Below are 144,179 nucleotides of genomic sequence, written 5' to 3'. Positions count from 1 at the left end.
TAGATGAGTGGATGCCACTTGTGGAGGGCAAGGGGAGAGGGGAAGGAAGGGACAGGTAGGGGCAAAGCTGGGAAAAAGTATGTCTGAATGGCCCTTGCAGATTTAGGCTCAAGGCCATTCTGGGAGACAATTAGCTACATTGAAGTTAGATGGTATAAGTGGGATGGTATAAAATGGCATGGAATGTAGCTGATGTTGTGTCTTGGTAAATAAAAACTTGGTCCTTAATATTATCCAAGAAGTTGCCTGCTTTAAAAAGTAAAATTAGATTAAAGATGATTTCATGCTTCATAAGTACTCCTAGTACAAAAAAATAGAATATGTTTCCTATCTGAGTTCAGTGCTAAATCTGAAATATGATCCGAGGCAAAGAGAACCAGCTTCCCTGCAAAGCCTTAAGCGAGCTCTTTGTGCTTGCCAGCTTTCATTGAGTACACGGGTTGCCCTAGTGATGAATGTCTGGCTTTGTGTGGTCTCAGCACTTTTTCTGGAGAGGCTGTTTTAATGAGAAGGTGAATAGAGGGGGCTTCTTTAGAAACTAGGATAAGAGGAGGGCCACTTCTGAAAATGCAAGCATAATAGTGCCATTCCTTATCCCAGAGATCTGACAATCTTCACAGTTGCCCTCCCCTCCCCTCCCCTCCCCTCCCTCCCCTCCCCTCCCCTCCCCTCCCCTTGGCTAAAATTTTGGATTAGTCTATGGTATTGATCCCCTATGTATCAACCAATCAGATCTCATTTGTCACTCCTGCTTCATTTTCTTTCCTCCAAAGAGAGACTTTTCTTAGCTTTTCAGGGGAGGACACACCCATGCCTCTTTCTCCTACCTATTTTAAAATGTTACACTTTTTATGGATTTACCCACACACTGAGAATTATGCTTCAGCCGGTTTGAACACTTTCCCCTTCAGGATCCATTATGCCAGGCAAGAGTGGGAGGAAACCATGTAATTGCTATATTTTAGGACTCACTTGGGGCTGGCTTTGATTGAACACACACAGTAAACTCTTGATTATTCATGCTAATGGGAGGAATAGTAATTCAGACCATACACACTGGTTCTGACTTTGTAATGTGTTAGGTGACTTTTTTTCCTTTTGAAAGCAGTAGCCAGTGTTTTACTTAGAGTAATAGTGAAATTACTTTTGCATTGCCAGTGCTTTTGGTAGGCAATATTACGAGACACACCATTCTCCTCCTCCCTTTCCCCCCACCAAACTCCTGCCTTCATATTATATGCTCCTTTTTATTTCCACCAGGAAACCAGTGAGTGGGTAAGCTTTACCTGACAGGTAACCAATTAAAGGAGCACTTTGCTTTTGATACTCTCAGAGGAAGACAAAATGGCAATAGAATATTAAAGTAGATGGCTTCTGATGCCACCTGAGTAGGCAGAACTTGGCTTGTGGTTAGAAACTCCCTGTATAGATTGTGCAAAGCAAGTGAGCTAATTGCTTGACTCAGGAGTCAAACCAGGGCCCACTACCAGCTTTCTCACTTACCAGCTTTACATATGGAACAATTTGTTTAGGTCTTCTTGGCTTCTGCTTCCTCATCTTAAAAATGGTGATAGAAATATTATACATTTTTGGGGGAAAGGTTAAGTTTGTAAAAGTCCGGAAAGGGCTTAACCTCACACCTGGCATGCATACAATTGTTGACTCTGATGAATACTCCCTGAGCACCTACTGTGAGGTAGGACCTATGCTGGATGATTCTTGCATGCTCTGTAATTTAATCTCTATATCAACCCACTTTTCCCAATGAGAAAACTGAGGCATGTAGAAATTAAATAATGTGCTCAATGTTACGCAGCCATTGGGGTGCTGGGAATTTGGACCTGCATGTGTCTCTTTGCATTATACCATGTGGCCGTCTTGGGATTTCAGGGACCAAACTACTTGAATCCATTTCACAGCTGCGTCCCTAATAATAAATACCTGTCCTTAAGTTACTGGGAAGATAAAATGCAAGCGTATTTATCAAAGGAGAGATGTATTTAACTCTCTGGATGTCTCTCCTCCCTCATGTTTTTTTAAGAGAGTGTGGTTCTCTATCCTGGGACTTGGCAGAGCTGAAAGGACACTTCCTACAGAAGCTTTCCTTGATCACACCATCTGGGGTGGAGATTTATCCCACATCAGTGCATCATCACGGTGTGAAAATGTGTGTGTATCTGACTGTGTTCTTGTCCGTTACTCCTGTTGCCCTGGGAGGTCTCTGAGAGGAGGACTTTTGCTCCGTTCACTGGCGTATGTTCAGCACATGGCACAGTGCTGAGACATGATGGGGCACAGTAAATATAATAAATATTCGACTGACTTATGAATGAAGAAGTCCACCTCTTGTGAGAAGGTGCCATCCCGGGAGGCCAGCATTGTGCTGGAGCAATCACACTGCTAGGTTTTCAGTAACATATAAGAAGAGAGGGTGGGAAGTAAAAGTTGCCTGGGTTTTCTGCCCGCAGGTTCCTGACATGCCCTTTTGATGGCAGCGGGGAGATGTCCTGATTCTTTTGCCAGGGAGTGAGGCCTTGAGGTACAGCAGAAAGCTAAATATGTCCCAGCTCAGCTTCTGCTTCATCCTCATTAACTCCACTTCATAGCTAGCCACAGGGAAAGATTAATTTAGTGACCAAGCTTAATAAATAGATGCTTCTGGTCTTACATTTTATGCACTGCTCTCAGAGGCTAAGAGCTCATTGAAGTACCAGTTTCAAGATGTCAAGGGCAAGCAGCTGGGCTTGGGGGAAGTGCAGAGATATTTCTGCTGAGTCTTTGTTCCCCAACCCATTTTGCAATCATCCAAACTGCTGTGAGGACAGGAAGAGCCTTCAACATCCATTTCCCGAGCAATCTAAAAACCACATTCTGGATCAGATCGCCTTTGTGAGGTGTGGCCACATGTACAGTATGGCCCTCCGAACATATCAGGTGCACTGGCCTAAGATGTATTGTCAGGAAATTTCGATTTTTGTCATCATACACACATTTTTTGGGTCACCACATAGCATCTGAAATACGAAATTTGTTCCCTCTGGAAAACCTTGGCAAAGAGTTTCCATTTTGGAGGAAGCTCATTTCCAGGCAGTCTTCTCCAGAGAAAATCGGGTGTACGGTACTAGACTGTAAACAACATTGTGTCCACAGGGGACAAGGTGACCTGAATAAGCTCCAGAGTGAGTCCACAATAGTGGCATAATCATTACAGTGTGTGTGCATGCCCATGTCTATGTGTAATTGTAATGTGTAATTAATACAGAGCTAAAATTAAACTCCTGGGTGAAAAGAGACTGACAGGCTGAAGAGGCTGAGGAATATTAACCACTAAGATACAGCTTGTTTACAGCAACTCCAGGCAAACAGTGTGTGCCTGTATTTTGTTTCTTTTTCCTGTTAATATTTTAGCCTTGAAGAATGAGGATTTTGTGGCTTATCCATTCCCCATCTCCCCCATCCACCAACCCCAGGAAGAAATTTTGGTTTCATATAATCCTGCTGTCCTCAGGCCACTTAAGTACTGCTATACTGTTTTTCCAGATAATTAATTTCTGTCAAATGGGGAGACCTGCACGACAGGGCATACATATCTCTTTCCTGGTGCAGTTCTTTTGCTGTGAACTGTGGGCACTGACTTTGAAACCATAAACCTGTGTCACCAGAGAGTACTTCCTATGCATGCTCACAGATGCCACTCACGGCATCCTTCACATGGCTTTTGACCTTGGAGGAAGGGGACCTTGGTTGTTAATGGAAGTTGTTTTTTTTTATAAAAAACAAGCTTATTTTTCAAACCCAGAGTTCACTTTAACCTTTGTGTTATGATTTGTGCTAACTGTACATTATTGAATAATTTAGAGAAAAGATGATTTTTATTCCCCTTCTCTAATTGATTGTTTGAAAGTCATTGACAGGCTTCAACTAAACTACCATCTGGCAAGACGTAGCTTCCAAACTCCCACTTTATTGTTCTCCACACACTGACCCTCTGTTCCTGCTCTTGGATGCTCTACCATTTTCTGTTAAAGGTTGTATAGAGTAATACACATTTTGCATGTGTATTACAATGATATTTTTTCTCATTAGTTTTAATAACCTCTAGCTCCTGGTTTCAAAGGACGTTTTCTAGGAAACTCCCAGGACACCTTCTAAGAAGCTGTAGTACACACTAGTCACAGCATGGCATCCTAGCATCTCCTCCTCAAATTCCAATGAGGTGAGACAGAGGGAGAGACATACAGCTTGATCCCATTGACTCTCTTGAGTATCAGCCGCAATGAGTATTAGCAAGTGATTTGCAAAATCTCCTGTCTATGTTCTGCTTTTGTTGCTGTGATCTTGAGCAAGCTATGGAACAACTTCAGAGCACTAGGCCCCTGACTGGTAACTGGAGAGTCAGTAGTGAAGTTTAATCATCCCTGGGTGTTAGAGTGGCAGAATACCCAACACAGATGAAACTCTTTAATTTATCTGCTTTTATGTCCTTGCTAAAGTAGGAAACCTAATGCTGAGGAGGTAAAAATATGCATCCTGGAGATGATCAGAGCATATATTTAACTGTTAGGGATGTCCAGTTGGCAAAACTGGTTGGAATCCTATATCAAGTATGATGTTTAAATTAAATTGTTAATTTTGACAATAAGAATTCTTTTCATATTTTAATTAAAACAAATTTTCTGAAAACATTCAGAGAGCTTCTTAAAAAAATTTCATGTAATAATAATAGAAAATAAAGTACTAAAAATAATATCACAAAGTACATCATTGGCTAAGTACAGTTATTATCATTTTTAGCTCACTTACAAAATTTAGAAAATTAAATAATAAACGATAGTGGGCCCCAGAGTGTCTATGAAAGCAGATGCAGGATAACAATATGGTTGGAGGGAAGAGCTTGAGTTGGTTTTGATGTTATGTTTGCATGGCATACCTACGTTACACACTTATCAGCGATGACTTTGATGCTCTTGTAAGTACAGGGCTCCTCCTAAATCATCATCTGTGTAGCAAGTCTGATATCATTACTTAACTGTGTGCTTATTGGGGGCTTTGAGTGTATTGCTGGAGACAGAGGTAAGGCTGAAATTCAATTTTGCCACCACTGTAGATAAATTCTGTCCAACATATTTTTAGGGTTTCTGTTTTAAGTTTAATTTGCTTAAAATATAGTGTTGAGATTAGACATGTGAAGAATTCAAATGTTGCCAATTTCACACACCACTAATTCCTGGACTTGGAATGATTTTTCTCTTTGCAGAAACAAGGTGTTTGAAAAAGTAGTTGAGAATTGCAAATGTGATGTCTGAGTTGTGCACATGCTGTGATTTCTTTCCTAAGACACAAGATGTTTGCAGGATCTGTGATGTTTGCTCACTTTAAGTTTGGAGGCTTGAATAATCCAAGGCTTTTCTAACTTTGTGTTAAAAAGACAGTAAAATTACAGTATTTTTCATATTTTATGAATGGCACTATTGGCATTTCAAGGGGCAGTAATGTTCATCAGGGAATAAGGTTAGATCTTGTCATTAGGTGGAATACCTATGTGATTTGATTTGAGGACATTCTGTCCTCCAAATTTCTTCATCTGGTTATCCTCAATGCCTGAAACCCTAAGATAGCTCACACCTTTGGGTAAAATCCTAAAATGAAAATGTAACCTGGAGAAGTGGCAATGTCTGCACTAATTTTGCAGATTCAGATTTATAAGGCTGGACTAACTGTGACTATCCTGGGAAATACATCTACATTTAGCTTTGTGGATCGAGCGGTTAAGCTTTGGACAGTTAAGGATGACTGACAACTCAGACTCTCCTCCAGTCCTTATAACATGGTTATTGAGTTTATTTATTCAGTCAACCAATATTATTAGTAATATTTAATCAATTATTACTCTCTGTAAAAGTGGAAGATCTAAATACTGACACTAGAATATAATTTGTATTTTCTACACTGAACATTAGCTGATTAACTTTTATTGATCACTTTTCTTGATTTCTGTGTAAATATAGTTACTCACCAAGAGCCTTCATTTTTAGGGTAAGAGACCTTCAGAGACATTTGCATAGAAGGTGATGAGAGGAGCATTGAGGCTACTGTCTTTAATTGGCTTACCACACGGTTTACAGAGGAAGCAATGCAGAAAGGATGGGAATTAATTAGGAAAGAGGGGAGAACAGCTTTCCAGGCATCTGCTCTGACCTAGGGACTGTGCTCAGTGCTTTCTTTCATTATTTTGTTCACTGTGGACCATATGGGGTATGTTCTCTGAGGCTCTCAAGTCTTAGACCATTTAGGTCCTTGGACATCTTTCTTAGGGTGAGTCTTACATTAGATTCATTATGATACTTTCCTTTGGGTTTCCATGAAGGTAAGGCTGAGACAAGGATTTTGGGTGTAGGTGGTTTATTTGGGAGTTGATCCCAGGAAACAGATGAGGAGCAAGAAGAGTGAAAAACACCATGAGGATGTGGTATCAAGGGCATTGCTGTACGCAACCAAGGCTTGATTCTGCTGAGACTTGATGAGGCCTGCTTAGATTGTTCTCAAGGTAGAAGGTTGGGACGTTCAGTCAGTGGCTCTCGCACCTCATTGGCTGAGCATCCCTGAGGCTGTTACCTCTCCTGTTCTTCCAGACTGGTCTGTACCTGTGTGTGAGCTGAATGGGCACCTTAAATGTTAGAGAAGACCCTGGGCAGAAAGCAGAAAGATATGCCAGTGATGTTTGAGGTGGAATGCAATGAGAAGGCTCAGTCTGAATGTCAAGGCATTGTCTACTGCAGAAGTCCTGAAATCAGAGGGCACTGTGATACATGGTACCTAAGGAGTCTGCTATAATGCTTACTCTGGTTCATTTATCACTCCTTCTGTCCATCAATCCATCCATTCAACCAAGTGTACTTATTTAGCGCCCATTGTATTTTGGGCTAAGCCTCAGGGACACAATGGGAAAGGAAGACAAAATTCTCATCTTTAAGAAGCTTATACTTTATTGAAAAAATAGGAATTAATAAAAATTAACAAGAGTCATTAGAGGACTCTATGAGAACCACAAATTTGGTCGGTCACTTATATTAGTCTTGGAAGGGGTAGAGAAATTCCTTCTTTCTCGAAGAAGCAAAATTTCAGGATGATACGCAAAGCCTGAAGGGTAGCTTTACTGTGACTGGCCTTAAGGTGGTCAGGAAAAGCTGAGTTGGTTGAAATCCTGACAGTTTTACCTATTAATATTTAGTCTTCAGCAATTTCTGCCAAATTATTTATTTAGTGTTAGAATTAGTTTTCTGCCACAGTCTAAATATTTGATGGGAAATGTGGGTTAAGATGGCATTTCCATTCTATGGCCATCTTTTCTCAATTACCACTTTATTTTTGAGTCTATATCACCCTTTGCTGACAAAAACAAAAATAATGTGAATATAATCACCTGAGCTGTTGATTGTTGGAATTTTGGGCAGCTCTGAAGTAAGAAATGCCAAACAGGAAACCCTTCAGGGAGGTAAGGACTGCAAACTATCTGTGATTAACAAGGTTCAGCAGGTTTCTTGCTGTGTGAGTGGGTTTCCTAAGTTTGCCTGGGTTGGGTTTAAACCAGGAATAGTTGTGGCTGCTGATGTCATGTTCCAGAATGCCCAGTGTGCGCTCCATGGTGTAGGCTCAAATGGAGCCTGTTTAGCACCACTTGCTGCTGAGAGCAGTCGAGGCTCACATGTGAAGTTTCACCTTCTGCCTACTGTGGGGAGTTCCAAATGGTCCTTGGCTGGCGGTGTCTTGCCCCAGCAAAAATTGGTCCTTTTAATCTGGGCATGGGGCCAGCATAGCAGGAACATAATTCTCTGTAGCAGAGAGGGAGGGCCATGAGGGGGCTGCACAGCATTTGTCCTCCAGTCACTTAAATCCTTAAATGGCAGGGTTACACTAAAGAATGAACATTAGTTCTGATGACCCTCCCTCTTGCCTTCACATGGAGACGAGATTCCTGATATACATAAAGAAATTAATTCATTACTTAGTTCATCTGTTCAAAAGTATGTTTTAAATTCCCTTAATGTGCTAAGCACTGCTGTGAGCTGGCATATGGGTGAACAAGAAAAATGAAGAAAGTCCCCGGAGATTACATTCTCATGGGGGAAGACATGAAAGAAAGGATCAAATAAATAAGGAAGAAAACGACCAGGTGACCAGTCCTATGTAGAGAAGTAAAGCAGGATGCGGCGGTGGGGAGTTCCAGGGCGGGCCTGCTAACGGCTGGCAGGTGTGGACAGTCAGACCCAACGAGTGGAGCTACACAATAGTGAGGGAGTGAAAGTTTGGGTGATGATAGATGAGCTGCTTTGGTGACAATAATGTGACTATGATGGGAAATCATCTGTCAAGATAATGTGAGTAATCAGCTTACTTTGGATGGGCTGAACAACGGGATGTGAGAGCATAGGAGTATGCAAAAGGTACTTTAGGATGGGAAGTAAGAGCCTCTGACTGGCATCCGATTCCTGTGCTGGTGCACGCAGGAGGGGAGGTCCCACTCACCAGTAAGAGGCCAGGGTAAACCTCTTCTCACAGGGGTGCAGGGTTGAGTGGGTCCGGACACAAGTTTCCGGTGCTGACTCTTGCAGGTACTCTTGTGGGGACTGGATGAGAGCACTGAGTCTGAACGCCCTTCGCACAGCACGTCCTCATCCTTTCCTCAAGGGATCTGTTCTCATAGCACTGGCCTGACCTGTCCCTGAAGGAAGTTTCATGAACCAGGAGATAAATGAGTTTTTTACTATATATATACACCAGCTATGAACTGCAGACTAGTGAGCCCTTCCATGGTAACGTGGAAGGCAGAATGTGAGCGTGGCTATTTAAAAGGTATTTTATTTATATCTTAAGGTTTTCCTTTGTGTTATTTTTGTCCAAATGGCCTTTCCATTTCTTATCATCATGTCTAAAACAAATAACCACTTCCATCCTACCCACCCTTTCTCTTCTCTTCATTGTTTTGTTTTTACATTTTTGAGAGTTTACTTTTTAAGTATTACACTGACTTTTTGGTTGGATACTTGACTCATTTTTTTCAGATGCAGCTGGGGGTACCGGTCAATAAGGCTGTCCTCAGCAGAACACCTTACAGGAGATCTGAGTGGCACACCTCCATGGGAGCTTTGGGCAAATGTTCCCAGGCCCGTTTTCTACCTTGCTAATTCTCTCTTCAGTTCTGTTTCTGTTTTATTTGCTGTTTAACCTAACTGTCAAAGTTCACAGTAAATGATTATAATTTTTATTTTAGGGGTTATTTTGGTTTTTGTTTTCAAATCTGTCAGGCTTCCTTTTTTCAGTATCTTAGTCTTTTCTTGTAGTTTCTATACCTTTTTTAATCTCTTGCATTATTTTAGTTATGCCTAGTTTATAATCTATTCTGTTTGCCTCTTACTCACCCTGGATACTTCCCTAACATGTGTCATAACTAGTAAACTCATCTTGTGCTGGTATTGTTCTTTTCTGAGGGAATCCAGAGATATTTCAGCTCATGACCTACTTACCTTAATTCACAGCTTGCAAATTCTTAAATTACTAAGTACAGGAAATTCTTACAGTTCAAGTGGAACTCCAAATGCATGTGTAGGCCAATCTTGGGTATTTGGCTTCTTATATGATATTTCCTTTTTAACTCATGGTAGAATAAGCTTTGCTCCATTTCATCTGAAGATGTGTTGAGTTTCTACAGTCTGTCTTCTACTGAGGATGCAGATCTCTTAGGGTCCCAGGTTTCTGCAGGGTCTCAGCTCCAATTTCTGCTTCACATGGGCCTAAGTTCTTTTCTCCTGCCCCCATGTGGGAATTACAATCAAATCCCCTAGCTATCAAGGTCTATTTCCAGGTCCAACTACTTCCCACACCCATACCATGTTAGTTTACATTCTTACTATTTTGATTTTCAGTTTCATCTTTGTTCTTGCATTTTGGGATACCTTTTTTTCATATAACCTTAGCCATAATTTTTAAAACATTTTATTTGACTTTTCTGAGTCTTTGTAGCATGATAATTTTTATGCTTTTCATTCTTCTGGGTTGCTATCCTAGACACTATCTCTTTAACCTTCCTTATTTTCTTTCTTTCTCCTTTTTTTACTGTATTTTTTCCATTACCATTTACTCCTTCTATAGCAACCCCTTGCAATCCCTACACTGTTGTCCATGCCCATGAGTCCTTTTTGCTTTTTGATCAATCTCTCTGCCCCTTCACCTCCCCCCACCCTCAGCTGTCATCCTGCTCTCCATCCCTGGGTCTGTCTCTGTTTTGTTTGTTAGTTCAGTTTGTTTATTAGATTCCATATATGAGTGAAATCATATGGTGTCTGTCTTTCTCTAACTGGTTTATTTCACTTAGCATAATGTTCTCCAGGTCTATGCATATTGTCACGAAGGCTATTTTTTTTCTTTTCTACAGCTGAGTAACATTCCATTGTGTGAATGTCCCACAGTTGTTTTATCCACTCATCTACTGATGGATCCTTGAGCTGCTTCTGTATCTTGGTGATTATAAATAACACTGCAGTGAATATAGCGGTGTTTTTGTTCTTTCAAATTAGTACTAGCATTTTTGGTTTCCTTTAGATATATTCCCAGAAGTGGGATTGCTGGATCAAAAGACAGATTCACTTTTAATTATTTGAGGTATTTCCATACTGCTTTCCACAGTGTCTGTACCAATCTGCTTTCCTAGCAATTGTGCAAAAGGGTTCTTCTTTCTCCATATCTTCACCAGCCATTGTTGTTTGTTGATTTATTGATGATAGCCATTCTTAAAGGTATGAGATGATAACTCATTGTGGTTTTAATTTGCACTTATGTGATGATTAGTGACACTCAGCATCTTTTCATATGTCTATTGACCCACTGTATGTCCTCTTTAAGGAAATGTCTATTCAGGTCCTTTGCTCGTTTTTAAATTGGGATGTTAGACCCAATATGGCAGAGGAGTAGGTGGAAGCTGCACAAACCCCCTCCCAGGACCAAACTGGAATTATAACTAAATGTAGAAAAATCATTCACATTTTCTTATAAGCACTTACCATTCTGTCACAGGGTGAAATCTTCAGAAGCAGATGCTGAAGTAGAGTTTAGAGTCCAACTTGTTTACTGGGAATTAATCTGTGGAAAAAAACAGGGAGCAGGTTTGGACATAGGAAGAAGTCAAACTGCAACGTGGTCCTGATGAAGCCTCGGCCAGCCCTGCAGGGGGCGCTGCGGCAGATACCGCTTATCAAAGTGGCCTGTGTTGAGCCCAGATGGCTCCCTCTCCCAGCTTCCCTGCCCAGTCATCAGATGTCAACTTCCTTGGAAAGGTATAACTGTAAGAAGGGTGGCTCTCTGCCACTCAGGTGGGTCCTGAAAGTGTTGACAGCTGGAGCTGCCTGCTGACCGCGCTGCCCACAGCTGGACAGCATGTTCTTTCTAGAAGAGGTTCAGCAAATCTACCACATTCTCTCTGAATTTATAATATTTAGCTATTTCTCACTGTTTTCTTTTACCTTATCCAAAGAATGTAAGCTCTGTGTCAAAGCTGAGCCTGGCCGGGCAGAAACCAAGAGCCGGTGTCTGGGAGCAGAGGGAAAGGAATGAAGGTTAGTCAAGTAGGCCTAGACTGGGATGTATCTGGACGAGCAGCGGGAGAGCTTGGATTGATTAGCTGGTGTGGTAGTCTTCTAGCTGCTGCTGTCACGACAACCAGTCCCACACTTAGTGACTTACAATAACACAAATTTATTATCTCACGGTTCTGTAGGTCTGGTTTCTTTGCTCTGAAATCAAGGTGGTGCCTGGGTTGACATCTTTGCCGGAGGCCTTGGGGGAGGATCTGTTCACTGGCTCATTCAGGCTGTCAGCAGAATTCAGTTTCTCGTGGCCATGGAGCTGAAGCCTGTTTTCTTGTTGGGCGTCAGAGGATACTGTCTCTTAGCTCCTTCAAGCCACCTGCATTCCTTGTCATCGTGCCCTTCATCTCTGAACCAGTAACAGTGTTGATGCCCTTCTCAAGTTGTGAATCTCGGACTTTTCCTTCCGCTGTATTTCTTCTGCATCCAGCCTGAGGAGGTTCTCTGTTTTTAAGAGCTTGTGTGATTAGCCTGGGCCTACCCTGATAACCCAGCATAATCTCCCTATTTTAGATTTGTAGCCTTCATTATATATGCTCAGTCTCTTATGTCATATAACGTGCATGTCACAGATGTCTGATGCGGACTACTTTGGGGAACATTATGCTGCCTGCTACTGGTTTCAGGAGAAGGTTCTCAAATAATAAAAGAGGCACTTTGGGAAGATTTTTTAGCAGACAACTAGAGACCGGATGACTCCAGGGAGATAGTGAGAAAGGATGATGATCTAACAGAACCAGAAACCATGAGGGCAATGACAGTAAGCCTCAGAAAGATATGCACTTCAGTTAAAATGTTTAGGAATATCTCACCAGATTTGCTGACAGATGTATGATAAGTCGGTGAACGTGGTCCGTTATGTGAGATACTGTGTTTGAAAGGTGGTGAGTTCCACGTTAAGGAGTTTGGGGTCAGTATTCTCACCCTAGTGTGAGGCTGCATAATCAGATCATCAAAGATTTACCACCATTTCTCTGACATAGAGACAGGGCTACATGGACCAGGGCTCTGTGTACATGTATCGGTTTTTACTTTTGACACTAAAAAGGTCATTCTGGAAGCTCTGCAGGGTGAACAATCAGATACCAATGACCTATTTATCAGATATTATATCTACTTATAAATAATCATCTAATTATCAGATAGTCACATAAGTGCAGATCATCCAAAATAAATTTCTGAGTCCTAACTAGCAAACCTTTGACTCAAGAATACAGTCTATAATTCTAGGTAACATACACACCTTCCACAGTGTGCTTTACTCTCTCAGTATGAGTTGGTTGGTGGCTGGGGGATTTCCTTCCAAAGCATGTTGAAGGGAAATCAGCTTAAATATCATTTTTGTAGGAGAACAACACACATAGAGAAAATTAAGAAGTGCTGTATTTTCATTCTTATCGTACAGATGGTAGGAACAAAGATGCGTCATTGCAGAGCTTCAGATGAGTCCCTCCAGGTATCACTTCAGTTGCCACTGGCTTTCACCAAAAATTGCTGGCAGAACTGGAAGAAAATTACACAAGACAAATGATATCCCAAAACAGAAAGGTCATGTTCCTTTGTTTTCAGTGCTGAATTCTCCAGAGTACCCGGAGTGGCAGCCTGTATGACTGGCGATTCTTTTAACACCTGCAGGGCCTTAACCTTCAGGTCCTTCAAGTTCCTCTTGTAGAAGGGACAGAGAGAAGTGTGGAGTAGAGAATGAATAGAAAAAGGGTAGGAAACATTTTGGGAGAAATGAATCAACCAGAGTGTCTAAGTGTACAGAAATGGTGTGCTTTTCAACATGTGGTGCGTTTGCTCTGTTTTCATTCAACGAGCTTCCTTTTCTCATCTGCAAATGCCAATATTTGTTCTATCAATAGCTGAAGGCAGCATTACCCTCCATGAGGGTGTACGGAATAAGTTTTATGTTTCCTAAAATGATACTGCCATGCAACCTTGCCTGCACTTATGGTCAGAAATATCTTGTTTTGTGACTGAGATTTCAAGTGTTTGGGAAAGTGGGAGGGAAGAGAGTGGGGGCTTAGCTGCTTCTGCAGGTGAGAGGTTCCAGAGATGCAGCCGAGAGGGTTGTTTGGTAAAGGCTGGGTGTAGTTCAGGCACACCATCTTCCTGCTACACGCACACACAGTGCTTTCGTCTCTGTGCAGATGTGTGCCTTTCCTGGGAGCTTTCTTCAAAATTCTAAAGGTTAAGGAGCAGAGGAATCAAGATAGAGGGCTTAAAAAAGCAAAGTAAGTGGAAAACTAGCTAGATCCTATCTGAAAGCAGTTCCTGAAGCCTTCACTAATAGGTCAAGGGTAAGGGATGAAACAGAAGGACTTCTTGAAAGTTTTTCCCTTTTTTGAGGGCATCAGTTTATAAAGATAGTGAGGCTTCAGGCAGTGAAGAGAAGGAATGTTACATATTGAGTATCAGTGGCACAAAAGGCTTCACAAGAATATGAGTCTTATTTGCATATTTTCTGGGAATGTGTCGAGTGAGTGCATCTCTATATGCAAAACTTCAACCAAAATAGATCATCTGAGTGGAGGAAATATTAACGGAGCTGGCTTGCCTATTGACATTTATTTAACTCTTAGAAGAAAGTACACATTGGCAAGAGCTTTGGGGAAAGGAATGTATCTGATTTGCCACCACAAGAAAAGGCAACGGGTGCAAAGCCAAGGAACATTCGCGGACAGAACTTTTGCAGTGCCTTAATTTAGCCAACTGGGAAAAAACGCTTTATTCAAGTATAAAATTATTTAAGGTTTCCAGAAGAAAGCTTTTCATTTTGTTTTAAAATTAGGACTTTACTGTAAAGTGTCCTTCTATGAATTTGCCAAAATAACCCCCATTTTTCAGCACTGCATGTGGGTAGAGGGAGTGAGCTTGTCCCTACGTACTTAGCAAACGGTGCTACTTTCTTAGCAAATAGTGAGGGGATTTCTGATGAAGATGTGAATGACAATGTCCTGGATCTATATAAATCATCAGGAATAGAGCTCAAAAAGTTAATGCTGAGTGAAAAAGCAAGTGGCAGAAGGATATGTACAGTGTGTTATTTCTGGGTACACATATAAGTATGACAGTTTTGAAAAAAATATGTATATTGTGCTACTAGTTTCCCGGTGTGGGGGAGTTGCCTGTGGGGCAGAGAATAAAGAGGAGAGATGAGAAATGAGGTTGGTGGTTGTCAAGGAGAACTTTATTCCTTTCCTTTCTCTCCCTTCCCCCCTTCCTTCTTTTCTTAAGATCATGCAAGCATAAATTGCTTGTGCAGTTTTATTTAAAATGATCCACATATAAAAAGATATTGGAGCAATTAAATCAGTAATAAAAGTTATTAATTCTGGGGTTGGATTGCGGGAATATAGGTATAATTTTTTGTGTGTTGGATTGTGGGAATATAGGTATTATTTTTCTTGTGTTTTAGGGGGAAATTTATATATATATAATTTATGTTTCCTAAAATGATACATCAGGCAACCTTGCCTGCCCTGTATATATGTGTGTGTGTGCATGTGTGCGTGTGTGCATCCCCCAAAGCAGAATTATATTCTGGAGGGCAAGTGCCTTGTGGTGCAGGCTTCCCCAACTGGTTGAGTGTTCTAGGAACCCATCTGTATCTGTGTACCAGCTGGCATTTTTGTGAGAGGCTGCATTTGGCTTCCGTGAATATTTTTTGAAGGCTCTTTGAACTCATTTTCCCGTTTCAAGATGGGTAATTTACAAGCACACCTGTCCACACCAAGCAGAGTGTTCAAAAGTTTTTGACCAAAAATGGCATGACCCTGTGCCCCATCCTTTCTAGTCACCCAGTCTTACCCTGAGAGATTTTTTATTTACCTGGATGAAAAAAGTTCTCAAAAGGAAACATTTTGCTGATGTGCAAGAGGTGAAACAAAAAAATGACAGAAGCACTAAAAGGCATCAAAAGGTACGAGTTCAAAAACTGTTAGGAGCAGTGGGACAACATTTTGATAGTTGTATTGCATCAAATGGAGAGTGCTTTGAAGGTGCCTGAAGTTTAAACATGTAAGAATAAATACACAATTTTTTGTAATAAATTCCAGGTTTTTTAGGTCTCCTTTCCTATATGTTAATGTTTAGCATATTACAAGGCTGGTATTAACACTGACCTTCTATTTCCCTACCAGGTATTTGTTAGAAGCAAACAGGCAAACAACAACAACAACAAAAAAGGACTAGAAAAAGAATCTTATTCACATTTCATATTCCATACCCAGGGCAAGAACTTGGACATGGAAATACTCGGGGCAGAGGATTACAGGTGAGGAAAACACACAAGGAACAAATGGTGCAGGAGAAGACAAAGTGGAGAGAATGTCAGCAAAGAGAGTAATGTGGGGCAGGCAAAAATATATATCACAAAGCAAATCAATATGTTAAAAGTCAAGCCAGATGGGCAATATTTTTAAAGACAAATAATGTGAAATTATTGAAATCTGTGAATTAAAGAATAACCTTTAGTTTGTGCCAAATAAGTGACTTAAAAATACGTAGGACTAAATAAAGTGTGGAGAAAACAAGTCTGTGACATTGGTGGGGGGCCCGAAGCATGTGTATCATAAATTTGATGAAAACATTCTTCTGTGCATCTGTGTTTTCTGTTAAATGAGGGTCTAGAGAAGAGAGTGTGGGAACATGACCCACCCACAGAGGCTTTGATCTGTGAGCATAGACGTCAGCATTACAGGAACAGATACTTCTTTCTGGTTAAAAGGCAGCTTTTGTCTGGAAAGTTTCCCTCTAGCAATATATAGACCAACGCAACAATAGGACTGGTGTGGGCCTGAAAACATGGCCTCTGTAATGGATTATTGGTCTAATTGTCCTAGGTCTCATGTGGCGGGGAATGCGTGCTTGTTGGATGACTTCCTTCTTTGGATCTTCATTCCCATGCTCTTCTCTGTGCTGGGACTGTTCCCATCTAATGTCGATGCTTCACAAGAAAATAGGTTCACATTGGTAAATTATCTCAGAGGCCTCTCTTCATCTACTCTCTTCTTCCCTTAACTGGCCATTTACTTCCTGCAGCTTATGTTGGATATAGAAATGAGGGAGCTGGGCATGAGCAAAGACACTCCAAAGAAAGGAGAGAAACTAACAGGTTCTAGTGAGAAAATTCTCTTTGGTGCTTCAGTGCTTCTTGCTAAATACATTAGCCTCAAGTGGGTTTTGCACTGGTGACCTTGCATCCCTCCTTTGCTGTAAAAGTCAAGCATATTCTGCTGAACAGAGCAGAATAGAGCTCCTCATGGAGAGTAGTAACCAAGCTGAATAAATCATGCCTTCAGAACCTGACCTGATTTTTTTTTTTCAGTAGAATTTTGTGATCCCTTCATGGAAAGGTTTTGGAATATAAGGGTTTATATGATTTCCTGAAAACAATGAAAGGATCTGGAAGGCAGGCACCTCTAATAATAAATATGAATTCTTTAGCAAAATAAATGAGATTTTATTGATAAGCTGATGGTTGCACAGGAATGCTAGCCCATATTGACTTTGATAAAACATTAAGTGGTTTAATTAAATCATTAATTCCACCCCCAGTTCCATTTTTCAAAGACAGTCAATGTAAAAATAAAATGGTTTCTTTTTTTAGCTGCTTCTCTTTCCTCTATAATTCATAAAGATGAGTCTATAGATTGACTTATTGCTATTCTGCCATAAAGCACTTGCTGCCATTTCACGAACATAGCACTTTAAGCAGGATGCACGGAGGTATTGATCTTAGGGTGGCATCTTCCTTCAATTTTCATAAAAGGTTTTTTTTTTAGAAAAATCTATAAAATGTGTATGAATGCAGAGGTTTAAGTCACAATAGTGTCATAATACTACTAAAATAATTGTTAGCTTGTTCCTCTGAACTATGGGAAAAACATGAAAGTATGTGAACAATTTTAAATATTTTTTAAATATTTAAAAGGTCATCATATATTTTTAAACTAATTTTTATTTCATGCAAGTGATATACAGAGATAGTTTTTACAATCAGTAATATCAGAAGACTTATAAAGGAAATTAGTAGTCTTCTGTCTCAATCTCCCCATATTGTTGCAGTCTCACTTCCCAGAGGGAGCTACCACTTTAAATATATATGTATATGTATGTATATGTGTGTGTGTATAGATGTGTGTGTATATATGTGTGTGTGTGTATATATATATATGGCATTACTTCTGCATAGAAAGGCAGCAGGTGGGGAGTTAGAATTTCCAAAGGGGGAGGAAAGCATCTATCTGGAGTGGGGACCAGCATGAGATCCCTGAGTCTGAGCAGGACCAGACTGTCACTCTCCAGGGGAACTTCTCACTGTGGGATGTTGTAGCCTGGCAGGGTGAGGAGGATGGTGGCCTGACATGGGGTATCAGAGTCTGACCTGGGTAAGGAAGACTTCCATGTGGTAAAAGATATTGGATTAGTTTCCTATAGCTGCTGTAACAAATTATCAGAAACTTGGCAGCTTAAGACAACAGAAATTAATTTTCTCACAGTTCTGGAGGCCAGAAGTCCAAAATCAGTTTCACAGGGCTGAAATCAAGATGTTGGCAGCACTCCATTCCTTCTGCAAGCCATACAGGAGAATCTATTTTCTTGCCTTTACCAGCTCTTAGAAGCTGCCAGCATTTCTTGGCTCCTGGCCCTATATCAGCCTGGTCTCTGCTTCCACTGTCATATCTCATTCTGATTCTGACTCTCTTGCCTTCCTCTTATGAGGACATTTGTGAATATGTTGAGCCTACCTGGATAACTTCCCTAGCTCAAAATTTTTTCAACGTAGTTATATCTACAAAGGCTCCTCTCCTTAAAAACAAAGCAATACAAAACAAAAACTGCTTAAGGTAGTATTCACAGGTTCCAGAATTATGATGTGGATATCTTTTGGGGGGGCCATATTTAAACCTACCACAGATATATAAATATACTTATAAATAAGTTTATGTACACACACACACACACACAATACATACCTCTCTGCCCACTGAGAGGGCCTAGGAGCCTCAACACCCCAATATATAAAAGAATAACTAGTGACTTGATCTGGCTGGGCCCTGGCTGTAGTTTAGGTTTTCCAGGAGGCATACAGCCTTTCACCCCTGCCGCACTTGGGCTCACAGGAAGGGTTTGACCTTGGGCAAGGTGGCTGTGCTCGGCTAAGGCACTCCTTCAAGTGACTGACAGCTGACGGTGGACAAAACTCTTACCTCCAACCAAAAGGAATCCAAGGCCTTGTAGAGAAATGGCTAATTCCAGGAGGGGCAGGGGAAAGTACAATATGATTCTAGAACATCTTGTTGCATCAGAAAGTTAAAAAAGTGCTCAAAGAATAATGTGGACAATGTTATCTGGATCCAGAGCCAGTTTGAAGGAACTCCCACTGACCAAATCTGAGATAATTTGAATATTAAAGCAAGAAATAAGAATATGGATTATTAATTATTGAATAAAATCAGAAACCACAAGTCCATACTAAGTAAGTGAATAAATTTAAAAATTGGTGAGGGACGTGTTATTTATGTAGTTTAAAAGTGCCTCTTCATAAACTACTCATTAATTACAAGAGATAAAGAATAAGGTTGCAGTGGAGAAATTTGACAACTACCAGCCTGCTCAGGTGATCCAAGCGAACATTAGTAGTAATTGTGCAGACAGAGATTGTTCGCCACTTGACAAGATGCAATAGAACACAACTTTGCCTTTGTGATGTTTTTCACCTAATCATGAGAAAATATCAGAACCACGCTACAGTAACGCTACAAAATAACTGACCTGTAATCCTCAAATGCGCCCAGTTCATGGGAGTCCAGGAACCGTCACAGAGGGGCCTGGGAATGGGTTGGTGGCACTACATCAGTGTCAACTTCCTGACTGTGGTGGCTGCATTGTGGCAGTGTAGCAAATGTCCTTGTCTGTAGGAAATGCACGTGAACGCACTTGAGTGTGACGGTGAAGCATGGCAGTGACCATTCTCAAATGATTCAGGAATAAATTTTTCCGTACCATACTTGTACTTTTTTTGTAAATTTTAGATCATTTAAGAAGTTAAAGTTGTTCCCCTGACTTTTGCCAAGCAGCTCATAGCATTGCCTTTAGACTGGTTGTGAGTCCTCTCGTGGGCAAAGGGGAATGTGGAAGAAGGCTGATGTAAAGTGTGGATAATCGATAAAAATGCGTGGGGAATGTTATGCCACTGAATCCTACTCATCCTGAGAACTGTTTCCCAAGGTTGATTATTTCCCATTCAGACTCCGTGTCTATATCTCTTCAGCTCATGTTAACCTTCCCCATTGTGACTACAGCTGGTTTGTTTTCTGACACTACCCCCAGTGCCCGGCACAAGGGAGGTGCATAGCCACTGAAAGAAGTAATTAATGGTGCCCTCTGGCAGTGAAGTTGGCAAAGAAGTCTTAAAAAATAAATTAGTTCAACATTCATTTAACATTCTCCATTCACATGAGAACTAAGCAGCAAAGACGTTTTGTTTATTTTGCTTTCTGTGTTGTTGTTTTGAAAGGGGTGTTTCTATTTACAGCCCCTCCAGCTGCACACATTTTCGTGAACATTCCCAGGTAATTAGCTTCCTGAAATACTTCTATGTGATAGGTTCTCGTAGTTCAGATCTCTTTCTCTTACCAGCGTGGGAGAGTTATTATCATCTCTCAGGAATCTGTGAAAGAAGGTGCTTCTCTAACTTTCTCCTCAACATGTGACTCCAGATTAAAGGATTTTCCTTGGTTCTTCACAAGAGGAGGACTTAATCAGTTTTACCTCTGGTCAGAATCTCACCTGTGATGCAAACACTCCTTCATAATAAACCACAAATTCAAATTCAGGAAGTAACATTAAAGTTCTAATAACAGCTAACAGTTATTGCTTGCTAGGTGCCAATCATTGTGCTAATTCCCTTTATGCAGTAGTTAGTCACTACTCGCAATGGCCTATAAGATATGTACCCTTTTTGTGAACAATTTATAGTTGAAGAGAGAGATATTAGACTGAGCTTTTGGGAATGGCTCCCAAATCTTCATGGCAAAATTAGGCTGCCAAGGAGTTGCTGCCCTGGTGCCATCGGAGAGTTGCTGGTCTAATTGAAGCTCTACCCTCCCATCTGTCAGCTCTTTGAGAAGCAAGCTTGCACCATTCATGTTCCTGCTCTGCTCTTTTCCCATGTACTCAGTTCCAAACTCTAGTCTTGTATTTGTGCATTTGATTGATAGAACCAAAAATCACATCTGGAACCCAAGCTGTTATGGAGTCTGGGGATGAACTCTTCAGCTTTCTAGCTCTGTAGTACAGCAAGAAATACAAGAACGGCACTGGAATAGATGTAGAGCTAGCTGATGCTCGCTAAGTCGCAGCAGGAAGCACACTGTTGGGGTTGGTTTATGTGGATGTGTGCCTGCAGTGAGATTACAAATGCATTCTGGGCCATGTCTCGCTTTAGTTTCTACATCCGAACTGGCACATTTTTTCACGCTGATTATCTTAGTGCAGCCATCTGAGTGAGGTCTAATTCCAATGATTCTTCGAGCCTCTTTTCTCTTGTTCTTTTAAAAGCCCTAGTCGTTTCTAACATGGACAATTTTTCCATAGCTGTCTAATTTTGGTAGAAAAACAAATGTCCTCATTTCTTAGTCACCTAGGGAAAGGGAGCCTTCCCTATCTTAGTTTCTTAGTGATACCGTGTGTCAGAGCTCAGACCAGCCAAAACTTCCTGGAAGAGGGAACTCTGGTCTCCATCGCTGTTTGATTTGTTGCTTATCAGTATCACCTGGAAGCTCCAGCTCTGCACTGTCCAACAGACATATATTGTGAACCACACATGTAATTTAAAGTTTTCTGGTAACTACATTAGAAAACTAAAGAATAAATAGGAAAAATGATTTTTAAATATTTTAATTAGCCTAATATCTTTAATAGATGATTGCCATACAAGTAGCAAATATTAAAAATTATTAATGGAATTGTTCACTTTTTTTGTAGTAAATCTTCTAAATCTAGTATATATTTTACACTAATGACATACCACTAGCCTCATTTCAGGTGTTCAATAGCCTTATGTGGCTGGAGGCTACTTATTGGAGAGTGCTGCTCTGTCTAAACAGAGAACAACTTACTTTCATTCAGAATGTGATGGTCTTATGTCTTTAGGCACTCATTGTTTTCTGTTACTGTAACTCAGAGGTCCATGGAAGGGGGATGAATCTGTTAACGTCACTTCTTTCAGTGACATGGACTTGGAGCAGGAAGCTGGTTGGTACTACCATGTCTTCTGCTCTGCACTAAGAATGTTCAGCCTCTGACCATATATGGCTAAAAGGTTCTATCCAAGGATAATTTTGTGACTGATCTAGTTTAGCCTAGATGCCTTAGTACCAACCACATGCAGACCTTACATCTTTCAGAGACATTGTTAGCTGTATTGGATTTTGACATAGAAACTACAACATGGGAAGTACTTTTCCCCCCACTATTCTTATGGTAGTGGGATGGTGAACTTTTAGATCCTTGATGCCGTGGGCCTGGATTTGCTCTTTCTTCCTAGCCAAAGTAGTAATTCATGATCTCTTGCTCATCCTTCATGGAGCAGAAGGTTAGCTACACTTTTAGTACTTTACACATTTTCAGCTGTGCTGCCTGAACTTGTGTTTTCTCCTGTCACTCATGTCCTATAGAAGGGCAACACATTTGTCACTGGGGCCAGTTCAATCTATTCAACCCCAAATTCAGAGTGTTTTTCTTGATCTTATTTCTTGTCTTTATGAAGTGCTCTTATTGTGATGGTTAGTGGCCGTTAGATTTCTAGGAAAATTAGTGTTTGCATACCTTGCAATATGAGATAATGCAGCCATTGCCATAGCAGAACCATGTACCAGGTGACCATGTTGTTAGGCCTTTGGGGATCTATCTTCTCCTTTAGGCACATAAAGAACTCACCATCTTAGTGACTGAGCCTATGGTTCTATGTCAATGAACTGACCTCAGTTCTTAAAAAATAAAAGGCAATCTAATGCATTGCTCTGGTCACCATGTTTTCTCTTTTCCCTACATTTTCTACATTTCACTAAGGTTTCTTCACATACCATCAAGTTCTCTAAGCAAATATTTTCTCTCAGACTATTACTTCCATGTTATTATAGAATCTGCTGTCTCTAATTCCATTATTCTTAGGTAAACTCCAGACAACTAGATTTTTCAGCTTCCAGAAGACTTCAGTTTCTTTTTTCTTTTTTGGTCTCAAAAATGAGGATTGAAAAAAAAAACCCTTTTTTTTAAAGGGGGATGGAAACTTCCAATGAATTGGTTACCTTGAGCTTTTCTCCTCCTGTTCAGACACATTCACATGTAAATTGCCTGGCACTTCTTTCTGGGTTGTGTTAGTGATTATATGGGAGGCTTCATCTTTTACATAATTAGTCTCCCTCCTCTTTACTGTCAAGCTAGGTATTCACTTCTCTTTTTTATCATAGTTTTTCTTTATGATCTAAACAAGTCACTTACCTTTTTTGTATGTCTCTGCTTCAGTATAAAATAAATATGTTACCATATGACAAAAGAATGTAATGAATGTCCTTTTCATATGACACAATTGACCTATGATTTTAGGACTAGTACATTGAGTTATTTTTATAATGGCAGAAAAAATTAAAACAACAAATAACACAGTCCTTTGAGAAAATTGTCCATTTTTAGGGTACAACCTATGGCATTGGAAGAGAACAAAGCTAACTCAATCATGAGGGTACTTGACCTATTAAAACACCCACTAGCATTACAGATAACCAACTGAGCCATATAGTTGCAGGGTGAAGAAGAAATGATTTAGCACCCAACACCCTGTTATCCTAACACTTCTTTATGACAGTATATATATATCAGTGGAAAAGTTCCAGGAGCAGTAGGAAAGCAGAAGCCATTAGCAGCCAGTTTTGTCTACTGTCATTGAATGTTCAGTCTACCAAGAGGTATCAGGATTAAGTACTGTGAAGACAATGCCATGCAAATTTATCACATTTTATTTTTAAACTACTATAATTAGTTGAAAATAATGATGAAAAATTTATGTCATCACAAATTTGAGCAATGGTGCTTCAACAATAGCTAGTCAGTTGGAGTAGGTGCCACTCCAGCCAGTAAAATATCTGAAACTTTGATGCTAGAACAATGCTTACTTTTAATTATGGGTCTATGATAACTAATTTAATCATGCCTTTCTCTCCAGTTTGCTTCAGTGATGGTATGAATCCCAGGCCCCCAGGTATTTATTATCACCCAACCTCTGTAAGGAGCTCAGTATTTTTGGCAGTCTTACTGAACCTCCCTTGGCTCCTTGTGCCTCCAGAGCTTCTGCTCCATGATTGGCAAACTCTTTTGCATTTGCCACATCTTTCTTTTGTTCACCTGTTTTCTTCCTCCAATAGAAAACCAGCTATTCCCAAAGAAGTGTCTTCTTATATTCTTCTGGGTCTCAGTTTAATAGAGGCTTTCCTTGCCCATTCTGTCTGACCATCATTATCATTTTTATTCTCTCTCAGAATAAGCTGGTTATTTTCTTCCTTGCGCTAATCATTTTATGTGCTTATTTGATTCGTCAGTTTATTGTGTTCCTAGTTCAGTGCTAGACTCCTCCATGAGAAGGTCAGCTCTGCTGCAGTGAGGGTTGAGGCCTTGGGCTCCAGGCAACTGCTCTCCAAGGCCCGACACATACTGAGAATGAATGATCCTAGGAGCTAAATATTTGAATACATTTTAAAACTGATTTTATTTTTCAACCAAATATATGAATGCTGTGGTCATAATTTTTACCTGGTAAATTGAGTATTTATCAATTAGATGAAAGCCTATTGCTGTTTTTACCAACAGTCCTGAGAAAAAATTCCACATAGGTCTTTTAGGTGTTTATTTTACTTGATACCTGAAGCACGAAACGATGTCATGGGACATGGTGGAGTAATGATCTCATTGGACGTGGTGTGCTTCGTTCTCAGTAAGAAGTTGACGTTTTTACATCGATCAGCACCTGTGTACACTGATCAGCACCTGTGACTTCTTCAGCTGAATGGCGAATACATGATTCTAAGCTGCTACTGCATTAGAAAACAGGTTTAAGTGGTCCCTGAAGTAACAACCCCATAGTCGTGACCAGAATCCTTGATGCTGCAGGAGGAAAGAGGAACCTCCAATGTGTAAGGATACTTCTCCTTTCAGACTGCAGGGCGGGGGGGCCTCCAGTGTTGCTACTGCATTTCAAGGAACAGTGTGTTCAGTTAAAACCCTGTCATGCAACAGAAAATATCTGTACACTTCAGATTTATGAATTTCTAATTAAGATTGTTTTAAAAAAAGATGATCAATACACACACACACACATACATGCACACATACTCCTTTCAAGAGATCAGGAAGATGTTCTCATGAGAATAAGAGAATCAGAGAAAAAAAAACCCTGAAAATACCATCATCAGTATATTTTTGTGGAAATCTACAATTAACTAATTCACAGTAAATATAATAATGCTGAAAGAACTAGGGCTACATGTAATTCTATTGGTCCACAATAGCATCAGATTTCACACGTAATTAACACTCCAGAGAAGGTGAGAGAAGCTACAATGAAAAGTTCGTATGAAAGTAGAACAAAATTATTGGACCATGTTACCTTACGTTGCCACAAGGAGTAGAGTGAAATTCCCCTCAACCAAATTTTAATTTATCTTACAGCAGAGAAAAACACAGCATGGATTATTTAAAAATAAAGGCATAATTACAGTGACTACAATTGAACAGATTCACTGAGCGAAACATTTTATTTATATCTACAAGTCGAGAAACTGATGAAGCATAAAGGACAAATATATATAATCAGTTGGAAAGTTGTCTGAGAAGGGAGTTTTAGTAAAATAAAGAATTTGGTGTGGTTCAATGGCATTCGCCCCAGGGAGTTCCTGTTTCAAACTCACATCTACAATATAACACTTCATCGCTTTGCCACTAAATCAGCACAGCAGTGGAGCTCTAGGGAAGGTCACGTTTGAATCCAGTATTATTTGAAGACTGTCTACCCAAAAGCAGTCTCTTGTTTTATATTTATAACTTTAATTACAGATTACCATGCCTTTTTTGTCATGTAAACCACATTGTAATTTATTGTATAATATGGAAACCTCTTGAAATTGTGGGGTAATTAATTCTACTATTCTCTTATGAGCTCGGGAAAAACAATAATTTCTCAAGAACTGTTGCTTAAGTAAATTAGTTTTGAAATTTGTTCTAGCACTGGGTCTGCATAGCACAAAAATAAAAGTGAGGATACTAAATCTCTGAAAAGCCACACGACTTTGTTGCAGGCACTATGGCTAGTTGATGCCAGAGCTGGAACCAGTGGCATAGGTTACAACTTAACAGTGCGGGCAGTGGCTGCCTCGGTTGTGAGTAATAAAGTCCTTTGTCTCAGATACAAGAGTCTCATGTCTTCTGCAGTATCCATGGAACTGTGGCAGGCTAACTCATTAAGTTGTATAGTCATTTGACAGAAATCCTTTGGCTTCTAATTAAACTTATTTAAGTAGGATAAAATCCCAATCATAGCTTCCTAGAGACTTCACTTTCCTGAAATCCAACTCTTCCTCTTTGTCCTCTACTCCAAACAGTGTTAGTGCTACAGAGCTCCCAGAATCTACTTTTTAAAATTGTTAACCCATTAACCCACCTTCTTGGTCATGAGTAATTGGTCTCTTTCAATTTGCTGTAACTAGTAATGAAAGAGAGAAATCATTTTCTCGCAGGGAACTGGACCTGAGAACATACATTCTTGAAGCTATCAGCTAAAATCATGTTTTTTCATGTGAATGAGGAAGCAGAGAATGCCAGATTGTATAGTAGTCATAAGACAACATATGTCTCACTTTGCCTGAGATATTGCCTGCTCATATCTTTTATCTCAGTATAATTATTAATAGTGTCTTCTCTCAAAGTCTCCTAATTTGGAAGCTAAATTATGTGCTTATCTTAATCACTCAACACTCTTTGATGGCAAATGATAGGAGTTCGACTTAAATAGCAGCTACCTAGATATCTGAGTACCAACATCCAAGGTAAGAGATACAACTTTGGAAAGAGTGGAGGGTTGACATTTATCTTTATGTTGGAGCAGTTGCCTTTGACCTTGGGAGGCTCCAATATATCACCTTTGGTAAGGGGGAAACCTCCTTTTTGAGTTTGGTTGTCCCATAAGTGTTGGTGTATAGGCACTTGCTGCTACTGGTGATATGCACAATAGTTCACCCTAACATGTTGACTCCTGATATGATTACTACAAAGGCTATTCTACATACCCTTTAGTCATAGACTTGACAAATATTCAGATTAGGCAATCTTTATGAGTGGAGGCTGATAACAGCCTGTGGCTCTTCCTGGAATTTTGGCTCCCAATTCATGCATTGATTGGCTATATAAATAAAGTCAACTTGCAGGGAGAAAGAAAGAGAATGAAGCAGACGGACAACAAGCAGTCGAGCAGAGAGAGAAGATACCTGGGTTTCTTGTGCTTCAGTCTCTTTTGAGACTGCCTCTGAGGTGCATTCTTGCCTTTAGATTCTGTAATATGCCACAATTTCTTCATTAGTGTAATGTCTTATGCTTAAGTCACCTCTAAAATATTTCTTTAACTTGCAGTCCTTAAATCTTAGTGCTACTCAGAATCTAAAAGTAAAATCAGCAGATTTAGTTTTAACTTTTGATTAAGATACAGAACAAACATTTCAAAAATTTATATTCAACAATAAACAACCCCAAATAGCCTCAGCAATTTGAGAAAGAAGAATAAAGTAGAGGGATCACAATACCTGATATTAAACTACACTACAAGTCCATTGTCATCAAAATGGTCTGGTGCTGGCATAAGTTCAGACACATAGACCAATGAGGCAGAATAAAGAGCCCTGAAATAAACCCAGGTCTCTATGGTCAATCAATATTTGACAAAGGTGGCAGAATAATAAAATGGAGTAAAAATAGCCCCTTTAACAAAATGGATTTGTGAGATCTAGACAGCTACATGCAAAAAACCACAAAACTCTACCACCAACTTACACCACACACAAAAATAAACTCAAGATGGATAAAAGACTTAAATATAACTCACAACACCATAAAAGTCCTAGAGCAAACATAGGCAGAAAAATTTTAGATGTTCCATGCTGCAATATTTTCACTCTATGAGATATGTCCCCTAGAGCGAGGGATATGAAAGGAGAAATAAACAAATGGGACTCTATCAAATTAAAAACCTTCTGCATGGCTAAATAAAAACACCAGCAAAATTAAAAGAGAACAAACCATATGGGAACATATATTTTCCAATGATACCTCAGACAATGGTTTGATTTCCAAAATATGTAAAGAACTCACGTGACTCTACACCAGGAAGACAAAAAAATCTAATTAAAAATGTGCAAAGGACCTGAACAGGACTTCTCCAAGAAGCACATACAGAAGGCCCAGAGACATATGAAAGGTTGCTCAATATCACTAGCCATCACAGAGAGATGCAAATTAGAACCACAATGGATTACCACTTCACATCAATAGAAGTGACCATCATAAACAATTAAGAAACGAAAAGTGTTGGTGAGGTTGTGGAGAAAAGGGAACCCTAGTGCACTGTTGGTAAAAATGCAGACTGCTGCAGACACTGTGGGAAACAGCAAGGAACTTCCTCAGAAAACTAAACATGGAACTGCCTTTCGACCTGGCAATTCTACTGCTGGGATTATACCCTAAGAATCCTAAAATACCAATTCAAAAGAGCCCATGAACCCCAATGTTCATAGCAGCGTTATTTACAATAGTCAAGAGCTGGGAACAGCCTAAGTGCCCATCCGTAAATGAGTGGATCAAAAAGCCATGGTACATTTACACAATGGAATTCTATGTAGCAGAAAGAAAGAATTCCTACCCTTCTTGACAGATTGGATGGAAATGGAGAGTGTTACACTAAGTGAAATAGGCCAGGCAGTGGTAGACAAATACCATATGGTCTCACCTATAAGTGGAACCTAATCAACAAATAAGTGAGCAGAGTAGAAACAGAGACATGGAAATAAAGAACAAATTGACAGTGACCAGAGGGGAAGAGATAATGAGGGAAAGAAGGGGAAATGTCAAGTCAAGGAACTTGTATAAAAGGCTCATGGACAAAGTCAGTGTGGGGGAAGGAGGACTGAATGTGGAAGGTTGAAGGTGGGTAGTGCAGGGGAGAATGATGGGGGGGAAATTGGGACAATTGTATTGAACAACATAAAAATAATAGTAATAATTTTAATATGTGATTAGATAAGTACCTGGAATTCATTTATTTATGCTTTTACTATATGCATATCAAATGCTTTAGATATGTTAGTGATTGTGTAAGTAGTTTCTGGGAGTACAGTAAGTAAAACACACATATTCCTACCTCCCTGAAATCATCAAACAAGTCATCACTGTTCATACATGATCATTACAGTCCACTCTCCTTGGCTGCCAGGTTGCATCGATGTTGGGCAAACCGTTCTCCTTATACTAACAATGGCTGGACTTTTTCTGTACAGACTTTGTGTGTGTGTGTGTGTGTGTGTAATAGAAGGTGTTGTAAGAAAGGGTTGGTTACTTTTTAAAATGTATGGTTTATTGTTTTATTAGCTTTTACATGCTGCTATGGACATGTCTTTGCAATGAGTTTTGAATGGAAGAGAAAATTCTATTACATTAGCCAAACCTCTATAGAGAACACATTTGTTCTCAGGTGAGGGTGGGGGAGACTGTTCCAAACCCAGGAAGAAGCTTGAGAGGTGATGTGGGGGCAAGGGGTCACTGAGATCATTTTCTTAGCTGAGTGGGTGAGTCAAATAAAGGAACAGACTGATTGCTTTTAGTGTTACTCTTTTATGGGAACAAATTACTGTGTCTTTGATGTTTATTAATTTATCTTCTCTAAATGTAATTCCTAAGTACAGTACGGTCCATGGGCTTTCCTTATTGTGTGCACTTTAAGACAGCAGATGGAGCAGAACAAGAACTGGAATGAAACCAGCACTACTTAGGCCCTGCAGGGACCTTCCAGAACAATCAGGGCTTCTAGGAATATTGACGGAAAATCTTCCAAGTTTATCAAGGATGTGGGTCTAGCAGAGTTTTGACAACTGTAGGCCAGTCGTTGGGGTTCTAAAGAGGCACTATTTGCTGCATGTGAGTCAGAAAGCCTGAAGCTGTATTTGGTCTTCTCCTAAGTCCTTTAAGAGGAAAACCCTGATGGAACCCTCCATCCTCCTTTCTGCAGTAAGTGAAGGATACAAGATGTATTCCTTCTGAAGGTGTCCACAGAGATATGAGGTCTGTATATAACCAGCTGACACTCCTTGCTAATGATACTGATAATTATATTGAGAGTTCACTGGGGCTGCTCAGTGTTCCAGTGCTTTTTAGGCACCATTCACTTAATTTTCATAAACACATGTGACAGATGCTATAACAGTATCCATTTATAGATGAGGAAACTAAAGCAGGGGGAGTTAAAGTAACCTGTCAAGGTCACAGACAGAAGCGATAAAGCTAGAATTTGCACCCAGGCCCTTGGGCTGCAGAGTGCATGCTTGGAACAATTCTTTCTGCTTCTGTTTAGTGATGGTGGTCTGGGTGGCACCCAGTGCTTGGTCCAAACTAGGTGCTGAATGAACATTTATTGACTAACTGACCATTGGGCTCATGGGGAGCTCTTTTTGATTTGCCAAAAGGTGGGCTAACCATAAAACATGCAGTCAGCATTTATATAGAAGGCTGGCTCTGAGCTTCTCCCTCCTTATTTTATCTATTGGAGATAGCCACCTTGTGGATCCAGCGAAACGTTCTTAATCATAGAACCAAAAAATTCTTTCTGGGTCACATATCCTGTGACAATCATATTAAAAACTTAGAATCCTGTCCATATAAAAGTATACAAACCCCCCCCCCCAACGTCCAGGATGGTTTAAATCTCTAGAATCTTCCAAGACTAATAATAGTAATTTTTAAGGAGTTGGAACTTGAAATCTTGATACCTTTCATTTGCAAGTGAGTCATATGAGTGGTTAATTAGCATAAAATTGCATTCACATTTTTACTGAGGGAATTGCTTTTGTTCTTCTCCTTGGGGTGGGAGGGGCAGCTCCGAGCCAGCATCACCATTGGCCGTGGTCACCAGCTGGCTGGGCAGCGTCTGCATTCCAGAATGGGGCTGCATTGCAGAGTGCTCCACTGGGGAGCGGATGTGTGAGCTCTGGGTTTCTGATGTGAACGTCACTGATGACGCCCCTGCTGAAAGACCTCTTTATTATCATGGTAAATACCAGGAGAACAAAGGAACCATTCTCAGAACAGAGGACTATCTGTTATCATTAACTTGATGTTTTCGATTATGGTATAAACTTGGCTGGAGTATTAGGGCACATCAGTTTGGGCCCGAGTTCATTTAGGGAGCCTCTCTTAATATGGGAACTACATAGCACATGCTCACTCACAAGCCTCCTCTATCTGGGCTGAACGAGAGCATCAAACCAGAGCCATCTATTTGAGAGTTTGGGAGGGGGAAGGAGAGGTGAGGAGTATAGGAAAAGTAATTTGAATTTTGACATCTTTTTCACATTTAATAGTCTCTGGAAAAGGATGTAATTTGGATTAGCATGAAGACCTTCCATGACATTGTGGAAATATAAACAAGACTCGTTACTGGAATTGTGTTTTAGTTCTCAGCTGAAGATAAGAAGTCTTTGGTAACTTGGGGGAGTGGGAGGCTGCATTGTCTCTGGGAAAATGACCTTCCTGGCCACAATGAGGAGCCACAGGAAGGATGGAAATAACAGTGGATGGAGAGATGAAGACCAGGGTTCAGTTTTAATTCTGCCATTAACAACCAATACAACCTTCAACAACCCACTACCTCCCTGCGCCTCAGCATGAAGAAAAGGTGTTGAGTTGTAAGGTCCTTGTGAGCTCTGAAGTACTATGGTTTTATGGACAGACAAGATTTCATTTTTTTTTTCCATTTTGAGGTGCTTCAGAGCACTTGAATCTGATAGTTGAACTCTTTGAAATCTGTGTTCCATGTTCCATTAGTAAGGGTGGGGGACTTCCAAATGCATCACAGCATCTCGGATACACATAGGGATTGTGCTGCTGAGAAATGAACTAATCTAATCTAATTCAATGATTAGAATTCACTTTCTAATTTCCCTGAATTTTATGTTAAGTATTAAGAGAAGGACATGTGATTTATTTGGGTTTTCCCCTTAGAGTATGATAAATATTCAGATACTCATATTGAGGCCTTTGTGTTTTTCTCCCCTAAATTTTGTCTAATTCTTTCCTTCTTTTAGTTTTATAACAATAATATTACTATTTTCTTTCATTTGGGAAGTCCTGGGAGTCACTTGACTCATTTGACTGTAAGATGACCTAACAGAGAAGACCTTGTTTAGCTGAATTATTTATTCATCATTTAAGCTACTTCATTTCCATGATCTTAATTTTTCCAGATATCAGCTTCCCACATCACGGCCTATAGGCATTCTAAGAAGCCTATAGCTGAAGCAAAGAGTAGAACATTTAGAAGAGAATAAAAAAGAGAAAATAAAATAAAAAGACTTTTATTTTATTTATGCTTTCAAAAGACAGGGATATGGGACATACTATATTTTCATGCTAACATGTATAGTGCAACGAGGAAAAACATGAGGGGTTATGAATGATATCGATATAAGTTTTGTTATTTGAATGTCACTTTTGATTTTGGTACTTTAGTTCAAAAGCAAAATTATACCCTTATCACAAAGTTTTACTATATTGGAGAACCATTCATTTGAAAAGCTATATAATGATAAAAGTTTTTGTTTATTCCCATGACTAGCTGGTGATAATTTTGTGGGTCTTTTCTCTTAAGATTGGGTTTTCTTTCACATTCTGGTCTCCTCTAGAGGCCCGCTGATGAAGTCTTCAATAGCCTGATGCAAAGGAAGCCATTTTTTGATAGACGTTTGCAGAGCCGTGATCCAGCTGCAGAGAGAACAGTGTACCACAAGCCGTCAAAACATCATCGCACTCTAAACAAGGTGAAATGTTACAATGCAATTTAATTTATTTTCTAATTGTTTCTCTTGGTCATTTAGCTTGAAATTAATAAGGTAAATAATGCTCCTTAGGTTTTGGGTTGAACAAAAAGATTAAACACCAAATGAGAAAAATGCAATTGTAGCTATGAAGTAAAATTGTTATAAATAATAAAATCAGAGGAGGGTACAGTGTTTGTAAATAGAGAATAATGAAGCCATAGAACTTTAAAAAATCTTACTGTTTCTATTTAAATTTAAAGTTCAGTGAATCAAACATATAGTGATTAAATATTGCCATTAAGGCGAATATTTCATTGTTAAATTCTGGAAACCACAGCAAACTCTCCTGTCTTCTCCTTTTCCTTACTTTCATTTTTCTTGGATGATGTTTTATAAAACGAGCATATATAGCTTTTATTCTAAAGGTCTTTGGTAGGAGTTATTTTTTTAATGATTTGGATCAGATAAGCTTAGGTAATGGGAGTTATGGAGAATTAACCAGAATTCTTTCCATCAGTCTGTCTTAGCAACATCAATAAGTTCACATGCTATGTAATTATCTAAAAGGGCAGTATGATTTGAATCATTTCCGAAACTTACTTTTTTCAAGTGGAGTATCCTGTGAGACCAGAGTTTCATGAACCACAGTTTGTTTCCTATTGATAATATCCACTCATGGATTTGGTGGTGAGATCCAACTAGGCAAACCAGTGGATTTTATCAAATAGGAGTTAACTCTGTTTCATTGATCCTTTTCCTATATATGCCGGTTGGTGCTTCACCTTCAAGGGAACCATCTTAATCTGCCAACCAGATTGTATAGCATGAACCCAAGGAAGAAGATATCTAGCAATTCTTTATTCATTTCCCCCTCATTATAGCCTATCCTTAAGAAGGAGCGGAACAGGCAAGATTGACATAATGGGACATCATGTGTAGCAGGGGTGTCCAACCTTTCGGCGTCTCTGGCCACACTGGAAGAAGAGTTGCCTTGGGTCACACATTAAATACATTGTGACACATAATCACAAAAAAAACCTTGTAGTTTTCAGTAAATTCACAATTTTGTGTTAGGCCACATCCATAGCCACCCTGGGCTGCACCCAGCCTGTGAGCTGCAGGTTGGATGCCCCTGCTAGAGAAATCTTTTTTCCTTTCCTCAAATGGTCACTTGTTGAGATCCTGAAATTCTACCTCCAGAGTTTTATTTCTTTAGGTTAAAACAGTGTATGTAGCCCTTGTTAATGTCTCTGGAAATTTTACCATTTCATCTGTTTTAATAAATTACTGCAAATTTTTTATTAGATACCTTTTATTAGTTGGGAGAAAGTGTCTGTGAGGTAAGAGCAGCTGCAGGTCACTGGCCATCTGGGGAGCTGGAGTTGGGCAGGGAGACTTGGGGGCTGCGGGGGAGGGTGCTGCAGGGACCAGGGTACCTCTACTGCATGGCTTTCTCTTCGTTGACTTCCCTGCTTTTTCCCCAGAATCATTATGAACCAGAGGCCTTGTGTATGTGCCAAGTTGGATGCTGAACATATCAAATTAGGTGGGAAAATCATACATCTTTCAGTGGCTTATGAAAAAACCGAAAAACTGACCAGTTCAGATGGACATATCAATAAAGGTTACATGAAAGGAAGTAAAACAGAAACTCTGTGAGTTAATAAATTACAACATCACAAATTATGGTATTAGTACATTTTTTTATGTTGCCAGAGTCAGTTACTGCCTTGTGAAAAAATGTAGACTCCTTTCTCATTTGAAAACAATACTTTTAGAAGAATCACCTTCTATGCATTGAAAGAAAAAGAATCCTGGGTGATATTAACTATGGAGACTATGCAAAGAAAGGGTGTGATTTAATTGAAGATACAGAATTGAAGGTGGAAACTAAGAATAAGGGTTTGCTGTTAAGGTTCTCGTCAAGACTGAAAAAGAAAAAGAAATGTGCAGATCTCTACTTACCGTTGGTTTTCTGTATTATTTTCTGCACAGAAATAGAAAGTCTTGAACTCTTCAGATGGAGGTTTGAGTTCAATAACTGATTGCTTGAAGCTAAGGGTCTGTTCATTTACTTCGTACCCTTGCAGATATAGGCCACCTATGGAAGGTGAAAGAAAAAAAAATGAGAATAGGGAAAGAGTTAAGATGGAGAAAGGGAGTCTGAAAAGGCATAAAAAATTTGCATTTGAAGGAAACTCTAGTCAGCCGTCCCATTTTATGAATGAAGAAGCTGAGACTCCAGAGGTGTATGGAATTTAGGGACATCCATTAATGACCAGTGGCAAGACTAGTGATAAAGTTTGGGTTTCCTGGTTTTCATTTTTCTAACCTTCTTACCATATATTCAGTGTTGAGCTTTGGTTTACTGTGGTCCTAAGTGAACTTCTCTACCTGGGGGACACATTTTGAAATACATTTTTTGGCATCAAAGAATGACACCTGCAATATTACATTAGAGGAAAATGTAATAATATTGGCTGGGCAGAACCATTACGGCATCCTTTCTGAAGAATAATGAAGAATGCCAGCAGTTTCTACAACTAACATAGATTCTCACCTTCTTTGTGCATATTTAATGCAAAGCACATTTAAAATATGAACCCACAGGGCAATGAGAGGGAGGCAACCTGAATTAAAATGAGAGTAAATGACTGGTTTTAAAAGATAATTTCCTCCCCATGGTCCTTTTAATCTATGTTAGTGGTTATAGATTGCTTGGCCTGAATTTTCTTTCCATTATTTGGAGGTTTGGGAGAGGGTATCAGTCTAGGAGAAGGTGTGTGTGTGTGTTTTAATGGGATTTTGAAACTCTGAGGTGACCTGAATTCCACGCAGTGGCTTCAGGAAACATCATTGGCAGCAATGCTGAGATGTTTGAACCTCTTTTGTTCTTGCTAATTCTTGTTCTCATGCCCCACCTTCCTGTAGGAGCCACTTTAAGGCAATGCTCTAACAAAAATATGACTTGCGTTTTTGCTCCTCTACATAATAACAATTTCACGCCCATGTGTTAGTAAGGAACTCTCAACAGAGTATGTGGTCCCTTTGAATATGGCTGACTTTGGTTAACCGGTGCCAATGTACACTGTCAGGAAGTCAGATATTTTTCTTTTTAAGCTGAATGAGTGGCTTTTAGATTTTAAAAATTGGGGGAAAGTTGTTTATTTTATAAGGGTATTTGGATGTAATATTAATTTTAAAATGAATTTTTATTAAAAATAAGTCAATTTTAGAATGACTAGGAAAATGTTCATTTTAGAAATGGGCTGAATTTTTTTCCTTAAGTAGGCTCCAGTAAAATGGTTTTTACTAAAATCTGAGTGACCTTTTTCTTTGTGCTATATGTATTGACTTTAGTGAGATATAATTTGCACATCATAAAATCCACCCATTCAAAGTGCATAATCAATTATTTTTAATGTATTTATGGACCTGTGTAACCATCATAATGACCTAATTTTATGACATTTTCATGCCCTCAAAGAGAAACTCCATACCCATTAGTAATCGTGCCCTGTCTGCTGCCTTACCCTAATGCTACGCAACCCAAACCTACTCTCTGTCTTTACAGATTTGCTTTTCCTGGAACATTTCATATGAATGGAATTTTACAACATGTGGTCTTTTGTGACTGGCTCCTTTCATTTAGCATGTTGTTTTCGAGGTTTATCCATGTTGTATCATGTGTCAATACTTTAACGTTGAATGATATTCCGTTGTATGGATATACTATGCCATGTTCTATTTATTTATTTATAGTTTTTTATTTTTAAAATATATCATCTTTATTTTTCTATTACCATTTAGTCAGCCCCCCTTATACCCCCTGCCACTGGCAGTCACTATGCTGTAGTCTATATCCATGAGTCTTTTTTCCTTTTTGCTCAATCCCTCCACCCCCTAACCACCCCCACTAGCTATCATCTGTTCTCCATCTGTAAATCTGTCTCTGTGTTGCTTGTCAGTTCAGTTTGCTCATTAGATTCCACATACCATGTTTTATTTATCCATTAGTTAGTTAGTTTCTTTAATTTTTCTGTTATGAACAATGTTATGAATATTCATGTACAACTTTTTGCATAGGTATATGTTTTGGGAGTATATACTAGTAGTGGAATATACAATGTGCTAGATGTTTCAGGACTGTATGGCACCTAAAGACATGTCAGAGGTTATTTTGCTGTCTTAATTTTCTGCTCCAAACTATAGTGCACAGCATTTATATGTTTCTGCACTGGTTTCCAACATCTTCCTGCTTGTGAGATTCCTTTTCTCATTTTTCTGAGCATGTATGAATACTCTCCCCTATCCCTACCCTTCCTGAGAAAGGATAAAAGGTATTGTACAAAATGTGTATGCTACAAACAAGGTTATCTGACCCCTTTTCTAACCAGCAATAGTGTAGAAATGACTGGCATTAAAGACATCCAATTATAATGCAATTACCTCATTGAAGGTGACCTCATTGGGCAGTTCTCTATCTGTTACTAGGTAGTAGCAGTAAATAACAAGCTGGCACAGTTTTGGACAGAGATTTCTCACAAGAACTGTACAAGCATTGTGTGTTCTGTTTGTTGCAATAATGTAAAATATTTCTCTTTGAGACATGCTCACAGACCTTGATGCAATTTATTCAAGAACCATAGTTAACAGTTACCTCCAGCTTTTGTTGGAGAAATAAAAGGGGAAAAATCCAGTGTATGGTGAATGACAAGGGGCTTCAGGCTAGTGAAGAGGCACTTGACTAAAGGGCTTCTGGAATACTCACACAGTACCTCTTTAGTATGAGCAGGCACAGCCAGGCCAGTAATCCATATTGTTAAAGCACCGGCACTTTCCTGGATCATAAGGAGAGGCTTCAGGGAACTGTCTGGGGCTCTTTCCCTAACTCCCACGATGCACATTAGAGGCATATTTATCTGGCTGAAAGTAAAATGTGGGATTGGCATCTAATGTGGTTTTTACAGGAAATCAGTGCTGTGTTCCTTCTCATATCTTGCTCTTTCCCCTCATTTCATGGTTATTTTTTCTTATCTTTTCTTTATCATTCTCACTATTGTCTCAGAATCTCAGAGGACAATTGCAAGAAATGTCACATCCCAAATACTGTAGGTACCTCCAGAAATTAAAAATATCAAATGAGGTCCCCCAGATTTCTCATAAAGAACATGCATCAATTGAATAAAATAAATAAGAAAATAAAGTAAAATTTAAATAGTAAAGCAGCAGAGATGCTATGAGCCAGTGGGCCATGTCTCTATGAAGTGGTGCCACAGAAGGCTGGATCTTAATAAGAAAGCAACTAATATGGCAGGTATATCATAAAGATAACTGAGAGGAAAGAGCCTTTGTTAAGTACTTTAAGATTCTGAACAGAAAACTGACTATTTGAACAAATGGATATTCACTGCCAGTGTTTTTGTATATTAGTATTTTTCCAACTGTTTTGCCTGCGAGAAATATAGACCTCTACATGTTTTTGTACATTTATACCAAAGTTTTGTGAAACATTGTGAGGTATTGTAATATTTTCTATTCAATTAAATTCTATTCTATCTTATTTTTAAATACTGGTCACAACCTACTACATTGATTGCATGACTAAGTAGTAGGGTCAAAACCTGCAATTTGGTACAAATGGTAACCAAGGCGTATTTCAAGATTATGACCTTTACAGGGCTGGAGAACAAGGAACCAGACAAGAGTGGGATGTGCGAGAGCCAAGCGGGACTCAGACAGTACAAGCAAGGAGGAAATTCAGATCACACCAGCACGAAGATCACTCACATGGCATCACCTAGAGGAACTGAAAGTGAGTATTAAGACTTGGTGTAATCTTTATAAAATTGATAATGATTCATATTCCATGCATATAATATGATGAAGTTAAATTGAATATTTTATTGCTTGTAGTGTTTGTGGCGCATCATGGGTTTAGCCATTCTCAAAAAATTTCTCTGTTGTCCTCCCAACTCCTATGGTTCTCATGATAAGTAATTGGATGGGGTGGATGCCGGTTATTGCCATCAGTGTGCTGATGTCCAGAGCGCAGAGACTAGACATGCAGCATTTTTGACTGAGTGCTCCTTTAAGAAAACTGATTTCTATCAGGGAGCTCCAGACATAGCACCGTGGCATGAAATCGAGAATTTAGGCACAGGATTCACATAGCGTTTGTTCACATTTTGTTGCTGTCATTTACTAGCTGGGTGACCACTGGCTTTAGTTAACTTCTTTAAGCTCTAGTTTCTCACTTATCGTGGTGCAATAACAGTGGATATTTTGCAAATATTAGTTTTAGATAATGAATGTAAGTGCTTGTCAAAGTCCCAGACACATAGGAAGTCTTCAATAATGCATGCTAACTTTCCCACTCTAGTATCCCTGAGCAGTGTGATCAGTCCTCTGAAAAAAATGTGGCTAACCAGTGATTCTTGGTGGACAATGGTGGTGGGACCATATTCATTTTGGGAATTCATCACAGGAGAAGTGGATGGACATGCATTGATTCTATCTTGGGTTTCATTGTGCCAGATCACTGGCTGTGAGCGTCAGGTCATGACTGAAGTGAAAATGTAGGATTCTTAGAAAAAGGATGTAAACCTCAATTTTAAATTAAAATCTAGGGAAGGTAAAAAGACTTTAGGAGAGTCTCTGCACAGCCACTTTAATGCTGAAGAAGGGTCCGTCACTGATTAGCCCTGGGAGAGCTCCTGTGAGGGCCCAGTGGCGGCTACCGGTGGGAGTAGGGAGGACATAGCAGTGAAGTGCACCTTCTGAAACAAGGTGCACGCTCCGGCGAATGGTGGGCTTTATTCAAGGAAGAGTACAGTCACGTAAAACTAAAACTCGCGGGCCTCTATTTTAGAACATGGCCTAGATATACAATTTCTGTTGGAATTTCAGTAAGGGAAATGTTCTTTTAATCCATATTTGAGAAAATATGGGCTAGAAATTGAGAGCCTGTGGATATAGAAATAGTTGAGACTGAAGGCTGGGAAAGAATGAGTGGCTTTGGATTAAATATTTTTTAACCATAAAATAATAAATTTTCAAGAAAGGATTTAAAAATGGATAACTCATGATTGCTGGAAAGGGTGTGATATGGCAGAAAGGCCAGGCATCCACCTGGTGGCCTGTGTTTTGTTTTTTACCTCTGAATTGGCTGTTCTGTTTTCTAATCTTTCTTCACTATTAATGTGGGAATGGCAAACCACTCACACTTCATAGAAATAATGGCCAATGGCAGTAATATGCTGTTTCTTCATTTCATTCATTCATTCATTCATTCAACATACATTATATCTCTGAGTGTATAATCCCTTAGAAGAGATAAGTTTGCTAAACAGAGATAAAAATACAAAGTAGAGTGTGGTAAGTGCCATAAGATAGGTAAGTATGCAAATTCAGAGAAGGTTATTTATGTAGGACTGTCTGGGATTGCTTTAGAGCAGAAATGGCAGGCATTTGAACAAGCACTTGAAGGACAGGTAGAATCTAGACCAACTCTGTGGGGGAATCAGTAGATAGAGAATGTTTCAGGGGAAGGAACTAGCACAAGCAAAGAGATGAGTCTGAAGCATGTTAAAGGGGGCGTGCTACAGAAATAGAATGTGACCATGTTTGGGTAGAATACAGGGTGCTGTAACATGAGGAGAGGAAGAGAAAACCAGAAACAAGGGTTTCAGAACAAAGTATAAGGCCCTAGAGTGCTCTAGAGGCAACAGAAAGACCATCAAAGTTCCAGGAAAGATGTGTGAAATAAGATCTGAATATAAACAAACCTTCCAATTTTTCCTACTTGTCTATTTTTTTTTTATGTTGGTATAATTTAAGCTACTTGGGTTTACATTCTTTCACTGTTTACTAGTCAGAGAAACATGGGCAAATGATTTAACCTTGCTAAGCATCAGTTTCCAAATGTGTAATTGGCATAATAATGCATTTAATAGAATTGTTGTGGTAATTAAATGAAATGATAAGTAAAAACACAACAGAATGACGAGTACAAAAAGCTGATTTCACTGAATGATAATACTGCTTTTGCTGATACTATTTTTAGGCTATTTATTAGTAGCTGTTTCCCAGCTCTCCAACTAGGGCTTTCTAAGTAGGGCCTCCTGCAACCTTCAGGTTAAGGGCAGCCATCTAGTGGCTCCCATTACTATATTAAACCTTTGGAATCAGTGGCTGTCTCTGACCTCAGGGCTTTGGCAGCACTTTGTTAATATTTCATTTTGGAGTAACCTGAGCATTCAACTCTAAACATTCCTTCTCTAGCTATGGAAACAGTCTCTCAAAAGTGAGCTTCATTGATTTGGTGATTAAAATGGTTCCAAGTTCTGTAATGATACTTTATAAGAGAAGTCCTGGATAATGGCCACTTTGGAGGGTTGTTTTGTTTACTTCATTCCCATCCTGGTATCAGGTGCATAAAGCTGTGGATTTAGAGTTCTATTCAATGGGAACAGCCTGTCCTGCAAGTGGTTAGAAATGCCATCTATCTCATAATAGTTGAATAGTATTCTGGGTCATGTTTTAACACTCTCACAATGGAAGGGTGATTAAGTAGAAGAGAATCATTGTATTGTTCCTCCTGAGTGGTGAGAAATGGACCATGCTTGTTTTCTACCTCTTTTGTACCCTTCCGGAAGGTCAAAAATTGTCACAAGATACCCATTTCCCATTTGGCATGTCTGTCTAGCTTAATTAAACCTAAGCATTAATGCTAAAAGAAAAATTAAATGACTGAGATTACAGAATGTTGACTACTGCTAATTATTTAAGAATTATTCATTTGGGAAAATGTCCAGCTGCAAATAAAACACCAATAGTCTCTTTTGTCAAAAACTATAAGAAGACTAAATAATCTTTCTTGTAGAAGTTAGGCAAAATTATTTCATTATTAAATTATGTGGTTTATATTCTTATTTTGTATATATAGTTTTAACATATATAACTTCATAAACAAATGTATATATTATATATACAATATAGAGAGAACTTATTATGTAGAGCACTTTATATGTAGAACTTGTCACTGTATTGGCAATTATCTCATTTCATCTTCACCGCAGTCCTGTGAAATATAGCTGTTTTCATTTTATAAATGAGGAAAGCAGGTTTTAAGAAGTTAAGGGATTTGCCTAGGGGAAAATCGACAGTTAATGCTCCTTTCGTTCGTTACTCACTTATGTAAGATTGGGGGATGCTATGAGAAAAGGGTGAAGTCACTGCACAAGAAGACCTTTGCATTGATTCTGCATGTCATTGTGACCAAAAGAATGAAGGCGTTTATTTTTCTCCTTTCCAGGAAGTAGCAGCATGGAGTTAAGGGCACCAGCTCTGCAGGTTTTGGGGCTGTGGTCAGAGCTCAGTTTCATTGTTTACTGCATGTAATCTTGTCAAGCTATGTAGACTTTCCAGACAGTTTTCTTATCTGTAAAATGGAAACTCTACTAGTACCTCTTTTTTAAAGGGTAAATGAGCAAATTCAGGTAAATTACATAGCACAAGATTCGGTAACATCTCCACAAAGCTAAGAGGTCATCACTATTATTATTGTAATTACTCTTGTTTCCTGTGAGAGTTGAGTGCGTACCTGAGGCCTGTGTGGAGCGAATGCTAGTGTAGAAGTATAAGCAGCCGTCCTTCAGAATGCAGTAGTGCTGGACCCACGTGTCTGTGCTTCTGTCCAGTTGGTGCAGAAGGCCCAGGCACTCTGGGTTCTTGATAGCCAGGGGTGGGAGGTTACTGTTGTGCAGAGTAACATCTTCCCAGACATGGATCTGCAGGTGTAGCACAAAGGGATCATCTCAGTGATCATCCTGCACCAATCTATGGTCATAGACTCCCCAAGCCCGAGACATCAGCACCTGGGCTGTTTGATACTATTGCTAAGACAATCTGAATACTTGATCAACTATCCAGAAAACCTGAAGTTATCCATTAGCCATAGGAAATTTCTCCTTTATCATGTCCATAGATATCCCTTCTCTTTGGCTTCTGTTCTATTGTGAGGAAATCCAAAGAACATCAGTGGCATATAGAAAGGAAATGGAGGGGACTTTCACCAAGATGGAGGCATAGGTGGAGACGCCGTGCTTTCTCACACAGCCAGCTTTAGAGACAACAAAATATTAGCAACAGAAAACACAGCAAAAACACAGAAAATTGAACTTTTCGGAAGTCTGATAACAACAAATTCTTCAGCCTAACCGGTAAGAGGGGCGAAGCCAGCAGCTGGTGGAGCAGGGTTGCACAGGAAAACTCGGTCAGACGGACTCAGGTGTGTGGGTCCCAGGTGTGGGGTTGCAAAGGGCAGACCCAGTGAGGGCGCAGGGCGGCAGGTTGACTGTGGTCACACATTTGTGTGCAGATAGACTGGTGAAGGAGTGAGCAGTGAAACGGGACTGAGCAGGCCTCAGTGGCAGGAAGCAGTACAAGGGGCCACCACTTCCCCACTCTGACCCTACCCCCACATACAGCATCACAACCCAGAGACCTGAGAGGCCCCGCCCTGGTGAATACCTAAGGTTCCGCTCCTCACACTTAACGGGTGAGAACAGACCAAAAATGGCTCAAGAAGATCTCAAAGCCCCAGAGCCCATAACTCTAAGCAACAAATAAATAGCAAAACTTTCATATGCACAGTTCAAAACACTGGTGATCAGGATGCTCACAGAACTGGTGGATTATAGAGGAACAAATTAGAGGAACAAATGAAGGCTAAACTAATTGAAATGAATTAGAGGAACAAATTAGAGGAACATATGAAAGCTAAACTAATTGAAATGAATGGAAATGCACAGGAAACCAATAGTAATGGAAAGGAAACTGGGACTCAAATCAAAGGAGTGGACCAGAAAGAGGAAAAAAACGACCAAACAGAAAAGGATGAAGAAACAAGAATACAAAAAAATGAGGAGAGGCTTAGGAACCTCCAGGACATCTTTAAACACTCCAACATCTGAATTATAGGGGTACCAGAAGAGGGAAAGGAAAAGCCACCAGTGAAAAACTTATTTGAACAAATAATAAAGGAGAATTTCCCCAATCTGGCAAAGGAAATAGACTTCCAGGAAATCCAGGAAGCTCAGAGAGTCCCAAAGAAGTTGGACCCAAGAAGGAACAAACCAAGGCACATCATAATTACATTAGCCAAGATTAAAATGAAGGAGAGAATCCTAGAAGCAGCAAGAGACAAGGGGACAGTTACCTACAAAGGAATTCCCATCAGACTGTCAGTGGATTTCTCAAAAGAGACCTTACAGGCAAGAAGGGGCTGGAAAGAAGTATTCCAAGTCATGAAATCCAAAGACCTACAACCAAGATTACTCTATCCAGCAAAACTTTCATTTAGAATGGAAGGGCCGATAAAGTGCTTCTCAGATAAGATCAAATTCAAGGAGTTCATCATCACCAAGCCCTTATTATATGAAATGTTAAAGGGACTTACCTAAGAAAAAGAAGATACAAAATATGAACAGTGAAAGGACAGCAAACTCACAGTTATTCAGAACCATACCTAAAACAAAAGCAAACTAAGAGGATAGCTAGATCAGAAGCAGAACCATAGAAATGAAGATCACATTGAGGGTTAGCAACAGGGGAGTGGGAGAAGGAGAGGGGGGAGAAGGTACAGAGAATAAGTAGCATAGGTGGTAGGTAGAAAATAGACAGGGGGGAGGGCAAGAATAGTGTGGGAAATATAGATTCTAAAGAACATGAGATATGTGGTCATAAACTAAAGGGGGGAATGGTAGGGGTGGGGGGATGCAGGGTGGAGGGGAATGAAGGGGGGAAATAGAACAACTGTAATGGCATAATCAATAAAATTAAATTAAATTAAAAAAAAGAAAAAAAATAGGAAATGGAGATGGCACCTCAGTGAAGACTATGTTGAATAGCACTGTCTGAATGGGTTGGTCCCAATTTGCTTTTTCACTCAGTATTTGAGATTGTCCTCCTGGCCCTGTTCCTGGTGGTTCCGCTGTGACTTTGGATTCATGCTTTATTTTATTTAGAACTCCCATTTGTGCAATTGAACAAGTTAAATGCCCCATATCAGCCTTAGGCACTCATGGTCAAGGATGTGGAAGGCCCATGACAAATCAGGATCTTCTACCCTGGAGGGTAGGTAGCCCTGGGTCCACAGACCTGAGAGGCAGGTTCTTCCTGGGAATTTGACCTGAGGCATAAGGACACAGTGCTTCATCTCTTTATCATAATGCCCTGCTGGGCATCCGGCCAGTTTCTCTTCTTTATTTGGTTTCATTTTTGCTCTTCAGTTCTAACAAGGCAGTGCAAAAGATTTCAGACTGTAGAGCTGGCTTTATTCGTTGCTGTGAAGTGGGAGCCTGCTGGGAGCCTGGTTGTTCCTTTTGCACTCTGCTACAGACAGAGCGCATTAGCAGAATAGATAGATCCCTCTTAAAAATCTCGAGGCTCATTAGGATGACTCACTGAAGAGATGGATGAGTGTAATGAGTGTTGTGTTCCAGGTAAAATGAAACACAAGTCCTGCTGTTTTTCATGTGATAATGCCAGTGATTGTTCTGAAAGGACAGCCACGGGGCATGGGGCAGTACATTCAAGCTCAAATGATACAAATTTTCTGAAATAGACAAGAGCCAAAATATGTACAGAAGATAATTGATAGTAAGTGCTTTTTGCTTGTGTGCCATTTTGGTAAGGAAATGTACATATTTAAGGGAAATCTATCACCTCATTAGAAATCATATATGAAGTATACAGAGTTGGGTATGAAAGCACCCCCCCATCCACAGGTCATAGCATTAGCTCAGAAAGAGATATCAAAGGCCGTAGGGACTAAAGTGATGACTCACCTGTTAATGTTATGAAGTTACCCATCAGTTTATAGGTCAAATCTAAGTTAAAAATTATATTACTCCAAGGCTAGGAACTGGCAAGAACAGTGAAAGGAAAGTGGCCTAGTGTGTCTCCAGAACAAAGCTATGAACACAAAGCCCTTCAATTCTGAACAGAAGACACTCATTTTCTAATAAGCTGCATGGCCCACAGCACTATCCCAAGCCATCCCTGACATCTTGTACTCTGGGATCGGAGAGAAAACCGCAGCAGTGTCCCGACCTCCCTGGGGAGCCACTGGGCTGCTCTGTGGGAAACAGATCTTCCACGCCAGCATGTGACTCCCCACCGAGCTCACTGAGAGAAATGTCAGACAAACCCCTGGAAAGAAGAAGAACAGCAGGAATGCAAGTTCCGTCTTAGTATCTGAGTAGGAAACCCTGTTGACTTAAAATCCTCTTTTCCAGTTGTCAGAGCAGATCGAAGATATCCCTAGGTGGCCTGCAAGGCATCTAACTCTATGCTTTGCCCCTCTGAGGAGAAAACCTGAATGAAGACCGAGATAAATATCAAGAACACTTACCTGGCGGACAGGATGGGATGCTTTGTTCATTGCCTCAAGCCACCTGAAAGACAGCAAAATGAGAGGCAGTCCCCGTGGGGGGCCCAGTAAGCGCCATTTGGAGGGGCTGGCTGTTCTCCCTGAAACCCATCATTCACATGGCATGATCCTGAGGCTCAGATATATTTCACAGTTCATCATGGAGGGGCAACACATTCTTACACAATTGCTGTTACTAGGTGGCAAAATCCTACTCCCATCAAGCATATTTGAAATAAATTATCCTTATTCTTTACTATGGTTTAATTAGTGCCTAAGAGAAAACTCATTTATTTTTTTAAAAAAATTTACCAAAGTATGTGAATTCATTAACACCAGCAGGGCTCATAACAACTAGTGTATGAACTATAAGGCACTCACTATTAAAATATGGAAACACTGGTAAATAGTCATCACCAAGAGTTCCTCGGACATAATGGTCACTTTAGGGCACCATTACTGCCTCTACTCGAGAACTGAACTTCCTTGGTCCTTTTTCCTTAGCCATGCAGCAGCCTGTTCACCCCACCCCAACTTGCCAATTAAAAAAATTCTTTTAAACCCTGTAACTCCCCATCAAACCATACTGCTTAGTCTTCTTCCCAAAGTTTGGTCTGTTCACTCTGCCCTTCTCTGTTCCATGTCTTCGGTTGTGTGCTGTCTGACCCTATGCCACACGCCTCCTTCAGGAACTCCTCACTCATCCCCACAACCAGAGATCTTCTCTCCCTCCCCCTCACCTCCAGGCCAACCTTGCCTGCTCCTATAACTCATCTCAATTTCTGTTTTAAATTAAAAATGTTGGAATAAGTGCCCTGTTCTGAAGGCTTAATCATACTCATAGTCCTAGGGACCTTAAAGCAATACTCTTAAATGTATTAACTTCTATCCAATAAATACAGGGTGGGGCAAAAATAGATTTCCAGTTGTACATGACACAGTTTATTCTTGTATTATTATTTATTAGTTGTATTATTTTTCTTATGAACTGTGAACTTACTTTTGCCCCACCCCATATTTTGTCCATGACTTGAAATACAGTCAAGTCACCATCATCATATTTCCCTATTTGTCCTTTAAAGCAACATGTATTTGATACATTATGTTCTACATATAAGGGCAGTACATTGTTTGCCTGAGATGTAACAGACCTAGGGCATTCTTTAAAATTGGAGCTGAGTCCAAATTCTCTTAAAGAGATATGCCACTGACACTAACTAACACTTTTGACCCATTACCTGTTGTCATTGTCTTCCTCACCCCAACTCTCACCCTAAATTTGCAGTATTTACATGAAAGTGGTCAGTCAACTCACTGCATTGACCAATGATCTCGCTTCCCTCAGGGTGCTGCACGAAATAATGATCACAGTCACTGAATGCTTCCAGTTTGTCAGCTGCCCCCTGAGTGCGCCTATGCGCACCTGCCATCGGAATGCATGCTCCCAAGATGCCAGCTGGGTCACCCCCGCAAAGCAGCATTATTATTATTTATTTTGCTCAATGCATTGTAGTGTGTTAAACTATAACCTTACCATGTTACTTTTATGCCTTGGACTGTCCATTCAATTAGCTTAAATATATAAATTCAGTAATTTGGGGGGAAGCTAGATATGAACTGTGGCATTATTGAGTGTTTTGAAGAAAATGTAGAGATTCAAAGTAAATGAGTTAAGAGAAGTTGCCTCTGTTTTGAGAGATTCTGTTAGAAAAACTTGGAGGAATAACAAAGAACTGGTCTTGTACTTGAGAAACAGACAATTCCTTGACTCCTGCTCTGAATGTGCTGTTCCAATCCCAATGATCTATAAGACTTCTGTTAAGGAAGCCTCCTTCCCCCACCCCCACCCAAGTGAAAATGGTAAGATAAAAGATTAATGGATTACCTTTTCATTTCTTGGTTTGAGGTTGCACAGAGGCAAAACGTTCTATTTCCAGACTGAGGCACACAGCTGAACACAAAGGGTTTGCCTAAGCTGCTATCTGTGCCCACCTCTGCGCCTGCTAATGTTATCGCCCCCAGAGGCGGGTCTTTGCCTTCGTCCTGTGAGTGATAAGGAAGAGGGTCAGCGTGGGCACTGCAGCTGAGCAGATAAGGGAGAAAATGAGAAAGGAGCAGGCTAAAGTTATTTCTGAATTGGTTGCCTGATCTGAAATAACAATAAAACCACAATGAATTTTTGCAGATTATGTTTTCCATGATATAATCCACATAGCTCCCAATTTCCAGCTATGATATTTTCCCACATTCCTTTCGCATAGCCTCTATTATTATGCATTGTATTTATGCCAATTTAGGGAAGTACCATTAATTTTTAATGCCTATTTTTCCTCTTGGGAAAAAGAACATTGAAAGAATAGATATTACAATATCTCGTGTGGTCGATAGCAACACAAGATCTCCAGTTAGTGTCGAATTAACAGGTCTTTCCTGCTCACTGTGTGTCAGGACTGATCCTAAATACTTTACACACCTAACTGGTTCATCTTCACAGATGCTCAGGAAGTAGTTATTTTTATCATCTCTGTTTTACAGATGAGGAAACTGCAGCATATAGAGAGTAAAGAACATTTTTTAAATGACAATAGTTTAAAATACCATAATATGTATACAAGACTCAATCATTTTACATTTTGTTATTTGTATTCACTTTACAGTTATATCTCGAAACACACCATCTGTTATTCATGTCTTTTGTGAAAACAGCTATATTGAGGTATAATTTACATACAAAAGTCACTTGCATACATGTACAGTTCAGTGATTTATATAGATTTATAGAGTCATGAAACCATTGCCACAGTGTAGTTTTAGAGCTTTCGCATCAATGTCTAAATTTTCCTTGAGCCAATGAGCATCCATGGCTACACTTGCCCCTCCAATCACAGGCAATCCCAGGCCTGCCCCTTCTGGGCATTTTATGTAAGGAGAACCATGCACTATATGATCTTTCCACTTAGTGTAGTGTTTTTATTTGTTTGTTTGTTTTATTTTTTAATTTAAAATCAGAACCCAGGGGGTCTGCTCCAAAGTTAAGTTTCTTTTATTTTACTTAAAAAAAAAAGGATTATTTATTTATTTGATTTCAGAGAGAGGGGAAGGGAGGGAGAAAGAGAGGGAGACAAACATCAATGTGTGGTTGCCTTTCACGTGTCCCCTACTGGGGACCTGGCCTGCAACCTGGGCATGTGCCCTTAGACTGGGAATTGAACTGGCGACCCTTTGGTTTGTAGGCTGGCACTCAATCCACTGAGCCATATAAGCCAGGGCTTAGTGGGATATTTTTGAGTCTTGTTCATGTTGTAGCACCTCTTCATACTTCATTGCTTTTCATTGCTGAGCTATACAGGATGGGGTAAAAGTAGGTTCATATGGAAAATAGTACAATAATTAACAAATAATAATACAAGAATAAACTGTGTTTCTTGTACTCACAACTATAAACTTACCCCTACCCTACCCTGTATTCTATTATATGAATGTGTCTCATTTAGTATATCCCTTCTCAAGCTGATGGAGACTTTTCTTTCCAGTTCTGGCCTATTTTGAACAATGCTGCTATGAACATTTGTGTACAGGTCTTAGTGTAGACATATGCTTTCGTTCTCTTCGGTAGATTACTAGGAATGTAATTGCTGGGCCATATGGTAGGTTTATCTTTAACTTTATAAGACTGCCAAACTGCTTTCCACAGCAACTGTATCATTTTACATTCCCCTCAGCAGTGTGTGAGTGTTTAAATGCTCTACACCCTCACCAATACTCAGCATTGCTCGTCCTTCCAATAGAGTCGTCCTACTGGGCATGCAGTGGTATCTTCTGGGGGGTCTTAATTTGCACATTTCTAATGACTGATGATGTGGAACCTTATTTAGCACAGAGGTTCTTAACTAATTTTAGAAAATAACTTCCTTTGTGATGCTGATGAAAACTATGGACCCCTCCCAATGAGTAAATGAGTACATGTGCATTTACATGTATACAAGGGGTGGACCCTCAAAACACCAGAATTTATTTATAAAAATTGTATATTCTTACATATTTAATCTTCAGTCACCTTCAAAGTACTCTCCATTTGATGCAATACACCTATAGAGATTTTTTTCCACTGCTCAAAACAGTTTTGAACTCGTCAATTTTAATGCCTTTACATGCTTCTGCCTTTTTTTGTTTCACCTCTTCCATATCTGCAAAACATTTTCCTTTGAGGACTTTTTTCTTCCAGGGAAACAAAAAAAAAGTCTCTCATGGCAAGATTGGGTGAATAGAAAGGTCGAGTGATGGGAGTCATGCCGTTTTTGGTCAGAAACTGTTGAACACCCTGTTCAGTGTGGGCAGGTGTGCTCATAAATTACTCACCATGAAATGGGGAGTGTGTTAAAAGAGTTTCAAAAAAAATTTACTGAAACCAAATGCAACCTCTCACAACAACACTAGCTGGTACACTGATATAGGTAGGTTTCTAGAACACTCACCTAGTACAAGGGGAAGCCTGTACTACAAGGGGCCCACCCTCCAGAAGATAATTCCGGGGATTTTCTGGGTCCCCACTCATATTTGTGAATGTTTACATGTAAGTACATATGTATGTGTACATGTAAACACATGCAAAAATTTCTTGCAACTCATGGGTGAATGGATACAAAGGTATTCTGAATCCAAAGATAAATATTTCCTAGTTGTATAGAACTCTATAAACTATTTTCATGGACTCTATCTTTTTTATTCTTCACAACTATCCTATAAGGTAGGAAGCTAATGTTATCCCTGTTTTCTAGAGAAAGAAACTGAGTTTCAACGAGATGCCCCAAGGTTACATGGACAGAGATAGAAGGTAAGCACTGGTCTTCTGGCTCTGTCTTCTGCACAGCTTCTCTCACATGTTGCCTTCTTGGGCCCCTGCAGTGTGAGAGATTGCTGGCTCTTAGAGGCAGCACTTGAAGACTTGTAGTATTCAACAGTTTAGAAGACAGTATATCCTTTAGCCATCAGCTTTCCTTGAATGGAGAGAGAGAGAGAGCTGAAATTTTGATCTGTTTTAGGAAATATTAGAAACTTAGCATCTTGTATAGTAATTGTGTATGGCCAATGCTATGACATTAGAAACCAGCAAAGTATATTTTCATTTATTTTAATAAGGACAAAGAATTTGCATAACTATAAATCATGGCTAATTATATCATTTCCCCAAGAGCATCTTAAACTGTAAACAAAAAGGAGAGGAAGCAAAAATAAAGCCTGGAGAATATATTTTCTTCTGCTCATTTGGTAACAGCAAATATTCCCTGGGTCTGCTTTCCTTTGAGCCCATTATGTAGATTAGATGATGCGATACTGGTCTCTGAGAGTCAGCCCTGGTAGGTCACTCCGGAGCTACCATGTTCTCTCATGTCCTTTCCTGTTAGAACATGCAGAAGAGAACACTCATATGGCACGTGGTACACGTCAAGGAGAGTACCCGAAGTCCAATTTGAGGCTCCTTCCCCTCTGCTTGAGTTGTAGCTGTGTGAGAAGAACAAAACTAGGACAAAAATGGGGACTGTTGTCTCTTACATGGTCTCCATCATGGCCCAGATTCCCTTATCATTAATCTCACCTGCTGCCTCATTGCCCATGATTATGAGCCTGTTGTGGCCTGGAAGCAGCTGCCATAAAAGCTACAGACACCCAGCCTGTGTGGGAAGTGTGGGTGCTCTTGCCACTGTGTGTATTTATGTTACTTTTTACCATGGTTTCACCAGCCCAAGTACCCTGACACTCTGATCTTGCAGAGTCACAGGGGTTGGAAAAGGTTCTCTGTTCAGTCTAATCCTGCTGCTGCCAGAACTGTGGCTCCATATTCACCATTCAAACGTTTTTGAGAGATATAGAACAAGAATCCTTTTTCTATCTTACGGCCATAGCCTTTGGGGTTTCAACTTGTCTTTTAAGTGAAAGTCAGTTCTTCAGTTTGGCAATAATTCTTTTTTTATATATTTTATTGATTATGCCATTACAGTTGTCCTATTCCCCCCTTTATTCCCCTCCCCCCTGCACACCCCTCCCCCCACAGTCCCCCCTTTAGTTCATGTCCATGTGTCACAAGTCTTTTAGATTCTACATTTCCCAAACTATTCTTGCCCTCCCCGTCTATCTTCTACCTACCCTCTATGCTACTTATTCTCTGTACCTTCTCCCCCCTTCTCCCTCTCCCACTCTTCTGCTGTGATCTCCCATCCTCTATGTGATCTCATTTCTGTGGCTCTGTTCCTGATTTAGCTGTCTGCTTAGTTTGCTTTTGGTTTAGGTGTGGTTGTTAATAACTGTGAGTTTGCTATCCTTTCACTGTTCATTTTTTTATCTTCTTTTTCTTGGATAAGTGCCTGTAACATTTCATATAATAAGGGCTTGGTGGTGATGAACTCCTTGAACTTGACCTTATCTGAGAAGCGCTTTATCTGCCCTTCCATTCTAGATGAAAGCTTTGCTGGATAGAGCAATCTTGGGTGTAGGTCTTTGGCTTTCATGACTTGGAATACTTCTTTCCAGCCCCTTCTTGCCTGTAAGGTCTCTTTTGAGAAATCTTCTGACAGTCTGATGGGAACTCCTTTGTAGGTGACTGTCCCCTTATCTCTTGCTGCTTCTAGAATTCTCTCCTTCATTTTAATCTTGGCTAATGTAATTATGATGTGCCTTGGTGTGTTCCTCCTTGGGTCCACCATCTTTGGGTCTCTCTGAGCTTCCTGGACTCCCTGGAAGTCTATTTCCTTTGCCAGATTGGTGAAGTTCCCCTTTATTATTTGTTCAAATAAGTTTTCCACTTGTGGCTGTTCCTCTTCCCCTTCTGGTACCCCTATAATTCAGATGTTGGAGTGTTTAAAGATGTTCTGGAGGTTCCTAAGCCTCTTCTCATTTTTTTGAATTCTTGTTTCTTCATATTTTCCTGTTTGGTCATTTTTTTCTTTCTTCTGGTCCACTTGATTGATTTTTAGTCCCAGTTTCCTTCCCGTCACTATTGGTTTCTTGTGCATTTTGCTTCATTTCACTTAGTGTAGCCTTCATTTTTTCATCTAATTTGCAACTAAAATCAACCAGTACTGTGAGCATCCTGATCTCTAGTGTTTTGAAAAGTGCATCTGATAGGTTAGCTATCTGTTTGTCGCTTAGAAGTATTGGCTCTGGGGCTTTGAGCTGTTCTTCTGCTTGATCCATAATGCTTTGGTATGTTTGCACCTGTTACGTATGAGGGGTGAATGCTTAGGTGTTTACCAGGGCAGGCCAACCCAGTCCCTGGGTTGTGACCCTGTACGTGGGGGTGGGGTCAGAGAGGGAGCAATGGCATTCCTCTCTCTCTTGGATTTTGGTCCCCTCTGCCACTCCCCACAAGCAAATTGGGCTTTTCTGGTGCTGGTTCCCAGGTTGGTGGGCTTCTGCTCATTCTAGAACCCTGTGGGTCTCCCCAAGGAATTCTCCTGTGAGGCTAGGAGCCTCTCCTGGCACCTCAGCCCACGAAAGTTTTTTCAATCAGTGCTTTTAGGCTTTATTTTCCCATGGCTGGGGCCCTGGGTTGCATGGTCTATCTCACTGCCTGTTTTTAAACCTGCCTGGTTTCTCTGTGCACAAATGTCTTCAGTCAGCCAGTCACCTTGGGAGCCTTACTGGGTTTTCATCCCGTACTGGCCAGGGTTGCCTATCAGTGCCTCCTCCTGCTGGGACCCCTCTCCCCCAGCCGCCGACTCCACCCCTTTTACTGGTCTGGATGAGTGGTTCATTGTCAGACTTCGGTACAGTTCAATTTTCTGTCTTTTCTGTTTGTGTTTTTCTTTCTAAATCTTTGTTGTCCTTAAATTTGGCTGTGCGAGGAGGTACATTATTTCAACCTATGCCTCCATCTTGGCCGGAGTGGCAATAATTCTTTAATGGGTTCTGTTTGATTTCTTCCCCCTGGCTCTGCCAAAAGTCTCACTTTTGTCTGTACTGGAAACAGTGATGATTTGTTTAAGACTTTGGTTTCCCCACAACTTTATATTCTCCTTTCCAAGACATAAAAAGGCTCTTACTTCATTTTTGAAAGAATTTCTGAGCGACATCAGAGATCCAGCGGCCGCATGTGTGCAGGATTGACTAGAACAGCAGGGATGCCGAAGGGATTTACCAAGGAAGTGCTCACTGAGGTCCAAAAGCTATCGACGAGAGTAAAGGAACTCGAGCTGTTGATGCCAGATGGCCTGGGGTAAAGTTGACACTGTCTATCATGAAATAAGATTTCTGCGCTAGGAATGCCAGAGGTCACACTGCTCAGCAAAGGGAAATAGTAAACAATAGTAATGACAAAAACCCAGCCCAGAGTGAACCCACTTCTAAATTAAATGATTCCTTACAAACAAAAATACAGGCAAGAACAACTGTGTCTGTCTGCACCTTGGGCTCTGTGGAGAAACAAAATTACCTACAGACGTTTTGAGTTTTTTGCTTTGGTCAAAATTTTGGTTTGAACATGCTAGGAACTTTTTAAAAAAGTTGTTGTTGTAAGGCCTCTTTGTCTCAGAACAGAGGAAAAGGCTGGGATACTCTACCATTTCATTTTATCTGAAGGCGCTGTCACGAACACCCATGAACTAAGGGTGAGGGAAAAAGGCATCTTTAGCTGTGAAAAATAGCTAAATCTCAGTGGGGAAACCAGAGCCAAGATAAATTTAGAGGGAAAGAAAGCATGTCCTGAAGCAACACACCACATGAAAGGGTGCATGAAATATACATCTAGAGTGCTATACTTAAAGCTACCGGGATGAAGCAAACCTGAACGATGAGTGTCTCTTGGAGCCTTATTAATGATGCTGAGGACCCTTTATCTCCAGGCAGCGGTTTGCACGCACCCTTCCCCACCGGTGATGGACAACCATCACATTTCAATAGCTATGAGATGATGGCCTCTGTCCTGTCTTAGGCGATAGGATCAGGAGAGCAGCGGAGCCTGCAGAGGCCAGAAGAAGGGAAAGATAGGAGTGTTTTCTCACTGTAGCAACTTTGCTATTTTTGTTCTGTGATTAAATAGAAGTCTTAAGTCCAGGGACTGTGAGGCCCTCACTATATGACTCCTGATTATTACACACATCCATTTGAATATGCAGCTGTGTATTTGTTGATTTGGTATGCACTTTTTCCCCTCCAGGTGGGCAAGAACAGATAGCCGAAGAACAGAGAGTGAAGGGAGCATGGAAGTCAGACCCTTGTTTGGGGGTGGCTTCCATGGGTTCCCCGTCAAGCTTCATGCATTTAACCTCTCTCTTTTTGCTTTCAGCAAGAAACTGAGATGATGACAATTTTATTGCCCCCAAAGTTGCCACACCTCTCCAGTCAGAACGTACTATTGCTCTTTCTCCGCCTTGATAAGGCTGCCTGGCTGCCGTTGCGATGTCAGGAGACGCTAACTGGATGCAGACTCGGATTTTGTGCTTTCCCGCCTGCCCGCAGTGGTGAAGCGTTGTGTAGCAGTGATAAACCCACACTGGCAGCACCACGTTGTTTCCTGGCACCAGGGAGACTCTGGGCTCCAGGAGGCACAGGCAGCTCTGGGGGCTGACGGAGTTCATTGCGCAGACAGGCTTCCCTTAGGAAAGCCAGCCGAGTGGAGGGATGCTAATGATGTTGGGGTTGGGGCTGCCCTGGCTCTGCAGCTTTGAAGAGACACTTTCAGCCTCAATCACACGTCTCATTTGTCACCATTTTCCTTGGCTCCTCGGCTATCCTTAGAGTATAACAGCTACCACCCAATCCTTTCATCACAACAGAAAGACTGTGAAGTAGTAAATCTGAGTCATACTCATGACCTTGTTCAAAACTGTCAAAGAGTTACCAGGATAACTATAAAATCAAGACATTCTGCATTTAAGTTCTGCTATTGACTGTCTGTCCTCCAAGGCTTCCCTCTGAACTAGTGTGTTGTTGGTTCACACAGATGAGCTGGGTTTGAATCCTCTGATTGGGTACTTATGTGACCTTGGGCCAGTACTTAACCTCTCTGTGCCTTAGTTATAAAATATGGTTGTTTTATAAGAATTGAGTTAATATATATTTTATAAAGTGTTCAGAACAGTGTCTGGCCCTTTATAAGTTTGGTATACATATTAACTTTCATTATTATGCATAAATTTGATGAAAGTGAGGAGTAAGAGCCCAGAAAATTTGTTTACCAAGAAGCTTTAATATGAGTAACAGGGTAACTGTATTTAAACTAAGTTCCTTTATCTGTCTTTTTCCCCCCACTCCAAGAATTACAGCTGCATGAACAAGAGGAAGGACTTAGTCTTGAAAATCTCAGGGTCCTCATCTATAAAATGGGAATTCCAGCACCTTCCTTTGTGAGGATGAAATCGTCTACATAATGTGTTTGGTACATAGCTGTCCAATGAAGGTCCTTCCTTTCCCACATCTGGGTCCACTTTCAGTTTGAGTGTAAATGGAGCATCCCTACCATATCTTTAGGACTCGCTGCAGCTGGGAGAAAAGCTCTAGGCCACCCCACCCTCCACCCAGGAACACCCTGCCTGGGGTGGAGGGAGAAGACAGAAGGGAGGAAGCCTGGGGGACTTCGCTGTCCCATCTTGGAAGGAAGCTGTGATGATCTGAGTGGTTGGCTCTCTGCCTGGATCCTTGTCCTTCAGGGGACAGAGCTCACTCATTGAGGGCTCTGAGATGGAGAGGTGTCAGTACTTGCTTCTGGCTGCAGCTACACTTGGACGGAAGGTTCCCCACAGCCCCCAGGGAGAGGCTGCCCGCTGGTCAGAGCCAGGTACTTCCTCCTCTCTCTGCCTCCCTCTGTGTTCTCTTCCTGACCTCATCTATAAAATGGGAATTCCAGCACCTTCCTTTGTGAGGTGCAGGAAGTCCTGCCCTCCTGCATTCACATTCTAGGTTTGATTGGATTTCTCTCCACTTACCACCCTCTCCCCGCCCTTCCCTCCACTAGTGCTCACTGAGTGTATGTGTGTACATACTGGACACTAAGGTCCACTTAGTGGTCCACTGGTCCACTTAGTACTGGACACTGAGGCCCTGCACGGCTTTCAGCTTGGGCTCATTTCCTGGTCTCATTCCTGACAATTCCACAGCCCCTTTTCTGGCCATGTTCTTTGACCATGGGAATGTTTCAAAGCCAGCGTGCTTATTCTTACTCATGGGCCTTCGACAGGCTTACTCTGACCTTCATTATGAAAGAGGTGACCCAGTTCTCCTGGGGGGGCCGTGTTTTATTCTCAGTGGATTCAGGTGTTTATCTCCACACAGCATTTCTTTGCTTTAAAAAATGGAATATGTTATGTACCAAAGTCTTTGCCCCCCAACCCAAACTCACATATTAAAATCCTAACCCTCAATGTGATGGTATTAGAAGGTTGGGCCGTTGAGAGGTGACTAGGTCATGAGGGTCAAGCCCTCATGAGTGGGATCAGTGTCCCCTGCTAGAATGTGAGGACACATCAGAAATTCAGATGCCTATGAATCAGATACCAAATCTGCCAGAGCCTTGATGTTGGACTTTCTAATCTCTAGAACTGAGAGAAAGAAATGTTTGCTATTTCAGTCACCAAGCCTATGGTATTTTTATTAAGCAACCTGAATGGACTACGGCAGGGTGATTGACCTGAAGGAAGAATTTTGTTTTTCCTTTGAAGTATCACACTCCACCCTTCTATTTCATCCCTCCTGACATCACTTTGATCCAAGGCCTTGGCAGCACATGTCTCATCAGTTCAGCAGCCTCCTGGCTGAGCTTCTCGAGACCAGTAAAATCTTGACAACATAATCGGAACCATCTGATATCGCCCACACAAGGGCTGCTTCCACTGCACTGCCCACGGCACCATTGCCAACTTATTGCCTCTCAGCTCCTAATTTATACTTCATTGCCTGATTTGTGGAAATAGATCTGGGACTTTAATTTTTTTTCCCTTTTCCAGCTGGTAGGAAGTTAAGCTTTGCCGGTACAGTGTGATGGGGAGACATGGCAGGGAGAAGGGTTCTTCTTCCTGGTTCGGGTGGACAGTTCCAAAGGCGCCAAGAGCGTGCTGCATTCTTCTCTATTTCTCGGCCCTTCAGGTTTCCTCCAGTGCTAACTGCTAGTGGATGTGGCTTCCCCAAGGTTTCCCAGTTCTCCATTTGGGGAACAGTGGCATTGTGAGGAGCCCCAGACAGTGCTATACACTATCTTGGGGTTCTGTTCTGCACACCCTTTCCTCAACCCTGTGGGACTGGACATACAGGAAATTGTCCCCCAGTAAGAGGTGCCCCGAAGTACATTAGCTTCTTACAGAGGGAGGCATCTCCAGGTGCCAGTTTTAACAACATGCACAGTGGCACCCAGCACCCACTATGCACCCAACTCCCTCTGTGTGCCCAGCCTTGGTTCACCTATATTGTAGGCTTTTGTTTTTTGTGACTGTCCCAAAGCAGACACTATGCTCTCTAGACCTCCCACCTACAGCAGTACCCTGTCACCCCCCCGTGCTCCTGATTCCCTGCACACACGTCCAGCAGTCATGGACCATCTGAGTTCCAGCAAGCTGTTTCTGCTAGCCCAGGGACTGTGGACCAGCTCTGGCCCAGGCAACCTATCGTTCAGTGGCTGCGGCCAACCCCATCATTCAGTGGCTGCGGCCAACCCCATCATTCAGCAGCTGCGGCCAATCTCTCTAATGAGGCCTGAACCTCTACTTTTAAATTTGTGCTTTTTTGGTTGCTTCTCTCTTTGCTTTAAGGTATCTTTTAGACAGTACCTTTTAGAAGGTACCTTCTTTTTAAAATCTTTATAATTACTTTTCTATTATTGGATAATAGTTCTTTACATTAAATTTTTTTCATTTAAATGACTGTGTGTGATGGTTAATTTTATGTATTAATTTAACTAAGCTATGGTGCTATAGACATTTGGTCAAACACCATTCTAGATGTTGCTGCGAAGGTATTTTTCAGATGTGATTTACCTTGAAATCAGTAGCATTTGAATAAAGGAGATTACTCTCCATCATGTGGGTGGGTCTCCTTCAATCAGTTGAAGGCCTTAGGAGAAATGGACAGAGGTCTCGCGGAGGAGGACAGAATTCTGCCTCCAGACTGCCTTTAGACTCAACTTTGACATCGACTTTCCTGGGTCTCCAGACTGCTGGACTGTCTTGTGGAATTCAGACTTGCCAGGCTTTGGAATTGTGTGAGCCAGCTTCTTAAAATCGGTCTCCTCCCTCAACACACATGTCCTACTGATTCTGTTTTCTCTGGAGAACCCTTACTAATATACCATGTGGTTTCAAACTCCTGAGTGGGCCCAGATTGCTAGACTTGTGAACACTTCAAAAATATTTAATCAAGGCTCTCCTGCTGATTCCTCATCCCTTCCATAACCTGGTCCCACCATATCCACCCAATTACATTAATAGTTCTGATGTCCCAGGAATTCCTCACTCTTTCTCTTCCTGTGCTCAACTTTGCTTCATTATTTGTGCCCTCCCATCTCTTCTCCTTCCATTTATATTCTAGCCATCCTCCAAGGTCCAGCTCAAATTCCTCTTCCTCCATAAAGTCTTTTTTTTTTTTTGCCTCTTATAGCCATCACTATTCTCTCTTCCTGGGAAGCATGCGTGTGCCATATGATTGAGTGCTGAATGAGATAGTGCCTCATGTGGTTTTTTTTTTTGCTAATAGTTATTGAGATTGAGTTTTTATTATGCACTATGCTATGTACTTTTAATCATCTCAAGTGGGAGATACTCCATCAAACTCTTTGTATAGACTACAGGCTCCCCCAAGAGTCACCATATAATCAAAAATTGTCTTCTTTTTCTGAGGAACCAAATGGCATAGCAAACTGGAACTATGGCCTGTTGTCCTTAAGTAAGACGTCATAAGATCAGGATACGCCTTTTCAGAAGATAAATGACAGGGACATAATTGAGGGAGAGAACATATACTATGTGCCATATTCCTGGGAGAAATCTCTCTGAGCATCTGAAAATTATAATTGCCTGCTGGTTTAGTATTTCTAGTAAATAGTAAAGAGAAGCCTTTCCACTGAACCTGCCTTCACGGAGATGACCCGTCCTCTGATCCACAGTGGAACCTCGGGGAGGGAATGAAAATGCTCAGGAAACATTCCCCTCTTTTAGTAGTTGCTGCATTGTGTCCATAGAGTTTAGTGGAAGTTTTTAGCAAAACCCCTTCTGTCTAACCTCAAAAGAATGGAATGACTCAGACCTTTGGGGGAAAAAAAAAAGAGATTCATCAGCACAGTGCTAAATAGAGTGTAGGTGATTTCTGGATGCCATTTAGCCTTGTCTAGAGTGAAGGTTAAAATGAAAGCAGATGTGTCTTGACTCTTCATGTCCAGAGAGGTTTGTCTTAATACTCCTTGTTGATTTGGGCAAGGTTATAAAATGATCTCACTGTGAGGCTTATGTTATCTGCATTCTCCAAACAGGGAAGTGGGGGCATGTGAGGTTAAGTAATTTGGCCAAAGAAACACAGCTGGTGGGTGGTAAAGCCAGGATGCTCACCAAAGCCTGTCTGAGTGTGGCATGAGGCTATCTCTGTGGAGTAAGATTTATTTCATAAAGGCCAGATATACTATCATGCTTATATTCACCTTGTGGGGTCAGGGATGTTTTTATCCCAGACTTGTAGTCCAGGATTAGGCTTAGAAAACCTCATTGAATTGCCCAGGCCCATCCAGGTAGCAAGTTAGCAGGGTCGAGGCCTGGATGCCAGTCTGTGAGATCCAGAGTCGGTACTCTCGTCTATTCGTAGATGGACTATTTCCTGTGGGTATTACAAGGTACATTTAAGTTGCATCTGAGCAGACATTGTGGTTCCCCCCCCAAGAGAGTGGCTAAGACAGTGCTGTATCTCAAGAACTTAAGTCATGAACAGTGATCATGGCGTGCAACTGCGAAGGAGCCCAGAGTCCTGGCATCTAGCACCGGTTTCTTTTGGAATAAGTCACTACTGTTTTTGTTTGTTTGTTTGTTTTATTTCTTCACAGCTATGACCTGACCCCTCCAGAGACAAGTCTCCTTAGGTTCATGTTCAGAAAAATGTCCCTTTCCCTGGAATTGTGTGAAGGCTACTTGTCTGGTGACTTGGGCCTTCTTCAACAGCCATGCCTGATTTTAGATTGCATAAAGGTGGTGCTGGGTGCATTGTACTCTGGCGCTCTGCCTGTGCTCTGCTCCTTAACGGGCACCTTACTCACTAGCCATCGGCCAGGGTGGAAGAACTCTGTGGGCTGCTTATCTAGATTGAGACAGTGACTGAGCAGAATGCTTCCACTGCTGTTTGTGTAATTTAGTGCAGAGACCTTTTTGATCTCTGAATCCTCCCCCCATGCTGAGGACAAAAAAAAAATAGCATAATGGAAGAGGTATTCTAATCACTGATTAGACAAAAGCTTTGGGATGGTGTGTAGGTTTAATTTGTTACTGTGTTTCACATTTGTGCAGAAGCAGAAGAGTTGGCTGGGTATTAATTTTCCCTTCGGTACAAAAACACTTTGAACCTCAGTGCTAAATGGTTTTTTTTCCTGTGAAATGTTTTAACTCTATGAACTCTACTTTTATTCTACTCATACAGATTTGTAAAAAGATGCTCCAGCTTTACAGCCTGGAGATACTCTTTTTCAGGATTGGAGACTATGATTTATTGGAAATATTATTGAATATAACAGCAAGAATGACTGCCTTTAATTTTCTGCCTATTTAGTTCTAAGAATAGTGTTAGATGCTTTTTATGTGTTAGTTTATTTAATTTATAGAATATCCCTTTAGGAGCTGTGTAGGTCCTTTTATGACAATTTGAATTATGCAAATTTGGGGTAGTATTGTGTAAACATCAGGCACAAAATCAGAGTAACTCCCAAATTAAATAAAAATCAAACAAGTATTTCAAAACATATGGGCCAGGGGAACTCTGTTTCTATTGCCACAAGGCAGTATTTCTTTAGCCAGTAACCAGAAGCACCTGCCGTTTTCTGCTAAGATTAGTCTTGGATTCCATTAGTTCTTAAGAAAATGTTATTTGCACGAAATACAATAGTCTTTTATTGTAATCCCAGAGGGCACAGGGCAGTGTGGGGCATTTTTTGCACCTGGTGAGCAATCAGTAAATGATCATTTAGTCGCAGGGGTGTTCAACTGGCAGCCCCAGGGCCAAATGTGGCCCAGGATGGCTATGCATGGGGCCCAACACAAAATTGTAAGTTAATTTAAAACATTATGAGATGCTTTCGTGGGTATGTGTCATGATGTATTTCATGTGTGGCCCAGGACAACTCTTCTTCTTCCAGTGTGGCCTAGAGATGCTGAAATGTTGGACACCCCGACAGTGGATCTGAACAAGGAGAGTGTGGTCACAAATAAGCTGGCTAGTCCTTCACCTTTGCAAACATGAGCCTGACCGCCATTGTTTCAGCCCTTGCTAGCTCATGGATAAGGTTTGCACTTACAGCTAAAATGACAAAATAACTTGTGAGGTCCAGCCAAGTACCGCTATATAGCTTTCATTCCATCCTCTCAATCTTGCTTTTCAATTCCTTCCTTGTTTTCCTTGAGGAATTCCTTCCTCCCTCTTTCTCTCCTTACTGCCTTCAGCAAAATAGCACATGTGTAAGGGTTTTGCATACATACACTTTTACTTTCAAGTAGTTATTGATTCACAGGAAGTTGAAAGAGTAATACAGGCAGGACCTATGTACCCTGCACTCAGTTCCTCCAGCGGTAACGACTCGTAGAAGTAGAGCAGCACGTGTGTTTTTGATGAGCAGTAGCTTGCTGGGTTTAACTTCTAAGGGAAAAGCACATGTTGAGGAGCAGACAACTTCTCATCAGGCCTCAGACCAGGGCAGGCTTCATGTGCGCCACCAGGCCACCGCACAAAGCTCTATCAGTGGAAGGATGCAGTCAGCATCTTGAAAGTCTTAATGATTTTGCCTTAGAATAATGTTTTGCATGAGAATTAGGTGGAACGGTGGAGCCTGTGCCAGGGGCTGGGAGCCTTGTCCCATGTGTGGGCCCATCTCTCTGTTTCTGTGGGACACGGTGTGGATCTCCTGCTCCCTTGCTCCCACCCAGTGACCACTGCTCCCTTCCCTGCTGCAGGGGGCTGGGTGTGGGTGCCAGAGGGTTCGGTGGGGAGGAAGGAATTTGGTGCCTGGGACAGTCTACCCTTGCCCCTCAAGTATCCTGAGAGAGATATTTTGTATTAAATCACAGATACCAAATGCCATGACAAGCCATGAGAGAGATGGCAGGAGAAAGGAAAAAGCTTTTAAGCTGCATTTTGAACAGAGGCCATTTTCATTTGGTGCTGGGCCCCACAAATTATATTGCCAGCACTACTTAAAACTATTTTATAGCCCAATCTCTTACAAGAAACCTAGGCATGAACATGAATATTTATCAGGAAATAGGAAGCTTTGACAGAAACACAGGAATATCTGTTTGTCAAAGGCAAAAATAGTTCCCACTAAGGGCAGAGAAATCTCCCTAAAGCACATTCTTACCAAGTCAGAGACTGCTCTCCAGCACCCAGTGCTTGCTGCTCACAGAATACATTCCACAGCCACGGCAGGGCCCTGGGTCTCAGCCAGTGATGTCCCCTCATCCTGTCTCCTGAATTCAGGTTCCACCAGACCCTAATTCAGACCCGAACTTGCTGCCAACTAAGCGCACTACATGCTCTCCCAGTTCTGTGCCTTTGCTTACACTATAGTATTTGTAAAATGCCAATTTGACCACTCTTTGAGGCTGAGCTATCACATCTCTCCCAAGGCTCCTAGCCTGTGTCTACCTCATGGCCTTGACACGTTTCCTCTGCTCATATCGTTCTTTCTGTAGGTCTCGTACAGCTAGAACCATCTCCTCATTCAGAAGGAAGCTCACCTTCCAGAGAGCTCTACCTGAATACCTGCACTTAGTTAAACTCCACCCTATCTTATCCCATTCCTCCTCTATTAATTGTGTTGATCATTTTATAAATTGACTTTGCATATTTAATTATTTTTTTACTGGTTTAATGATCATCTCTCCCCATGAGAGCAGGACCCCTTTTTGCCTTCTTTATCTATACATATACATGCCTTAAACTGTGCTTTGCTTTATATGTGTTGAGTAAAGAAAGGGCCCTTTCTCTCTTCAAACACTGAAGTGTGCTGTATGTCATATATTGGTTACATGTTTTCTCTCTTCTAAGCTACTCACTTCTGGAAGTGGGGAAAGATTCATTCTTATTTTTCACAATGCCTCAGAGAGACCTTGGCTTCCACAAGTCTTCACTGAATGCAGCTATAAAAATAAATGGGGCAGATGCAGGGCATTTCTTTTCTCTTCCAGAACAACTGGACTCAGCATTAAGGCAGAGAGATCAAAACTAATTGCCGAAACGAGCAGCACATGCCATTTTAGATATTCACTGTGTCTGTAGCAAGGACGGGCTTGGAAAAGGGTGTAATCAACTAACAGCACACAGTGTCCAGTGTGACCTCTGTGTTCATCACAAGGCCATTCTCTTCAGGCAGTTGGTTGCCTTTGTGGCCTGTGGGATGAAAAGCTTCTCAAAATAGAGACCAGGGATGAGCTCTAGTTCTGATGGGAGGGATCAGAGCTGGCGGGCACCTTCTTTATGAGCATGGGGCATCTGTGTTATTCTTTTAGCAAAGCACTTTGATCTTCATTAGCGATAAAAATGGAGATACTCACCCACAAATCATTTTGGGAATCTAGGGGATGTGAGAAAGTAAAGTGGGGTATTAATCTAGAGAGTGACATGTGTGGGGCAGAAATGGGACCATTAAGTCAAAGTAGTATACTTAACAAACAAAAATAAAGAAGAGTGGCCTATTCTGGCTGTCCTTGGGCAAGAACATGAGGCCCTGCTGACCCGCTCAGCTGAGTTGAGATGAGGCTCTGTAAGCTCCAGGATAAGAGACTGAAGCTGCAAAAGATCTCCAGGCACCAGAGAACAGAGTCATTATGCCCGAGGCTGGGGGTGCGGACATTTGGAGGCCAGGCAGGGAGAGAGGGTGTGCAGTGTTCTATCCTGAAACTTGTTCACACAACTTCCTCTTCCCTTACTCCACAGAGGAGTTTCTCACTGGAAATGCTGATTAGCACGGATATTCCCGCTGCTAATGGTGAGAATTAGGATGGCTCCCCTTCCCTCTTAACTATGCAAAGACCTAGGATGGGGCACCTCGGTGCTGCTGTGCAAGTGGTTTCATTCCTGGGGACAGTTAGCGATTCAGAGAGGGTATCTTGGAGGAAAGGGCAGTGTGTGATATGCACAGAACAGCATAAAACTATGCAGACTATGGCATAAATGAGAATCATGCTGGAGCTCCTGAGACCTGTCTGCTGGGGTCACATACCTCCTCGAGAAGCTGAGATTAACTCTGGGCACTGATAGAAAAGGGCGTGATGATTTGGGATTCTGAAGCTGGTCTGGGGAGGCGATGTTAAGGAGATCCTGTATGCCAGGTCCTGGACAGCTTGGTGGAGTAAAGATTTGCATTAGTCTTCTTGCTGGGCTGAAAATGCCTACTATGTGACAGGGCAGCATTGCTGGTTTCCAATGAGATATCCCCCTCCCCTGGGTATTCAGAGCTCAAGCTAGCAGCTCTGGCTATGGTGAGAGAGAGGACTGTGGGCAGAGGCCACAGCCGGACACCTTGCCTATAGGAAGGTCTCATTGTATTCAGTCAGGCGGGGTCCTGACCTGCAGGACACATGGAGGGCTGGACAAGGGCGCTCAGAGAGGTCTGATAAATGGTACTGGGGTGAAAAAGCCATTACTTTCCTACTCTTTTCCACTGTGGAGAAAACCATTTTTTTTTACTTCTTGTAAGGAGCAAATTCTGCAGAGCCTGGAATTAGACCACAGCACATTTGTTTCCCTTGAAGGCATCCGCTTTTGTGCTGGCTGCTATCTTTGACCTTGCTTTTCCATTCTTCATGACAGTGCAGGACTAAAGAGCTTGCCTTTAGACTTGTTTAGTCTGGGCTCTGAGTTGTTTTTTTCCATTGGCTGGATGTTTCCAGTTGGTGAGTAAATTATTTATTTGTCAAATCAGTTACCCGGTAAAACAGTGCTTGCTTTCTAAGACTAACGGCACTAGCACACCAAATAGTACCCAGGGTTTCCAGCTTCTGCCCAAGCCAAGAATGGTTTAGGAGCTAAGGGAATTTGACCAGTCCTATCAGCCCTACCTCCAAAATATTTTCGCAGTTTTTCTCTTCATCTCAGGTCTATGCAGGCTCCATTACGCTTGGATAGACCTACTTTGGCTAGATTGCTGTAATAGCATCTCAACTGGCCTCCCAGTTCCACCTTTGATTCCCCTCCGAGCCAGTCTCCACTCAGAAGCCATAGGCATTGTATTAGTTTCCCACTGCTGCTGTGGTAAATTGCACAAACTTAGTGGCGTAACACAACATAAACGTATTCTCTTACAGTTCTGGAAGTCCAAAGTCTGAAATCATGTTCACTGGGCTAAAATTGGGGTGTTGGAGGGACTGCATTCCTTCTAGAGGCTGCAGGGGAGGGTCTGTTTCCCTGCCTCACCCAGCTCTTGAGGCTGCTTGTACTCCCAAGACAGTGGCCCTACATCATTTAAACCTCTGCTTCCTTTGTCACTACTTTTCTGAGTCTGACTCTCCTGCCTCCCTTTCATGGGAATCCTTCTGATAGCTTTGGACCCACCTGGGTATCCCAGGATAATCTCCCCACTTCATGGAGAAGGTGCTGTTAGTCATTCTTCATTCTCTCACTGGGAGTCAACTGCAAAGACGTAGGCGCAATGATGTTTGCAAGAGCATCACACATGTAATTTATCCCTGCTTCCTTTATAGGTCACAAGAGAGTTCTAAACGTGGTCTAGATCTCACTAGTCCAAGATCTGGATTGACCAAAATCTACGGGTAATAACTACCTTTACAGGTATTTAGGAAGATACAGAGAAAGCTAACAAAAGCAAAAAGTTGTATTGAAGTGTAGATTTATTGATCAATTACCAAATAGCTAGAGCTAGTCTGTCCCCATGGAAAGTTCAGCCATTTTTCAAGAAGAATTAGCAATGATGTATGCCTCAGCTTTCCTTTGTAAAAGATGTCCTAACAGATATGTCTAAGTCATGGATATTCATGGCTCTTTCATTTCAGTTTGACAAACATATGTCTGGCACCTACTATCTGTAGTTATTTTCAAAGACAAGGACATAAAGGAACTGTGAAGGTGGAATAAACTAAATATGACCTGGATGTGCTGAGGTCTTATGAAAGAGGTTATAGTTTGCAACCTAGAGATGTTGGAAAGTAAGAGCTAAGTAGAAGGAACAGTGTGAGGAATGGCCCAGGATTTGGAGAAAAAGTGTTTTGAAGTAGCAGCAAATGGAATGGGCTGGATGGAGCAAAGTGAGCATTGAGGTGTATCCGGAAGCTGGACTCATGTTGTGGAGACTCTAAATGCCAGGCTGAGGAGTTTGGCTTTGTTCTGTGTATAGTGAAGAATTACTGAAACTTTTTAAACAAAAGGACAAGATTCACCACTACTTAAAACAAAATGTAAAGAAGAGTTAGCATCATTTCTGAGGTGCAGCAAGTATTTACCATCTGTGCTCCTGAAAGAACACAGTTCTTTCTGAGAAAGTACTGTAGGCTTGTGTACAAAAGAATATTTCTGAACAAATACAAAAAAAATATTGTGTTATCTAAAAGGTTACATTTTGCTCTTTTTTTGTTCCACAGGGTTTACAAGAATGCCAACGAAATTATTGTACGTAGTTAAGATGAATGGTTTAGATAGAAAGTTCATAATGACCTGAATAAAGGAAAAACTTTAAAAACAATGCAACTGCCTTTTAGAAAAAAAAAAAGGCATTACGGTAAATTTACTGATTTCAAAATTAGAACCTAGGATTAAATTTAAGAAAGTCATATTTCATGGAGTTGCAGCAGTACTCTGATTTTTGAGTTTACATTGAGTTCTAGCTCAGCCAATTAGTAGTGGGTGAGCTGGGGGAATATGCTTTCTTTTCTAAGCCTCAGTTTTCTCATCTGTAAATGGGCATACTAGTGTTAACTCCCTCACTGGTTTGTTGAAATTAAAAGTTTTAGAGCTTACCAGAGTCCTATTTTGTTCATAATAAATCAATAAATACTTGTCATTTTACTACAATAGTTTTCTACCATTTTTAAATAAAACTTGACAATGAAAAAAATAATCCTTCATATTTTGGTTTGCTATTCCATTAACTCAGTATTTTACATTTTATAAGGAAAAGATGGCCTCATTGTTCATGGATTCTGTGTGTGTGGATCTACCTACTTGCAAAAATTTATTTGTAGTTGTGACACTGTCCATGCCAACCATGGCCACTTGTAAAGCTGCAAAATGACTGAGTAGTCTGATGCCCACATTCTCCTCTAAGGCCGAACAAAGCAATGCTCTGTCTTATTTCAGCTTTTATGTTATCAACAAGTGCCCTTCTTCTGGTCTATGTAGTGCCATATTCTTTAGATTTTTAATGTTTTTTGGTTAGTAATTTCACTTTTAAAAGGGACTTTGAAACATAGGGTTGAACTGCTGGCTTGTGTTTCTAAATGCAAGAAGACTGTGATACGCCTGAGGAAGAAAATGCTTGTTTTACGTAAGCTTCATCCGGGCACAAGATATAATGCTGTCAGTTCTGAATTCAATGTTAATGAATCAACAGTAGACATTAAATAAAGTGTATTTAAACAGAAACACATACAAACAAGTTATGTACTGGTCAGTTGATGAAAATGTGATCAGAGGCCTGCAGGAACCTAACCGTGTGTTTCCGCTAGGAGCAATGGTCAGTACTCACTAGTGCAGTGCTCACAGCTGCTTTATAGGATGTACTTACTGAGAATAATGAGGACTGGATGTATTTTTGAAATTTGGCTTTGTAACACTGAATATAACAGGTGGTATGTTAGTTATTTATTCATAGAAGAATATGTACCTTTGCAAATATGAAAGTATTATTTAATATTTCTGGTAGCTTGTTATTTCTTGCTAAATTTACATGGCCCAATCAGACTAATTCCATTGGCTTATGGTCTTATAGCCCTTTTTACAGTATGCTAATTTTATACTATTAATTTAGTGAGAAATTAATTAAAACAAAATGTCAAAAGCTAATGTTTTCACATTTTATGCCCTGGATATTTGTTTCAGACTATTTATAACTCTCATAATCCTCAATTAAATTTTTGTTTTTGTTTCACTTCAGTTCGTTGAGCTTTTCTCAGAAATAATCATGAGATCCTGATAACTGTGATATTAATAAGAATCATATGGATCTTTTAATTGAAGGGAGAACACCATTCTTAGGGAACCAGGAGAAGCTGTGCCTCAGCTCTTCTTGTGAAAACTCAAATGCAGATGCTGTGTGATTGTAGATTAGCAGCAAGTTCTGGCTCCATGATATAACATGGGTTTCCTTTCATCTCAAGCAGTTTAATATTTTAGGAGAGATCTGTAGGGACATTTTTTCTCATTAGAATTGATTTTGGTTTTAATAATGTTCCTTAAAAAGAAATTCTTTAATTTATCCAGATTTATTTTCTAGGCTTCATGTCCTTACACTTTTAATTTGTTCTTGGGAGACTTAAAGAATTTGTGGACACCACACTTTATGTAATAGCCCACTGGGTTCATAAAGACAACTGAGATAGTTAATTAATAAATTTTGCTGTTTAAACTACTTATATTTGCCCTGGCTGGTGTAGCTCAGTGGATTGAGCACGGGCCCACGAAGCAAAGGGTCGCTGGTTCGATTCCCAGTCAGGGCACATGCCTGGGTTGCAGGCCAGGTCCCCAGTAGGAGATACATGAGAGGCAACCACACATTGATGTTTCTCTCCCACACTTTCTCCTTCCCTTCCCCTCTCTCTAAAAATAGATAAATAAAATATTTTTAAAAATTAAAAAATTAACTACTTATATTTGACAGTCAATTGGCAAGATAAAAAAGCACATTATCCAAATCAACCAAGGCCTTGGTATTCATCATATATATATAGACTTCAGAGACCAAGATACAAGAAGAAAATAATAGAACTTTTAATATTTAGACTTTGTTTGCAAATATAATAAATTAGGCTTATAAATATGTACTGTGTCTCCCAGGCATCTTCATGTAGCCTGTACTTCAAGCAGTCACCAGCTAGGAACCTGGGCCCAAGAGCCCACCCCCCAAGGGCAGAGCGCGTGTGCCCCCCGTGGAAGGGCTGACTGCACACCTGTGATGTGCGTTCACTTTCAGCACGCCGCCATGTTACTCTGTGAGTACGAGGATGAAATGTTATATTACCTTATATTTTAAAATAGCTTTAGAATAGTTTCTAAGGACATGGGACAATGACTATGAAAATCTTTTCCACAGCATAGAGGTTTGCTGGTTATGTTCATAAACAAAACAAAACAAACCCTCACAAGCCAGGTTTGCTGACCTTTTTTGTGATGACAAGTAGCTATCGGTAGTCTGGCACTTTGCAGTACTTGAGGAAGTAAGCAGACTTGATTTGCCCCTTCAAGGCAAAGGTCACATTTTAATAATGAATGAGAAAAGAACTGCTTTGGAAAGAAACTCATGTAATGAAGAAAGCATTTAGGGAATGCGGCTCTTATTAATGATTTAGTTGCCACAAACATTGAGTTTTATCTTTAAAATTCATATCTCCACATCTAAGACAATTGGAATTTTAAAAAATCTTCCAAATAAAATATTCTGATCTATTTATTAAAAATAGCAAAATGCAGCACTGCCCAATTAGTTTGCATGGATGACTGACTGACATCCAGGAAGATGGAAATTTAATAGCCAAATGGAAAAGGAAAACTTGCATAATTGGTGGACAGTACTGAGAAATGAGTACCACGATGCAGAAAGTGGAGCCAATGAGGTACTTTTCTGTTTGGATCTTTGCTATCCTAGTAAAATGTGTATGTAAGTCATGACGGCCACCAAAACTCTGTGAAAATCAACTGAATTTCTGTCTCACAAAGTGTTGTTATGCCAAGATTTAAAAAAAAAGATTTTATTTATTTATCTTTAGAGGGGAAAGGAGGGAGAGAGGGAGAGAAATATCAATGTATGGTTGCCTCTCATGTGTCCCTTGCTGGGAACTGGCCTACAACCCAGGCATGTGCCCTGACTGGGAATGGAACTGTGGTTGTTTGGTTTGCAGGCCTGTGCTCATTCCACTGAGTTACACCAGCTAGGGCAGTTTTTTAAAAATAGGTGTGTCCAATAAGTTGATCCCAAAAATATTTTTAAGATGAGAGAGAACATAAAATGTCTTTTAAATCTTTAATAAATAAAAATTAAGTTTTAATGTTTATTTATTTTTCATTTCATCCTTTTAAATTTACCTTTTTGTGTAAGTTTAATAATATCAATTTATATTACAGAACAGCACATAAGTGTAATTTATAAATGAAATTTCATGTATTATGGGTATGTTACTAAAATTTTTCTGAAAGATTTATGTAATAAATAGGTTCAGGGATCCCTGATCTGACCTGCCCATTCCAAAAGTAGAAAATTAAAATAAATTAAGAAGATTGGGTACATTTTGCAGTTTTCTCAAAAAATTTTTTCTCAAGTAGGAGCATTTAAGAAAGGACTGACATCTATGTTTGTATTTTTAAAAGATTATTTATGAAAATGTCACATTGCAGATTTTCATATACAATCCTTGAAATCTCATTATTTACTTCCAATAATGGGAGAAACTATTGATGAAAAATCTGTGTATAATTTTCCAGCAAGTTATTTTTTCATGTGTCATTTAATGTGTATGTTAAAAGAAAAGAAAAACTAACACAACAAAACCACATGGAAATCTTCATGGAAAAGTTCTACAGTATGCATAGTGTTTTCTCTCTATCACCAATGCCATCTCTTAGTCATAGGAAATGAGGTAAATTGGAAGGAACGTCCATGAAAACAAAATCTGTTAAAATTATTCTAGTTTCACTACAATGTCAGCCAAGAAGATATTTACTGTGCTTTCATTATCAGTATGTGGCTGAAGCCTGTGCCCTTCGAGAGGTTATGTAACAGAGGTTATCAACTTATGCACATGTGCCAAGGTTCTTAACACACAAAGGCATTCAGTGGGAGCAGTCAGGGTCAATCCTAGATGAAATTCATGTTTGGTGCACTCATTGTACCCTAAAAATACCCTCTTTTCTATTTTCTAGTCAACGAGTTCCTTCCTGCCCTCTCTCTCCACATCAGTGCGTGGTCAGTGTGTTTGTCAAGGTGCTTCATGCAGCATTAACTTCCCAGAATGGAATTCCTTTCTCATCTCCTACTATCACTTATAAGGAAGTGAATCAGTGGAGACTTGGCATTCACCTTGAAAAGTTGTTGCTTTCTGGTACGCAGCAACAGCAAAGTGACTAGAGCCAGGAAGAGTGCAGCCTTTTATTCAGCAAGGAAAGAATTCTTTAAGGACAAATGGAGATTGAGATTATGCTTGGTTACAGAAGAACTGGTGTTCTGAAGGGGTATCAGGAAGGCTCAAAAAATACGAAAAGGAAAATAAAAGGGTGGGATGTGGGTGGGGAAGAGGTATAGCTACCAATGAGGTGGCAAGTGAGGGGGCATCTTTTCTTCCCTGGTCTACAAGGAATGGACAAAGGCAGGGCTGCCTTCAGAAGGGGTGATAGATTGAATGGTTTTTCTCAAGGAAGTAGAACTAGACCTTGGAGACTGTGTCAGGCCGCAATCTCAAATGATACCCATGTCTTGACAAGCCTTCTTGGTGTTTTTCTGGAGAAGTTTATGTTTCTTTTTTTAGATTAACATGTTTAAATGTGTAAGTTAGAATACATAGGATTACAAAGAAAACCACTGATATTGAAGTACCATTACGAACAGTAAAGAAAAATTTGTGATATGGTAGCATCTGCTTCTTTAATGACATATTAAACAATAGGATCTGGTAATTGCTACCTTTATTTTGAAATAGTGATGAATATAAACTATAATTTAACATATGAGCAATAACTCCAATATGACATGAAACATCTAATTTGTGTTATTAAAAAGTTGACAGAACAGCTAATTTTATGGTGGATTATGCCCTATTTTACAACTGAAGAACATTTTAAGTTTAAGTTGGGGGTTAATGAAAATAAAGATGTAGCCTTGGCTGGTGTGGCTTAGTGGATTGAGTGCTGGCCTGCGAACCAAAGGGTCACTGGTTCAACTCCCAGTCAGGACACATGCCTGGGTTGCAGGCTGGGTCCCCAGTAGGGGGTGTGCATGAGGCAACTACATACTGATGCTTCTCTCTCTCTTTCTCCCTCCCTTCCCCTCTCTAAAAACAAATAAATAAGATCTTAAAAAAAGAAAATAAAGATATAACTTTTTTCTCCATCCAAGTTCAAGGACCTTTTAATATTTTACCCTCAGGAGTCTTTGGCCTCCAGGTTAAGAACTTCTATAGTAGGGGCTGAAACTATCAAGAAATTGTAAAGGAGGGTGGGTGTTTTCAGTGGGAGGAAAGGATACAGGACTGTTAAAAGCAGTGTAGAATAACAGAAAAAAGTTTGGAATAGCAAATGGATAACTAAAATATTTCTGAGATTTTCTCTTCTGATTCTTTGTGCATCACCCAAATTCAACCTCTTATCTCTTGTCTGAACTAGTTCTTGTCTGAACTAGCACAAGTGTTCCTAGCTCACCTTACAGCCAATCTCCCAGCACCATCCCACAGTCCTAAAGAATAGCCTTCTTCGTCTTTCAGTTATGCTTTGGGGTTCAAAACCACCCAGTGGTTCTTCATTGCCACCCAAATAAGGTATAGCTCTTTATTCTGAATGTAAGATTCATTATTAGCATTTGGCTTTGGTCTGTCTTTACAATCTAAGTTTCTATCAGTCTTCTAAAGACTAAACATAAATTACTGGGGAAGTCCCAAGATCGAGGATTTTTGAATTTAGGATGGGTTTTAAGGTAGATTGAATAGCAGGTCTAAAAGAATGAAAGAATCTTAATATTGAGTAGAAGAAATAGGTGGTTGGTCAGTAACGAATTAGAGGCTTTTTATGACCCTGACTAATGGAAAGGAGGAGAGGGTAGTGATACGAAGAGATGAGGTCCTCGGTGTTGGCTGGGAACTCTGGTGGGATGGATGTCAGCAGCAGGGCGGGAGGACTAGAGAGCATCTTTCATAGTGAAGCATTTTTTAAAGGTTCTTTCTTACACAGTTTTGACTCGAGCTTTCCATTTCTTAAATGTTGCTTGCCTTTCACCTGTAGGAGATTCTGGATACAAAGTCTCATACTGTCCAAGTCCAGCCCCACAGTTCTCATAGCACCCACTACAGAACAAGGTAATCTCATGGCCACCGACGGTATCAGGTCTGATGAATTCTTTGTCCCTATCAATTATTCAAAGGCAATCCCAACTTACCAGAAGTGAATTTCTAGTTCTATGGCAAAGGCAAGGCTTGGTCATTTTCACCCTAAAATAACCTGTGATACTTAAGACTAAATAAAGGGATACAAAACATTTCTCAAGAAATTTGTCCTCTGAAGGCTAAAGTGACCTAAATTCATATTTCTTTACCAGATTCAAATGCAACTTGATATCTGTTAGATGAAAGTGCTGGGGGAGAATTAATATTAAACTGACCTTGAGTTCTCTCAATTTCTGATGAAAAGTTTCAAGTTGCAAATGTTCCTGCAGTGCTTTCAGAGTACATTTTTCATAGCTCGAATAAGCACTCTGTTTGCAAGTGTTTTATTTTAAAATTTCTTGGGTGGAATTTTACACAACTCATTCAGTATTATAATTCTCTGCAATATAATTAATAAACACATCTGACCACCCCACAAAATGGCAGTGAGGACAAAGAGATTTGGGGACTGGAGCCTCGTTTGCCTTGTCATTGTGCTTGGCCCATGAAACAGGAGATGGCAGTCCTTGCCACTATGCAATATTTAGGACAAGGATGACTTGGTTTAAATAGAAACATTATCTTCATTCTGAGGTAAAAGGGCAGATCTGGAAGCAAATACCCTCCTTGTAAATGATGGTAGCAAATGTATCCTGAAGGGAAAAATGCAAATAGCACACACACTCCATGAATGATTGGCCTTAATTGTCCATTCTTAAACTTGGACCCTAGAATTCCTTGTGAAGAACAAATACACAGAGTTAACTGACTGATTCTCCTTTTGCTGATTTAGCAGATATTTTACTGAAATAAGGTGATAAAGCTAATGCAGACAAAAATAATGCATTATGGAGCCATAAAATAATTTCCACCCTGATGCAGCCTCTGAAATGTTAGTTAAAGCATTTGAAGAGTGTGAGTAGTGGTGGAACTGTCTCTGAGCAAAGACTGTGAGACTTCTGATTAAAGAAACGTCTTTCCAAATGCCCTGCAACTGCTGCTGCTGTTGCTGCTCGTAGGCGTTATGACCTACTAGAAAAGTCTGTGCAAGAAAGAACGCGTAGGCTTTCTCTTCAAATTTTTGATGATAAAAGTATGAAAAAAAACAAGCATTACACATATCATGCTATACTAGGCAACCAAATAATCTTGCTCTTTTTGTTTATTTATTGGGGCTGGGTCAGTGGAAGGGTTAGTTAAAAAATAAAAATTAAAAACAACAACCAGAAATATCCATGAATACCAAATTAGAGATGGGAGGTGGGTAAGTAAGAAGTCCAAATTTACTCTTGCTTTTTTGGCCATAGTTTTCTAAATCAAATACAAAGATACTAGAAAACAGGAGGAGAGGACTCATTTTCCTCACCATTCCAGAAGCATTTGCTGCTCTCTCACAGCTGTCTGTGGCAAGAATCGAAACCGACTTCTCCCAATCCGCAGCACCCCCCCCCCCAAGGGACCTTTCCCCTCCCTGTGTCCCCAGAAGAGGATGCGGTGAGAGGTCCGGGCTCTGGAAGTTTAGGGGAGCACGTTACTAGCCACAAAATTACACCTTCCACAGGAATAACAATACTGTACCCTGGAAGAAAGCCTCTATTTATTTAAATTCAGAAAGAAAAGAGTTCCTTTACATATTATAAGTAAAAGAAGCACAAATGACCAAAGCAAAGATCTATATGTCTTTTGTTTTAACAAAGGAAACTATTCAAGATCTCTTTAAAACACCTAAGGTTGTGCCCGGTTTGGTTGTGCATTAGTCTTCCCTTTTTCTCTCAGAAGTCTTTAGTCTCTTTCAGTTTTGAAGAACTGACCCTGTGCTAGGAGAAAGTAGAAGGCCACGCTATTGGAAGAGTGGAAGCCCTTGGTAAAATGTAAATCCATTGACTGAGTGTCAATGATCGATTTCAGTGCCTGTATTCATGGGATTCCTCTTATAGGAGAGATCATATGGTATTTGTCTTTCACCAACTGGCTTATTGCACTTAGCATAATGCTCTCCAGTTCCATCTAGGCCATCACAAATCTAATGAATAAAATAAACTAATGAACAAAATAGAACCAGAGGCATAGAAACACAGAACAGACTGATAGTGACCACAGAGGAGGAGGGGAGAGATAATGGTAGAAAGAGGGGGAAGGAAGTAAAGAACGTGTATGGATGACCCACGGACACGGACAACAGTGCAGGAACTGACAGTGGGAGTGGGGGGCGGGGTGGGTGGAGGAGGGCAAAGGGGGAAATTTAGGACAACTGTATTAGAATAACAATAAAAAAAATCAGTGTGTATGATATTTGTGGTGTGTGTGTGTGTACTTATTAAAACCTTATTCCTGAGCCCCATCCCATAAATTCGCATCTAACAAGTGTCTTGGTGATCTTAACATGTGGTTGGCCACATGTTGAGAAACAATGAAATGGAGATGAGCAGGCTATTTTAAAGCTCATTAAGAGCTACTTTAAAATACATACAAGGTGTATTTGAAGCATTCGATTTGTCCCTTTGGTGAGTCTTTCTGCTTTCTTGTGCTGCCTGCCCCCCCCCCCGCCCCTCGGCACTCCTCTGGGGACCAGTGCCACCGAGCTGGGCCCCTTGCAGCTGCCCACTCCTCACACACACCTGGAAAAGCAGAGGCACCTGCTGTGCGCTGGGATCAGCCCTTTCCTTCTCTCATTTAAACTTGAATTCCATCAGTATCCTTCTTCATACCAGGTAGTGAGTAGCACCTAAGAAGCAACCTGATGAACCACCTAATGCTTACGCAGAATGTAATCATTTCAAATGACTTAACACTCCCTCACGGGTTCTGTGTATGAGCTGTTTCCTCTGCCGATATCAGCCTCCCAGATCTTTGTTTGAAATATTATCTTTTCAGACAAGCTTTCTTGACCATTCCTTGAAAAATAATCTCCCAACCCTACCCTTCCCTCAGGCATTCTCAAATCATTATCCGTATTTGAAGTATCTGAAATTATCTTTTTTTTCCCTGTCTCTTCCTACAGTTAAGTGTAACTCCGGGAGAGCTGTTAGTTTACCACCGTTACCGCCCTATTCCTGGCATGTAGTAAGTTTTCAGTAAGTGTTTTGCCACTAACTGAATGGAGGTGACTGCTCCCAGAAATATATTTTAGAAGTGGACACAGCACCATGGCCTTGCCTTTATCCCTGGACATTCTGAGCGCTCTCTCTGGCTGCCCAGGAAGGGAGCCATTCTGGGAAACTGGCTTTCATCTGCTTTATACCCTGAACATACACTTTGCAGGTGGAATTTTTGTTTTAGGGGAAAAAAAGCTGAAGGTGGTGAGGGAAAGCCAAAAAGGCTCAGGGGTACACTCTTCCCATTCTAAAACATCCTTTTAAGGGACTTACTGATACAGGACAAACAAGTCCAACAGGGTATCATCCTAAGAAATGTGGTCATCTCGGGTCAGGCAGCTTCACCAGGCACCTTACACTCTCCTAACCCAGAACTTGCTGCTTAGTGCCTTGCACAGCCTCCTTCTGGACGGTTACCCTGAGCTGGACATTCATAGCTAGTATAAATAGGAGGATTTCATGTGAACCTCAGCTACCTGGTTTAAGTGCTAGATATTCTGATGTAAATCATATAATCTATAATCCTCATTTCTGTGTTTTGGAAAAGGAAGAGGTTAGTGTCAATTCTTGCTCAATCTCCTCCTGAATTAACATGAACGTTAGTATTGAAACTACCCTCCGGCGTGGCCTCTGAAAACCATCTGTGAGTGAGCTGCTCCACCTACTGGGCATCTCTTAGATTAAAAAGTAAGGTTGAATGAGGTGTTGAGATGGGGAGAAACGTCTTGGGAGCTGACCCGGAACTCGAAGACCCCCTGTTATATTGACAACAAGCACGTGCTGACTCACTCTGTGCTTTCCGAATGCCACTAGCAAGCCTCCCTGGATGGGCATGCATCTTCTCCATTCCCGTAAACTCAGCAAACAACGCACACAAATCCCAGGCAATAGTTTTTACATTCACTTCTCTTTTTCCCCTGTATTTTTTCCTGGGACTGACAAAATGAGGACGTGAGGAAAAATGGAATGGGAATGCACTGAAGAAAGGCTGATATGTGGAGTAGAAGCAGATTAGCACAGTGAGGTCAAGCTCCGAGGTGTGAACCTGGGAAACCGGTCAGGGACCCGCGGTTTCCAGGGGCAGGCGCTTTGTAGGTAGACACAGAATGGGACAGAAGCACTGAGCAGGAAGCTTGGCGTAGTGGAGAGGAAGAATGTGGGTTTTTTTGGCCAGGCAGACGGGCATTTAAATCTGTTCTCAATAACCACCTATACGACTATAGGTGGGTTACTTAGAATAGAGTAATGAGTCAAGAGAATGAAAATTAGTATTTGAAACTATGTGCTGACCCTGTAATTATTCAATTCACATAAGAGCCTTATGAGGCAGATGGTATCACGTCCCAGTAAATGTTGGCGGCCCACCGTTTTTCTCACTCTACACTCTCTTCCTGAATAATCTCGGCGTGATTGTAATTCAACAAACACAGGTATAGCAAAAGTAGGCTCCTGATTGCAGTGAGTTAGGAAAATGGTGGAGGAAGATAGTGTTAGACAACTCCAAGAGTTTGTCTTAGAAAGAGAAAGGGAAAGATAGAAAGTGGGTCCCCCAAAATGTGCCTTCAAGGCAGTGTCCCCTCCCCCACTCAGGATAGCTGAGACGAACATGCTTCTAGATTGGAAGTGAGATCCACACCAGCACAGTCATCCCCAGGGAGGTCCACTCTCCCTCTAAGAGGCTTGTATCCAGCGGGCCATTACTTCACGGCAACATCAGCCTCCACTGAGCACTCTCGTGTTTTTGAAATACAATGGTCTCTGTGCTCTGAGAACAGAAGACTCTCTTCGATCTCCTCTTGCCTCATTGGCTAGTTCTGTTCAGCATCTAATGCTGGATCCTCCTCCCTGCACCAGATTTCTGACTGGCTCCGTCCCCATCCCGAGGAGTCTGACCTCAGCTCTCGTCTCATCTCTTGTAACCTGCATTCTTCTCAGGTGACCTTAAGGCATACAGTGCCGAATCTGTATGCAGATGATTAACACAGCTGAATCTCTTGCCAGATCACTTCCCAGAGCTACGGCATTCTGTCCCTTCCATGTGTTCACCTGGAGAGCCATAGGAATGGCATCACTGTGGTAACAGATAAGACCATACGGTGTCATCAGAAATCAGCTGTATGGATTCCTTTCGCTGTCCATTCAAACCCATTCTGTGGGCCTGGCTTTCCTCTGCTTCTTGGATCAATTCTAGGGCAAGTCCTAGGAGCTACCTATTTTCTGGTGACTCTTAGTTTCCTGGAAGATGTAGTATAAACTGACGCTACTCACCCCTCACCTGCAGTTTCCCTTTCTGTGGTTTCACTAGTCTGTGGTCAACGGTGACCTGAAACTTTTAAATGAAGAATTCCATAAACAAACAGCCCATAGCTTTAACACTGTGAGTGGGCCATTCTGGGTAGAGTGGAGAAATCTCTTGCCATCCAGCTCCGTCCTGCCCAGGATGTGACTCACGTACCCCTATCCACAGTGGAGAGACTCTGCCTGTTGGTCACTGAGAAGCCGTCTTGGTTATCAGATCACTGCTGTGGATTCAAGTAGCCCCTATTTTATTTACTAATGGCCCCCAAGTGCAAGAGTGGCAATGCTGGCAATTTGATAGGCCAACGAGAAACCACGAAGTGCTTCCTTTATGTGAGAAGGTGAAAGTTCTCCACTTCAAAAGGAAATAAAAATATCCTTTGATGAACTTGCTAAGACTTATAATAAGAATAAACTTTTCAGCCATGAAATTGGGAAGAACAAAAAGAAGAAAAAAGAAATTCCTCTTAGTTTTGCTACTGTACCTCAAACTACAAAAGTAATAAATAGCTGCAGTGAATGATAAGTGCTTAGTGAATATGGAAAAGGCCTTAAGTTCAGGGGTGAAGATATGAACCAAAACTCTGTTCTGATTGGTGGCAAGGTGTTGCACCAGAAAGCATGGAGACTTTAGCAAGGGATCCCTAAAACAAGTGGGACCAAGCTATTTACTGTAGCTAAGGGATGGTTACACAGACTCCAGAATAGGTTTGGACAGAAAAATATAAAAATTACTGGGGAGGCTGAATCAGCAATGAAACAGATGCTGCTATGTTCCTGGCAGAGCTGAAGAAGTTGATTAGGGCTGGGGACTAGCCTCGGTTTCTGGCATTCACTGGGGGTCTGGAAGGAATCCCCTGGGGTTAAAGAGGGGCTATGTTAGTCTAAGACTGGAGACCGGAAAACTGGACTGACCTTCAAAGCCTGTACTCTATTCTACTTCCCCAGGCTTCCTTTTAGTCTAGAGCAGCTGTATGGCTCTTTAAAGTTAATTGTTAGCACCTTGGCAATTGGGGAAAGGAATATCATTCATCCACCTTTCACAAAAGAAAATCAAAGATGAACAGGTCTCACTTACAAAAGAGATTCAAGACACGTGACTAAAATCATCTTATTTCGCACTCCAAATTTTACTCTTTGTTCAAACCGAAGTCTTGCACCCTATCGTGTGTCGTTTGGCCCCTCGGACTCCTGCTGCAGCAGAGCAAAGTGCGTGTGCCGTGCCGATCCGCAGTCCTGAATAGAGGCACTTACTGAAAGCATAACACTGCTTTTTACTTTGAGCATCTGTAAAGCCCAGTGTGCGAAGTGTCTCCCAGCTCCTGCCTCTCCCACACACACCCACATTTGGGTTCTTTCATACACAGAGTCACAGAACAAAACAAAAACTGGCTTGTTCTGCTATAATATATTGAGAATATTTCCCTTTGTTTTTAACCTGGCAGAACATTCAGTCTTATCCTTCATAAAGTTCAATTTCTCTGCTGGTACTTATGAGCTGGATATACCCAACTTTTAGGAAAGATGGCTTATGTACCTACTAATTATTCATCTTTTTCTGTATCTTTAACATTTTCTTCCTGCTTGATTCTACTCTCAACAGCATTCAAACTTAAACTGGTACCTTACACCTTAAAAACAATAACAAAGAACAACACTGTCCTCCTGCCCCCTTTCTTTTCTGCTGACATTGGAATTGTACTTTTGGTAATGGCAGACTGGTTAATTAGGGTCAACTCTATTACCAATAGAAATAGAAAAGCTGATGTATATGTGAAGGTCTCCTCTGAATGCATCAGAGGGTTGTAAGTGAAGAACACGGGGGCTAAAATCAGTAGAAGATGAGCCCAGCATGGGGTCACTTCCATATGAAGAGGCTGAGACACTGAGCAGAGCTTTCAACAGACTCATAGAATTCTGACCCCATCAGTCAGGCTCTGAGTTAGAGCCCTAAAGAATAACCCCAGGGATTAGGGCGAACAGCAAAACAACCAACACTCAACAAGGACTGAGGGTAGTCTTCAGTGCTGGGATTAGTGCCCTGTCCTTCTAACAGACACAAAATTGCAGACATGGCAGATGACAGAGAGAGACTATAAGGGATCCTGATAATGGATGGAATTTAGTGTCTTTCACAGGCAAGTGTTGACTGGTGGTCTTTGAATACTGTTTACACTTTTCCAATTCACATTAAAAAATTGTTTCTTTCTCAAATCTATAAAGACCAGACTTCTCTTGCCAAAGTTTCCAGTAATCTCACTTCACCCTATCTCTTTATCATCTGCTCCCTTTTCAGTAAATGATACCTTATCCAACAAGTTACTTTTGCTAGAAACTTCAAAGTCCTCCTTAATTGCCAATTATCTCTCCATCTTTACCACATTGAATCTGTTGCTAAGTCCTGCTGATCTCTGCTTTTAACTGTGTCTGGAGGTCTGTTCTCTTAGCCTCATTCTCCCCACCCTGGTCCAGGCCACTTTCCCCATTGCCTACACTATGGCCTTAGCTTTCTAGCTGGTATTTTCATTCCACTCATCCCCCCAGTTTCTTCTTTACATAATGGTCAGAATCATGTTTTGAAAATTCCCTTGACTAAGATATGTTGGGTGGCTTTCTACTGCAATTAGAAGAACATCCAAGAATCCTGTCATGGCCCAGGGCCCAGAGTTGCCTCACCCCGTCTTCTTTCCTGCTTCCCCCACACACTCCGAGTTAGCCACACTGGGCCTTCTCTGAGTTCCTTACACTTCCCAAGCTTTTTTTTCAGCACAGGGACTTCGCACATGCTGTCTCTTCTTCCTGGAGAATGCTCATCCCAACTTTGTCTGGCTAACTTTTATTCAATGCCCAGGCCTCAGTGGAAATGTTATATCTTCAATAAGAAATCCACCAAAGACTTCTTCTTCTCCTAATTTATACTAGACCCTCCATTTTACTCATGTGCCAGTTGTCAACTTATTGCTTCTGAGCTCCAATTCACCCCTCAATATATGCTCTGCAACAATGGATGGAGCCCTGCACAGTGAGTGTGGTGTTAAGCTCAGTAGAGGGCGGTAGAGGAACATTTCAGGAGGAAGGGGAACCCCTGCTGTTTCCAGGTGTTCCAGGTTAGTCTGCAGTGTGGGCCTGTGGACATTTGGGGGTGCTGTGTCCCAGCCATGCACTCAGAACATGCTGTCCCTAGAGACCTTGCAGCCCCATTGTGGCCTGGTGATCGCCTTCCTGTGACCCTTCCCATGTGGACATCCCTGCCAGCCCTGGGACCCTGATTCCTCTGTGCACCTCCCCTCTCCCTTGGGTTTGTCTGCCCACATCACTATCTTCTAGACAGGGCCTTCCAGACAGGGCAGCTTGTGCTCCCAGCCTCCTGCTACGCAGGCATCCCCACTCCTCCTCCACACCCATGCACCAGCTTTCAGCTTTCAATTCACTTGTCTCATCCATGCTCCAAAGTGTTGCTTCTTCTCTGCCCTGTGACTGCAGCCTGGCTCTGACCCAGCAAACCAGTGAGCTGCTCTGCCATCCGGGGGATTTAACTACATTTCCCAAGGAGATCTGCATTCTCGAGAGGGATTTCCTTTTCCTGTCCCTGATCAGGTCTCTCCCTTGGTACCACAGAGTTTCTTACAGCAGGTAGTTGTTCTTTTATTACAGTTTAATAACACTTTCCATTAGATTTCACTTGTTCAAATCACTAAGGGTTGCATCTGTGGGATCCAGATCACTACAAGTCTCTTCTATTCTGTAATTTTTTGTATGTACCAACTATAATCGCATATTTATTTGTGAGCCCATTTCCTGAGATCAGTCTCTTCTGTGGAACCATAAGCACAAACAGGGCAGGCACACTGTCTGTTTCTTTGCATGTGTGTGTTCCCAGCACTTAGCATAATGCCTGGCTCATAAAAAGCACTCAATACATATTTGTTGCATGAATAAACACTGTATGGCTGAGTTAATTTTCTGCTAATTTATTCTGTTATGTTCTTATTATGCCCCATTAATCTTTCTCAGTTACTGCTATCTATTCTAAAGATCAGGCATAATGTATTCTGGAATTTGTAGCACCAGAGGGATCTGATTTGGGCCCTTTATAAACAAAAATAAAGCTGTATTTTTCTATTTTACCATGGGCGATGATGATCCCAACTAGAGTTACTCAAAAGAGTTTTTCCTTAGCTGTGTCAAAACTTACTAGAAGATCCACATTTCTTTTCCAAGGAGGACTAGAAGCAGTTTTAAAAATCTATTTAAATTACCACTGCTATACCACCATATGACTAATTTTTCCCATAAATTCTACCCCAGGATTCGTAAATTCAAATCCCCACAGGGCCTAGTGGGTAATTTAAATGACCAGGCTCAGTGTAAGCAGGTGAGGGGAGTAGGGATTACGGCAGGTCGGGTAGCACATGCTTCACCTGAATGCATTTAATTAAAGAATTTATAAAAACACTGTGCAAGCCAAACATAACATCTGCAGGCAGCACAGTCCCAGGATTGCCACCTGGCGAACCCAGACCTGAGGCGCTGGTGCCAGGAACCATTCTTACTTTCAGGAACAGGCAGGAAGTTTAAAATATGGGGTGCTTGACATAAGGGTGCTTTCATGTATTCGTTTGTTGAGGAGGCCATTAAAGAAAAGATAGCATCCACTGATATCACTACATCATAAGAAGAAGCAAAAATTATCACCAAAAGGTAGAAGGAACACAATCTCGGGATAAAGAATCATGAAAGAAAAATTGGCAAGCTTGTGTTATTGTTTTTTTCTTCTGGCTATATAGAAATAGACTCAGGTTACAGATCAGTTCTATCATAACTGCCTTTAAAGCTTAAAAAAGAACACCCAGTTTCCAGGACCCCTCCTGGGGGTCAGGGGGAAGGAGAGGGTTTGCGTGTATACTTCGGTAAAACTCTTCAGGGGCCTCTGAAGCATATTCAGATTGGAAATGTCTGGTCTGTTCCACTTTAATGCACAGAGTACTGAGAAGTAGGCTGGACCATCAACTCATCTTGATTACAGAGAATCCTGTTTTCCTGCACTGGAGGGAGACAAAGTTTTTGCAAAGTAGCTGCACAGCTCGCATTGGCATGAAAGGCAGGCAGACACTTCCTAGTCTATGTCACATATGAGTGATTAATGATCTTGGAAGAGCCAGTCTTCACAGTGATTCAATATGCAAAATGATTCCGCATTAAAAAAATACATTGATTTCTATATTGACATATTCCTTTCCTTGTTCTAGAAAAGAATTAGATCATTAGAAATATACATATATATCACACAAAAAGGAGCTTAATATTAATCAACTAGGGCAATATAAAATAAAGGCAGAAATAATAAGATTGTACCATGAACAACCCAAACTTCTGTTCGTAACACTTATTAACAGCAGGTCACAAACATGTGGCCCGGAGTGAAGCCAACAGAGTGGGGACGGCAGGAAGCGGCGGGGGCCAGGTCGAACTGGGCAGTTCACACGGTCCCTGGAACAGGGAGTCACTAATTAACTTCCCCCAAATGTTGTTAAGAAAATTTTCAAGAGAAGTTGGAAATGGGGATTGCTATGTCAAGTGTCTGAATTTTAAGTTTGTATCAGATTAAAGTCATTAAACACTGTATTGCCTGGGGCTAAGAAAACACTTCTGCTGACAAGACAGGGCTTCCCGTTGTCGTCTGGATCGCACACAGCCACCTGAAGAGCTTTCCCCAGACCTGCAGGCCCAGGCCCCACGCCAGGCTTACGGAATGAGAAACACCTGGGCGGAGGACTGAGCTTGCATCATTTGAGAAGATTCCCCAGAAGATCCCAACCTTTACCTATAGTTAGAAACCACTGAGCTGATGAAATCTGGGAAATGAAACAGGGTATTCCAGGCGGCTCCTCGGGTGCTCTGCTTCAGAAGCCTTGCTGACATCAGCTGCTGTAACCTAGGAAACAGAGCCGGGGCACTGCGGTCCGGGGGGATGTTCACTGCATTTTGCCTTCGCCCACCTTCATTTCTCTGGGGTACTTCATATGGGGTTTGGTTCTTATTTTCCTGGCTTTGATGAGGACGTTTTCACGGAGGAATAAATGAAAATAGGAATAAACGAGATAGAAACTTATGCCAACCTTCATTTATGCAGCTGCAGAGAAAATAAATTACAGTTCTCCGAAACTCTGAAGAAGGAAAATTTCTTTAGAAGTCACAGAATGGAAAACTGTTTCCAGAATTCTACTACCTTGCAAGACAGTACTTTGCTAATGGACTGACCGCACTTCCAAATGTTTCTTGTTCTTAAGCACTGCCACCCCGCCACCTCCCCTCAACTTACCTTCTTGTGTCTGTAGTAGTGGAGGCAGCCGTCATGCTTCAGCACAAACCACCTCTTCCTCCAGCCCTTCACGAACCCCGAGTGCGTTCTCTTGTGCAGGTAGCCGCGGCAGGCGGGCCCCGGCGTGTTGGGGCAGCGGCTGATGTCAGATCCCACCACCAGAGTCAAGATGTCCGGGCCTAGAGGGATGAATTGGGGATCATTTGGGGGCTGACTCTTTTAATTGACCGGAGGATTATTGCTTTTCAAAAACAAGCGGATGAAAAAAAGGTTATAGTGTTCATAAATGGAAAACATGAAAGAGAATCCTACCATTGGAGTGAACCAGGGTTCTTTAGTACTTTGACCCCTCCTGTTGACAAGGAAAATGAAAGCTGAGGATGTAAAGTGGCTCTTTGGGGGCCCCACAGCTCATAAGGGTTTGCATCAGGGGGACCCAGGCTTCCTGACTTCTGGCACAGAATCCTCTCTGTTCTGCCACCTGGCCTCGTTGGGTCTGATTGTGAACCACTCATGTCTGTTCTTTCTTTCTGTCTATAATAATGCCAGGAAAACCTTTAACATAATTCGATTTATACCCTAGGAACGAAGATAGGTGGTGTTTGGCTTTCCTATCTCAAATTTTTTTCAGTTTTATTTTTTTTAATTTTTAAAAAGATCTTTTATTGATTATGCTATTACATTTGTTCTATTTCCCCCTTCATTCCCCTCCACCCTGCACACCCCTGCCCCCACCATCCCCCCCTCTAGTTTATGACCATGCATCTCAGGTTCTTTAGATTCCCTACTTCCCATACTATTCTTACCCTCCCCCTATCTATTTTCTACCTACTGTCTATGCTACTTATTTTCTGTACCTTCTCCCCCCTTCTCCTTCTCCCACTCCTCTGTTGCTATCTCAATTTTATTCAATGAGCCTCTTTGACCTGGGTCCAAGGGAGGATCTAAACCAATGCTAATATATTGTGTTGCCAATATTATCTCTGATCAAAATCAATTACAAACCTTTGACCTTGGAAGTAGCTGGGAATTCTAGCACAGCTGAGGCAAGTATTTTTTATCCTTTTTTTCTTGCTACCCAAATCAGTGCTGAGGTTTGGACCCTGAACTTCCAGGTGCTCGTCTTCTGCTTCTCAGAGAGCTTTCCTTGGAGCTTGGACCTCCTTTCCTATGGGATCAGTATGGTGCACAGCTCGGGGGAGACTGTCCCTGCTCCTGGTAATACGAGGTCACTGTTTACTAACTGCGCTTTGATGCTGCTGGTGTGGACACAGACTTGCATCATGAGCCTACCTCTTGATGCCTCAAGAAAATTCTCTGAATGTCATTCCGAGAGACAGCAACCCTGAGGTGCTTTGAAGACTGCAAATGGGGTATGGCTTCATTTACAATTCCTCTGAGAGGCAGGCCACCTCCCTGAAGGGGGACGTTTGGCCTTGGCTGCGCTGACTTCATCATAATGTCTGACATTGAGATTACCAATCTGTTTAGAGCTGTCTATGGAAATGGGGGTCAGTGAGGAGACTCCTCTTACATGAATGACAAGCTCCAACCCAAGGGATCATTCCTGGCCAAGCCACATGGCCTTGAAAATAAAGATTTGTCCCAGAAAGGCTGACACAGTCTTAACTTTAGCAGCATGCAAAACACTTTGGTAATTAAATAACTCTGTATGTCAAGATAATTCTTCATTGCCATGTAAATACATTTTAATTTATTGAACTGCCCTTAAGCTCCTGTCAAAAACACATCCCAGGAAAAATGAGAAGCGGTGCTCCAGATTGACCGACGACCGCAAACATCTTTGTCTTTGGACTTCAGTCCTCAAAGAACTGCACTCCCGCAGTTGACACATCTGCCGACGTATTTATGTACCGCTGAAGAGGCCCGCCCTTTGAGGTCATGTCCCTCTTGCTTACACACACTGCATGTGGGTTTCTCTGATATGGACCAGGCTAAGCTGGAGTTTCAGCTGGTCATACACAGGGCTTGGTGCACCAGAGAATTCTCTCTGGGACAAGGGACAAGGTGGTCCTACTGCCACATGGTGTCATTGTACTAAAGGAAAGGTTTTCATGTTCAGAGTCAGGACGTGATGCTGATGCAAAGGGAGTTGCTGAGTTCCCAACAGCCGGTGGGTGATGGTGGTGTTACCCCCTTTGCAGGTTCCATCGGGGGCCAGGAGCACCTGGGCATTCGCAGACACTGTAGGCTTTAGATGTTATCTTCACATTAGATTATTTGCATTGTCATTGTGGCACGTGTGTGTTCGTGTATGGAAATAACTCAATGTACAAACAATGAAAACCTCCTGGTTTTGTTATTATTTATCTATTAGTTTATCGGGATCCTACACATATTGAAGTGGCCTGGTTCACTGCTTCTCATACTAAACGTAGCTGCTCCTCACCCAATGCATCTCCTCACTCAGCAAGTCTGGGGTGAGGCCTGAGACTTTGTATCTGTGCAAGCTCTCGGGTGATGTCAGGCCACAGTTTGAGCAGCAAGTCCCCAGGCTTCTCTCAGTTGCTGAGATGCTCTGCTCATAAACATAATTTTATTACCAACAACCATGCTCCATTCTTTCTTTGATTGTGATTTAATTTGCCCTGTATGCTTGCATTTCCGGCCCCAGTATTAAGCAACCACAAACTTATTAGTTTTTCCACCCCTTCCTTCTTTCTCTAAGTCTCTGTTCACCCTGGAGAAAAATCACACACAACCGCTGCCTTCCTCTGTGGGCCATCCCAGAAATCTTGCTTGCTTCTAGTGGGTGGGTGGGTGGGAGGCTGTGGGAAGGCTAATGGCTTGAGGTGAAAGAGCCAAGAGAACTATTCATTTCATTAGATGAGGATCTGAAAATCACGTCTTTAACAAACATGGTTCTTAGGTGATGACGTCCTTAAAAAGAGAGGCTCTGGCAGCAGACTCTTATTCCCTCTCACTTTGGCCTAGAATTTCGGAAGTCAGGAGTTTGGGCTGAGGTTATTTACAGCTACAGCAGAGAGGAAAATGGTTTCTTTTTCAAATTCACACTTTCTCCTCGGATCACTGTCTCCTCATTATGCCACCAATCTTAAACTGTGTCAGGGTCGCACCTCCGCTGTCAGACAAACGCCACGGCCCTCACAGGCATGGGAGGAAAATGTGCCAGACGCGCGCCGGCCCTCGGGGCTACGAGGTGGACCAGCACTGGTTCGGCGGCGGAGACCCCGCTGGCCCTGCTGTCTGGTTTCTAGTCAAGCCTGCCGGAGTGAAGCAAAGGGGCCCTCACAGGCTCAAAGGACTTCCAGGTTGATTAAGTTTTATCGTTTTCCTTTCCTTTGCTTCTTTTCAGCATTTTTCCTTGATGATTAAATCTTCTACTTGAGCCTGCAAGTAACTAGCTCAATAAAAACCCAAAATAGAACGTATGAGGGACTTAGTTAAATAAAGATTCACATGGAATGATGGTCATTCCCAGTGTGAATACTTTCTTAAATTTCTTTTGGGTTTCTCATCAGCAAAATTAAGGTAATGTGTACAGATGGGTGTGACTAGTAGTATTTTTAATAGAATTATTGTTCAATTATCTTTATGTTATATAACAATGTTCTGTAACATATACGATATTACTATATTATTCTATTATTATTATTGAATGGAATTATTATTTCAATAGATTTATTGAAAACTTGACCTTGTAACATATGGTGGATCCTCTTTCTAACCCGAATCCAGGGAGATATGCTAACACCTGCAGTGGAAGCTAACAAAATAGACTCCTAGTCTTGTGGCTGTAACCTTTGGGCCCCGCCTCCACGCTGCTGGGCTGTGCACTGATGCTGAGCTGGCTGTGAAAGAATCCCCAGGGAGGACTGATTAAAATTACAAATGTGCAGGCCATCACCAGGAATTCTGTATTTAAAAGAGTGTTTCTGGTGAGTCTGACATACTGTTAGATTTAAGATGAAATGTTTTGAGGAAAGTGATTTCATGTTTATAAATCTAAATCAGGCAAGTAGCAACCAGTAGTATAACAGAATTTTACCGAAGTTTAAAATACAAGGGAATGAAACCGTACAGAAATATCCAGCAGTCAAACTGATATTAGCTAGACTTTTAAGAAGTTTAGGCAGATACAAAAGACAAGTGGAAACATTTAGATTTTTAAACAAGTTCTTATTAGATACTTCGTAAATATGTATTTCACGACCTCTGTACATCAGATGAATTTAACAAAAGGCTCTATCAGTTGTTTCATGATTATTGCCTTCTTCATATAAGTTGGTGACTTTCTTTCCCAAAAAGGACACTTAGGAGCTTGTTTCAAAATCTGTACATTCCAGAAACACCCTGACCAATTAATGGGCTTACTAACAAAATTGTGTGTGTAAAGCACTACATTAAACTAACTTAATCTTGTTAATTTTCCCCTTCTTCTTTCTCTCTTTTAGCTTCTTCTTGCAGACCCACTGTATCTCAGCTGTCACCGTTTTGTCTTTTGTTTTTGCCATCCTTCACAATGACTGACCACAACATTTCAGAATGTATAAGGAGCTAAAATTGTGTGTGGCTGGGTCCCCGTTCAGGAGGTATTACTCATCTGTTGCTCTTGACCTCAGGTGCTGACTGCCCAGCCCATCAGAACACTCAGGATATGGCACACAATTGTCTTCAGAAGGCAGCTTCCTTTTGTTTTGTTTTGTTTCACTTCATTTTCTCCCCCTATTCCTGATTTTCCTCACACATTGTACTCCCCAGGACAGGCACTCATAGAAGATGTTTGGTATAGGACTGTTGGCACACCCTTTCATGCATGTAATTTTTTAGTTTACACACATGATATTATGCTAATATCTCAATCCATATTTGTCCTTTTTTTAATGCAAAACCATTGTTTAAAGGATCTATCCATGGTGCTGGCTAAATGCACACCTCCTTTATTGTTCCAAAATGTGACATAAAGGTCCAAGTACATATTCATTATTGGTTACCCAGAGTCCCCCTAAATATTCTCTGCCACACAGAACGTTGCATTGAATGTCACTGTGTTTGTCCTCTCAACAGCTCCTTGGGCGTGTAGACCCAGAAGTGCCATTTGCTAGGACAAAGGACTTACCAGATGTTGCAGATTGCTCTCTGAAATGTTTATAGCCCGAGAAGAGTGCACCAGGATTCTTATTTCTTCACATCCTTACCAAAGTAGGCTATCATCTGATTTATAACTTTTCCTTCTAATCTGGTGGATGTAAAGTGTCATCTTGTTGTTAATTTGCATTTCTCTGGTCACTAACAAAGTTATTCTCCTACAATTTATTTTACTGACAATATATTTGTAACTTAAAAATTGTGGTATTTAATACATCTGAAGTCCACTTTTGTATGGTATAAAGTATAAGGCATCATGTAGGAAGGTATAAATCCATACGATTTACAGTTCAGTATAGAAATGATGTACTAGAAATATTTGTCCTTTCCCCATGGTTTTGTAGCGGTACATTTATCATAGGTCAAGCTTTAATAAATACTTAGTGCCCTTCTAAGCTTTCTAATTTATTCCATCCCACTGGTCTATTTCTGTGACAATACCACTTTTTATTTATTATTATCATGGTTTGGTCATATACCTAAATATCTGGTATGAAAAGTTCCTTCGCCACTGCTTGCCCTATTTGTAAATGATGTGGCCATTTGTAGACATTTCCTCTTCCACACTTATTTTAGGATAAGTTTGACCAGCCACTCAATTATTCTTAATAAAATGTTATTATTAATTTTGGAAGAATTAAGATCTTTACAATATTTTTCCACCTATGAAGATATTATACACCTTTAGTTACTCATATCTTCTTTTATGCACTTTGGTTGAGTTGTACATATTTTTTCATAAAGTTCTTATGCATCCCTTGTTAAGTTAATTCTTTTCTACCTTGTAGTTTTTTGTTATTGCTACTCACATATTACTCTTCTTTGTTTTTATAAGAAGAACTTGGCTTGGTCAATATTTCTCTAATTGGTTCTAAACATTGGTCTACTGAGTTTTTGTGATTATATAATCTGAAAATAATAATGGTTTTGTTTTTTCCTTCTGGACCATACACATTTATTTCTCTTTCTTGTGTTATTGGATGTCAGGATGTTTGATATTATGATAAACAGAGGTTGCTAAAACTGACATTATTCTTCTCAATCTCAAAAGAAGTATGCCCAAAGTTTCTCTATTAAATGTGTTGCTGTTGTTGTATTTTTTATATACCTTTTCTCTTCATGGTTAGATTTTTGATAGATGGGCTTTATGAAGTTATGGAATGAACCTTCTAGTCCCACTATTTAGAGAACTTTAAATATGTACATACATACATGTATATTTGCTGAACTTTATTACATGTTTTTTGTCCTATGATGAGAGTCATGTGACTCTAATCATATTTAGACTTTAATCTATTAAATATGATGAATTATGTTAAAATATTTTCTTATGATAAGCCATCTTTATTTAGGGATTAAATGCCACTTGTTTATAATGTATTATATGTAATTTGAATAAATGGCTTGATTGAGGTATCTACTATTTGTTCTTAGAATTTATGTATCTATACACTTCTTAAGTAAAATGGACATATTAATACATATGGACATCATTATGTATGGACATATCCTATACTTATCTGGTTCTAGAATCAAAGTTATAGTAGTCTCATAAAATAGTTGAGAAGCATTCACTCTTTCCTATTTTCTGAAAAAAACTCTACAGAATAAGATAAATTTCATCTATAGAGTGACTAGTATCCTGAGCTTTTGAATGGTAATTAAAGTAGGATGGAAATGAGGGAGAGGTGAAATGGTCTTTTTGTTTATAAATATATTTTTTATGGTCTGTACAGATTTTCTATTTATATTAGCACTTACTTTGGCCCCATAAATGCTTTTGAAAAATGGTTTTATTTGTCTAGTTTTCCAACTTGTTTTAGTATAGTTGTTCAAAGTATTGTTTTAAAAACTATTCTAATATTTTTATTTCCTTGTTTATTCTTTATTTTGTTTACTTGAAATTTTTTCTTTTTATTATTTCTTAGTCTTAGGGATGTACAGATTAAGCCTGAGAAAGAAATAATCATTTTCCTAATCCAGCTGTGCTGAAGGGCCACACTGATGTTTCCCACTGACTGTCCATGACAGGGGCTGCTGTTATCTGGCTTTCAGAGGTGGGGAATTGGCCCTTGATGGGGGAGGAGAACCCTAAAAAGTGGTGTCTCAGCTATGCCCTATATGAGTGCTTAGCCCTCTTCAGCTGCTGGCTGCAGAGCCCACGCTTCCTGACTTCTACAATGGCATTGTTTGCTCAGATGTCTCTTATTGTCCTCACTTTAGAACCTTAGATTTATAATTTGCTTTTCTGCTTCTAAGGCATCTCCACTGTTGGGTTTGAGAAGGATTGGCAAAGACACAGGGAGGCTTCCTGAGAGTCAGTGTCCTTTCTTGGGGAAAGGAGGTCAAGGTGTGGCAGAAGCCAGATGATAGCAGCAGAGAAATCCATCCTGCAAATAGCTTCCAGTAGCAGCACAAGAGAGGGCATTAAGTTTAGCTCTTCTCTCAGTATCAATGTTAGTTCATCATCTTTTGGAAATCTGAAAGCCCTCTATTCAAGTTTTAGAGATATTTTCTACTTTCTATGAACTAATATAGAGAGGCTGAATGGTTCAGTGTTTATAAAGAATATTCAGCTTCTTGGGGGAAAATAAAAGAAGTGCAAATATTACTAAAATCAGGCTTTATTTAACTCAAAAAATTGGGAAAATAATTATTTTCCTAAAGAACCTAAGAACAGGTAAATCCCAAAGTAAGGGGATGAAATTCCCATATTGTATGAGATACTTCCAATTCATCAGTAGTATCATTGCCATATTATCTTAACTTCTCATCTGTGCTGCACATGGGGTAAATATTCACTTAGGACTTATAAAAAGTTGTGCAGGTGCTAACTGATAGCATCCTTGGATTCCTGGTGCACCTAGTACATGATAAATCCTACAGAGCAGCCAAACACTAAGCTAAATTCTTTCCTTAAAAAAGCCCAGAATAGCTTATCAGTACACAACATTTGTTGGTGACTTTCTTGTCCTGGTCTGTTCTAGATAAATCTGTTACTGTCGCTAACCCCCAAGCCTAATGAAATCATGAGAAATGGCAAGTGATGCCTTCGCTCATCAAGTAGCACCTGTGGCCTATCTCAGATGCACACATTTTAATGTTCCACTTCCTGATGATATGCTTCAGAGACAGGGAGGTATGCACACAGCTTTTGGGAGGCACTGAATAGGACACCTCACCAGGTTAACACCATGATGTATATTTTTAGGTCTGTGGGAGATGAGTATTTGTGACATGGTCCCATGGAAGTAACTTGTTCTGCAGAGATGAAGATGGTATTAGCTTTGCCACAAAATTTAATGGGAATGGACACAGGGGTACAGAGCATGTATTATTGTTCTCGTGATGGTTCTATCCCCTGAAGAATTGCTTTAAGGGCAGGCTTCCTGTGGCCCCAGGAGAATCCATAGGAGTTTTAACTAGTAATTTTTTCCTTCTTTTTTTAACATTAAAACTCCAAGTCTCTTAACTTTAAGAATGGATGGAAAGAAAGAAAAAAAGGAAGAAAGAAAGAGAGAAAGGAAAAAAGAGGCAGCAGAGAGAGGTCGAGAAAACAGAAAAGATGAAAGAGAATTCTTGTAAAGAAAATATCATTACAATGCTATTTTTCATGACAAGGACTTTGAAGAAATATTTTGGTATTAAATAAAGCACATTTTGCTTACTACCATTTTCTGGTTTCACTCTGTGGCTGGCCATCGATACAGAAGGAACGTGGGGTAGAAATGTGATTGAATTCCTACAACAAGTCATGTTGATGTCAAGGTATTAAAGGGAGCTTCAGGAGAGAAAAGCAGTTATACCCATTGTGCAGTCGCCCCTTCCACCTGTTCAAACTCCCTGGTGAATTGCGGCTCTCTGCTTCTTTAGACGAGCTGCAGGCTCTGGAGCTAGCCCACCTACCTTTCCTTGCAAGGTGCACCGCTTCTGCATGCTCCACACTGGTGACCTCGGTGCCATTGATAGCCAGCACCACATCTCCAATCTGGAGCCCGGCTTCCTCAGCGGCGCTGTCTGTAAGTAGATAGACAACAAGGGTCTCATTGAGGCAGGGTCCCAAATTGAGTTCCCCGCTGTTTGTCCTCTTTGTAAAAAGCGCTTTCTCTAAAGGGCCTTTCTTTCCAGCTTTAAACAATTGACTATGTCATTAATAAGAAGGAAAATGCTGTCCTTGAAGCCTCCCTTTCATTTCCAGGACCCGGTTTCTTTGCACATTCAGCCAGGCAGCTACGTGGCCTCTTTGCAATATAATAGCAGCTGCTCAGAAACTCAATCTATTCATCCACCAGAAGGTTGAACGGCCAGTTCTCATTCCTTCATTGCTGCTAGGTCTCTTTGTAACCCTGAGAAAATCACTTAACCTCAATATCTTCATCTAGGAAAAGGGGGGATGGGGGCAGAGCTTCTCTGTAGGATTGTTGAGGGGACAAGTAATTGAAATACTTATGAAGTTGTGGCAAAAACAGATCTCAGAGTAGTCGGAGAAAAAAGAAAAAAAAGAAATAAAGAGCTGCTTTTACTTTTATTGTATAGGCTCCTTTCTGAGAAAGAAAACCAAAAATAGCTTAAGCCTTTGGATTTAGGCTTTGGAAGGTGGGGAGGACCTTTCCAGCAGCTATTTATTTTAACCCCTGGTTTTCTCGTATCCATGCTTACTGTAACATACCTAATATTTTCTGTGGGTAAAAAAAAGATATAATAAGCCATGTGAAGGTTAATTCATTTTAATAAGGTCTCCCACGTATTTAACCAAGATTCTTTCTGCAGAAGTTTAAATCTCTTTTTCTTTTCCACTTCATTTGGAAGTCATTTCTTTTTTCTCAGATCTCAGTGCTGGATGCATGTGTGTTGTTCATGGATGTGCAGAGCATTGTGCAGAAATATCAAGTATTGTGTAGAATGTCAGTAACCTTCTCAGAGATTTCCAGTCTTACAGTGTGACTCAACCGGTGAGGTAACATGACTTTGAATATTTTTAGTCATGACCACAATTTGTCTTTTTATATTAGTAGGGAGGGCCTTCTCCACTTGGATAAGCAATGGCTGATCAATGTACAAAGGTAAGAGAAGAATAGTACTTGTTGTTTCTATTCACTTATATGATATCATCCTTACCACGAACTAAAGTCTCATGGTATGGGTTGATCATTTAAATGAATTTCTCCATAGTTTTAAAGGACTCAGAGGATTTGCTTACATCAACACCTTCTGAATAAAATTAAAATATGACAATATGGGTCCAGAAGTGACTTTTTATAATTTTTTTGTATTCCCCATTGTACTAAATACTGCCTTACGTATAATAAATAGTCTTTCATTAAGTCCATATTGAATGGATGACTAAATAAATAACTGATCCCCAAATTATACCCTCCACAGGTTTAAGATTCCACTGGGGATGAAATGATGTGCACAATCAAGAAGAAAAGTAACATGCAATACATGGTGAGTGGCAAATTTAAAGTAAACAATAGGTATTGTAAAACTTCAGTAAAGGGAATTCTCACTCCAATTTGAAGTGGTTAAGAAGTGCTTCCAAGATGAAGAGGAACTTGGTCAGACCTTGGTGAATAAATAAATTCTCACAATGGAGGGTAATGAAGAGGGTAGCATGGCAAAGACTGCTGGGTGTTTGGAAAACTAATTCCTCTTCCATCTGAGCTCACAGCTGGGCAGCTTTTCTCAGACTCTCTTGCAATTAGACAGGCAATGTGATTGAGTTCTAGACATTAGAATATAGATTAAAGTGATGTATGCCCCTTCTAGGCTGGGTCCATAAAAACATCCCATGGACCACCCTTCATATTCTTTTCCCATTGACTTGCTGGATCCAGATAACTTCAAGGGTTCTAGGGGAGAATACACTAAAGAAAGAAACAAACAAAAAGAAAAAAACAAAACTAAAATAAAAAACCCTTGGATATTGAAATATTATGTGGGTCAAAGCCAGCATCCGAAGAAGATCTGTGCTGGACTATAAAAATGAGTGACTGATGAGCTTTTGCTGTCTTAAGCCATTCATATATTTGTGTTACCAAAGCTAATATAGCCTCAATCATCACGTCAAGAAAGAAAAATTTTCTGAGCAAAAGTGCACAGCATAATCATTTAAGACATGCCAAAAAGTCAGTGACTCAGATAAACTGCAGCAGAGGTTGTGGGTGGGAGGGGTGAGTGGGGAGGAGAGGACTGAAGAGTTAGCCAGTGTGTAAAGGGTCTTCCATGCGAAGATGAGGAATTTGTCCCTGATCCTTCAACAATAGAGAGCCATTAAAAGTTTGTGAACAGAAAATGGGTTTGCAGTGGTTTTGGAAGATTAATTTAGAGTAGGGTGAGATTAAGATAAGCAGATCAGCAAGGATATTATTGTCAGGATACAGTCCTGTAATATGACTCTGGAAATGAACGGAAGGTATAAAATGCTGTCATAAAGTACTTCACTGCACTTATCTGCATGTCTGCCTTTGTACCTCCAATGGACTAATAACATCTCATGGGCAAGTAAAATTTCTTATTTACTTATTTATTTTTCGTGCTAGCATAATCTCTGGCATATCTTTTAAAAAGTTGGCTAAATATCTGTATTAACTTTTTTTTTGTAATACTGAAATAACCATGGATGAGAAAATTAAAAATTTCCATTAGGTTTATAGAAAAAAATATCTTTGACACCTAGGCTATGTTATGGGCCTGAAAAAATGGATGCGGAATTTATAAAGAAAAGGGCAAGTGTATGGAGAGAAATGTGGAGCAGCGAAGACAAAACCTTAACAATTCCCTGTGGGAAGGGGAGGAAAAGAGGAACCAAAGGGGAGCATAATGAAGGAGCAGATGGGTCCCAGAGAGCACGGAAGTGAGAGTATAAGATCAACGAAAGAAGAGAATTTCTACAGTGACACCACAGAAATTTCCAAAATAACATTTTAAATCCTAATCTATACAAGAAGGCAAGAACAAGAATTGAGGAAAAGCAATTAAACCTGGAGATGAAGAAGTAAATGATAATTAAAGAACTTTAAGTGGAAGACAGATGTTTGACCTACTTATGCTGGTCAGCACATGCTCACTAACTGACCAGATAAAGTCCTAAAGTCAGTGGTCCAAGTGTCCAGGAACAGGTTTTCTCTCCCAAGTCAACTTTGTCTTTAATCAATAATCTGTGATGTAAAAACTCCAGTAGAGAAGTAATTCATTTTCAACACCTCTGAGGTTTAACCCACATGCCGTGTATTTCACCCCCTTCAAGTATATTTCTGGAGTCCTGTAATCACCACTGCAATCTTACATTAGAACACCCTTGTTTCCCTGGACAGAAACCCCCTGACCAGTAGCTGTCCCTCTATTTTCTCTGACCTCTTGGCTCACCACTAATCTATTTTTCCCCTCTGTGGACTTGCCTATTGTGGATGTTTCCTATAAATAAAACCATATAATATGTAGTCTTTTTATGTTTGGTTTAACTTATTTGGCAAAGTATTTTTAAGATTCACCCATGTGGTAGCATATATTACATTCCTTTTAAATGTTGAATTGATATTTTATTGTAAGGATATAAACTATTTTGTTGATTGATCATCAGTGAATGGAAATTTGCACTGTTTTCACTTTTTAAATAAATAATGCTGCTATGAAAACTTGTGAGCAAGTTTGCTTGTGGATATTGTTTCCCTGGTCTTAGGTGTGTACCTAGTGGTGGAATTGTGACTCCAATGGCAATTCTGCATTTAACTTTTTGAGAAGCAGTCCAACTGTGTTCCAAACAGCATTGTATAAATGTTCTGGATTTCTCCACATTCTTTCTAATACTTGTTATTTTTGATTTTTTTTATTATAGCCACTCCCGTGAGTGTGAGTGAAGTGGTATTTCACTGTGGTTTTTATTTGCACTTCTCTGTTGAGTACTGAACATGTTTAATGTGTGTATTGGCTATGAGTATATTTTCTTTGGAGAAATGTCTACTCAAATCCTTTACTCATTTAAAAACTGCGTTATAGTATTTACGAGCATGAAAACAATTCCTGTTTTTAAAGTAATTATCTCTGAAGTGCAACTCTTCTTTATAGTTTACTTTATTGTTTTTAGCTTTAATTATAGAGGGTACTAATTGTGTTCTATTTTCTAATGTGGCCTAGAAATTCTCCCTTTATCTACTTAACTATGGTAGAAATTTGAGGCGCTAGGACATCTTGGAGGAGGGAGCTACTTCAAAGTGACCCTGTGACTCACCACACAGATGGCTGCCCTACTTGGTCTTGGGAACATAGGAAAGCATGCATCCTACATTGCACAGGAAGGAATCAGATGATAGAAAAACAAGACCGTAATTTTCTGTTTGTTTCCTCAAAAGGATACTTGAGTCTGTAGTTGCGTGTTTATAATAAAGAGTTAAATGCTGAGCTACTTCATCCTTTCATGCATATTTACACATAATACAGAATCTGAAAACCTTATAATTAAAAAGGGGCCCGCCCTTTTCATTTAAAAAATGCACTATAACAGTAGCATTTTAAATTCTAGAGCTTCCAGAAACACGGGCCTGTCCATAATTTCTTCTATGGTCTGCCCACCCCTAAATGTATAGTTTCCTTGGAACATCTGGTTCTTTTGTTTATGCCAACAGATCTCACAAACATTTGGGCTTTCATAGAAAATCTTCATGCAAATGCCAGCTGAGTGTGGGCAATTAAGTTATGTAAGCTGCAAGCAAGTTCCCTCTCTGTATACTTATGGATAATCATTTCCATCCCACCTACATGTCTCCCGCTTTATCCTTTTATCTTCAGTGTGTAATTAAGCCTCTCTAGTGCTTCCAGAACAATGTTCTGTGGTGCGAATGAGATTCTCAGAAGTGCTGAAAATATGTGTAATTTTAAAGCCCCTCAACCACTCATTTAGTAGATTTGACTAGACAATGGGTTTCAGAGGTTGTTCTTCAGCATCGAGAAATACATTTTTAAAAGGAGAAGTAGACTCAGCCGCTACATGAATCCCTGCCAGGGCAGCACTTTCTGATATTGAATAAAATCCTAGGTTAACTATGTATTTTACCATTTCTGCTACAATAGACATGCTTCAGCTTTTCCTATTACAAAACCTCCTAAGTACAAAGTCATTGCAGTGCAAATAATTTTATTTGTTTCACTTTTGAATAGATGAGGTACAGTTAATTTTCAGCTGAATGGTTACAAAGATATAAAAAATTGGAGAAATCATAACATTTTATTAAATTGCATTTAGTTGTTTTATCTAGAATGACAGGCACACAAAATTTGTCAAGGTTTTGGATATTTTGGAAAAATCTGCCAAACTTATAAAGTCAGACCTATTGGAATTTCTTAGAAAAGAAGGGCAGTCGTTTATCTTATTTCTTTGCTTATGACTAATTTTTCAAAATAAGAAGCAGAAAGAGGAGAGTAGGGAAAAGGAAAAAGGAAAGAGAAGAGAAAAATGGCAAGAGGAGGAAGGGGAGAAAAGAAAGTGGAGTGGTAAGGTGTGAAACATCCATGAATACATTCCCCATGAATAAACATTTATTTCCTTAAAGCTCAATGTATTTTACAAACATAGGAAAGAATGAGAACCCTCTTTATGATAAGAGTTGACTGTCTTTGTGTCTATAAAGAAATAATTAACCCACAATTGTTTTCCATTGTTGTTAATCTGAAGGGCACTAGTAACATTGATCCTGGACAAAATTTGGAATCTTTATCTTTTGTCACCCAAGTTCTATCATCATGTTTCTCTTTTCCTATCCTTCCCCTTCTGGTCTGGAGTCCACTCTTCCACCTCCACATCCCACCAACATTTGGGTGAACTCCCTTCCCATGCCCTTCCCTTAGCAAGAGGATTATTTGTTAAATCATCATTTATATATTTGATTGACTGATTAAACTTTAATTGAAACTTATTCACATCAAAGTAAAAATATATCCATGCATATGCATTTTAATAATCTAAGTCAGACTGAAATAGAGAACAAGGGGACAGTGACCAGAGGGGAGAGGGAATGGAATTTAAGGGGAAAAAGGGGGAGGGATTTGGAGGAACAAGTATGAAGGACACAGGGATGAGAACTAAGGAGGGTGGAAATGGGAGGGAGGTGGGAGCACGGGGCGGGGTGGGCTGGGATGGGAGAAACAGACAGAAAACTGTACTTGAAAAATAAGTAAATAAAAAAATTAAAGACAAAAAAATAATCTAAGTCAGAATAAAGGCTTTTTCCCTGGATGAAAGAATTTTCAGCTAAATAATTTGGCCATTTGATTTTCTATAAGTATTTTAGAATCTAACTGGAAAAAATGACCACAAAAGCAAAAGCTAAAACACCTAATTTTCTAGAGTTTTAGTTGAGATTAATTACAGATCAATTTAAGGAAGAATCGACATCTTTAAATATTAAGATTTATAAATGATGCAGTTGTTTTTTCTGCCATTAATTTAGGCATTCTTCCCTTTTATTTTTATTTATTTTTTATTGTTGTGAAATTACAGCAGTCCCCATTTTCACCCCATTGCTCTCCCCCATCCTAGGTGTTCTTAAGTTTCTTTCTATATAAGGACTGACCTTCAATTGGAAAAGGAGGAAGGAGGAACAGATAAAAACGTGAGTACATTTGAAGGTATAGAGGTGGGATTTCTGATGAATAGAAAATGGAGATGAGAGACTCTGAAGAACATAATCCAAGCTTACAAGACTGAGACAGGCTCAAGCTGGGGAGAGGAGAGAAACTCAAGATTGGATAAGAATTCAGCAATTTCTATTATTACACTAGACTGACCTGTAGTTCTATAATTATTAGATTGCACTTAACCTTTAATGAGAAAACAACAATGCTTTTATGGTCTAAGAGAGACTACAAGAAATTAAGATCCATTCTAGAACTCACCCGCAGCACAGAAAAAAGAATCTTCAAGGTAAGCTTAATGGAGAATACTGAGAAAACATTATTTTATATAATACACTGATTGAACCCTGTTCAACCATAACTATTAGATATCTGAGTCAGTTCTACTGTATAGTTAAGAAGAGCTGATATGATTTTGAATGTATTGAATACATTATTCTTAGCAATTGAGAATAAACTAGGTCTATTTAAGTCATGCAAATGCAAAAGCAATTCTTTGATAAGAATAACAGGATTTTTTAAAAATGTGACTAGATGGAAGAAATATTCCATCGAGAAGAGACAAAACCACACCTTTGTATATGTGAGTGATGGTTTGTTTGTGTGACTTGTTTATTACTCTTTGGGCGCAGAGTGACACCTTGTCGGTATGACTTGAGGATATGTGTAGAGTGCCTTGAGGTCTTCTCATATCTTCTCCATCTCTTCTTGTTCTGTGGTCGCTCGGGGAAGGCATGAAAGCATTACTCTGCCCTCAGGTCCAGGGTGGGCCAGGTTTCCTACTAACAGTCTGAACAATGTGTTTCCCCCTGCATCTGGCTCATGAAACAGCTCACAGGGGTCCCCAGGGGACACTGATACACATGAGGACATTTGAAGCCGGTTCCATCTGTCTTTACAGTTCTGAAGTGTGAAGGAATGTTAAAACAGCCGAGATTGTTTGGGGTCCAAATAGGAAGTTTGTAACATCAAAAAAGTCTGAGTCAAGGTGCTAAAAGAAATTGAGCCTTTGATGAAATAACTGAACCCTGGAAATAAATCAAGCATTCGGGCTGTCTCAGAAACATCAACTTTTGTAGTCAATCAACCCCTTTCATTTCTTAGATCATTTTGAGCCAGATTTCTTCTCAGTTACAACAGAGAGTCCTAACTGACAGAAGTCATAGGGATACAACTGGTTCTGGAGGGAGAAATTCTGATATCCAAATTCTGGAGTTGCCATGGCATAGCTGTGTAGCCTTGGGCAAGTCATTTAACCACTTTGAGCTTTACTAAACCCATCTGTTAAATAAAAGTGGTCATATGAAGCTTCAAGTTCTGCTATATAGATACATGGGAGAACATATATAAAATGCTCTGCTCATAATAGGTGTCCAATGAATGTAAGTTTCTTTCCTCTCTGTGACATCGCATGACTTATATTTAAAGGAAATGTAATTAGTATTTGGTATGATAAATAAGTAAACTAATTTCTTTATAAACATCCATGAATGTGAAATAGATATCCAGGTTACTTAGTACTTAGACAATCTCTTCACACTTTGAAGAGACTAAGCCTCTACAGTATGAGACAAAATCTGTGCCATTGCTCACCTAGCATAAGTGTAACCTGTAAGAAGTTTCTTTAGGATGGGTCCTAAAACTATAGAACTTAGCTTTTTTGCTGTACCAGGAATATCTCACTTTTACCCAGGGACTCAATATTTCTTTCCTCTATTCCCACGAACAAGAACAGATTAGAGAATTCTGTTCATATAAAAAGCAGGTCATTGTCTGGGCACCTTGTTTTCTATCCACTGGCATCACCTTTGACTGAAATGCTGGGCTGAGTAGCCAACCACTTCTTTACAGATATGACAGCCGATTCCCAGGAGAATCATAGTGCATACAATGTCTAATTCAGGGACACCTGAATTCTGACAAGCAAAGCAAACTGAAATGTGACCCTGGATGAAAATGGCACCAGAGAAAAAATGAAAGCACTGGGACAAAACAGGAAGGGAAATACGCCTCCCCTCCATCTGCCCCATGCTTCCCCCATCCTCAGGTACCCAGGGCTCTCCCAGTCCCTCAAATAAGCATTTTGGGGGCATCTATTCTGTTTACCTTTGGGATACTGCACAAGGTGTTGAGGATAAAATAATGAGTAAGATACAGTTTCTGACCTTGGAAAACATGCCACCCAGATGAGTACTGCCACATGATTGAGATACCCCCCAGTGGTCCTGGGCCTCCCTCTGTGAAAAACTCAGTGGGCCTCAACTAATGCACCATGCTGGGTGCAGACATCTTTATTGTATATTCCTGTCAATCTTCCTGTTCTGACTCTAATTTTTTTCAAATTATTCATCTGCAATTATTCTTATGTTATAGATCAGAAAGTAAAGGATCCACCTTTCATTAGGCATTAGCTAATTCTCAATTGCTTGTTAGGAAATAGGACAATCTGAGAAGCTTTCAGGAAATAATTTAGGAGGAATGGAACTCTTCCCAGAAACTATTAAATACTAAAACATCTGCAGCAACGGCCTAAGCATAACATCCTTCTTACCTCCAGAGCTTGAGCCCCATCTCCACAGATGCGGGTAGGGCCATTGTTTGGTAGGGAGGCCAGTGTCCTATACATACCAGGAAGAGTATTTTCCATCAGGAAAGCACGTCTTCTAAAAACATCTGATCATGATATGTGGACACTTGTCAATCACCAGGAGTCTTTGATAGACTGAGATTTAGATATTGCTTTTATTGCATATGTGTGCTTTACCGGACTATGATATCCAAGGCAATTTAGTAGTCTGGTCTGAATTACAGCTGCTATAGTGAGACAACTTACTAGCATCCACTTCTGTTACCACAATTGGTTTGGAGAATTGAATTCGGAAGCCCCAGGGATAATCGCCAGTTCCTTTGAAGAGCCTCACTGTGCGCTCTCGGACTACGGAGGAAGCAAAGAAGGCATTCTTTTGAGTTAAACTTTAGGTACTATAAGTATGATTACAGAAGTAGCTAGTATTTATTACTCAGCTATTGCATGCTGGGCCTAATAAAAATGTTATAAGTGTTTTTCAAGTGTCATCTAATTTAATCTTCTGATTAGCCTATAATTACTGGTTTATTTGTTTTTTTGGAGAGAAGGAAACTGAGGCACAGAGAGGTTAAACAACTCCCCTGAGTTGCACAGTAAGTAAGAGGTGCTGTTGACTACTCCCAGGCAGTATGACTCCCCAAGGGCAGCTGAGCCTTACAGGTCTGAGCCACTCAGATCCATAAATAATGGGACATTTATTTCAAGATTATACATGGAAATAAGAAAACAGAATTCTCATCCATACATGTAGGTCTTATAGAAATTCAGGAAAACCTGAACACCTGAGCTTCTCTGAAAAAAGCAGAAATAGCTGAGCTTTGCAGAAACTGTAACTGTAAAATTGTGCTGGATTGAAGGTGGAGAGTTCCAGAGACATCGCAGTAAGAATATGTGGATTTTTACGCTTAGTTCAGCGATGTTTAATTAGTGTCGCTCAGCCATTTCTCAGTCTGTTTTTACATGTCCCTCGCCCTTTTCCTCCTGCTGCCTTTAGATTGGCATACTCTATTGGTCAATTTTTCTTTTATTTGTTAATAAATGTCTTTAAATGATAAAAATAAATCATAATAAACTACAATAATAAAATTCCTGAGTCTTGGAAGTGAAGTTATTAGTAATAGTCCTATTACCAGGTCTCTGGGAAAAGCAAGGTAATTAATGATAAAAAAGAATGCTGATCTATTAATAAAGGCAGGGTAAATTAACACCTTAAAGTTATAATTTAATAGAATACCTTTTCATAAAAAATAGGGACACATTAGATTTTATGATTAACATGTTTTGCTACTTCTTTTTCATCTGCCTTTTATAGTTTTGTGTTTCACTTCTCATTTCTCAGACAGGTTTATATCTTCTGGGTGGGGTATCAAGAACACTTCTTTGTGGGGTTGCATCCTCTTTGGGTACATATCCAAAGACTGTTACAGAATGTGTAGTGTAGAGGAAATGTGGATATAACTGGAAGCAGTCAAGAGGTCAAAGGAAATCTTAAGAATTTAAGATAGCAATTGTGTTTTGTTGGAAAGGACCTTAGTCCAGCTTCCCCTTGGTGAGAAATCTCTTCTTTGTCATCTCTCACAGATGGTCTAGTTGAGCCAGTCCATAGTCTTTGGAGATGTATTATTATTATTATAAATTTACATTATATTTTGCAGAGTTTGTAAGAAGTTTTGCTATTATTTTATTAAAATTTCTCCCAGATATTTTGGGATAAATCAATACTTTTTAAAAGTTAAGTTTCCTATTAGAAATGACAAAGTCTATTCAATCTGTACAAATGTGCTTGGATGTGGCCATCTCCTTTGTCAGCTAAGAAACAAAAAATCTGATAAAAACAAGGAAAAAAACACCTCTTTTTAATGATCCACTGTAGTCTAGCAGCAGAAGTTGTTCATTCACAAACATTTATGGGGTATCTACTGTATGCCCAGGTGTGTTCCTATGCACTAGGATGGCTGTGCTGGAGACAGACAAGACTTCTTCTCCTAGAGTTTACATGAGAGATGCTGGATGTCAAAATTGGCAAACATTCAAAGACAGGAAGGATAAAGTCTCTTCATGTGGATTCCTGAAGGAATGTATTCTTTCCAAAATATCTGGAGAAAATAAACTGTTTTTCTGCTGTTGAAAACAGAATCAGAAAAAGCATACCAAAGTTGCCATGAGGTTATTATTTTATTCCAGCCCTTAAATTATGTCCTCTGATCTATTCAGTGTTCCTGGGAACAGACAATTTACATGTGGCAGTCATTTTACTTGACTGTTTAGACTGCCACTTACCAGATATCAGTATAATTTAAGAAGCAGACCTGGGAATTTCAAAGCTACAGAAATGAATATTTTAACAGTCCTCAATAGGCTGGAAGATAATCAGGGCAAAAAAGAAAATCAGAAACCCTATTTCTGACCTTTGTAGAAATGATTTTTAACTTTCGCATTTGTCAAACTTCTTGCTCTCTCTAGCTTACCCTCTTAACAATGTCTTCTGCTTTTGACATATTGATCACCCAGCAGATATTTGTTTAATGGAGTATTTTTACTGTATTGATTCAATTCAAATCATGTTTGTTGTTTTCTTTATATTACATGAGATTGTTAAGACATAAACAATTCAATAAAGTCATTAAATCGTGAGCTCAACTGTAGCACTCTCCTATGGGAGAAGAAACAAAATATTTTGCAACATTCTTCAGACAATTTCCTCATACTTTAAGATTTATAGCTCTAGTTTCCCTTGCCACTGTCTGGCAGATAATCTACAAGTGCCACATGGCTGCTGCTGAAAAGCCACAAATAAATGTCATTGTCTTTTCAGAGACTATGTGGTCACATCTTCAGGTAATTTATCCCCTCAAATAACACTACCTTGGAATCATCTTGTTAAATGTGAAAGTTCAGATGAAGGGTAAATATTTCCATAAATACAACAGCAATCATACAATGAAAATACCCTAAAGTTTTCTTGTGGCTCCAGCAATGCACTTTTGCAGCGATGCAACCTTTGTTTATCTATTTCTCCAACTCATAGAAGAGCTCTCTTAGGAGATTAGGAATGGGTATTTTTAAAGTGTAAAATTTATTTTCAAAAAAATACATGCTGGTATATATAAATTATTATCACAATATCTCAAAATGCCATTAGGTTAATAAAAAATATTTTTAGTTTTAAAATTATTGATTTGTCTACAAATCACCTTTCCTCCCAATCTCGACTTTCTTTACTAATCTCTCAATATCACCTTGTTAAGAACATATGGAATTTATATATGTAACACTTCAAGTCTTAGTAGCAATAAGAACAACTAGCACACTCTTGTACTGAGGTTCAATGCAATAAATACTACCATAAAACTCACTTGCAACATAAAAGCACTTTATATATGTGCATATATGTACATATGTGTATGCATATGTGTGTGCTTATGAAAACTTTTAGCAAAATTGAACAAGTTCTTTTCTTTTTTTTTACATAGCAAATGATAGTGAATTAACCAAATGCCTGTTCTTGGCTGCCTATAAACATTTGTAGATAAGGGGATAATTTTGATGCTTGTACTGAAAATGTTAAGTACCTCTTTGTAGAACTATCAAACTCATAATTTCTCTCTTTGTGTTTTCAGCAAGTTCCCCTAGTTCTTGGACCACAGTAGGTATTGTGTTTGTTGAATGAATCATTGTATACTTAATTTAAAATGTTATTTACAACTTGAATCTTTGCTTGCTGGAGTTAAATTGTTTACTTCTAATCAAAGCCATTTATTTATACTGATAGAGATATTTACAAAAGTTGTACACCTCAAATTTTACAGCAAAGATTAAACTGAAATAATAATTTCACATGCTAGACTTTTAATTTAGGTGTATTTTAAAAATTCATTAAGTTATTATTGCACTAAAGAAATTATATAGTCTTGGTAAACTAATAATTAATGTTATAAAAACATCATGAAACTATTAGAATGTTAATGGAATCTGCAAAACACATGAAAATATTTATATTATTAAAGGAAAGTATAATTATTGAAAATTATATTACTAAATGTAAAATGTAGGCTATAAATCTTACATATCAAACTTGATTTGATATACATGGTAATATCAAATGCATATTTCATACATGTTTAAAAACAGGACTAGACCAATGTATAATAAAAAGACAATGAGGAAACAATGAAATGGTTATATTTTGGTGTTGGAACAATAAATGATAATCTGTTACTTGTTCATGCTCTCCAGCATATTTAAAAAAAATAGTATTTTTCTACTCATAGAATGAAATAGACTTGACTCTTCCTCCATTAATCTTTACTCCAACTTTGAAATTACTTTCTGTGTCTGAATGAGCTCTTAAGACAGCTTTTGTTTTAATAGTTTCAGATTCTTTCACAATATTAATAAATTATATATACATCCACACACGTATATGCACACATACTTCTCTCCAAATGCTAAAGCCAGTGTGTGAGTTTGTGGACTTCTCAGACTGGATGGGAGTCTGGTCACAGAATCGCTGAGACTTACATATTCATTTTATCATAATTGTAGAGTCCTTACCAGCTACTGGCCGGGGTTTTTTACTGAGGCATCTGGGACTGTCCTCAGGATTCCCATCATCCCCTCGAAAAACCCACGCTGCTGAGTGGAAATTCTCCGTGTAGAAACCTTTTTTCTCAATATCAACTCGAAAGCCAAGATCCACAGAACAGCCATCTTCCGAGGTGACTGAGGAGCAGAAAAGATGATACCGTGAATTATGCTCTGGGAAGAAAGAAGGGGCACACACTTCTTGGCCAAGAAGTGATGGCTAAGGTGAAAAACAGCCTGACTGTGTTCAGGAGCAATGTCTGTATTACAGATGGAGTGTAATCCTTAAAAACAAGCAGCCAAGTTGGTTAGACAGTTTTCTTGGGAAGAACTGATACAGTCCTAAAATATAAATAAAACACGTATTGGTTGAGGACCTGCACCGTGGGAGTCAGTATACTACACATGGCACTATAAATCTTTAGTTGAAGAAAACTATGGAAAAATAGTTGTTTTCAGGTATACATATTAGTATTTAGGTATTAAGAGAAATTTGCATAAGACTGAGAATTAGTTTTAGAATTCCTTTCAAAATCCCAAGCACAAGGGGAAAAAAACCCATTATTGCCTCTTTGTGTTTCAGAGAAGGTGCAATTAAAATAAATATACCTTCCTGGAAAACTCACTATGGTGTTAATGTGTAGAATAAAGTAAATAAAAAAGCAGGTATAGTTTCATCTGCCAATTTTCTTCATAGCAGCCTGAGATTGTCTGTGTATTTGGGGGTTTCTGGGGTAATGTGTAAGTCTGTGCCAGTTAAGGAAATGAGACTGCTTTTCTATATTTGCTTCCATGTGCTTCTTTGTGGCCTTGTTCAGGCAGTTCATACCTGAATAAAGTGTTGTCCCAAGTCTTTCAGTCTTTCTATGGTGCACAAGCAAGAAGCACCACTTCCTAACCAAAACGTCATTTCAAAAGCATCAGTCCTTTACTGGCATCTCTCAACTCCCAGGAAGAGGGTGGGACTTGAAGACCACAGAATGCCTCTTAAACAACACAAACGACAAAAACAACAAAAAGGCACTTCTCTTTCAATTTCTTCTCATATACTATAGTTGATCCTATGCACTTCTCTTAAAAACTGTGGATACAACCATTTTCTTCCTCCTCTCACCCTGTCCAGCAGTGGCCAGCTGCGCATCTGCTGTAGGATGGTTTTATACAGCCCCTTGAAGGATGGTTCTTTTGCTCTCACTGGTTTTTGCTAGAGAATTATTCCTAATGGTTTTGTCCTTGCCCCTACATTTCTGCTTCTGCTTTCCCAGTACTAGACCAAAGATCGTAAGCATTTGCTGTTGTCCTGACTCACAGATAAATATAACAATAGTTTTCTAGCTGATACATTTGTTTAACTTTGTTGGACATGGTCAGGGATTGTGTGCTGACAAAGCATAGTTTCTCAAAGTCAAAAAACAATGTTCTTATAGTTTTTATTTTGTAAACTAAATGAAATTTCATTAGTTAATTGACGCTAATTCACAGTTTAAACAGTTTCAGGTGCATTCACTCATTTGTTACTCATTTATTAAGATGAATTAATTTAAAATAATCATTCTGCCATAAGCAAGGTGCAGTTTTAGGCACAATGGAGATGGGAAAGTTAGTTTGATAGGGAACTCATGAAGAAAGAGAGTTTAAAGGGAGGACTGAGTAATTCTGGCTGTAGGGGAAGGATATTCTTTTTTAAAATATATTTTATTGATTATGCCATTACAGTTGTTCTATTCCTCCCTTTCATTCCCTTCCGCCCTGCACACTCCTCCCCCACCATTCCCCCCTTTAGTTTATGACCATGTGTCTCAAGTTCTTTAGATTCTATATTTCCCATACTATTCTTGCCCTCCCCCCATCTATTTTCTACCTACCGTCTATGCTACTTATTTTCTGTACCTTCTCCCCCCTTCTCCTTCTCCCACTCCCCTGTTGCTTAAACCTCCATGTGATCTCCATTTCTATGGTTCTGCTCCTGATCTAGCTATCCTCTTAGTTTGCTTTTGTTTTAGGTGTGGTTGTTAATAACTGTGAGTTTGTTGTCCTTTCACTGTTCATGTTTTTTTAACTTCTTTTTCTTAGATAAGTCCCTTTAACATTTCATATAATAAGGGCTTGGTGATGATGAACTCCTTGAATTTGATCTTATCTGAGAAGCACTTTATCTGTCCTTCCATTCTAAATGAAAGTTTTGCTGGGTAGAGCAATCTTGGTTGTAGGTCTTTGGATTTCATGACTTGGAATAACTCTTTTCAGCCCCTTCTTGCCTATAAGGTCTCTTCTGAGAAATCAGCTGACAGTCTGATGGGGACTCCTTTGTAGGTGACTGTCCCCTTAGCTCTTGCTGCTTCTAGGATTCTCTCCTTCATTTTAATCTTGGCTAATGTAATGATGATGTGCCTTGGTGTGTTCCTTCTTGGGTCTAACTTCTTTGGGACTCTCTGAGCTTCCTGGATTTCCTGGAAGTCTATTTCCTCTGCCAGATTGGGGAAATTCTCCTTTATTATTTGTTCAGAGAAGAATTTCATTAGACTGGACCCTGAGGAGTGGACAAAATTTCTACAGGAAGATAGGGTTGCAGATTGTTAGCTAAACATGACATAGCAAAGTAGGCTGCAGTTGGGAAGTAGGTACCAGGAAGATATACCATGTTGACTGAGCAAATGCAATTTTGGTGTGAAAATAAAGCAATGACGTATGGGAATATTTTGCAATAACAATGTTGGCATATAAACGATATGAGAATTTTATGAGATATCTTGCTTATTGGAATAAACTTGATGAACACTTTAAATAGAATGCTTTAACTCAAGACATAGATGCCATCTTCCATGCATCATATATCAAAATCTTTTAAGGATTTTTGCACTTACTTTTTGAACAACTCCAAGTGTGACATGTGACTTTATATGCTAGGAAAGGAAACTCAAAATATTATAATAATAATTTACTGACCCATCTTTTTGAGCTTTAAACCTAAATCCAAGCTGCTTCATACATAGTAGTTCTGAAGTTACAGAAGCCCCAAAGGAATTCAAAATATCTGTTCTTATTTGATTTATTTTCTATATCCTTGGCTTTAAAATTTCAGTTATGTTTTAATATTTATGAATATAATGCACACATTCCAGTTCATGGATTTATCTTTATGATGATTCTTTTCCTGAGCAGTAGCAGTCCATGGTGGTGGGTAGGTAAACATCCCTCTACTATGGAAAGGTGTGAGGGTGGACCTTTAGATTAGAGTGATCTTTGTTTTTAACAGCATGCAAGGGACTGTTAAAACAGCTCGCTTATTTATGAACAGATTTGATTATGTGGATGAGCAGTTCTCTTGTTCATTCAGTTACCAAGACAGAGCTAATCAACATGCTCTTACATAAACTGAGACATAAAATTTGTGTTAAAATCCAGTGAAGCAGAAGCCATACACCTGCTGCAGCTTTGAACTGCTAGATTTCTCAACAACTGTCCCTGTGGAACTTTGAGCCAAGTAGAAAACACGTCCAAATGTGACTTTGTCACCAAAACTTGGCTTGATAGAAAAGCCTTTAATAAATAAAAACTTAACACAGAATGAGGTTTTAAATATCTTGATATTATCAAAATTGCATTTGTACCTCTGTGCTCTTGAAAATTTAAAAGCCTCCTTTTTTCTACATTAGAATAAAAAAGATAAAATACTTAGTTCCAGGTATCTTTAGATCTTCTCTTTCATTCCACTGTACTACTTGAAGATAATAAAAAGTGTTATCTGATGAAGTGAGACACAGTTTGGACTTCCCCAGAGAGAGAAACCAAAATCTGATTGGAATGGTCCAACCAGAGGCAGCGAGTGGTAGTGTTCAAGAGCACAGACCATGGACAGGTTGTCTGGGCTTGAAACCCAGTCCACCACTAACTCTGGCCGAGTGACAGTGGGTAAGTTACTTATTTTCTCCCTGGCTTTGATCCTTCATGTGGTAAAGTGAGGATGAGAATATTTGTAGTGCTACTCATACAGTCGGGAGAACCAACAAGCTCATGTAAAGCCTGGCATAGTAAGCACAATGTAATCTGTAGCTCTTATTAGAAATTGAAGTTCTTTGGCCTGCCTGTCTTCTGTCCTCCCCCTCTTTCTGTCCCTCTCTCTCTCCCAACCCTTTGCTTTCTTATTTTCATGTAATACTTGAAAATTCATTCCCATAATAATTTTTACTGCTGGATGGAATAAGAAAAATGCTATCAAATGCTATCAAATATCCTTGTGCAACTAGACCAAAACTCTTGCCACACTGGTTGTTGGTGATACTGAAGCCATTTGAGATGATAAAAATCAGAGCCTGCAGTCCCTTCTGATTTCAGTTTACAGCCTCTAAGTTATTTACCTGGTGTGCCTTAGTCAGCATTACCCACAGCCTAGATGGATTGATCAACTCTGCCTACATGCATAAATATGTCATTGCTAATGTCTTTTCCAGTTAGCATGTAGGAAGTCAGAGATGAGTGAGATCAACAGACTGAAAAGCACAGCTGTAATGATGCTCGATAAAGCTGTCAGGTTCTAAGTCATGGATTAGTAGTACATCCTGACTCTATAAATGAGATAGAATTTAAACCGCACATTAAACAATGCTAGCTCCAGCAGCTCTTAGTGAGGGGCACTCTCTATAAAAGTTGCTGAAGAAATACAACATGCCTTCTGAGTGTCTGTGGCTTAAATACATTGAAAAATTAAATGGCAGACAGTGCAGTACCCTTAAGTCTAACAAAAACCAATTGTTAGTATAAATTCTCATTAAAAACAGAAGTCATTCCAAAGAAAACATAATCATTGTTTTAATTAAAGTAATTGTTATCTTGGCCTGACATTTGAATTGGTAAAAGGTATACAGCTGATTCCTGGGTTGTAATGGGTGCTGGTAAATGTTTACAAATAATGCTCCAAAAGAAAAACAAAAGGCCCCAATTTGTGGTGTTTGTTAGTTTCTGTTGTATATATACCCCTACCATGGCCCATTTCAAGCCATTAACCTGATGTTGCTGAATTGCAGTGTTAGGGAAAAAACAATATACATAGTTGGCTATTGTGAACCACTGAGGGCTGATTCTTGTACCTACACTTGTTCCTTTTTTCTCAAGAAATGCAGAAAGGACACAATGTCTAAGAGGACTAGTAGTGGAAGATTTGTCCATAAAACAAAGGATTAAATAGACTTGGACAGACAGGATCCAGAATGCTGAAGGATACAGTGAACTAGAAGGAACTGGTCCTTCTATATTAGAGGCTGAAAACTAGAGAAAATGGTCCCTTTCTCAGTGGCATGTGAAAATCATCTGCAATTAATCAAAGTAGCCAAAGTTTCCATTCCATCAATTTTTTTTAGTTTAGATCAGTTATAAATTGTCCCAGGTAATAATGGAAGCTATTGCTATAAGTAATAAAGTTTTTTTTCTGCAAGTAAAATTTTGCCCTTGTTTTTCTTATTTATAATAAAACTGTTCTTCCCTCTAGTTCTTTCATCTTTGTTTTTTAGGTGGGTTAATTCTGATTATTATAGTGTTGAACTTGATAATTTTGGTTACATGGGTTTGGAGGCTGAACTGCAGTTGAACTGTCTGCAGTATAAAGAAGAGGAATTTAAGGGAAAACCCAGAGAGGGAAAAATAGAACTCAAGGAACATGGGCATTATGTGAGGGAAGTAGGGCTATACAACGGCCTCCTTGGGTGACTAACGGGCAGCACAAGGACCTCTGAAGAAGCGTGTTGTCTGGAGAAGGTTTTGAAGTTGCTTGCTGGGGAGTATGTGATACGAACCCTTCCCTCTGTCTCTCATGCCCTCAGGAAATTCTGTCTTTTTCACTATTGCGTTCGTATAAGTGTATTCTTTAGGGACCTGGAATAGTAGGCAGTGGCTATTGTATCTGATTTACATGCATAACACAAGATTTGTATTCTGAAATGCAAAGGAAGAAAAATGTCAAATTGTAAGTTTATTAAACAAAAGGCCATGAAACACTTAATTGGCAGCAATTCAAGAACACTGCTGTCTAGAAAATCCAGTTTGGGGAATTCATCTAAGTGAAATGTCTGCTATTTATTTACCTTAAGACTAAGGAAGATTTTAGTACACTGAGAACAAAACCTCTAATTCTCAATAAAATCAACTTTGTCTTTGCCCTTTGAGTCATTACCAAAACTCTGTTGATGGGCTGTGTTCCCTTATCTCTGTAAGCAGTAAACAGTTCTGCCTCCGATGTGTAGTATCCGTGAAGTTTGATCATTGCTGTGGTTTGAGAACTGAGCACTAGTATAACATAGGGCTATGGCATAAAATAGGTGTCACAGTCAAATGAGTAATTTATGGACAGTTTAATAAAAATGCTATTTATAAAGTGTGAATAGGATTTCAGGAAATCTGATGTTACATAGTTGAATTAAGATAGTCCATTTACTTCTGGTCAAGAAGGAGACATAGGTAAACATGACTCACCTCCTCACGTAACCACATCAAAATTGCAACAAACTACAGAAATCGTCAGAAAAAGAGTCGAATGGAAGTTTGACAACTACGAAACTAAAGAAACCACATCAATCCAGAAGGGTAGGAGATGGGGAGATGCAGAAAGGGTGGGTCACCACACCCAGGTGTGGTGGATAAAAATTTGGGAGGAATACCTTGGGAGTGAGGGGTCCCAGTCCCACACAAGGCCCCCCAGCCCCAGGTTCCAGTGCCAGGAGGATAAGTCCCCATAACTTCTGGCTGTAAAAATAAGCAGGATTTGAGTTAGTGAAAAAAACAAAAACAAAAAACAAACTACTGGACTGCCTGGCAGTTCCTCTTGAACGGCCCATGCCGAACTTATGTAGACATACTGCACCACTATGGTAGCAGCTTGAAAGGCACCAGTGGCTTACAGGGAAGAACTGAAGTGTCTGGCAGTAGGGTGAGAGCTGGGAGACAGCTTCCTCCCAGACAGAAAGATGGGCTGAGGCCGTTGTGCCTCTTCTGAGCCCTCCCCCACCCAGAGGCACAGAACAGGTAGGCTGGAGCCATATCTGAGACTCCATCAACCTGGCTTCCAGTTTGACCCACCCAGGTGACTACGTGAGGTTCTCACAAACCCAACTTACAGGCTACCCCCAGCCTTCCTGCCTCTGTTTAAGTGGCTCCAGGCCCAGCACTAGCAGTAGCCAGCTTTGGATCACAGTTTGGCTCCACCTAGGAACCTCCAAGCCCAACACAAGAAGCAGCCATCAGCAGATCACTTTGTAGCTCATGCTGGGTGGTCCTGGGTGGAACACAGATAGTGACTGACCCTGACCTGTGCTACCTAGCAAACCCCAGAGCCTGCATACCCACTAGACAGCTACAGACCACGCCAGAGCACTGCCACCCAGCCAACGAACAGCTGGTCTTCTGCAGAGGGCAGAGGTTGGTGGTCAGTGGTCACAGACAGTCCTTGTAGCTGACTGGCTTGGGTAAATCCCTCCCATAGATCTGCCGAAAGCAATCAAGGCTCAACTACATGAGGAGCGTGGACTCAGACCACACAGAGGGTACATCTTGAGTTCCCAGTTTCAGTTTTGGGGGAGGCTGTGCCACTGAGCCCAACAGGCCACACTACCAAGCCAGGCAGTCAAAGCAGCTCTCTCCTAATGCACAGAAACAAACACAGGATGGCTGTCAAAATAAGGAGACAAGAAATAAAGCCCAAATGAAGGAACAGAACAAAACTCTGGAAAAACACCTAAACAAAATGGAGACAAGCAATCTATCAGAGGCAGAGTGTAAAACACTGGTTATAAGGTGCTTAGGGAACTCAGTGAGTACTTCACCAGTATGAAAAAGACCCAGGCAGAAATGAGGGATATACTAATGGAAATGAATAATTTACAGGGAATCAACAGTAGAGAGTATGAAGCTGAAAATTAAATCAGTGATATGAAACACAAGAAAACAAAAAAATATACAAGCTGAACCATAAGAAGAAAGAATCCAAAAGTCAAGGATAGTGTAAGGAATCTCTGTGGCAACTGCAAGCATACCAATACTCACATCATAGGTGTGCCAAAAGAAGGGAAAGAGCAAGATATTAAAAACCTACTTGAAAAAATAATGAAAGAAAACTTCCTTGGTTTGGTGAAGGAAATAGACAAGTCAGTCCAGGAAGCACAAAGAGTCCCAAACAGGGTGGATACAAACATATCCACACTAACACACATCATAATCAAATCCCAAAGGTTAAATGTAAAGAGAGAATCTTAAAAGCAGCAAGAGAAAAGCAGTTAGTTTTGGGGAACAGGAAAGTTCCCAAAGTCTATCAGCTGATTCTCAAAAGAAACTTTGCAAACTAGAAGGTTTTGGCGGCAAGAAATATTCACAGTCGTGAAAAGCAGGGACCTACAGCCATGACTGCTGTACCCAGCAAAGCTATCATTTAGAATTGAAAGGCAGATAAAGAGCTTCCCAGACAAGAAAAACTAAAGGAATTCATCATCACCAAACCATTATATGAAATGTTAAAGGGACTTATTTAAGAAAAAGAAGATCAAGATTATGAATGATAAAATGGCAATAGATACATAACTATCAACAACTGAATCTAAAAAACAAACTAAGCAAACAAGAACAGAGACAGTATCATGGATATAGAGAACATTTTGATGGTTACCAAATGGGAGGGGGTTGGAATGAATGAAAAGGTAACGGGATTAAGAAGTACAAATAAGTAGTCAAAGACTAGCCATGGCGATGTAAAGTACTATACAGGAAATGAAGTAGCCAAAGAACTTATATGCATAACCTATGGACATGGACAAAGGTGTGGAGATTTCTTGAGGGAGTGGGGGGTACTGGGTGGAGGGGACAAAGGGAGAAAAATTGGGACAACTATAATGGTGTGATCAATAAAATATTTTTAAAAGACTAGTCCATTTAACATTGAATGGGTAAGGGAGGCAGAACAGGTACCAATGACCAGAGCCAGAGACACAGAAGGCTGTGTGGGGAGGGCAACTTAACAAGAGTTTGGCTTGAGAGACAAAACCAGCCCTTGGTACACCACAGGGAAAGATCTGAGGCAAAGCCCAATTTTATTGATAAATAGAATTGGGTTTAAGGCAGATCTTTCAAAGTGAGACCTCAATAAAGATTGGGTCAGAATCATGACTTAACAGGTTAGAACTTACAGACATGGCAAGGTGAGAATTTTGAGGGTTTCAAAGAGACGAAGAGAAAAAACTGTATGTTGGTGCTTTCTGTTCAAACATTGGTGGGGAGTTTCTGTAGTGACAATAAAAATATCTGCCTGGTCAAGAGCTTCCTGCAAAGTAATGTTGTATTAATGAAAGCCTTGGGATAAGGTCATGGAATTCAGACTAGGATGTATGGGGGTAGGTGGCTCTGGTGCTCACTCTCTCCATTCTCCTCACTGCCGCCCTCTCCTCACTCCTTCACTCTCTTCAGTGTCTTCACTCCCTCCAGGCTTCTGCTCATCTTTCTATTGGTCAAGCCCCACAGGAAGCCAGAGGACATATAAGCCCCTGGATATAATCCACAGAAGACAGACTTCCGGGACAGAAAGTAAGGTGGAAGAAAGTAAAAAAGCAAGCTACCTATGGAAGTTATTTGCAGATGTGGGTTCAAGATAGTGGAATAAGCACAAACAATGTCTTCCATTTTGATAGGAATGCTAGAAAACACGTATGTGGACAGGTCCTAATTCTTGTAGGTTTAAAAAATTTATGAACACTATGGTAAATTCAATTACACATACATAGAAGCAGGGGATGCCGCTATATTTTTATGCATGCTAAAAGAAAGAGGCATTTGAAAGTCTAAATGAAAATCAAGAAGGAGATAGAAAGTAAGATCTATAGAGGTGTTTGAAAGCAAGAGGAGAATTTTCAGTAGACTAATAACCAGGAAATAACTAAATTCTAGAGTCACTCTGTAAGCCATGGAGTTAAGACACAGCAGAAGATACATTTGAGAAAGTTTTTTTTCTATTAAAATATATTTGACCTATAACACTGTATAAATTTGATTTAATTTGGTACATTTATACATTGTAATGATTGCCATTATAGTGATAATTACCACCTCTATCATATTATATAATTATCTTTTCTTTTTAGTGGTTAGAATAATTAAGTCATAGTCTCTTAGCAACTTTGAATATTACAATACAATATTGGTGTCTGTATTTATTTTTCTGTGCTTTTTGTCTCTTTAACTTATTAACTACTTGTTCAAGTTTGTACCTTAACATCTGTGCCATACTCCGTTCCCCAAAACCTGGTACCATCATTTACTTTCTATTTCTACAAGTTTGGCTTTCGGCTTTTAGAGGTTTGGAACCAGATAAGTAGTGGTATGTACTAAGTCTTCTAATGCTGTCCTCTACTTTCTCAACCTATTTCTTCTTCATTTGGACTTCCTCAGTGATGGCCTATCTTTCCTTGTCAGTTGCCATTAATTATGGGCTGCAGTATAACATTAATTTAATGGAACCCTTTCATTATTGAGGGAAACATTATCTCATTAAAGTATACATCTAAAGACATTTCCTTATTTCACAAATGTTGAAAGAAGAACAAAATTCTTTCTTATAATCAAGCATGTCAATCTTGTCATCTTACCATGTACATACTTCAAGCCAACTCTGATTTTTTGAAGTAGGACACAAATTTAATTCAGTAAAGAACCCTATATTTAGTTATTTCAGTTTCTGAAGGAAAAAGCAGTCTTAGTAAGCAGCTGTATGTTTTGAAAGAGATAATTCACCAAGTTGGGATTCCTAGTGGGTAATAAAGAGTTGATTCTTCCAAAAATATCTTTCATATAAAAGCATATAATTATCACATTGCCACGTTCAAACAACAGAGTTTGTATTCTGGAGATGAGAGGGAGGGGACGTGGTTAAGTTTCCATAAGTTATTGCCTGTGCTCTGGTTTTGGAGATAAAAGTGATTGTCTACTCACTGGATCCTTCCGTGATGTTGCTGGCAAATGAACTTCCCCCTGCTGAGCTGCATCTTTTGCTGTCTTTGAATTGCTGCCTCCTCCTGGCCCACTGGTCTATTGCCTCCTCCTGGGAACCATCACTGGCCCTTGTACCTCTTGGAGCCAATTCCAGGGGTAATTTGAGGATGCTGTTTATTTCCAAATTCCAATCTAGATTAAACCACATTATATATGAAAGTGAAACATTATTTCAAGACAGAATTTCAAATATTCCAATCTTTAAAACAGAATCACTGATACTAGAACTAGATTAATCTCGTTTACCTTCTTCCTGATTCACTTTCTGAACTTGTTTTACTTAAAAAAAGAGCCATATAATATAAAAATTGATTTATATAGAAAAGAGGGATCACAGATCCATTGCCTCAGTTGGGTCAATTCAACAGATACGCCTTGTGCACCAGTAGTACATAAAATACTATATCAATTAGTTACTCTGAAGGAGCAAAGTGCAAATAAATTTTTAATTATGCCCCCTGAATTCTCAATAAGACAAGATATTATTACCTAAACAAGTTATAATACAATCTATGATAATAAGTTTACTATTGAACTCAAATCCTTTATGGTTTGATTTCCATTAATCTTAAGAATAAAAAAGTTCATGATACTTTTCTTGCTGCATGTTGCTTCAAAATCAGGAAAAGAGGAAAAGAGGCCACGGTGCATGCAGGTTTTGATAATTTTATATTTGAATAAATCACAGCTTAATAACTTATCAATAAATAACAATAACTGAAAAACTTCTGCCTTCTGTCATCACAAGCTACAGTGCTGTGTACTAATTAAAAGAAAGAAAGTTACAAATAAACTAATAGCAACACAAGTAATTTAAGAAAATAGCTAAAAAAATGAAGTAAAAGTAAGTCTAAGTAGCAGAGCATGTAATACCTAGAAAGTAATTTGATAGGTTAGAATTGATTGAAATTTTACTTGCTTTAACTTTTTGGTACTATATGAAAAGGTAAATAATATTAATTTAAAAAGAGACTGACTATTAACCTTTATTTTTACTCTATTCCCAGAGGCAAATGAGTTTTTAAAATCTGGACTTTGTAAATTAAAATCTAATTTATCAGTATAGAAGTTTGTTCTCAGAACTATTTAAATAATGTATAAAATATATCCACAAATCTTCTTTATTTTTATGTATAATTATTAGTGATCCTTGCATAAAAATTTAAGTTTTACTTGTCAGGGCCAAAGACACTGATGGGAGAAGAGTCATTATCTAATCCCTTTAATTTTCAACAACTCTATGTTGACTCCTACTTCTCCCCTGGGAAGTAAGAGGGTAACAGAAAAATGACATTCATTCTATAATATTTACTACTGCTCACTTTTTATATACTAATTTCCACCGGCTGCTTACTTGGTCTATAGCTGTGAACCAGATGCCTTGTACCCTGCAACTTTACAGAGCCGTGGGATTGTAGTTCCACTATTTGTAGAGACAGAGAGTCCAGGTTAATTCTGAAGGCATCCACGAGAAGAATAATTTTCTAATGTCAAATATTTTATATTTAAAAGTGGTTCTTTTCTGAAATTGCTGGAGAAAAAGGAAGTCCTACGGGCTTAGGAAAGCGTGTGATGGAAATATGGCCCTGTGGTATGGTGGGAAAAGTTTTTGTCTAGGATATCTTCTTATATGCTCAAATAAGGAAAAAGTATGTGCCCTACAGTATGTTTTGAAGTTTGATTTGAGAACCACTTGTAATGGCCACTGACTACAAAGCATCACTCCCACGGTCCTGCTTGTTATTTATAGAATCTCAAGTTTGCAAAAATATAGAAAGTAACTGGGCCCAAGCATCCTTATGTGCTTAATGCTTAGAAACTTCTACATAATTTCTACCAAGTAGTCATTTAATCTAAGCTCGAACACTTCTCAGACTCAAATTTGCTACCTGTTTACTACTTGAATCAGCATAATTATTGATACTTCAAAGTGGTAGAAAGTTTTTCCATGGTGAAATGAATCTACATCTCAGTAACCTTCATTCACATGTAACTCTCTCCCTCCTTCCATAGCTACCCAATATATGTTTATTGAGGCATTTTAGGAATCAGGCAATTTGCTTGGGGCTCAAATGAAGACACTCAAGTTTCTTGAAGGACTCTGTTAAAATACATACTGTCACTTTGGAGGAATAATATGTTAGTCCATTAAAGGACATACTAATAGTTTATGAAACATGAGTATGAAAGTAGAAAGCTACCACGCTGAAAGGCAGAGGCAGGCCTGGAAAGTGAGTTGGAAGCCAAGGAGAAGAAAATGCAGATCTGGAAGGAGCCTGGATGGAAGCCAGCATGGGCATTGCAGCTGGCCCCGGCCCCTGGCCCCTGGACACTGGACTTGCTTATCTACTGAGACGTGTTGAAATGGGCACCAGTGCGGAAAGTCTCCAATTTCATTATAAGTAAACATGTTGGAAATTGTCTCAACAGTTGTATTCTGCTATCAGAAAATACATTTTTAAAATTCATCTTTTCATCCCTGGTGCTTGGCGCACACTTTGGGACCACAAATTTCTCAAAGCTGCAGTCCTCCATACCTCCTTGTCTTGGTGTGGACTTTTCAAATCACTACTTTCTTAAGAACACAGGGAAACAGAATACCTTGCACGATGTATGTAAGTATTTTTATCATACTACATACAAAGGGATGTTTAATTATAAATATTCCTTTGCTGTGTAAAATATTGTTTAATCCTTCTCATTATCTCTTGCTCTCTCAGAGTAGCCTAGTTTTGGTTTTTCCACTAATATTATTTTTTATTTTATTTTAAAAAATCTATCTTCCTTTTAATTCACTGAACAAAGTAACTTTAGCTTTTTAACAACGATTTTATTTATTTATCTTTAGAGGGTAGGGGAAGGAGAGAGGGAGAAAAATATCAATGTATGGTTGCCTCTCATGTGTCCCCTGCTGGGAACTGGCCTGCAACCCAGGCATGTGCCCTGACCAGGAATCGAGGTTGTGTGGTTCACAGGCTCAATCCACTCAGTTCAATCCACTGAGCTACACCAGCCAGGCACTAATTTTATTTTGACAGAGAATTTCGGAGGCTTTTTGGGCAGAGATTTTAAAGATATATTTCAGTCCATTTACAACTGAAGAATTGAGTCCCTGAGAAACCTCTTTACTCAAGAATGCACAGACCTGACCTGGCAGGGGAAGAACCCAGAATTTGGTGTTGAGGAGTTCAGGCTGGTATTCTTTCCTTTTTGCCACAGGCTTTTCTACCTTCTACCACATGCCCATTGCCCAGCCTCTTGTTTATTTAGTTCAGACTACATAGATTGCTTAGTCTGCACTGTCCTCCAAGTCATACAATCTAGAGATTTATATGTATTAAAAATCCAGATCTCTAGCTATCTTGAAACTTCAAAGAGCCTGACCGTACCAGACCCGCTTTCTTACTCCCTCAGGACATTGCTCCCTGTAGTTCGCCAGCGCTCCATTATTGTCACGGGCAGCCTGCTCTGCCGGTTTACATTACATCCCTGGCTCCTGTAGGCAGTCCATGTTGTGACCTCTAATCTAGTTTATTCCCAAGGGCCCACACGTGGGTGTAGAGAAGTGCAATGTGTAAATGCTATAGGCAGCACTCATGCCAGGGATTATTAATCTGGCCAGACTTTGAGGAGTTGAAGGACCCGTCTGAAAATACAGGTATAAGTTTGTGCTTATATCAAATTTATAATTTCCTGATGAAACAGTACAAAGATTTCCCAGTTTCTCAGGGCAACCTACACCCTGGAAGATTACAAAATCTTGCCCTGAGGTATCAACAGTGTGATAACAATAGTATTGAATAAAGTATAAGAATATTCATAGCTCTAGGAGAGTCAAAGCCATACAAAACTTATAGATTCAAATATCTTTTAATATAACATTGAAATTTCTGAACCATTTTTCAGCTTTTTTGTTTTTGTATGTAAATAGAGTTTTGCACAAAGAAACCTGATGTGACTTCACTGAATTCATCCTTTCATTAAACAAACATTCATTGTGTTTCCATGACAGGATCAATACCATCTGGTGGTGTAGATGTAGTAATGGTCAAACCAGAAAAAAATTCGTACCCTCATGACTCCATTCTAGTGGGAGAAGACAGAACAAAAGAATGAATGAAATATTTAGCGTATTAAGAAGTAAAAAGTGCTGTATGTAGGAGTGAAACGTGGGAAAGAGATAGAGTATGCTTGGGTTATGATGGGAGGTGCTCAGACTGAAGTTTTAAATTGAGTGGTCTGAGAATGGGTCACTGAGAAGGTACCATGAGAGCAAAGCTTTGGAAAGATGGAAGTACACCATGTGGACACATGGGGGAAAGCGATTCAGTTCGTGGGAGCAGCTCAAACAAGGGATTCATGGAAGACCTTGTCTGTCAGGTTCTAGCAGCTCAAGAAGGTCAGTGTGGCTGGAACAGAGTGGTGGGGGAAGAGGAATAAAGGAGCAAGAGCTCCAGCAGGGGTGTCAAACTTGTTTTCACTGTGGGCCACATCAGCTTTACAGTTCCCTTCAAAGGGCCAAATGTAATTTTAGGACTGTAAAAATGTAACTACTCCTGAACTAAGGACAAGGAGTTAGGCCCTGCCGCCAGGTAGAAACAAGGTGTTGGGTCGGATAAAAGAAGGTGGAGGGCTGGTTCGGAGTGTGGGCCTCATGTTAGCCACCCGTAACTTATTGGAACAGCCTTTCGATAATCACAGTAACACAGGGAACCTGGAGCTTCAATGGTTCACCAAATGTGACAATTTCAAAGCCCACTGAAGTAGTATATCAGCTTTGGGAGGATTCTGACTTGAGTTATTGATTTTTTTGAAGGAAATATGCTTTGCTGGAAGAGGCATTCCAGGGAGGGGCATATCTGTGGGGGAAGGAGAGCCAGCCTGGGTGGGAAAAATATACATCTAGCTGAGCATGAGTGTGCTCTGGAGGTATGCTCTTATTGCAAGTCCACTTTCTGCAGACCTAAAAATTACAGACTGAACCCAGTGCTGGGATCAGTGTCATTCATCTTGGTATCTGGAACTGTGCTGGCACTGGGAAGTAGTCACAGTGACCCGTGGACCTTTGCTTTAGGGTGCTCCTATTAAGCAGATGACTGCATAGATTTTTGTGTGGTTTTAGGGCATATATTCTCCATAGAGTAAATCTCGCATTTTATACCAACACTTATGTAATTGACTGTGATTTTTGTATTTTATTTTCATGTCTAAATTTTGTTAATTCTATTTTAAATGGGGGGATAGAATGACAGCAAAGAAAAGAGAGCTTCTCGATTAAGTTCTGTCATTCCAAATCTCATTTTTGGACAAGTTAGGAATGTTACTAGCAGTATAAAGGTTTTATTTGTTCAAGACATAATTTAATACACAGTGTGTAATAATGCTAATGCTAAATATAAAATATTTTGGACTTACTGAGAAGAACAGCCAGGGCTTTTTATGAAGTGACCAGAATGATATAGTGAGGATCCAAGATTGAAAGCAGATGGGCAGTGGTACATATTTAGGGAAAAGCTTCCATCTTAGCCCTCTTGAGGGCTGGAGAGTTTCTGGGTTCTGTCAATGGTTTGAGCAGGACCAGCCAATGCACAAGGGAGGTCAGAGGTCTGCTTGAGTTCAGAGGCCCCATAGATGGCTCAGTCAGGATTAGCCATGGCCATTTCTGGTTTTTGTCCTTTGCTTTAATTACTGTTCCATATGGCCTCCTGAGACATGTACACCATGCTTCTGTGACACCACAGCAAGGTTTAAAAACACATTTCATCAATAACACATTTTTCCTATTCTTCCGAACATGCTTAGTTTGCAAGAAGGAAAGAAATGGTAGATTATTTAAGAGTGGCAAAAGGCTAATGTCTCCCACAAAATTGACTTGGCAATACGTCAACCTTTTAAAGAGAAATTGATTTTTTTTACTTTATATTAAACTGTAGTCTTGGTGATTTTGTTATGTGCTATTTATGGGCGGAGTGGGTGATATATGCTTGTCCGTATTCATCTAACTCTAAAATACTCAATATATCTTTGGCAATAAAGAAAAAAATTCCAAGCAATAAGAAAAGCCCTAGCATTCAGAATTTCCAAAGCTCAAACATGTAAAAATAAAGAACATGAAAGATTCTATGTAGCACACCATACCTTTCATAGCCTTCTGCTTCTGAGGTGAGAGCAGTGTGTCTATTTGGTGATAGCAATTTTCCTGTGGGTCATTTTTATCTCCTTCACAATTTGGCCTGATTGAGGCAATCCTTTGGCACTCTGCTGCCTCCTGTTTAAAACTGGTTAGTCCTGGGTTTATTTCATCTTGGTTACTGTATTGGTCTGCATCACCAGTCACTGGTTTCTCAATAAGAAACAGATTATCTGTAGCGCACTCTGCAGAGCTGAACTCAGCAGTGTTCGGTGGAAAATCCATTTGGAAGCAGACTTCATCATGATTCTCATTTGATAGGTTTTCAAAGTTTCTGTGGCATATGTTCTTTACCACTGGCCTCATGAGGAACTTGTCTCTTTCAACATTTCCCAGAGAGCTGGCTGACTCTTTAAGGTTTTTCATTCCCACGGGACAATTAGAATCAACTGTACCTTCTTTATCACTTTGAATAATTAATATTTTCTCTAACTCATCAGTTATTGAGGTCACGTCCGGCACTTTTGTATTGCTGGAAGCTGCTGTATCTGCATGAGTTGCCTGGGACTCTGTTTGACCCCACTGCACAGAGCTGTGGCTACTGCTGTTGAGTGAGCTCCCAGCTGGGAGCTCGCAGGAAGGTGCAAGGCTGGGAGTTGGATGCTGCGTACTCTTCATTTCCAAGAGTTGCTGTGCATTTGTATGACAGTTGCTATGCAAAGTGGCTTTGTTACAATTTCTGTCAGTCACATCAACTTGCTCTTCCTCAAAGTCTATCACAAATTCTGCACAGTGATCAAAGGAAAATGTATCTCCAGGGATTTCTTTAGGTTCTGAATATCTGGTGGCCCAGTGGGGTGGACAGGATGGGGTGGGAGGCATCACAGTGTTTTGACTAGAAGAGAAGGGTTTGGAATTTGAGTTCTCACAATATTTTGCAGGTGCTATTTTGCTGCCTTTGCAGTAAATGTTGGCTGCCTTTTCTCCTATGTGCTTTGCATTCAGAGACGATGAAGAATAAAAGTCGGAGTCTTTGCCATGTTGAACTGGGAAGATGTTAGTAATGGTACATGGCAAGTAGTTTATTCCTTCTGAGCTTTGCTGTATATACAAGTCTGCTGTGGTATTTTCTGGGATATCAAAGTTCATTTTTCTGTCTCTATCTACATTTTTAGGATCCTCAAAAGGCATTTTACTTAAGTCTGTTTCACTTAAACTTGTGGTTTTTAGAGCATCATGTGAAGTATGAAAAACATTTTTGAGAAGAGTCTCAGCTTCAGAGAAATAGGTCTCTGGCATATTCTGCCCAATTTTAAAGTCCTTCTGCTGAGAGGTGGCAGATTCTAACTCCCAGTCCCCCAGGACTGCAGACAGTGGGTCTGGCTCATCCTTCCTCTCGGGAGTTGAGCACAGAGAAACCACAGCTGTGTCATGCTTCTCCTCCTTCTGCACAGCAAACACAATAGGAGAAGACACTTGAGGACCACCTGAACTCTGATGTTTGTGTTCCAGCTGCCACTTTGCAGGCAGCCTGATGCCCGACTGCACAGAAAACCTGGAACGTTCTTTAGTGGTGTGAGCAGAGGAAGCACTTCTGTATTTAGCTGTTTTCCCCCCTATTTTGGGGTGAATTATATTAATTGTTATATTCTGTTTCTTACTCATGTATTTAACTTTAATTCCTTTTCCTACAATGCTAACTTTCAATGCAGGGCTCTCCATTCTGGAAGTTTCTCCTTCGTGCTTAGATGGAACCTCAGATTTTATTTCTTCTATCGAAATAGTCTTGTATTTAGAAGAGCAGCTTCTAGAGGAGTAACATCTTTGAATACATCTGGCAGGGTAACACTGGTGACATTTTGGACATCTCTTTTTCGTTGGGAACTGCACTTCTGTTTTACAGAAAAATCTATTCTTGTGTGCTACTTGAACTTTGAAATCCCCACATTTTACCTGTGTAATAGTTTTCCCCTTTTCTGGTCTAAAGCTTTCTACTGTGTTTGGGAAATCCTGCAGTGTAATTTTTTCTGATAATGTTTCTTCACAGTCATTAAACATGACCACTGGTAAGACTTTCTGTAGCTGCTGAGAAATGGATGGAAGAGAATCACCATTTTCCTTCTCCCTTCTTATGTTGCTCTCAGATGGAGGTTGCTTCTTATCTTTAGGGAGGAAAAAGGAACTCTGCTTTTCGTTCATAGAAGCGGATATATGCTCTTCTCCATTTTCCTTAGATTTCCCTAATGCCCCAGTTTGATGAAACACAGCCTCTGAGGTGTCTCCTTTGATTTCCTTTTCATGATCTTTTACCTCTTTTTGGCATGGTTGATTAGTAGGCTGAGGCTCGCCTAAGAGGAAGCAAAAAGAAAAAAAACTTGTGTATCCATTTAAAGAGCAGATGCTCCAAATTCTAGGATGAAATTCAGCGCATATCTTTAGCAAGTATTTTGATTAACATTTCTAGTACATCAAGGTATTTCCCACAAAATTCATTAATAATAAATATCTTATTTTAAATCAATTATCTTAGAATGCACAATATCATTTGGAAGTTTTAGGAAGTAAGCATATAATTAAGCTTAACTTTAAAACAAAGACTTCCAAAATAGGTGAAGTAAAAATTTAAGAGCAAATTTATGCAAATACATTTTAAGAGACTTTTTGATAAAGAGCAGGTTGCCATGATCAGGTACTTATAATATTGATACTAATCAAGCTGGACTGAACTTGAGATGGCGTAACAAATAAACATGTGGGTAAAGTGAATGAAAGATACCTAAGAATGGTTTCGAGACAGGCTGTTGAACAGGTCTGATAGCTTCTTTTGCCTAGTGAAGGGGCTTTTCATATGACAGAGGAGGTGTTCTAGTGTGGCCAGATCCCCTCACTTTCCAGAACTATACTAGAGTCTGGATTCATTATTTGACATCTCTCAATTTCTGGGGATTGGCTCACATTTTGAAAAACTCTCCCTAGATGGAGGCCAATGTATTTAGGCACTGGCTTTGGCCCAAGAACTGCCAGCTTTTGCCTTCACTCCTCTGCAGTATCATGTTAGAGTATTTTGCTATGAGCCATATGTGAACTTGAGCATGAGCTACCAGATGTTATGTAAAAAATAGTGGACAAAATATGAAGACCTCAAATTATGTTTGAAACTATATCCAAAAGAGAGTGTTTGTGAAGGAAAAGGAAGAATGAGCAATGAGTAAATAATAATGTTAGGGAAATCTATGAACCAGCTGTCCACAAGGATATTTTTGAAAAATTAGTCAAGCTAAAAATAGAATTATTTTTAGAATAGGATTGTTCTATAGGTCAAGCTATGGAAGGATTATTTATAAATTAATTAGAAATGTTCTTAATGTAACTATGATTTCATATATTCTTACATGTATTTTAATATAAAATATAAAAACAAACACAAATGAGAAAGCAAAATACAACCAGAGACCTTGAAATAAAGAGCAATCTGACAGTAACCAGAGAGGAGACAGGCGAGGGATAAAAGGGGGTAATGGCGGGTCATCAAGGAACGTGTATGAAGGTCACAGGGACAAAGCCAAAGGGGGTGGGTGGGAGGGCGGGAGGTGGGGATGGGTAGAGTGAGGGTGGGCATGGTGGGAGGAAAATGGAGACAACTATACTTGAACAACAATAAAAATATGCAAAAATAAATAATAAAATAGATAAATAAGCATTGAAAAAGTAAATACATACATTCTCTTTAACAGGGAAAAGAAAAGCATCCCATCGAAATTTGGCTAGTGGTGGTATGGAAGTACAGGATGCAAAGAAAAAAAATCGCTGTTTCAGAACCAAAGAAAGAATTGTAGGTTAAGGAATCATAACTTTCCCACTTCAGGAGAGGTATACAAACTTTTGGTTTGACATATATGTTCTCCAAGCATACTAGGAAGTCTAACCATTCCCATTTGCCTCTCTTCTAGTCTGAGGGAATGGTTTTTATCATGGCAAGTGCTGAAACAGTTCCCAGCAGGCCTGGTTATAATCGGAGAGCTATAACGAGAAAGTCATGGGAAAAAAGACATGGAGACATATCTCTCTGAAACCCATTTACACTACAGTGTGTACGCAAGAGCAGTTTATAGACTGATAGATTGCCTTCCAGAACTGTAGATTACAATCTATTAAAAAAAAACACCTTATGCCAAGAGCAGTTCAGTTTATAGCCCTTTTCAATTTTATAATTTAGAGCTTTTTTCAACTGACTACACTTCAATTCTGCAAGCAGAAAGATAGACCTGAGATAGATACATAATAATATATTAGACACAGATTCTAAGAATTGAGGTCTTAATAGCCTTTGTCTGAATAAATAAATACTTTTACTTACATTTTTATTCATAGTATATATATTCTTAATAATTAATGCAGGCATATATACATAACATATACATAATAACTATGACCAAACTTCTAAATCATTTTATAACATTTACATGCATTTGTATTCCTATTTTTATAAACATTCCTGTGATAGGTACATACACTGGGTAGTTCATTTTATACATACTTATAAAACAAATGAATTGGACATACATATAGTAGAATTCAAGAGTTTCCATTTTTTATAGGCTTTCCTTCTTTTTCTCCTCATTTTTGGAAGCTGATGGTCTTCAGTCTTCACTGTCCTTTGAAAGCATGAAATTTGAAATTATTTTCCACTCAGAATTTAGGGTTAGTAAAATTACTGACTATCTCACCACCATGCCAACTCGATAGCATAATATCTTTCTCTGTTACCCCGCAGTGTTCTCCTCTGAATACATTCAGTCATAATTATACTTTCCCTTTTCATTTAATTCCACCCAAACTCTTTAGTGCATTATCGTATACAACTTGAACATTCAAACATATGTTTTTCCATATGTATAACATGTAGAATGCAAATTATGAAATTACATTCTGTTTAATTGATTACTTTATATTATATTTTTTCTTGTCCTCATAGAAATATCTAATTTTTAAAAATGAAGTTGGATTAAATTCAATATCATCAAGTTTGTTATCCTACTAAATTAAGTGAATGAGGGAGGTGGTTTGCCTTCATCACATTATTATCATATATGCTATACTTAAATATAACATCGGAGGCACATCATATAGTCTTTGTAATAGATCAAATTAATCCTTTACTTTTATTGTGAAATAAAGAGTTATTATCCCTGTTGATGATATCTTAGCTAATAGGAAGTATTTGTGGGGAGATAATTCGGAGGAAAAGCAGTCTCCTAACTTTCCAGGTGTCACTTTTTATAAGCAACTGCCTTTGTTAAGAGCTAAGCCTGATTCGATTGCTTTACTGTTAGAAGATTGAACTGTCTGCAGAGATACAAAGAGAAAGCTTCCCATGGAAGCAGTTGGTTTTGCGTGTATTTTGGCAGGTTGTGTGCCTTTACATACCTCAGCAGAGAAACTCAACTTTTATCTGTTGTATGGTAACCAAAACAAAATGGACTTGTTTGTGGACAGTTTGGGCAAAAATATATTTAAATTTTTCTTAGCTCATTTCTCTATTCAAAATCTTTTACATTATAGTATGTGTTGACTTCAAATCCCTTTTTCTCTATAAATTCTCAAAGCTTCATAATTTTTTATTTTCTAATTGAATTTATTGAGGTGACATTGGTTAATAACATTATACAGGTTTCAGGGATACAATTCTATAATGTATCATCTGTATATTGTATTGTGTATTCACCACCCCAAGTCAAGTCTCCTTTCACAACCATTATCCCTCATCCCCATAAACACTTCTACCTCTCCCACCCCACTTTCCCTCTGGTAAACTATGAGTTTTTTTCCTTTGCTTAATCCGTTCGCCTTTTTCACCCAGCTCCCAAATTTCTTCCCCTCTGACAGCTGTCAGCCTGTTCTGTGTATCTATGAGTCTGTTTGCATTTTGTTTGGTAGTTTATTTTATTCATTAGATTCCACATATGAGTGAAATCGCATGGTATTTGTCTTTCTCTGACCAGCTTTTTGCACTTAGCATAATACTCTCCACATACACCCATGCTGTTGCAAAGGTAATATTTCCTTCTTTTTTATATACTTTCTGATTTTGCTTCCCTCAGGCAACTTTTCTTATAGAAAGCAATCGGCACTCTTTTGGCAATTGCCCTTTCTAGTCTCTCCCCACTGGGCCCAATTAAGTTCCTATGGCTGACTAGGCAAGCAATAATCCCTTTTTCTTAGAAGGTCAACATGGGGATTCATTTGGGGAGAGGATCATAAACACATAACTAATATCTCAACCTTTTTTAAAAGTCCCTGTCTTACACATTTTGGATTTTCCATTTTAAAAAACGCTTCAAAAGCACTTGACTCAGTTATTGATTATTTGTTTATCACCCCATATAGTTTGAATAGCAAAATGCAGCCTGCTGTGCTGTGTTTAGTGGAGAGTACCCTTGGCTTTGACTCACAAGATCTGGTAGTGGTCTGGCTCTGTGGTTTACTTGGCAGATTTTGTAATCTCTAATAGGTTGAGTTGCCTTTGCCTCTAAGATGGAAATTATAAATTGCACCTTATAGAATCATCTTGAAGAAAGACATTTGACAATACATTATAAAGGACTCTAGTCAAATGACATCTATATCTATTAGAATACATATACACATGAAGCGGGGGAAATAGAACAACTGTAATGGCATAATCAATAAAATGTATTTTAAAAAAAGAATACATATACACATAATTAGAGTTGAGCAGTACCTGACTTTGGGAGAATACCACTGCATCAGAGGTGCAAGTGAGTGCTTTGATAAAGCTGATCAAACCATAAAATTTTTTGACCAAAAAATCTAGAAGTTTTCAAGATCAGCTCATCCAAAGTTCTCTCTTTACATGAGAAAAACATACCCAGAGAGTCCTTGCTTTCCATATGGCATTAATGGTGGCAAATTTAGGACTAGAACCCTGGCTATTAGGAATTGGGCAAACTCTGCCTTTGAATGGATGGACACACATGATCTAGATGTGCTGGGATTGTTTCTGATCGCATGGAACATATTTAAATAAGTTTGCACTTTAACTGAAAAGGAGTATGACAACTTTGTCCAGGAAATGGAAGATACTGTTGAATATGTACCTAGCACAGTACCTGATACTGATTATATGAAGTAGACACTTTACCTAATGAATATTCAGTACATGAATTAGACAAACAACCCAATCTCTATTTAATTGTCTTCAATAATGTGCCCTCTTGTATTTCTAAATGTTTTTTTCCTCTACTGTGTATTAATCTGTTGCTAGCTAATAAAGATTCTATTTTTTCAATGCATATACTGCTCGTGTTTTTCCACACTAGTTCTCTCTCTTGCTCTGTACTTCCTTGCATAAGAAGCAGCAAAGTTAGCTGATAGCACCTGGAACAATTGGCATGAGTCTTATATGCATTCTGTAAGGGGCGCTACAAATTCTACTTGAGTACTGGCAGACATTTTTTCCTATTTGCCTGTTAAATGGGGCATGGCTGTGGCCACCTGGTCTAAACTAATCCTGAGCAAAATTAGGGGTGGGAGAAAGTTCCTTAGCATCCTAGACTCCTGTTTCTTTGTTCCTTGTGTGGGACTCTCTTCCTCTGAAATAGCCAGTCACTTTATTTTATCTCCAGGCACTCACTCTTCTTTTTGAAAGGGCCAAGTAAAACTTATTTATAAAGAGAGTGCTTAGAGCACCAGCAATGCAGGGGCACCAAAAAAAGTTTTAGAAGACTAAAGAATTTAATATTTCAAAAAATTTAAAAGTGGTTATTTTTGGAAAAATCAGAATATTATTGGATTTCTTCACACATGGTTTAGAATTTTAAATTTTACATGAAGACACAGCCATCGTTTCAAATCTTTCCTACAACGAGTTATTAACATTTAAGCTTTCTTATCTCTAAAAAAAGTATTAAGTATTACACAATTTCTCTCTTTTTCAACTTTATCCCTTCTCTTTCTACATTTTTCATAATGATCTGGACACACAGTCTTAGGAAATAGAAATGGACTGAAGTTCTTTTTTTTTACACTGTTACTTATGCAGGTCTTATGCCAAAGACATCATATTCAAGGGCAGGAAAGGGCTGCAAAGTCTATGACTTTCCTGACACCACATTCACTAGTTTCTGAAAGTAAACGGGCAACACAAAGGCAGAAATTCTCTCCATTTTCAAATACTCAAACTACTAACTCCTTTGATAGTATCATATACTATCAAATCTCTTTTATTTTGTGGATGAAGTAAGTGTCCCTGGGACCATTTTCCTGTGATGATTCTTCTTCTCTTCCTGAGATACCAATTTCTTTCTTCCATTGTGTTATTGTTATTTCAGCATATGAACATTCCTTGACCCCTCCATCTATTGTCACATGGCTGCTTAATATATATTCCCAGGCCGAGTGGTGATGTATTTTACTTGTGGATAAAATTGTACTTTATACATATGAAGTCTAGACTTTAAAGACATATACATTTATATATTTGTAATATATTTAAATATATAAATATACATATTCATTTATATTTTAATTCTGAACAACTGGAATGGCTGATTTTCTTCTATATTTATGTCCTTTGGTTATTTACATAGCAGTCAGATTTTAAAAATATGTAAATTAAATCAAGTCATTCCTTGTTTAAAACCCTCTAATGGCCTCTCATTCTGCTTTGAAAAAATTCTGAGCACTTTAGTTTTTCTTTACACATATGTATAAACTATAATTTTATCCACAAGTAAAATGCATCAGCACTAGGCCTTAGAATATATATTAAGGCAACAATTTAATCACAGATTTCCTGGATTTATATTTTTCATAAGTGTTTATTTGTTCTGTGCAAAATTGGCCATAAAGCTCAGGAAAGTTACCATGATTGCAGATATATATCAGCCAAATTCTATCACATTTGAGACCTTTATATTAAATTTTATAGATCTTTTTTCTAACTGAGCTTTGACTCATTACTATAATTCACAGGAGAATGAGAAAAATTGTAAATTGGAAGTACTTTCCACTGCAGTATTACATAGTGACAGCATTATTCTGAGAAAACTGTTAGGACATAAATATTTTTTAGGTATTAGGAAATTCTACCAGTGCCACTTTTTAAATAAATTACTTAAAAATTCTCTATTGTATTACTAAGCTGAAACATTTTCTTTGGAACATTGAAAGGGAATGTACTGTTATCAATAAGAGAAAGATTCACAAAAATATAAGTGATGATTGCTATTAAAATTCTAGAGGAGACTAAATATGAAATTGGTTCAGAAGGTTACATGCTTAACTCAGGACAGCGTGCCATCCAATACTCCTTGGGGTGCTCTTTGGCTCCAGTTTTCCGTAGAACTTGAAATCAACTTTAGTCTATTTTTCTTACGTATATTTTCTTGATTTTAACCCAAAGCCTATGTTCTTTGCACTAAAGGTTTAAAATATATTTATACACTTAAAACAAATTCTGAAAAGTTCAAGTTTAAAAATATTCAAAGGCAAGAAAATTCTAAAATTTCTATTTACTTTAGAAAGTACATTTTAAGTGTACAAACTTAACTGTCACCCCTGACTTTAAGTAGCATGTATTTTAAACTACTTTCTTCTGTATTTAAACTTTTTTTAAAGTATGCATAAGCATAAGAGGAATTACACTGGAAAACAGCCATTTCAATGAGGCCCATATATCACTTCAGACTTGCACTATGGGGCTCGAAAGGATAAAACTTAACAAACTCGGTTGTTGGGCAGTGATTCTTGCTAACTTCACAGTGTCTGGAAATAAAACAGCTTTAGTTAACGTCATTTCAGCTACTGCAAGTTGTTCTTCACACCTTTCCTTCCTTCCCTCTGTTGAAAACACTGAAGACAGTTTTATATCTATATTTATACACTTTCATATGGGCACAGTATCATAACTTATTAGCTTAGAATTACAGAACAGAAACATCTAAATCTCATTTCCAATGAAACCAACTTTTCTTCTCCCTGAGCAAACACTGGGCAGGTTGTGGAAGCTCCAGGGAGTATTCATGTTCATCTTACAGGGGATATTTATATCCGTCTGCAGAAGAGACTCTTGGTAATCACTGGAGCATAAGTCTGCTAAGGTGTTAAGTTCAGAAGAATAAATATGAGAGCACTTTCATGTAAAATAATTATCTTTGCACACAGGCTTCTTGGGATGTCATCACACTGTTTGACCCACAGCACATCCAACATACCTTAGTGGGTGAGGGCGATCCTGCAAGAACGAGATGCCCGCCCAGCACTAGTTAAATCAGAATCTGCAGAAGTAAAATGTGGATAGGAAAGAACATTGTGTAATGTGCAATTTATCCTTATTATCACTAACATTTTAAAAGCTAGGTAAAAATTTATATTAGTAAACCAGAAAAATTTGAACTCAATATTTAATAAGGTTTGATAGATTAAGTAATATCAGTAAAGGAAGGGAAGGGAGAACTAAAAATGAAAATCGCTTGCACTTCCAAAAGTGTCTACCCTTTGCTTGACAGGTGGACAGGTGTGAGGCCACCTCCCTCACTCCCTCATTTCTCATGGGAGGAAGCAGGCCGAGATGCCGCTTCACTTTTTTCTCCACCATGGCAAGTCCCTGAAAGTGCGGAGTTTTTTTTTTCACTGAAGGCTTTTGGAAGGCTTTAATGCTTTACTGGGTTAAATGTAGAGGCTCTTTCTGATATGCTTCAGAAACTCTTCCTTTCCCCTCTCACTTTCTTAAAAATAATTCAAGCAAAAGGAGCAAAATTATAATCGGGAAACCCTAGTGTACCTCCCACAGAGACAGCCTTAAGAATTTGGCACTCTGTGTGTGTTATGGGTTCAAGATTCGGAGCTGGACTTAAGGTAAAAATGTAAATATAATGCAAACTTAAAGGAATTTACAGTTCAGCATAAGGATATTCAGACTTGAGAGTGCTCATGAACCACTGAGCAACTTGCTAAAAACATAGATTTTGGGCCTCACTTTAGAGATTCCGACTCTGAGGTGAGGCTCAGGAATAGACTTTTTAATAAGCACACACCCTCCAATCCCCTTCACCCACACCAAGTGATTCTGATTTCAGAAGCCCTGTTGGAGCAGACATAATTGAGTGGGTGGAATGGAACCTCATTCAGAAAACGCTTTAGAGCCTTAAGATTCCAGGTCAGGGTAGTCTTGAGGAGACTTGCAGTGAATTGTTTCATTGCACTCCACTTCACATCCCTCCTCTCCCAGATGGTACACACTAAGGATTACATTTTTTTTATTTTTATATTTTGGTTTAGACACAGATTCTCTTTCTTCCTACAACAGACTTCTAGGAAAAGAAAACTTTTTGAGAGATCACCGTTTATATTTTCTCAGCCCAGTGTAAAGAGGCTCTACCCAAATTGTGCCCTAAATCAATATCAGGTGTTAACTTCTCAGTATCCTTCTTTTATCTGTGCTAAACATGATATATGTTAAAAACTTGAGCAATCAGATTAGTAGGCTATGTCCTAGGGCCACTAGAGTGAGAAGATATCATGTTGCCTTTTTTATTGCTTGTCTCCCTTGTGTTCACGTTTGGCTTATCAGAGTCAAAGTGTTCTTACATCTTGTGTTTGATTTTGCTTGCAGGAGCTAAAATGGTTGGCAAGTACCTGGAGGATTACAGTGCAGCAGAAATGTTCAGAAGGAGGATGTTTGGCAGGGCAAATGACACACCTAAACCGTGATCTTCCTATTATAATAGTGCATCCACCATCTCCCACGAGCTCCAGTACTTCCAGGGCATGCTTCTTTCTGAAGCACCCCTAGTGAGACTGTCTTCCTGGGACTAAATCAGATCCCCGGCTACTCCGTGGTTAACTTGACTTGAGCCAACAGAAGTCTACAGCACATTTACTTTGGGGCCCAGCAAAGCTAGACAAAACTCCTTAGTGAATAGAGTCTCAGATTATCCTAATCCTCTGAGGAATCACTAGGGATATGGGCCAAAATGTAGGATCCACAAGGGTAAAGATTATGTCTATTTTATACTTCGATGTGCTCCTGTTTCTCATATGTGGAAGAACATAGCAGTTAATAAACATTTGTTGGATGAATGAATGAATGAATACGACTTGCACTATTGTTTCTCAATATCAATAGTGTGTACTACTTTCATGAGTTTTACTACTCCCGTAAAATAGCTGTGCTATTATTTGCTTAATAGATTTTTGATTCATTAATTTTTAAATTTAGCTTCATATATATATAATTTTGGGTTGTAGCTAATACACATGTAAAAGAAAAACATAAATAATTTTTAAAAGATTTTATTTATTTATCTTTAGAGGGTAAGGGAAGGAGAGAGGGAGAGAAATACCCCCTGCTGGGAACTGGCCTGCAACCCAGGCATGTGATCTGACTGGGAATTGAACCATAGTAGTTTGGTTTGCAGGCCTGCACTCATTCCACTGAGCTATACCAGCCAGGGCAAATCATAAATAATTTAAAAAATAATAAAATATTTTCACATGCACCACCTGAAACCATTTTGCATACCAGTAAAGTCACTGACTTTAGAAAGTACAGTTTATACACTGTGTTATTATCATGACACTATCAGACTAGAAAACCCTGAAGAATTGTATTTTGCTTTGATTAATTTCCTCTTGGGCTTCAGAAGGACTCTTAGAGTGCAAGTTTAGCTAATCCCACTTGCAGAATGAGACATGAATTAAATAGCAGAATATGGAGAGAAATCACCTTATTCAACTATGATTAGAACCCTGGCTACTCTAAAATTTTTTTCAATTGCTACATCCAAGAAATCTGTAATTATGGTTTTCTCCTACTCTGACCTTGACCAGCACACAGACTTTCAGAATTTATCTTGAGAAATCCATTTCTAGTCACTCAAGTCCCATGGGATACTTTATTTCTTTTTGGCTAATTACACTGTTTTCAACTAGACACAAAGTGATAACTTCATTTCAACACACATATTTAAAAATAATAAAAAATTTACTAAAATGGTGTATTTCATTAAGATAAAGAGACATAGTAGAGCACATATGTGTATTTGAATATGTCATTAGTTACCTCGTAAAAGTTATTAAGAAAAAGGTACAAAAGGCTAATTGAAAAGATCTCGGGAACTTCTTTTTTTCTGCCCAAGACTTTCACTACCTATTAATCAAATGAAGAACGCCTTTGAGTTTTCTGAAGAGAAGTGCCGTCTCCCATTTTGCTTATTAAAGTAGAGGCTACTACTCCAGTAACTGAATTACAGAAGAGCCATACTTCTCTGCAAACCGAACTGCTGAATTGCCAGCGCTTGATGGGTTTAAATGATATCCTCTTAATTTTGAAACACTCAACCTTAATCCTCAGTCTGAAGTAGAATTTGAACATACTGTCTTAATTTTCATACAGAAACCTCTGTGTGTAATTCTGGCAAAATATGAAATCCCTCTAATTTGTTTCCTGAGGCAGTTTTATTCCCTAGGGTCACATCTCAGCAGTTTTGCTGACACTGGAGTTTTTGACTGTGCAAAACAAAACATCTTCATTCCTTTCCAGTCTAGAACGAAAACAAATCAACCAACAAAAACCTGAACCTGATATGCGATGACAGTGCCAAATTCTAACGAGAGTAAGAAAAATGTCAAGTCAGTGTTTAAAACACATTCAAAATCTCTCTTCTTACCCCCTAAGCAAAAAACTATGGTTTACTCATAATACCCTAAAAAATGGCTGTAGGTTAATTCTACTTCTTCAAGTCATTCAGAAGATTGCAATCAACATGTTCTTTCAAATGTTTCAGTGGAAATATTATCATCATCTGCTATTTAGTAAGAGACATTTTATTTTTAGCAATTTTTACTGTACTTTGGGCAATGTTAAACCTCATTACTTGTTTATAATTCATAATTCAAGAGAACTTGAATTACCTCGAAATTACTGTGACCTCTGAAAAAAATAATTTGATAAGGACATTAATGTAAACAAGATGTGGGACTTCAAAGTCCTTATTAAAAGGTTTAGAGGAGATATCTTCAATAACTTAGAAATCACAATTTTTAAGTATTTTCTATAATTACTTACCTTAGACACTAAATACATTTTTATAGCTTAATCCAAACTAATGTATGTTTTTGAAAGCACTAAAATGGCATTTAGTTTAAATTGTTCTATGCTTGCTATTTCCCGCTGATCTTCCTTTTACATACCTTGAACTACTGATGGTGCTGTATTTTTGCCCATTTTCATAAAAAAGTGTGTAAATTGCAGTCTGGCCAATGATAATTATGCTTAGAATTAATCTGCCAGGTTAATTTCATCACTTTATGATTGGATTTCTTTTGGGCAGATAATTAGTGCTAACATTCCATCCCATTTCTCAAATTCACTGAGGTCCAGGCAGTCCCAAGAGATGAGAGCAGCATATCAGGGCGTTTTGTGCAGTTAGCATACACCTTCACAAATCGGATCTTAGAGTTTCTATTCTTTTTCAAAAATAATCTGGAACTGGTCTCTGAAAGGGGCTTCATAGCTGATGAGAGTCAAGAATTTGACCCATCACATTTAAATTTCTGGTATGTAATTTTATTTTATTTTTTATATCTTTTAAATTTTTTATTTACATATTTTTTATTGTTATTCAAGTACAATTGTCTCCATTCCCCCCAATGCTCCCCACCCCAGCCATTCCCACTTCTCACCCTTTGGTTTTACCCACCTTTGGTTTTGTCCAAGTGTCCTTTACCTGGTATGTCCTTTTAAAGACCTATTTGAAAATCTGGTTATTAGATGATATTCCCCCTGAAGAGAAGACACCAAGACCATTTTACGAGCATGCTGATTGTAATTTCATCACATGGTTACTATAGATTTGTTTGAGAAGTTAAAGGACTTCATATAAAATATTTTTTAAAAAGTGAATTGTTAGCCACTGAGGCACTATCTAAAGAAAAATAAGTAGAAAATAGAAATTAGCTTTCGGTTTTCTTTTCCAGTAAAGAATTTGAGGATACTTATTCAAGATTAAGGTAATCTGGCAATGAAATTAAAAATAAAAAACAATGAATGTTAAATTCTGGAAGAAAAAAAGGGAGATTAAAAGCCATCTAATATTTTAATTCTGAGTGAGAATGAGGAAGGTGGGAAGAACCATTGAAATTCCTAATTGTGAAAGGAATCTGATTATAAATGCCATCAAAAGCGAAGAACAACTGACAGTAAAATTGCAAATGCATCATTCTGCAAAGTTTGAATTGAGATTATTTACACAACAAATATTAGCCAGAATATTTGCCTATTAAATTGCTTTAAATCCCAGAGTACTTGCTATTATTGTTATAGAAAAGAGTGATCCATGATGTGTCCTTTCTTGAGATCAGATCACAATGTTAGGGTGATTAATATATTTCAAAAATTAAATAAAAACATTTATGCAAGTAAAATTAAGGTAAAATTAATGAAGAGAAATCCTACTAACTAAATCAAATTTACATTTGGTAGTAAACTTAATCCTGCCATAGAAACACAGCAGAACATGGGAATTCAAAACAATTACTGCTTTGAAATGAAACTGACCCTGCCTGAATTCAGAATGAGTTTCAATTATGCTTGGAAGCCTAGCTTGTCAATTGCATTTTCCTTGCTTTGCAAATGCACTATTTTACGTAACCAAATGATATGATATGGCTATCCTAACCAAATTAGGATATGGCTGGTGGCTAGTCAAGTGTGCATATGATGTCTTTCTTAGCCCAAATAAAAGAGGCCTAAACACATTGACTACTGAGAATTTTTTGGATGTAACCCTGCTCTCTGATAACGGAGAGAGTTACAAACAGCTGTTGGATTTTCTGTGACTGTAAAGAAATACATTGTTAAATTATCCTCATGTATAAAATTCAAATAATTTTCCCTTTGCTATTATGCTTTGCTAAGCCACTAATTTAGGACAACAAAGATTAAAGTATTCAATTCAAAACAGCATAAAGTATTTCATTTAAAACAGCATACAAAAATAAAAAATTAAAAGAAAATATATATCAGCTCACCTGGGTAAAGCCTTTATAGATCCCTCAGCTCTAAAAGAGACATGAATTAAACACAAATATATATTTTGAAAAGCAAGAAAATGAAATAAAGATTTGAGGACCTTGTCTTGTTCTACTTTGGATTTGTCTGGGTTGTTTAAATCCAAAATCTGATTACCATATTTAATCTTATGCAGTGTCAGAAATGATCCACCACCCTTAATCAGTCTATTATTATCTGTCTTAACCATCCCTGAAGCCTGTTTATTTTCAAATGTACTTTTAGTGCACGGTGATGCTCTTGTGGATTAGGAGCTTGGATAGGGGCACTCATGATACACAACTATGATGTTCACATGGTGCAGATCTAGGGAAAGAAACCCAAATAAGAATGAAAACTTAAATGATGTAGTTTGGCTCTTTATCAGCTATTTATCATTGAGTGGAAGATCCAGGGGCAGAGGCAGTACAGTGTACAGTATAATGGAGGTTCTAGACTTTCACTAGAGAGATTTAAATAGAGTCCTATTTCCATACTCTATGTTGATCTTGGAGAAGTCATTTGACTTCTTAGACTCAGTGTGCTTCTTTATAAAATGGGGATAAACAAGCTCTTAACTACAATTTTTGAAATACTTGGAGAAATGCAAATAAAAATATAGTTTAGAATCTTTAAATAAATGAATGAAACATTTCTATTTAAACCAGTAGTATATGATATTGGTCATTATTATTTCGATAATCCTTGATGAAAGTTTATTAATGCATAATAAAAATTTAGGTTTGTCTGTGGCTTTTTGCCACACAAATATGAGGTTGGAAGAAAGAGAAGTGATGAGTTTAGTTGCCGAGGTAAATTGCTATGCTAAGGAAACTGGACTTTCTCCTTTATCCACAGAAAGGTCTTTCTGAAGAATATTAAGTGAGAGAGCCCTGGCTGGCTGGCTCAGTTGGTTGGAGTGTCACCCTGTACACCGGTTGCGGGTCTGATGTACTGGAGGGGTCTGATGCAAAGGTTGGGGTGTGTACTGGAGGCAACTGATCAATTATGTTTCTTTCTCCCTTCCTTTCTCTCTAAAACCAATAAACATATCCTCAGGCGAGGATTAAAAAATATTAAGAGAAACACTAGATAAGATTGCTTCTAAGTGAGATCTGTTTGGATACAATGTGAAGAATGGATTGGGAGTAAAACTTTCAAGTAGGGAGACCCATTCAGGAAGCTGAGCAGAGCTTGAGACTAGGTAAGTAGCCCAAAGTAGGATGGTGGCCCTGGAGAGATGGAGTTGGGACAGGGTGCAGTGACAGAGACAGAGACTGACATTTAAGAAGTATGAAGAAGTGAAGAAATAAAAGGAGGACTTGGAGTCTGGCTGTGGGGTACTGTAGGGTGAGAGATAAGGTAGACGTATTAAAGATAACAATACCCCAAGTTCCACGACTTGCAAGGTAAGTCTTAGGCGCTTGCAAGACTACTGAGATAGGGATAGAGAAACTGGGACACCCTTGAAAGACAAGATCATTTAACTGTACATGTGTAGTGTACAGGACACTCTGAGGTGTCCAAGCCAATATGTCTAACAGAGAGTTGGAGATAGAAATTTGGTAACCAAATAAGTAGTTGAAGGTTATGGGAAAAATACATGTAATGATAAGAGAAGCTCTAACCTAAAAATGACCAAAATTTAAGG

General features: G+C 39.5%; 1 protein-coding gene and 1 pseudogene across 1 annotated transcript; both read right to left on the bottom strand.

The window, feature by feature from the left end:
• Window positions 1-32,332: 32,332 nt before the first annotated feature.
• LOC119047244 (uncharacterized) lies at window positions 32,333-142,616 on the bottom strand. The gene is made up of 13 exons (XM_037142638.2): window positions 142,510-142,616; window positions 131,020-131,111; window positions 126,465-128,804; window positions 120,267-120,458; window positions 109,278-109,445; window positions 104,970-105,071; window positions 95,414-95,524; window positions 86,378-86,556; window positions 48,094-48,251; window positions 46,191-46,233; window positions 42,378-42,564; window positions 34,739-34,874; window positions 32,333-32,717 (listed from the first exon to the last, which is right to left on the bottom strand). Exons 2-13 carry the CDS (start codon window positions 131,075-131,077, stop codon window positions 32,618-32,620), a joined length of 3,774 nt encoding a protein of 1,257 aa, XP_036998533.2. The 5' UTR covers window positions 131,078-131,111; window positions 142,510-142,616; the 3' UTR covers window positions 32,333-32,617.
• On the bottom strand, window positions 134,502-134,628 carry LOC119047260 (uncharacterized; annotated as a pseudogene).
• Window positions 142,617-144,179: the final 1,563 nt, after the last annotated feature.

The sequence above is a fragment of the Artibeus jamaicensis genome, unplaced genomic scaffold (genome assembly GCF_021234435.1).
Source record: "Artibeus jamaicensis isolate MK-2021 breed Jamaican fruit bat unplaced genomic scaffold, CSHL_Jam_final contig_3243, whole genome shotgun sequence".
Classification (NCBI taxonomy): domain Eukaryota; kingdom Metazoa; phylum Chordata; class Mammalia; order Chiroptera; family Phyllostomidae; genus Artibeus; species Artibeus jamaicensis.
The sequence above is the reverse complement of the archived record's forward strand: the minus strand, read 5'-3'. Positions and strand labels throughout refer to the sequence as shown.

Bases quoted from the DNA above. Each gene is read 5' to 3' on its own strand.
- LOC119047244 (XM_037142638.2), bottom strand. From the start codon at position 131,077: ATGAGGAGAAAAAGAAGGAAAGCCTATAAAAAATGGAAACTCTTGAAT. The intron at 86,557-95,413 runs GTAGGTGGGCTA...TCATCCCTCTAG, and splicing joins GGTGCACCTTGCAAGGAAAG to GCCCGGACATCTTGACTCTG. The intron at 46,234-48,093 runs GTAATCCATTAA...GCTGTCTTTCAG, and splicing joins TCAAACCAAGAAATGAAAAG to GTGGCTTGAGGCAATGAACA.